The sequence below is a fragment of the Ranitomeya imitator genome, chromosome 1, assembly GCF_032444005.1.
Source record: "Ranitomeya imitator isolate aRanImi1 chromosome 1, aRanImi1.pri, whole genome shotgun sequence".
NCBI lineage: Eukaryota > Metazoa > Chordata > Amphibia > Anura > Dendrobatidae > Ranitomeya > Ranitomeya imitator.
Genome location: NC_091282.1, coordinates 784,378,386 through 784,522,564, shown reverse-complemented (window position 1 = coordinate 784,522,564; position 144,179 = coordinate 784,378,386). Strand labels below are relative to the sequence as shown.

At 45.2% G+C, this 144,179-nt stretch overlaps 1 protein-coding gene across 6 annotated transcripts; it reads right to left on the bottom strand.

The window, feature by feature from the left end:
• Window positions 1–48,349: 48,349 nt before the first annotated feature.
• On the bottom strand, window positions 48,350–134,289 carry LOC138647963 (alpha-1-antitrypsin-like). Of its 6 annotated transcripts, none has more exons than XM_069737374.1 (7): window positions 134,163–134,189; window positions 116,122–116,206; window positions 115,927–116,009; window positions 90,455–90,594; window positions 83,081–83,342; window positions 80,450–80,594; window positions 48,350–48,571 (listed from the first exon to the last, which is right to left on the bottom strand). In XM_069737374.1, the coding sequence occupies exons 3-7, from the start codon at window positions 115,977–115,979 to the stop codon at window positions 48,398–48,400; spliced, it is 774 nt and encodes a 257-aa protein (XP_069593475.1). In that variant the 5' UTR covers window positions 115,980–116,009; window positions 116,122–116,206; window positions 134,163–134,189; the 3' UTR covers window positions 48,350–48,397. The 6 variants fall into 6 exon arrangements, with proteins under 6 accessions (XP_069593475.1, XP_069593484.1, XP_069593492.1 ...); XM_069737383.1 differs by lacking the exon at window positions 134,163–134,189 and adding an exon at window positions 133,755–133,947; XM_069737391.1 differs by lacking the exon at window positions 116,122–116,206.
• Between the last annotated feature and the right edge of the window lie 9,890 nt (window positions 134,290–144,179).

The window sequence follows — 144,179 nt, the reverse complement described above, 5'->3', positions numbered from 1 at the left end:
AGGCCCATTCAGCGTGGGTATCGGTTACTCGTTTTATAAGTCGGCGGAACTTTTGGTGGTATGCCTCTGGTGTCAGCGCATACCGGGCCAAGATCACTTCTTTTATCCGCTCATAGTCCATACAGTCCTCATCAGGTACCGTGCGATAGGCGTCCGCTGCCCGGCCTGTCAGCTTGCTGGCCAGAATCTGAACCCGTTCCTCCGGCTTCACTTGATGAAGGGCACACTGCCGCTCAAAGTCCTGCAGAAAGCCATCAATGTCTTCCTCTGCCTCCCCCAACTGTCGGAAGGCATTATACTGGATCTTTTTGTGGCTTACTGTTGAAGGTACCTGGGCGGAGGCCAGAGCTCCCCTTGCTCGCTGACTCTCCTCTCTCCGCTCTGCCATCTCCATCTTGGTTACCTCTATCCTGGTCTGCTCGGCCATCTCTTCCTTCAGATCAGTACGCACATCAGCCATCACCTCTCGTATGATCTCTACTGCAGGGTTTGGGCCATAGAACGGCAGTCTGTTCTTTACCTCCCTCTGGAATTCAGTCTCCTCCACGTTCACATTGGGGGGCGCTGCACTGTCGGGTTCCATGATGGCTGCTATCAAATCCGCTTTTGTTTTGTTGCTGGCGATTAACCCTCAAGCTTCCACCAGATCTTTTAATGTAGTCCTCTTTAACTTCTGGTAGTTGTCTTCCATTCATTCCTTTCCTCCTGTAGAAGGGGTATCACATCCCGCTGTCTGCCACCAGTGTAACGAGGTCTACTGGGCTGCAGTACCTCTTTCAGCACCCCCCCCCGTGTTTCAGGAGGTCCACTCTGCTTTTGCTAGATTCTGAATGAAGGCCGCTGGCAGGAATTTCTTGATTACATGAGAGCATATAAAAGCTGACTGCTTCTCCACGTATTTCCAGTCTAAAGACCCACTTCATTCACAGGACACAGAATATATAACACAGATACACAGGGCAGGCCAATAGAAAAAGCAGGCCAGACATACATTACAATAGCCGCAGGAGGCCGGAGCCTGCTGATATTTACTGTGGGAATTACAAAGGTGCTGGGGGTTCTGTAACAGACAGTTTTATAGAGCAGGTCATTACGGATGTGGTGATACCAAATATGTGTATTTGTGTTGTTTTTTTATTTACATAAATAAATGGATTTATTGGAAAAATATTTATTTTTATTTTTTTTCCTTACTTTATAACATTGTCCCAGGTTGGGATATCACAATATCATATCACATCGCTGATATGACACTTTGCAAGGCACTGTGTCAGATCAGCGATCTGACAGGCAGTGTAGGAGGCTTGCCGGAGCCGGTACTCAGCAGGCGCTCGCAAGCCACCTCACTGAAGGACCCGGAAGGACCCCGCTGCCATCTTGGAGCCGGGGGTCTCCATGGAGACCGCCGGAACAATGCTTGTTCCGATGGAAGAGTGCAGGGAGCCTCCTCCCTGCGCGACTGTTCTCTAAGTCGATGTCACTACTGACAGCGGCATCAGAGGGGTTAAATGCCCACGATTGGTGCTAGCACCGATCGTGGGCATTGCTGCGGGGTGTCAGCTATCACATACAGCTGACACCTGCACGCGATCACCGTGACGCTCACCGTGAGACCACGGTGATTGTGCTGCTGTACAAGTACTGCGGCTGGCAGAAATGCAGTTCCCGCAGCGCAGTACTAGTACGGCTCATGTCGGGAAGGGGTTAATATTTCTACTTCATATTCTCTGTCTTTCCTTTATTCTTTTTTTTTGTGTAATTCATCTCCTATCAGAATTTCCTTCTTTCTATCCTTCTTCTTGTTTCTATTACTTTTCATGTACTTTGTGCTTCCTCCCACTCTTCATTCTTTTCATTCTTTACCTATTTTTCCTTTTTTAACTTTTTCTTGCCCTCCTTTATGTTCATTTTCGATAATTACTTGTTTACTTTCCCCTTTTTTGTCCATTTTTTCTCTTTTACTTCTGCCTACGTTTACTTGGCTTGTCCTTTTCATTTGCTGCTTATTAGGCCGGGGTCACACTACAGCGTAATACGGACGAGTGCTAAGCGATAAAAAAAATCACATAGCACTCGGACCAATGTTAATCTATGGGGCAGCTCCCATCATCCGTTTTTTTTCTCTTCCGTATTATACTTGCGAGTGAAATCGCAGCATGCTGCGATTGTCCGCGTATCTCAGCCGAGAATCGCCAATGCAAGTCTATGGGTGCGAGAAAAAAATCACACAGCACACGGACCATCAGTGTGACTTGCGTGAGATTCTCAGGCATTGGGCAGGTGACTTCCCAAGCTCAGCCATTATTTGCTCATTTTGCAAGTATGTGAGAAAATCTCACCACACGGATGACATACGGATGACACACGGATACTTTTTGAGAAAAAAATGCATCCTGGCATTGCACACGGATGACATACGGATCACCATACGGAGAACATTTGTGCGATTCTCGGTAGACAAAATCGGACAGATTTTTTTATACATTGTGTGTGACTCCAGCCTTAGAATCATAGAATGGTAGAGTTGGAAGGGACCTCCTGGGTCATCTGGTCCAACCCCCTGCTCAAAGCAGGATTCACTAAATCATCTCAGACAGATGTCTGTCCAGCCTCTGTTGAAAACTTCTATTGAAGGAGAACTCACCACCTCTCGTGGCAGCCTGTTCCACTCATTGATCATTGATCTTCTCATTGCTCTTCTCCGCTTCATATTTTTGATTTTCATCTTTTTGTCTCATCTTCCATGTTTTCTTTCTTTCCTTTTTCCACCTCCTTTTCTGGTTGTTCCCGAGTTTGGCCCCCACCCCCCTCCCCCGGCTCAATACACACAAAGGTTACCAAAAATGGTTTTCCTGTTTTGTAGAACTTAAACTGGGCCTAATGGTGTCACCCCCACATGCCAAACCTGTGACTTAATACCACCACACCATGACCAGACCACATAGTGACCGAATAATACTACATACAAGGGACAAATACCACGACACCATTTCCAGACCATATATTACCACCACATAGTGACTGAATACTACAATACTGATCAGTAATAAAAAAAAAACACAATACTATCACCATAAGTGCCAGTATTCACAGGAGATCTGTACTTAGTATGCAGTGTCTGTGTAGAGGTAATACAGAGATCACTGGTGGTATTATACACAGGAACTCTGTATATAATGTATAGATAATACAGTGATCACTGGTGACATTGTACACAGGACCGCTGTATACAGTATACAGTGTATAGTGTCAGTGTATAGGTAACACTGACTCACCAGTGACGTCTCTAGGTGAAGTCCTTCATCTTTCATCCAGCACAGACCGCCATCATTCCTTCCAGCCAGGACTCGTTTCTGCAGGAAATAACACAGTTATCTCGAGCTCCGCTTGCAGAACACATTACTTAATTTTTCACAACTTCTACATTACACCACATGAAGAAAAAAAGGTGATATAGTGTCACTCTGCACAGTAACAGGACCGCCCCCCCATTTAAAACAGTATACTCAAAAAATAAAATAAATACATCACTGCAGTAATAATATCCCTTAATTAGCCCCTATGGTAATACTATACCCAACCATGGCCCCGTTTATCTCATTCCTGGCTCCAGCCATATGTTCTCGCATCCTGCCCTCATGAGTAGGGTTGAGCGAAACGGATCGTTCATTTTCAAAAGTCCCCGACTTTTGGCAAATTCGGGTTTCATGAAACCCGACCCGACCCCTGTGTGGGGTCGGCCATGCGGTGCGCGACTTTCGCGCCAAAGTCGCGTTTCAATGATGCTAAAAGCGCCATTTCTCAGCCAATGAAGGTGGACGCAGAGTGTGGGCAGCGTGATGACATAGGTCCTGGTCCCCACCATCTTAGAGAAGGGCATTGCAGTGATTGGCTTGCTGTCTGCGGCGTCACAGGGGCTATAAAGAGGCTTTCCCGCCGACCGCCATGTTACTGCTGCTGATCTGAGCTTAGGGAGAGGTTGCTGCCGCTTCGTCAGAAGCAGGGATAGCGTTAGGCAGGGTCCATTAACCACCAAACCGCTTGTGCTGTAGCGATTTCCACTGTCCAACACCACCTTTTGTTTGCAGGGACAGTGGAAGCTACATTTGTTTTTCCTCAGCGCTGTAGCTCATTGGGCTGCCCTAGAAGGCTCCCTGATAGCTGCATTGCTGTGTGTACGCCGCTGTGCAAACCAACTGCTTTTTTCAAAGCACAAATCCTGTTGTTCCTTCCTTTCTGCACAGCTATCTTGTTTGTTTGTCCACACTTTTTATTTAATTTGTGCATCAGTCCACTCCTTATTGCTGCCTGCCATACCTGGCTGAGATTACTGCAGGGAGATAGTAATTGTAGGACAGTCCCTTGTTTTTTTTTTTTTGTTTTTTTTTTAATTCTCCCTAAAAAAATAAGTTGTGGGAGATTAAGATTGGCATTTCTGCTAGAGTGCCATCCCTGTGTGTGCCATCTCTCTCACATAGTGGGCCATAGAAAGCCTTTTTATTTTTCTGTTTTTTTTTTTTGGGGGGGGGGTTTATAAATTCTCCCTGAAAAAAAAACAGTGGGAGATTAATATTGGCCTTTGGGCTTGTGTGCCAGTCCTGAGTGTGCCATCTCTCTCTCAAATAGTGGGCCATAGAAAGCCTATTTATTTTATTTTTTTTAAAATTCGTTTTCTAAATTCTCCCTGAAAAAATAAAAAAAAACAGTGGGAGATTAATATTGGCCTTTCAGCTTGTGTGCCAGTCCTGACTCCTGGGTGTGCCATCTCTCTCTCTCTCAAATAGTGGGCCATAGAAAGCCAATTTTTTTATTTTATTTGGTTTCTAAATTCTCCCTGGAAAAATAAAAAAAATCAGTGGGAGATTAATATTGGCCTTTCAGCTTGTGTGCCAGTCCTGACTCCTGGGTGTGCCATCTCTCTCTCTCAAATAGTGGGCCATAGAAAGCCTATTTTTTTTATTTTATTTGGTTTCTAAATTCTCCATGAAAAAAAAAATAAAAAATCAGTGGGAGATTAATATTGGCCTTTCAGCTTGTGTGCCAGTCCTGACTCCTGGGTGTGCCATCTCTCTCTCTCTCAAATAGTGGGCCATAGAAAGCCTATTTTTTGTTTTTTTTTATTTGGTTTCTAAATTCTCCCTGAAAAAATCAATTTTTTTTATTTGGTTTCTAAATTCTCCCTGAAAAAATAAAAAAAAATCAGTGGGAGATTAATATTGGCCTTTCTGCTTGTGTGCCAGTCTTGACTCCTGGGTGTGCCATCTCTCTCTCTCAAATAGTGGGCCATCGAAAGCCTATTTTTTTTTTTATTTGGTTTCTAAATTCTCACTGAAAAAAATCTATTTTTTTTATTTGGTTTCTAAATTCTCCCTGAAAAACAATCATTTTTTTAAATTTGGTTTCTAAATTCTCCCTGAAAAAATAAAAAAAAATCAGTGGGAGATTAATATTGGCCTTTCTGCTTGTGTGCCAGTCCTGACTCCTGGGTGTGCCATCTCTCTCTCTCAAATAGTGGGCCATAGAAAGCCTTTTTTTTATTTTTTTATTTGGTTTCTAAATTCTCCCTGAAAAAATCAATTATTTTTATTTGGTTTCTAAATTCTCCCTGAAAAAATAAAAATTTTTTGTTTGGTTTCTAAATTCTCCCTGAAAAAATAAAAAGAAAGTGGGAGATTAATATTGACATTTGTGCTTGAGTGACAGTCCTGCGTGTGTGGCATCTCTCTCATTTGGTGCCACCGAAAACAGAGTGTGTAACATTGTGCCTGATTTTCCTTGCGGTCTCACCCACCTGTAAAGGGATATCTAAATCATACTGAAGTTATAGCTCACCGTGTAAGTTGTTTGACAGCAACAAATACCGTTACTTTGGTTACGTTTTTAAAACAATGAGGAAGTCTGGTGGAAGAGGTTGTGGCCGTGGGCGTTCATTGTCAGCTGGTAATGATGGTAGTGGTAGTGGAGCATCAGGTGGTCATGGGAAAAAAAATATTGCACCTAAGTCTGGAGCTGTGGAGCCAGGTTCGTCATCTGGCTACAGAATGCCTCGAACGCTCCCTTTTCTGGGAGTAGGAAAACCGCTTTTTAAGCCGGAGCAGCAAGAGCAAGTTTTGGCTTACCTTGCTGACTCAGCCTCTAGCTCCTTTGCCTCCTCTTTTGAAACTGGTAAATGTAAAAGCAGTGCGTCGTTAGTGGATGTTCACGGTCAGGGACAAGTCGCTTCCTTGTCCTCTTCAGCAAAAACAACAACAGAGAAGGATGCAGCAGGCGACACAACGGGTTACTCCATGGAGCTCTTTACACATACCGTCCCTGGCTTAGAAAGTGAAACAGTTAACATGCCATGCCCATTACAAGTTGAATCTGACATGGAGTGCACTGATGCACCGCCACAGCCAGACTACTATGCTGGTCCTTTGACTCAGACCACAACATTGCCATCGCAGGGTACTGATCCAGAATCAGACCCTGATGAGACTATGTTGCCCCGTCACGAACGCTATGCCACCGACTTACACGGTGACACAGACGAAGTTGCGCACGAGCTAGAAGAGGAGGTTATAGATGACCCAGTTGTTGACCCCGATTGGCAGCAATTGGGGGAACAGGGTGCAGGCGGCAGTAGTTCTGAAGCGGAGGAGGAGGGGTCGCAGCAGGCATCAACATCGCAACAGGTTCCATCTGCCGGGCCCGTATCTGGCCCAAAACGCGTGGCAAAGCCAAAACCTGTTGGAGGACAGCGTGGCCATTCGGTTAAAGCTCAGTCTGCAATGCCTGAAAAGGTATCCGATGTTAGAAAGAGTGCAGTCTGGCATTTTTTTAAACAACATCAAATTGATCAGCGCAAAGTCATCTGTCAAAAATGTTCAACTACCTTAAAGGGACTCTGTCACCTGAATTTGGCGGGACTGGTTTTGGGTCATATGGGCGGAGTTTTGGGGTGTTTGATTCACCCTTTCCTTACCCGCTGGCTGCATGCTGGCTGCAATATTGGATTGAAGTTCATTCTTTGTCCTCCATAGTACACGCCTGCGCAAAGCAATCTTGCCTTGTGCAGGCATGTACTACAGAGGACAGAGAATGAACTTCAATCCAATATTGCAGCCAGCATGCAGCCAGCGGGTAAGGAAAGGGTGAATCAAACACCCCAAAACTCCGCCCATATGACCCAAAACCAGTCCCGCCAAATTCAGGTGACAGGTTCCCTTTAAGCAGAGGTCAGAATCTGAAAAGTCTAAATACCAGTTGCATGTATAGACATTTAACCACCATGCATTTGCAAGCCTGGACTAACTACCAAACATCCTTTAAGGTTGTAGCACCCTCGGTCAATGAAGCTAGTCAGCAACGCTACATCCCTTCCGTCACTGTAAGGCCACCATTTTCTGCACCACCTGCAGTATCTGTGCAGGTTTCGTTGCCAGGCCAAAGCAATCAGGGTCAGGAAATCACCAGTTTCGTAGTTGGAAACACTGCATGTAGGGCACTGGCAAGAATACCGTCTCCAACCGTCTCTCAGTCTGCCATGTCCACCGGCACCCCAGCTAGTTCCACGATCTCCAGCTCTCCAGTCCAGCTCACCCTACATGAGACTCTCGTTAGAAAAAGGAAGTACTTAGCCTCGCATCAGCGTACACAGGATTTGAACGCCCACATAGCTAGACTAATCTCGTTAGAGATGATGCCCTACCGGTTAGTTGAAAGCGAAGCTTTCAAAGCCCTGATGGACTACGCTGTACCACGCTACGAGCTACCCAGTCGACACTTGTTTTCGAGAAAAGCCATCCCAGCCCTCCACCAGCATGTTAAAGAGCGCATCGTCCATGCACTCAGGCAATCTGTGAGTACAAAGGTGCACCTGACAACAGATGCATGGACCAGTAGGCATGGCCAGGGACGTTACGTGTCCATCACGGCACACTGGGTGAATGTGGTGGATGCAGGGTCCACAGGGGACAGCAATTTTGGGACAGTTCTGCCTAGCCCACGGTCTAGGAAATAGTTGGCTGTAGCCGTTCGCACCCCCTCCTCCTTGTCCTCCTGCAGAAGCAAGAGCTCGTCCACAGACCGCAGTCGCACAACCACTCCATCCGCAGCTGCCACTGTTGCACACCAGATGTCCCATTATGGGGCAGCTACTGGCAAGCGTCAGCAGGCTGTATTGGCTATGAAGTGTTTGGGCGACAACAGACACACCGCGGAAGTTCTGTCCGAGTTCTTGCAGAAAGAAACGCAGTCGTGGCTGGGCACTGTAGATCTTGAGGCAGGCAAGGTAGTGAGTGATAACGGAAGGAATTTCATGGCTGCCATATCCCTTTCCCAACTGAAACACATTCCTTGCCTGGCTCACACCTTATACCTGGTGGTGCAGTGCTTCCTGAAAAGTTATCCGGGGTTATCCGACCTCCTCCTCAAAGTGTGCGGACTTTGCTCGCATATCCGCCATTCGCCCGTACACTCCAGCCGTATGCAGACCTATCAGCGGTCTTTGAACCTTCCCCAGCATCGCCTAATCATCGATGTTGCAACAAGGTGGAACTCAACACTGCACATGCTTCAGAGACTGTGCGAACAGAGGCGTGCTGTTAGGTTTTTGTGGGAGGATACACATACACGGGCAGCCAGTAGGATGGCAGACATGGAGTTGTCAGGTGTGCAGTGGTCGAAGTTACAAGACATGTGTCAAGTCCTTCAGTGTTTTGAGGAATGCACACGGCTGGTTAGTGCAGACAATGCCATAATAAGCATGAGCATCCCCCTAATGCGTCTGCTGATGCAAAGTTTGACGCACATAAAGGAGCAGGCGTCTGCAGCAAAGGAAGAGGAAAGCCTTGATGACAGTCAGCCATTTTCTGGTCAGGGCAGTGTACAGGACGAGGTAGCGGGTGAACAGGAGGAGGAGGAGGACGAGGAGGATGATGGGGATGAGTATTTTTTTAATGAGGAAGCTTCTGCGGGGCCAATAGCAACTGGTGGCGTTGCAAGGTCGGGTTCAGGTTTTTTTAGGGAGACAAGTGACGTAGATTTGCCTGAAACTGCCCCTCAACCCAGCACGACCGCAGATTTGACAACTGGAACTTTGGCCCACATGGCGGATTATGCCTTACGTATCCTCAAAAGGGACCCACGCATTAGTAAAATGATGACTGATGACGATTACTGGTTGGCCTGCCTCCTTCATCCTCGCTATAAAGGCAAATTGCAAAATATTATGCCACATGAGAACCTGGAACAAATATTAGCAACCAAACAATCAACTCTTGTTGACCGTTTGATTCAGGCATTCCCAGCACACAGCGACGGTGAGCGTTATCACATGACCTGCAGGGGGCAGCAGGCCAGAGGTGTTACAGGTGCACAAATCAGAAGTGGCATTGGACAGAGGGGTTTTCTGACCAGGTTGTGGAGTGATTTTGCTATGACCGCAGACAGGACAGGTACTGCAGCATCAATTCAAAGTGACAGGAGACAACATTTGTCCAGTATGGTTACTAACTATTTTTCATCCCTTATTGATGTTCTCCCTCAACCGTCATTCCCATTTGATTACTGGGCATCCAAATTAGACACCTGGCCAAAATTGGCAGAATATGCATTGCAGGAGCTTGCTTGCCCAGCAGCTAGTGTCCTATCAGAAAGAGTATTCAGTGCTACAGGTTCAATATTAACCGAAAAAAGGACTCGTCTGGCTACCCAAAATGTTGATGATCTAACCTTCATTAAAATGAACCACAACTGGATTTCGAATTCTTTTGCCCCACCTTTCCCGGCTGGCACCTAGCTTTCCTATGAAAAGGTCTTGCTTGTGGACTGCTCTGACTGACTTTTCCAATCTCGTAATTTGCAGCAGCTGTTTGTCCAGCATATGACATGTTTACACCTCCCAAAATGGCCAAACTCCCCCCACGGGGCCGTCGTCTCGCCACTTGGCGCAAGCACCCGTGAGAGTGCCGTTTGTCTGAAGAGGTGGGTGTGCACGCTTTTGGTCGATGGCACTGTCACTGGGTCCCTCATAGTACAATAAAGTGTCTACGGCGGTGGTGGTGCGCACCCAACGTCAGACACACCGTTGTAACATGAGGGGCCCTGGGCCTGTGCCGCCGGCCACAGGAGAGTTCCCCCCCAGCTCAAACAGTGTTCTACCACTTGCAAAATTATCTCTCACAGCTCCACCAATGTTTAGTCTATGCGCTGACATCCTTCAATGCCTGGCACTGACAATACCAATGTGTTGACATATATGATGCTACTTAAAATAGTCAGGGGCAGTGTCCTATATTTACACCAGTAAACACTTTGCGCCAAATTACTAGGTCTGAAACTCAGCAGAGGGAGCCCACCCCGGAACCTAAGTATGCCACCCTTTTGTCTTTTGGTTTTGTTGTATTGCGAGACATTAACATCTATTTAATTTTGGTGAGTACTAACTGTCAGACACTCATTACAATCGGCCTCCGCTGACAACACCAATGCTGCCTGTGTACCCCTGCAAGATAATTCCAAGTGTCTACAGCCTACTTTTGTTATGTTAGGCCTACTAAGCCTGTCTGTGGTCCATTATAGAAATTGTCCTTCACTGACCACACCACTGCTGCCCGTGTACCCCTGGAACCTTTTTTTAAAGTGCCTACAGCCTACTTTTGTTATGTTAGGCCTACTAAGCTTGTCTGCGGTCTCTCCTTCCACTAGTCCTCCACTTTCCACACCACTGCTGCCCGTGTACCCCTGTAACCTATTTTAAAGTGCCTACAGCCTACTTTTGTTATGTTAGGCCTACTAAGCCTGTCTGCGGTCCCTCCTTCCACTAGTCCTCCACTGACCAGACCACTGCTGCCCGTGTACCTCTGGAACCTTTTTTAAAGTGCCTACAGCCAACTTTTGTTATGTTAGGCCTACTAAGCCTGTCTGCGGTCCCTCCTTCCAATAGTCCTCCACTGACCACACCACTGCTGCCCGTGTACCCCTGGAACCTATTTTAAAGTGCCTACAGCCTACTTTTGTTATGTTAGGCCTACTAAGCCTGTCTGCGGTCCCTCCTTCCAATAGTCCTCCACTGACCACACCACTGCTGCCCGTGTACCCCTGGAAGAGCATCCTTTTTTTAATTGTTGGCGTACTAAGTCTGTCTGCGGTCCATAATTGAAATTGTCCTCCACTGACCAGAGCAATGCTGCATGTGTACCCCTGTAACCTTTTTTAAACTGCATTGAGCCAAATTTTTTGTTTAAGGCCTACTACCTGTGTCTTTCTGCGCCACTCAATACAGCTGTCCTCCTCTGAAAAAAGCTGAGCGTCAATAGTATGGTTTTCAGCCTATAGGAATTTGAAAACTGCATTGGGGCTACTACTTCGGTAGGGCCTACTAACGGTGTCTGCCGCTCCAAGGTATTCTCCAGGTTGCCTCTCCATTGCTTCAATCTTCATGCTCGTCTTAAGTAGTTGTTGAAACAACGCTACATTGGGCCTACAAGTTGGGTCTGGGTCGTAGAGACGGTGTCTGCCGCTCCAAGGTGTTCTCCAGGTTGCCTCTCCATTGCTTCAATCTTCATGCTCGTCTTAAGTAGTTGTTGAAACAACACTACATTAGGCCTACAAGTTGGGTCTGGGTCGTAGAGACGGTGTCTGCCGCTCCAAGGTGTTCTCCAGGTTGCCACATAATCGAAGCTGCATAGAGCCTATTTTGTTATTTTACGCCTATTAAGTCTTTCTGCAGTCCCTCCTTCCAATTGTCATCCACTGAGCACACCAATACAGACCGTGTACCCATGTAACCTTTTTTAAACCTGCGTCGAGCCAACTTTGTGGTGTAAGGCCTACTTGTAGTGTCTGGCTGCGCCACTCAATACAGCTGTCCTCTTTACAAAAAATGACCTACAATTATCTGGTTTTCAGCCTATCGGAATTTTAAAACTGCAGTGGGCCTACTAGTTGGGTTGGGGCCTTCTATCGGTGTCTGCCGCTCCTTGCTGTTCTCCTCCAGTGAACAAAGCTGTGCCGCCTGTTTACTACTGTTGCCAATTTTGAACTGCATTTAGACTACTTATTGATTTGGGCCTACTCTCTGTGTCAGCCTCTCATTCCAGTTGTCCTCCACTGAACAAAGCAATGCCCCCTGGTTAGTCCTGTTACCAATTTTGAACTGCATTTAGCCCACTTTATTCTTTGGGCCCATATCTGTTTCCCCCTCATCCTGCCCATTGCCCAGCCAGTGATAGATGAGTCTGCTGGTACATTGACCCATAACGCAACATTCCCCGTGCACGCTACACTGCAAGATTGTGACCCTGCTGAAAGTCAGGTTCCCCATACCACCTTACATGGGGACAAAGAGGAAGGTGCAGATGAAGGTGCAGGTTCCTTCATAAGGTGGGGGGAGGAATACTCGTTGGCGACGTTACTGGCACAGGGCCCCTCATAGTATGCAAAAGTGTCGCTGCCGGTGGGATGCTCCCTGTTGTGAATTCTGTGGTCGAGCTCCCTTCTGTGGTCACAAGTGGTACTGCGGCTTCTGAGTTTCCTTCCTCAGGTGATGAGGTTAAGTCGTTAGGTGCTGCTCTATTTAACTCCACCTAGTGCTTTGATCCTGGCCTCCAGTCAATGTTCTAGTATTGGTCTTGCTTCCTCCTGGATCGTTCCTGTGGCCTGTCTGCTCAGCATATGCTAAGTTCTGCTTTTGTTACTTTTTGTTGCTATATTTTCTGTCCAGCTTGCTTTATTGGTTTATCTTGCTTGCTGGAAGCTCTGAGACGCAGAGGGAGCACCTTCGTACCGTTAGTCGGTGCGGAGGGTCTTTTTGCCCCTCTGCGTGGTTGTTTGTAGGTTTTTGTGTTGACCGCAAAGCTATCTTTCCTATCCTCGGTCTATTCAGTAAGTCGGGCCTCACTTTGCTAAATCTATTTCATCTCTGTGTTTGTGTTTTCATCTTACTCACAGTCATTATATGTGGGGGGCTGCCTTTTCCTTTGGGGAATTTCTCTGAGGCAAGGTAGGCTTATTTTTCTGTCTTCACGCCTAGCTAGTTTCTCAGGCTGTGCCGAGTTGCATAGGGAGCGTTAGGCGCAATCCACGGCTACCTCTAGTGTGGTGTGATAGGATTAGGGATTGCGGTCAGCAGAGTTCCCACGTCTCAGAGCTCGTCCTATGTTTTTTGGTTATTGTCAGGTCACTTTGTGTGCTTAGAACTTCAAGGTCCATTGTGGTTCTGAATTACCTATTCATAACAGTACTGGAGGCCCAAAGTACTATGCTTCTCAATGGAGGGAAAAAAGAAGTTCTGAGACCATTTTTTTCTCTTTGCACTGTGTTTTGCCTTTTTTTTCCCCTAGACATTTGGGTGGTTCAGGACACAGGTGTAGTGATGGACCTTAAAGATCTGTCTTCATGTGTGGATCATCTCACTGCAAGAGTACAAAATATTCAAGACTTTGTGGCTCAGAATTCTATGTTAGAACCAAGAATTCCTATTCCTGATTTGTTTTCTGGAGATAGAGCTAAATTTCTGAGTTTCAAAAATAATTGCAAACTGTTTCTGGCGTTGAAACCTCGTTCCTCTGGTGACCCAGTTCAACAAGTTAAGATTATTATTTCTTTATTACGTGGCGACCCTCAAGACTGGGCATTTTCCCTTGCGCCAGGAGATCCTGCATTATGTAATATTGATGCGTTTTTTCTGGCGCTCGGATTACTGTACGATGAACCTAATTCAGTGGATCAGGCAGAGAAAAATTTGCTGGCTCTGTGTCAGGGTCAGGATGAGATAGAGATTTATTGTCAGAAGTTTAGAAAGTGGTCCGTGCTCATTCAATGGAATGAATGTGCGCTGGCAGCTATTTTCAGAAACGGTCTCTCTGAAGTCCTCAAGGATGTCATGGTGGGATTTCCTATGCCTGCTGGTCTGAATGAGTCTATGTCTTTGGCCATTCAGATCGGTCGACGTTTGCGTGAGCGTAAATCTGTGCACCATTTGGCGGTATTATCTGAGCATAAACCTGAGCCTATGCAGTGCGATAGGACTTTGACCAGAGCTGAAAGGCAGGAACACAGACGTCAGAATGGGCTGTGTTTCTACTGTGGTGATACCACTCATGCTATCTCCGATTGTCCTAAGCGCACTAAGCGGTTCGCTAAGTCTGCCACCATTGGTACGGTACAGTCTAAATTTCTTTTGTCCGTTACTTTGATCTGCTCTTTGTCTTCCTATTCTGTCATGGCATTTGTGGATTCAGGCGCTGCCCTGAATTTGATGGACTTGGAGTTTGCTAGGCGCTGTGGGTTTGTCTTGGAGCCCTTGCAGTGTCTTATTCCATTGAGAGGAATTGATGCTACGCCTTTGGCCAAGAATAAGCCTCAGTATTGGACCCAGCTGACCATGTGCATGGCTCCTGCGCACCAGGAGGTTATTCGCTTTCTGGTGTTGCATAATCTGCATGATGTGGTCGTGTTGGGGTTGCCATGGCTACAAGTCCATAACCCAGTATTAGATTGGAAATCAATGTCTGTGTCCAGCTGGGGTTGTCAGGGGGTACATGGTGATGTTCCATTTCTGTCTATCTCATCATCCACCCCTTCTGAGGTCCCAGAGTTCTTGTCTGATTACCGGGATGTATTCGATGAGCCCAAGTCCAATGCCTTACCTCCGCATAGGGATTGTGATTGTGCTATCGAGTTGATTCCTGGTAGTAAGTTTCCTAAGGGTCGACTGTTTAATTTATCTGTATCTGAGCACGCCGCTATGCAGAGTTACGTAAAAGAATCTTTGGAGAAGGGTCATATTCGCCCGTCGTCATCGCCATTGGGAGCAGGGTTCTTTTTTGTGGCCAAGAAGGATGGTTCGCTGAGACCTTGTATTGATTACCGCCTTCTAAATAAAATCACGGTCAAATTTCAGTACCCCTTGCCGCTGTTATCTGATTTGTTTGCTCGGATTAAGGGGGCTAGTTGGTTCACCAAGATAGATCTTCATGGTGCATATAATCTTGTGCGTATTAAACGGGGCGATGAATGGAAAACTGCATTTAATACGCCTGAGGGCCATTTTGAGTACCTAGTTATGCCATTCGGACTTGCCAATGCTCCATCAGTATTTCAGTCCTTTATGCATGACATCTTCCGAGAGTACCTGGATAAATTCCTGATTGTATACTTGGATGATATTTTGGTCTTCTCGGATGATTGGGAGTCTCATGTGAAGCAGGTCAGAATGGTGTTCCAGGTCCTGCGTGCTAATTCTTTGTTTGTGAAGGGATCAAAGTGTCTCTTTGGTGTTCAGAAGGTTTCATTTTTGGGGTTCATTTTTTCCCCTTCTACTATCGAGATGGACCCTGTTAAGGTCCAGGCCATTTATGATTGGACTCAGCCGACATCTCTGAAGAGTCTGCAAAAGTTCCTTGGCTTTGCTAATTTTTATCGTCGCTTCATCTGTAATTTGTCTAGTATTGCTAAACCATTGACCGATTTGACCAAGAAGGGTGCTGATGTGGTCAATTGGTCTTCTGCTGCTGTGGAAGCTTTTCAGGAGTTGAAGCGTCGTTTTTCTTCTGCCCCTGTGTTGTGTCAACCAGATGTTTCGCTTCCGTTCCAGGTCGAGGTTGATGCTTCTGAAATTGGAGCGGGGGCTGTTTTGTCGCAAAGAGGTTCTGATTGCTCGGTGATGAAGCCATGCGCCTTCTTTTCCAGGAAGTTTTCGCCTGCTGAGCGAAATTATGATGTTGGCAATCGAGAGTAGCTGGCCATGAAGTGGGCATTCGAGGAGTGGCGTCATTGGCTTGAAGGAGCTAAGCATCGCGTGGTGGTCTTGACTGATCACAAGAACTTGACTTATCTCGAGTCTGCCAAACGGTTGAATCCTAGACAGGCTCTTTGGTCGCTGCCAGTTTTGACTTTGTGGTTTCGTACCTTCCGGGCTCTAAAAATGTGAAGGTGGATGTCCTGTCTAGGAGTTTTGTGCCCGACTCTCCGGGTTTGCCTGAGCCGGCGGGTATTCTCAAAGAGGGAGTAATTGTGTCTGCCATCTCCCCTGATTTGCGGCGAGTGCTGCAAAAATTTCAGGCTAATAAACCTGATCGTTGCCCAGCGGAGAAACTGTTTGTCCCTGATAGGTGGACGAATAAAGTTATCTCTGAGGTTCATTGTTCGGTGTTGGCTGGTTATCCTGGAATCTTTGGTACCAGAGATTTGGTGGCTAGATCCTTTTGGTGGCCGTCTCTGTCGCAGGATGTGCGTTCTTTTGTGCAGTCCTGTGGGATTTGTGCTCGGGCTAAGCCCTGCTGTTCTCGTGCCAGTGGGTTGCTTTTGTCCTTGCCGGTCCCGAAGAGGCCTTGGACACATATCTCTATGGATTTTATTTCGGATCTCCCCGTCTCTCAAAAAATGTCGGTCATTTGGGTAGTTTGTGATCGCTTTTCTAAGATGATCCATTTGGTACCCTTGTCTAAATTACCTTCATCCTCTGATTTGGTGCCATTGTTCTTCCAGCATGTGGTTCGTTTACATGGCATTCCAGAGAACATCGTTTCTGACAGAGGTTCCCAGTTTGTTTCGAGGTTTTGGCGAGCCTTCTGTGCTAGGATGGGCATTGATTTGTCTTTTTCCTCGGCTTTCCATCCTCAGACAAATGGCCAAACTGAACGAACCAATCAGACCTTGGAAACATATCTGAGATGTTTTGTTTCTGCTGATCAGGATGATTGGGTGTCCTTTTTGCCGTTGGCTGAGTTCGCCCTTAATAATCGGGCCAGCTCGGCTACCTTGGTTTCGCCGTTTTTCTGCAATTCTGGGTTCCATCCTCGTTTCTCTTCAGGGCAGGTTGAGTCTTCGGACTGTCCTGGTGTGGATACTGTGGTGGACAGGTTGCAGCGGATTTGGACTCATGTCGTGGACAATTTGACCTTGTCCCAGGAGAAGGCTCAATGTTTCGCTAACCGCAGGCGCTGTGTGGGTCCCCGACTTCGTGTTGGGGATTTGGTGTGGTTGTCATCTCGTTATATTCCTATGAAGGTTTCCTCTCCTAAGTTTAAGCCTCGTTTCATTGGTCCGTATAGGATTTCTGAGGTTCTTAATCCTGTGTCTTTTCGTTTGACCCTTCCAGATTCTTTCTCCATCCATAACGTATTCCATAGGTCATTGTTGCGGAGATACGTGGCACCTATGGTTCCATCTGTTGATCCTCCTGCCCCGGTTTTGGTGGAGGGGGAGTTGGAGTATATAGTGGAGAAGATTTTGGATTCTCGTGTTTCGAGACGGAAACTCCAGTATCTGGTTAAGTGGAAGGGTTATGGTCAGGAAGATAATTCCTGGGTCTTTGCCTCTGATGTCCATGCTGCCGATCTTGTTCGTGCCTTTCATATGGCGCATCCTGGTCGGCCTGGGGGCTCTGGTGAGGGTTCGGTGACCCCTCCTCAAGGGGGGGGTACTGTTGTGAATTCTGTGGTCGAGCTCCCTTCTGTGGTCACAAGTGGTACTGTGGCTTCTGAGTTTCCTTCCTCAGGTGATGAGGTTAAGTCGTTAGGTGCTGCTCTATTTAACTCCACCTAGTGCTTTGATCCTGGCCTCCAGTCAATGTTCTAGTATTGGTCTTGCTTCCTCCTGGATCGTTCCTGTGGCCTGTCTGCTCAGCATATGCTAAGTTCTGCTTGTGTTACTTTTGGTTGCTATATTTTCTGTCCAGCTTGCTTTATTGGTTTTTCTTGCTTGCTGGAAGCTCTGAGACGCAGAGGGAGCACCTCCGTACCGTTAGTCGGTGCGGAGGGTCTTTTTGCCCCTCTGCGTGGTTGTTTGTAGGTTTTTGTGTTGACCGCAAAGCTATCTTTCCTATCCTCGGTCTATTCAGTAAGTCGGGCCTCACTTTGCTAAATCTATTTCATCTCTGTGTTTGTGTTTTCATCTTACTCACAGTCATTATATGTGGGGGGCTGCCTTTTCCTTTGGGGAATTTCTCTGAGGCAAGGTAGGCTTATTTTTCTGTCTTCACGCCTAGCTAGTTTCTCAGGCTGTGCCGAGTTGCATAGGGAGCGTTAGGCGCAATCCACGGCTACCTCTAGTGTGGTGTGATAGGATTAGGGATTGCGGTCAGCAGAGTTCCCACGTCTCAGAGCTCGTCCTATGTTTTTTGGTTATTGTCAGGTCACTTTGTGTGCTCTGAACTTCAAGGTCCATTGTGGTTCTGAATTACCTATTCATAACAGTACTGGAGGCCCAAAGTACTATGCTTCTCAATGGAGGGAAAAAAGAAGTTCTGAGACCATTTTTTTCTCTTTGCACTGTGTTTTGCCTTTTTTTTCCCCTAGACATTTGGGTGGTTCAGGACACAGGTGTAGTGATGGACCTTAAAGTGACTCTGTCACCTGAATTTGGCGGGACTGGTTTTGGGTCATATGGGCGGAGTTTTCGGGTGTTTGATTCACCCTTTCCTTACCCGCTGGCTGCATGCTGGCTGCAATATTGGATTGAAGTTCATTCTCTGTCCTCCATAGTACACACCTGCACAAAGCAATCTTGTCTTGTGCAGGCGTGTACTATGGAGGACAGAGAATGAACTTCAATCCAATATTGCAGCCAGCATGCAGCCAGCGGGTAAGGAAAGGGTGAATCAAACACCTGAAAACTCCGCCCATATGACCCAAAACCAGTCCCGCCAAATTCAGGTGACAGGTTCCCTTTAAAGATCTGTCTTCATGTGTGGATCATCTCACTGCAAGAGTACAAAATATTCAAGACTTTGTGGCTCAGAATTTTATGTTAGAACCAAGAATTCCTATTCCTGATTTGTTTTCTGGAGATAGAGCTAAATTTCTGAGTTTCAAAAATAATTGCAAACTGTTTCTGGCGTTGAAACCTCGTTCCTCTGGTGACCCAGTTCAACAAGTTAAGATCATTATTTCTTTATTACGTGGCGACCCTCAAGACTGGGCATTTTCCCTTGTGCCAGGAGATCCTGCATTATGTAATATTGATGCATTTTTTCTGGCGCTCGGATTACTGTACGATGAACCTAATTCAGTGGATCAGGCAGAGAAAAATTTGCTGGCTCTGTGTCAGGGTCAGGATGAGATAGAGATTTATTGTCAGAAGTTTAGAAAGTGGTCCGTGCTCACTCAATGGAATGAATGTGCGCTGGCAGCTATTTTCAGAAACGGTCTCTCTGAAGTCCTCAAGGATGTCATGGTGGGATTTCCTATGCCTGCTGGTCTGAATGAGTCTATGTCTTTGGCCATTCAGATCGGTCGACGTTTGCGTGAGCGTAAATCTGTGCACCATTTGGCGGTATAATCTGAGCATAAACCTGAGCCTATGCAGTGCGATAGGACTTTGACCAGAGCTGAAAGGCAGGAACACAGACGTCAGAATGGGCTGTGTTTCTACTGTGGTGATACCACTCATGCTATCTCCGATTGTCCTAAGCGCACTAAGCGGTTCGCTAAGTCTGCCACCATTGGTACGGTACAGTCTAAATTTCTTTTGTCCGTTACTTTGATCTGCTCTTTGTCTTCCTATTCTGTCATGGCATTTGTGGATTCAGGCGCTGCCCTGAATTTGATGGACTTGGAGTTTGCTAGGCGCTGTGGGTTTGTCTTGGAGCCCTTGCAGTGTCTTATTCCATTGAGAGGAATTGATGCTACGCCTTTGGCCAAGAATAAGCCTCAGTATTGGACCCAGCTGACCATGTGCATGGCTCCTGCGCACCAGGAGGTTATTCGTTTTCGGGTGTTGCATAATCTGCATGATGTGGTCGTGTTGGGGTTGCCATGGCTACAAGTCCATAACCCAGTATTAGATTGGAAATCAATGTCTGTGTCCAGCTGGGGTTGTCAGGGGGTACATGGTGATGTTCCATTTCTGTCTATCTCATCATCCACCCCTTCTGAGGTCCCAGAGTTCTTGTCTGATTACCGGGATGTATTCGATGAGCCCAAGTCCAATGCCCTACCTCCGCATAGGGATTGTGATTGTGCTATCGAGTTGATTCCTGGTAGTAAGTTTCCTAAGGGTCGACTGTTTAATTTATCTGTACCTGAGCACGCCGCTATGCAGAGTTACGTAAAAGAATCTTTGGAGAAGGGTCATATTCGCCCGTCGTCATCGCCATTGGGAGCAGGGTTCTTTTTTGTGGCCAAGAAGGATGGTTCGCTGAGACCTTGTATTGATTACCGCCTTCTAAATAAAATCACGGTCAAATTTCAGTACCCCTTGCCGCTGTTATCTGATTTGTTTGCTCGGATTAAGGGGGCTAGTTGGTTCACCAAGATAGATCTTCGTGGTGCATATAATCTTGTGCGTATTAAACGGGGCGATGAATGGAAAACTGCATTTAATACGCCCGAGGGCCATTTTGAGTACCTAGTTATGCCATTCGGACTTGCCAATGCTCCATCAGTATTTCAGTCCTTTATGCATGACATCTTCCGAGAGTACCTGGATAAATTCCTGATTGTATACTTGGATGATATTTTGGTCTTCTCGGATGATTGGGAGTCTCATGTGAAGCAGGTCAGAATGGTGTTCCAGGTCCTGCGTGCTAATTCTTTGTTTGTGAAGGGATCAAAGTGTCTCTTTGGTGTTCAGACGGTTTCATTTTTGGGGTTCATTTTTTCCCCTTCTACTATCGAGATGGACCCTGTTAAGGTCCAGGCCATTTATGATTGGACTCAGCCGACATCTCTGAAGAGTCTGCAAAAGTTCCTTGGCTTTGCTAATTTTTATCGTCGCTTCATCTGTAATTTCTCTAGTATTGCTAAACCATTGACCGATTTGACCAAGAAGGGTGCTGATGTGGTCAATTGGTCTTCTGCTGCTGTGGAAGTTTTTCAGGAGCTGAAGCGTCGTTTTTCTTCTGCCCCTGTGTTGTGTCAACCAGATGTTTCGCTTCCGTTCCAGGTCGAGGTTGATGCTTCTGAAATTGGAGCGGGGGCTGTTTTGTCGCAAAGAGGTTCTGATTGCTCGGTGATGAAGCCATGCGCCTTCTTTTCCAGGAAGTTTTCGCCTGCTGAGCGAAATTATGATGTTGGCAATCGAGAGTTGCTGGCCATGAAGTGGGCATTCGAGGAGTGGCGTCATTGGCTTGAAGGAGCTAAGCATCGCGTGGTGGTCTTGACTGATCACAAGAACTTGACTTATCTCGAGTCTGCCAAACGGTTGAATCTTAGACAGGCTCATTGGTCGCTGTTTTTCTCCCGTTTTGACTTTGTGGTTTCGTACCTTCCGGGCTCTAAAAATGTGAAGGCGGATGCCCTGTCTAGGAGTTTTGTGCCCGACTCTCCGGGTTTGCCTGAGCCGGCGGGTATTCTCAAAGAGGGAGTAATTGTGTCTGCCATCTCCCCTGATTTGCGGCGAGTGCTGCAAAAATTTCAGGCTAATAAACCTGATCGTTGCCCAGCGGAGAAACTGTTTGTCCCTGATAGGTGGACGAATAAAGTTATCTCTGAGGTTCATTGTTCGGTGTTGGCTGGTTATCCTGGAATCTTTGGTACCAGAGATTTGGTGGCTAGATCCTTTTGGTGGCCGTCTCTGTCGCGGGATGTGCGTTCTTTTGTGCAGTCCTGTGGGATTTGTGCTCGGGCTAAGCCCTGCTGTTCTCGTGCCAGTGGGTTGCTTTTGCCCTTGCCGGTCCCGAAGAGGCCTTGGACACATATCTCTATGGATTTTATTTCGGATCTCCCCGTCTCTCAAAAAATGTCGGTCATTTGGGTAGTTTGTGATCGCTTTTCTAAGATGATCCATTTGGTACCCTTGTCTAAATTACCTTCATCCTCTGATTTGGTGCCATTGTTCTTCCAGCATGTGGTTCGTTTACATGGCATTCCAGAGAACATCGTTTCTGACAGAGGTTCCCAGTTTGTTTCGAGGTTTTGGCGAGCCTTCTGAGCTAGGATGGGCATTGATTTGTCTTTTTCCTCGGCTTTCCATCCTCAGACAAATGGCCAAACTGAACGAACCAATCAGACCTTGGAAACATATCTGAGATGTTTTGTTTCTGCTGATCAGGATGATTGGGTGTCCTTTTTGCCGTTGGCTGAGTTCGCCCTTAATAATCGGGCCAGCTCGGCTACCTTGGTTTCGCCATTTTTCTGCAATTCTGGGTTCCATCCTCGTTTCTCTTCAGGGCAGGTTGAGTCTTCGGACTGTCCTGGTGTGGATACTGTGGTGGACAGGTTGCAGCGGATTTGGACTCATGTCGTGGACAATTTGACCTTGTCCCAGGAGAAGGCTCAATGTTTCGCTAACCGCAGGCGCTGTGTGGGTCCCCGACTTCGTGTTGGGGATTTGGTGTGGTTGTCATCTCGTTATATTCCTATGAAGGTTTCCTCTCCTAAGTTTAAGCCTCGTTTCATTGGTCCGTATAGGATTTCTGAGGTTCTTAATCCTGTGTCTTTTCGTTTGACCCTTCCAGATTCTTTCTCCATCCATAACATATTCCATAGGTCATTGTTGCGGAGATACGTGGCACCTATGGTTCCATCTGTTGATCCTCCTGCCCCGGTTTTGGTGGAGGGGGAGTTGGAGTATATAGTGGAGAAGATTTTGGATTCTCGTGTTTCGAGACGGAAACTCCAGTATCTGGTTAAGTGGAAGGGTTATGGTCAGGAAGATAATTCCTGGGTCTTTGTCTCTGATGTCCATGCTGCCGATCTTGTTCGTGCCTTTCATATGGCGCATCCTGGTCGGCCTGGGGGCTCTGGTGAGGGTTCGGTGACCCCTCCTCAAGGGGGGGTACTGTTGTGAATTCTGTGGTCGAGCTCCCTTCTGTGGTCACAAGTGGTACTGTGGCTTCTGAGTTTCCTTCCTCAGGTGATGAGGTTAAGTCGTTAGGTGCTGCTCTATTTAACTCCACCTAGTGCTTTGATCCTGGCCTCCAGTCAATGTTCTAGTATTGGTCTTGCTTCCTCCTGGATCGTTCCTGTGGCCTGTCTGCTCAGCATATGCTAAGTTCTGCTTGTGTTACTCTTTGTTGCTATATTTTCTGTCCAGCTTGCTTTATTGGTTTTTCTTGCTTGCTGGAAGCTCTGAGACGCAGAGGGAGCACCTCCGTACCGTTAGTCGGTGCGGAGGGTCTTTTTGCCACTCTGCGTGGTTGTTTGTAGGTTTTTGTGTTGACCGCAAAGCTATCTTTCCTATCCTCGGTCTATTCAGTAAGTCGGGCCTCACTTTGCTAAATCTATTTCATCTCTGTGTTTGTGTTTTCATCTTACTCACAGTCATTATATGTGGGGGGTTGCCTTTTCCTTTGGGGAATTTCTCTGAGGCAAGGTAGGCTTATTTTTCTGTCTTCACGCCTAGCTAGTTTCTCAGGCTTTGCTGAGTTGCATAGGGAGCGTTAGGCGCAATCCACGGCTACCTCTAGTGTGGTGTGATAGGATTAGGGATTGCGGTCAGCAGAGTTCCCACGTCTCAGAGATCGTCCTATGTTTTTTGGTTATTGTCAGGTCACTTTGTGTGCTCTGAACTTCAAGGTCCATTGTGGTTATGAATTACCTATTCATAACAGCTCCCCCGCCGTGCAAACACACCGCCGGACTTTGATGGGCCCTGTGCCAGTGCCAATGCCAACGAGTGGGCCCCTCCTGCTTTCTCAGGATCACACCACTTGCAAAGTTGAAATACTTACCTCTCCCTGCTCCACTGCCGTGACGTGGTCCAGATTTCCTGGGCCCACTAATTACTTGAACCAGCCCTACCCCCCACAACTTTAGCCAAATGACCCCCAATTTCCAATGCCTTACTATTATTATAAGGTATATTTAGATTGACAAGCTTCAGTAACAAGAATGTATGTTTTTTTGCCATTAAAATGGGCACTGTAGGTGTTTTCCTGGCCTCCACTCACTGCCGACTATGCTCCCCCATTGACTTGCATTGGGTTTCGTGTTTCGGTCGATCCCCGACTTTTCGCGATAATCGGCCGATTCCACTCGACTCGACTTTTGAGATAGTCGGGTTTCGCGAAACCCGACTCGACTCTAAAAAAGTCAAGGTCGCTGAACCCTACCTTGAATAGGTGTATATGTTTGCAGTTTTGCCTTCTGCAATCTGGCAGGCCTTTGTCAGCGCTATCAGTTCTGCTTCCTGAGCTGACAGACTAGGCGGAAGACTTCTGGACCACAGTATGTCTTGATTGCTGGTCACTGCACATCCCATGTGGAATCTTCCTTCATCATCTGCAAATCTGGAGCCCTGCGGAAGGTATCATGCAGATTTTGATCAGAATTTTGATCTGAGGGTCCATATCTGTATCCCCCTTGGGAGTGGGAGTAGAGTGGACTGGTTGAGGAGCAGAGAGCTCTGGAGGCGAAGATGCCGGGCGGTGGAGAGATGTTTTGGCTGGGATTGGTTGAGGATTTCTGAAATGTCATGCGGAGCCAGGATTTCCAATCTGCAATCCAAGAATGATGTCAACAGTCTTGTCGAGGAGGGCCGTTGCTGCAAATACTGCAGAAAATGGTGGTTATACAAGGCAGTTAACTACTCAACAGGTCAGGTGTCACAACTTATGAGTTTTTGGACACCTGACCTGTTCAGTAGAGGCCTGCACTGTATTTCCACCATTTTCTCTTCATACTGCCACACTAGGCATATACAAAAAGAGATTATGGAGATATATGTTATATTTTTGGGGCCATCTCATATCTGTATACTAAAGACACATATAGCTGCAGTCTTGTATTTTTAACTACTGGAGATATGTTGTGGCCCAAAAAATAAGTGTGTGGCGAAGTTTCTTGGCGCACGGTGTGTGTTGCCGGCGGCGATAGACACAATAAACCAAACATAATTGTGGCAAATCAAACTTGTTTTATTTTGTTAACAAAGTATAAAACTTATTTTTTTTGTACCGCGCCGGCTTGGGGTTGAGTGATGTAAACGGGGGGTGTGAAGAACTGAGGCCTGGCTAACCGTGGAGGACGCAGAGGTGGCAGGAGAAGGGGCAATGAAACTAGAAGGGTTGGAAGTTCGGGGATGGGGCTTGACACATGAGAGGCTTGAGACGCACTGGAAGGGTGAGACAAAACTGACAATACAGACACATCAGTAGGTGAAGGGGGAGGAATACTAAGAGTTTTTTGTTTTGTTTTTTTCTGAGTTTTTTGGGGGTTTTGCCTGGTAGGGGGACGTCTTGGTGGGCTCATATGCTGTAGCGTGGTGGCGGGAGAACCATCAGGGTCCGGCTGCACTGTCTCACAGTCCATTGCGCTTGTCGAGCGCTCGGCCATGCCAGAGTCCTGCTGCGTCGTGGTCAGGGGAACATAAAGCCCTGCCAGGGTCCTGCTGCATCATGGTGGGGGCGGTCCTGAAAGCCATGGCAGGGTCCTGCTGCATCGTGGTGGGGGCGGTCCTGAAAGCCACGCCCAGGGTCCTGCTGCATCGTGGTGGGGGCGGTCCTGAAAACCATGGCAGGGTCCTGTTGCATCGTGGTGGGGCCGGTCCTGAAAGCCATGCCAGGGTCCTGTTGCATCGTGGTGGGGGCGGTCCTGAAAGCCATGGCAGGGTCCTGCTGCATCGTGGTGGGGCCGGTCCGAAAAGCCACGCCAGGGTCCTGCTGCATCGTGGTGTCAGTGGAGGACGTCCAAGCCGGAGCAGCGGTGGTGACGGTGGTGGCAGTGGGATGTCCAACTGCACTTGTCATGGTGTTGCCACTGTAGTGGAGTCCGCCTGTGGAAGGAATTGAGGTGGCCGTGCATTGGTATGCAGCAGAGGTCGGCATGGAGGATAATCGTGACAGTGACGGCACAGTTGGATATGCCGCCACTGTCTGCTGTAAACAACGACTCTGCTGCATAGCCTGCACAAAAGCAGCATTGCAGGCCTGCATCACACTGAGCTGGAGATCAGGGCTAAGGTATTCCGACATGCCCTACTCAATTTGGTTGAAAAAATGATGAGCTGGCCTCTGGAGGTCGGCTTTCACTTGATCAAGGCTTTTGGTGACTTCCTGGATACGGCAATTCAAGAGGTTATGAGAAACATCCATTCGGTCACCTAAAGCCTTGATTGCTTTGTGTAAAACCGAGCTCAAGTGCAAGAACTCGGGCATGAGTGACCTGTCCGAAGCCCTCTGTCGCTGCCGGGATGAGCCCAAAAAAAGGGTGCAGTGGAAGAGGACTGCAAAAGGGGAAGACCTGATGGGCCAGCTCCCTGGTCTCCAGTTAGTGTGGAAGGCCCACCTGCTGCTGCGCTGCTGGATGGCTGGGACGGGTCCGTGGCTGCCGGATGAAGGACCGCTCCAGAACCTGGGCCGACAGTCGTGCTGTGTGTGCTGTGAAAAAAGGAAACAGAAAATTAATACCAAAAAATAACCAGACGCTAAATCCTTTGTAATTTTAAAATACAGATTATGTCAATACAATACAACCGAAAGCATGTGAGAAAAATTTACGTTCTCTGGACAAGGACCGGTCTTAAAAATGACAGCACGCGATGATATTTGTACAGTCTGATCCTTGCTCCAGAACCACTGGCAGCACGACTCTCTTAGCGCAGGTCCTTGTTGAAGCGGTCCTTCATGGAACGCCAACGTGTTTTTACTTCGTCCACTGTTAAAAAAAAAAACATTATGGTCAGGAAATGGAATTTTTGGCGTGCAAAGACAACTGAGTGTGATGAGAGAAACTCCGGAGAGTTTCTTTCATCACACACAGTCAAGAGAGCACGGTAAAGGTCTCTGCTGCTTCACACTGCAGTAAAATACTTACCAAATGCACTACAGACCCGTGGCGTGGCATTGTCCCAACCATCCCACAACGTTTGGGCCACCTCATTCCATAAACGGCGGAGCGTGCTGTTCATCGAATGCAGTGGATCCCGGCTGTCCCACAACGGAACTCGCTCCTGGACCAGGGTTATTAGGAGGTCGTTGTCGATAAGGTCATTGTCCCGTCGTGAAACCTAAAAATTAAAGACAATCATTAAAATTTGCTCAATCACATAAAGAAAAGAAAGAGAACAGATGGGGAGAAATGGCAGGAATACGAAAGTAAACATACAAAAAGATTACAGAAGAAAAATTTAAAGAAATACGAGTGTAAAGAAAGGAAGATTCAAGAATATTACAATGAGGACAGTCAGCCTTGTATACATACCCGCTGCCGTCTTCCCACCGGACCTTGACTCCGCTGCTCCTGCCCGGTCTGTGCCTCAGTAGAAGTGCTCTAAAAAAAGGAAAAATCAAATTGTCACATGTATCGATGTGACAGTGAATACTTACCAGTCTGACGAGGCAAATACTCACCTCACTGACATGCTCCACTTCCGACTGACGTGGCTCAAACTCCTCACCAGATGAAGACTCCGAAGAAGACATTCTGAGGCATGCAGAAATAAAGAAATGGAAGAAATTAGGACATGTAGAGCCAAAAAATAGAAAATAAAGGCATTGGTTAGGATATACTCACATTGATCTGGGTCTTGTCCTCCAAAATGCGGCCAGCCAGTGTCTTTTCTTCTTGAGAGTCTGATGAGAAGTGTCCTGAAACTTTCCCCAACCTCCCTTTTATCACCTTTATGGTAGGGGGTGTCTTATCAGTGTCTAGACATGGTTATCTTAATTGAAACGCATGCGTTCAAAAACGCATGCAAACGCATGTACGTAAAAACGCATGCGTTTCCATAGACACCAATGTATTTTTTGACGCAAATGAAACGCAAACGAACGCATGTGTTTCCATGCGTCAAAAAAACGCCTCTGAAAATTACTACATGTTGCATTTCGGCGACGGAACGCATGCAGCAAAAAAACGCATGCGTCGTTAAACGCATGCGTTTTTTATGTTAAACATAGGGGGGGAAAAGCATGCGTTTTTTTGCGGTACAAGCGCTGCAGATCAAAACGCAAGTGTGAAACCAGCCTTATTATACTGTTTTTTAACTGAATGATAGAATAGTTCAGAAAACATAGATGAGGCAGTTTCACTGTGGGAGAGCAAGAAGCAGAAATCCCAGTGTGATGTGTATTTATAATGCCTTAGATATCAGAAGCAACTCTGTATCTTTGTAATTCACTGAGAAGTCTTACATAGCACCAGTATCGGCCAACTTGCTCCCAGATTTCCCAGAGTCAGCAGGAGCTTCAGAAAATATTATAACTGAGATGCAACCGACTAATCCCCGAGCTGTGACTCTGCTTTCTAAACATTATTAGAAATATTTGAACATATCATCACTGAGCACAATCCAGCTTTCCCAGGATCAGCAATAGCCTCAGAATTAATCACCAATGAGCCACATCCCAGTTTTCTCAGCATCAGTACTAGAAATTTTCACCCCTTTGCTTTCTTAGCGTTGGTAGCAGTTTCAAAAAGTATCAGTACTTAGATGAAACCCAGTTTTTCCAATATGTTACAGAAATATTAAATATCCTTGAGGTCCCTCATATCCCCCCTCCCTCTTTTTTGCTTTCCTGTACCATTTGTCATGAGACAGGAGCTAGCACTCAAACCTGCCTTTATGTAAAATGCAGTGTACAAAGAGATGTGAAGCAGCTTAGTTGAAATGCAAGGAGTGCTCTTTATGACCATGACTGAAGAGGATGTGTATGGTCCATAGACTAAAGGTACCTTCACACTGAACAATTTAACAACGATATCGCTAGCGATCCGTGACGTTGCAGCGTCCTGGCTAGCGATATCGTTGTGTTTGACACGCAGCAGCGATCTGGATCCTGCTGTGACATCGTTGGTCGGAGCAGAAAGGCCAGAACTTTATTTCGTCGCTGGATCTCCCGCAGACATCGCTGAATCGGCATGTGTGACGCTGATTCAGCGATGTCTTCACTAGGGTTGAGCGAAACGGGTCGTTCATTTTCAAAAGTCGCCGACTTTTGGCAAAGTCGGGTTTCATGAAACCCGATCCGACCCCTGTGCGGGGTCGGCCATGCGGTACGCGACTTTCGCGCCAAAGTCGCGTTTCAATGACGCGAAAAGCCCCATTTCTCAGCCAATGAAGGTAAACGCAGAGTGTGGGCAGCGTGATGACATAGGTCCTGGTCCCCACCATCTTAGAGAAGGGCATTGCAGTGATTGGCTTGCTGTCTGCGGCGTCACAGGGGCTATAAAGGGGAGTTCCCGCCGACCGCCATGTTACTGCTGCTGATCTGAGCTTAGGGAGAGGTTGCTGCCGCTTCGTCAGAAGCAGGGATAGCGTTAGGCAGGGTCCATTAACCACCAAACCGTTTGTGCTGTAGCGATTTCCACTGCCCAACACCACCTTCGGTGTGCAGGGACAGTGGAAGCTACATTTTTTTTTTTTCCCTCAGCGCTGTAGCTCATTGGGCTGCCCTAGAAGGCTCCCTGATAGCTGCATTGCTGTGTGTACGCCGCTGTGCAAACCAACTGCTTTTTTCAAAGCACAAATCCTCTTGTTCCTTCCTTTCTGCACAGCTATCTTTTTTGTTTGTCCACACTTTTTATTTAATTTGTGCATCAGTCCACTCCTTATTGCTGTCTGCCATACCTGGCTGAGATTACTGCAGGGAGATAGTAATTGAAGGACACTCCCTGTTTTTTTTTTTTTTGTTGGAGATTAAGATTGACATTTCTGCTAGAGTGCCATCCCTGTCTGTGTCATCTCTCACTCAGTGGGCCATAGAAAGCCTATTTATTTTTTTGCTTGATTTGGGTTATAAAATCTACCTGAAAAAATCACTACATCAATCAGTGGGAGAAAAATATTGGCCTCAGGGCTTGTGTGCCACTCCTGACTCCTGTGTGGATCATCACTCACTCAGTGGGCCATAGAAAGCTCTTTTTTTTTTTTGCTTGATTTTGGTTCTAAAATCTACCTGAAAAAATCACTACATCAATCAGTGGGAGAAAAATATTGGCCTCAGGGCTTGTGTGCCACTCCTGACTCCTGTGTGCATCATCACTCACTCAGTGGGCCATAGAAAGCTCATTTTTTTTTTTTTTTCTTTATTTGGGTTCTAAATTCTACCTGAAAAAATCAATAAATCAATCAGTGGGAGATTAATATTGGCCTTTGGGCTTGTGTGCCAGTCCTAAGCGTGCCATCTCTCTCTCTCAGATAGTGGGCCATAGAAAGCCTATTTATTTTTATTTTTTTTTATTGGGTTTATAAATTTTCCCTGGAAAAAAAAAAAAAAGTGGGAGATTAATATTGGCCTCTGGGCTTGTGTGCCAGTCCTGAGCGTGCCATCTCTCTCACAAATAGTGGGCCATAGAAAGCCTATTTATTTTTTTTTTTTTGGTTTTATAAATTCTCCCTTAAAAAAAAAAGGGAGATTAATATTGGCCTTTGGGCTTGTGTGCCAGTCCTAAGCGTGCCATCTCTCTCTGTCTCTCAGATAGTGGGCCATAGAAAGCCTATTTATTATTTTTTTTATTGGGTTTATAAATTTTCCCTGGAACAAAAAAAAAAAAGTGGGAGATAAATATTGGCCTCTGGGCTTGTGTGCCACTCCTGACTCCTGTGTGCGTCATCTCTCACTCAGTGGGCCATAGAAAGCCTTTTTTTGTTTTATTTGTTTTCTAAATTCTCCCTGAAAAAATCATTTTATTTTATTTGGTTTCTAAATTCTTCCTGAAAAAATCATTTTATTCTATTTTTTTTTTTCCTAAAGTCTCCCTAAAAAAAAAACAAAAAAAAACAAATCAGTGGGAGATTAATATTGCCCTTTCTGCTTGTGTGCCAGTCTTGACTCCTGGGTGTGCCATCTCTCTCTCTCTCTCCAATTGTGGGCCATAGAAAGCCTATTATTTTTTTAGCTTGATTTGGGTTCCAAAATCTACCTGAAAAAATCACTACATCAATCAGTGGGAGATAAATATTGGCCTCTGGGCTTGTGTGCCACTCCTGACTCCTGTGTGCGTCATCTCTCACTCAGTGGGCCATAGAAAGCCTTTTTTTGTTTTATTTGTTTTCTAAATTCTCCCTGAAAAAATCATTTTATTTTATTTGGTTTCTAAATTCTTCCTGAAAAAATCATTTTATTCTATTTTTTTTTTCCTAAAGTCTCCCTGAAAAAACAAAAAAAAAAAACAAATCAGTGGGAGATTAATATTGCCCTTTCTGCTTGTGTGCCAGTCTTGACTCCTGGGTGTGCCATCTCTCTCTCTCTCTCCAATTGTGGGCCATAGAAAGCCTATTATTTTTTTTAGCTTGATTTGGGTTCCAAAATCTACCTGAAAAAATCACTACATCAATCAGTGGGAGATAAATATTGGCCTCTGGGCTTGTGTGCCACTCCTGACTCCTGTGTGCGTCATCTCTCACTCAGTGGGCCATAGAAAGCCTTTTTTTGTTTTATTTGTTTTCTAAATTCTCCCTGAAAAAATCATTTTATTTTCTTTGGTTTCTAAATTCTTCCTGAAAAAATAATTTTATTCTATTTTTTTTTTCCTAAAGTCTCCCTGAAAAAAAAACAAAAAAAAAACAAATCAGTGGGAGATTAATATTGCCCTTTCTGCTTGTGTGCCAGTCTTGACTCCTGGGTGTGCCATCTCTCTCTCTCTCTCTCCAATTGTGGGCCATAGAAAGCCTATTATTTTTTTAGCTTGATTTGGGTTCCAAAATGTACCTGAAAAAATCACTACATCAATCAGTGGGAGATAAATATTGGCCTCTGGGCTTGTGTGCCACTCCTGACTCCTGTGTGCGTCATCTCTCACTCAGTGGGCCATAGAAAGCCTTTTTTTGTTTTATTTGTTTTCTAAATTCTCCCTGAAAAAATCATTTTATTTTATTTGGTTTCTAAATTCTTCCTGAAAAAATCATTTTATTCTATTTTTTTTTTCCTAAAGTCTCCCTGAAAAAAAACAAACAAAAACAAATCAGTGGGAGATTAATATTGCCCTTTCTGCTTGTGTGCCAGTCTTGACTCCTGGGTGTGCCATCTCTCTCTCTCTCTCCAATTGTGGGCCATAGAAAGCCTATTATTTTTTTTAGCTTGATTTGGGTTCCAAAATCTACCTGAAAAAATCACTACATCAATCAGTGGGAGATAAATATTGGCCTCTGGGCTTGTGTGCCACTCCTGACTCCTGTGTGCGTCATCTCTCACTCAGTGGGCCATAGAAAGCCTTTTTTTGTTTTATTTGTTTTCTAAATTCTCCCTGAAAAAATCATTTTATTTTATTTGGTTTCTAAATTCTTCCTGAAAAAATCATTTTATTCTATTATTTTTTTTTCCTAAAGTCTCCCTTAAAAAAAAAAAAATCAAATCAGTGGGAGATTATTATTTACATTTGTGCTTCAGTGACAGTCCTGCGTGTGTGGCATCTCTCTCATTTGTTGCCACCAACAACAGAGTGTGTAACATTGTGCCTGATTTTCGTTGTGGTTTCACTCACCTGTAAAGGGGTAGCTAAATCATACTGAAGTTATAGCTCACCGTGTAATTTGCGTGACAGCAACAAATACCGTTAGTTTGTTTACGTTTTTAAAACAATGAGGAAGTATGGTGGAAGAGGTCGTGGCCGGGGGCGTTCATTGTCAGCTGGTAATGAGGGTAGTGGTAGTGGTGGAGCATCAGCTGGTCGTGGGAAAAAAAATATTGCACCTAAGTCTGGAGCTGTGGAGCCAGGTTCGTCGTCTGGCTACACAAGGCCTCGAACGCTCCCTTTTCTGGGAGTAGGAAAACCGCTTTTAAAGCCGGAGCAGCAAGAGCAAGTTTTGGCTTATCTTGCTGACTCAGCCTCTAGCTCTTTTGCCTCCTCTCGTGAAACTGGTAAATGTCAAAGCAGCGCGTCGTTAGTGGATGTTCACGGTCAGGGACAAGTCGCTTCCTTGTCCTCTTCAGCAAAAACAACAACAGAGAAGAATGCAGCAGGCGACACAACGGGTTACTCCATGGAGCTCTTTACACATACCGTCCCTGGCTTAGAAAGTGAAGCAGTTAACAGTCCATGCCCATTACAAGTTGAATCTGACATGGAGTGCACTGATGCACAGCCACAGCCAGACTACTATGCTGGTCCTTTGACTCAGACCACAACATTGCCCTCGCAGGGTGCTGATCAAGAATCAGACCCTGATGAGACTATGTTGCCCCATCACGAACGCTATACCACCAACCGACACGGTGACACAGACGAAGTTGCACACGAGCTACAAGAAGAGGTAATAGATGACCCAGTTCTTGACCCCGATTGGCAGCCATTGGGGGAACAGGGTGCAGGCGGCAGCAGTTCTGAAGCGGAGGAGGAGGGGCCGCAGCAGGCATCAACATCGCAACAGGTTCCATCTGCCGGGCCCGTATCTTGCCCAAAACGCGTGGCAAAGCCAAAACCTGTTGGAGGACAGCGTGGCCATCCGGTTAAAGCTCAGTCTGCAATGCCTGAAAAGGTATCCGATGCTAGAAAGAGTGCAGTCTGGCATTTTTTTAAACAACATCCAATTGATCAGCGCAAAGTCATCTGTCAAAAATGTTCAACTACCTTAAGCAGAGGACAGAATCTGAAAAGTCTCAATACAAGTTGCATGCATAGACATTTAACCACCATGCATTTGCAAGCCTGGACTAACTACCAAACGTCCCTTAAGGTTGTAGCACCCTCGGCCAATGAAGCTAGTCAGCAACGCAACATCCCTTCCGGCAGTGTAGGGCCACCATTTTCCGCACCACCTGCAGTATCTGTGCAGGTTTCTTTGCCAGGCCAAAGCAGTCAGGGTCAGGGAATCACCAGTTTCGTAGTAGGAAACACTGCATCTAGGGCACCGGTGGCAACAATACCATCTCCCACCGTCTCTCAGTCTGCCATGTCCACCGGCACCCCCGCTAGTTCCACGATCTCCAGCTCTCCAGTCCAGCTCACCCTACATGAGACTATGGTTAGAAAAAGGAAGTACTTAGCCTCGCATCCGCGTACACAGGGTTTGAACGCACACATAGCTAGACTAATCTCGTTAGAGATGATGCCCTACCGGTTAGTTGAAAGCGAAGCTTTCAAAGCCCTGATGGACTACGCTGTACCACGCTACGAGCTACCCAGTCGACACTTTTTTTCCAGAAAAGCCATCCCAGCCCTCCACCAGCATGTTAAAGAGCGCATCGTCCATGCACTCAGGCAATCTGTGAGCACAAAGGTGCACCTGACAACAGATGCATGGACCAGTAGGCATGGCCAGGGACGTTACGTGTCCATCACGGCACACTGGGTAAATGTGGTGGATGCAGGGTCCACAGGGGACAGCAAGTTTGGGACAGTTCTGCCTAGCCCACGGTCTAGGAAACAATTGGCTGTAGCCGTTCGCACCCCCTCCTCCTCCTCTTCGTCCTCCTGCAGAAGCGAGAGCTCGTCCACAGACCGCAGTCGCACAACCACTCCATCCACAGCTGCCACTGTTGCACACCAGGTCTCCCATTATCGGGCAGCTACTGGCAAACGTCAGCAGGCTGTATTGGCTATGAAGTGTTTGGGCGACAACAGACACACAGCGGAAGTTCTGTCCGAGTCCTTGCAGAAAGAAACGCAGTCGTGGCTGGGCACTGTAGATCTTGAGGCAGGCAAGGTAGTGAGTGATAACGGAAGGAATTTCATGGCTGCCATCTCCCTTTCCCAACTGAAACACATTCCTTGCCTGGCTCACACCTTAAACCTGGTGGTGCAGTGCTTCCTGAAAAGTTATCCGGGGTTATCCGACCTGCTCCTCAAAGTGCGTGGACTTTGCTCACATATCCGCCGTTCGCCCGTACACTCCAGCCGTATGCAGACCTATCAGCGTTCTTTGAACCTTCCCCAGCATCGCCTAATCATAGATGTTGCAACAAGGTGGAACTCAACACTGCACATGCTTCAGAGACTGTGTGAACAGAGGCGGGCTGTTATGTTTTTGTGGGAGGATACACATACACGGGCAGGCAGTAGGATGGCAGACATGGAGTTGTCAGGTGTGCAGTGGTCGAAGATTCAAGACATGTGTCAAGTCCTTCAGTGTTTTGAGGAATGCACACGGCTGGTTAGTGCAGACAACGCCATAATAAGCATGAGCATCCCCCTAATGCGTCTGCTGATGCAAAGTTTGACGCACATAAAGGATCAGGCGTCTGCAGCTGAGGAAGAGGAAAGCCTTGATGACAGTCAGCCATTGTCTGGCCAGGGCAGTGTACAGGACGAGGTAGCGGGCGAAGAGGAGGACGAGGACGAGGAGGATGATGGGGATGATTATATTTTTAATGAGGAAGCTTTTCCGGGGCCACTGGAAATTGGTGGCGCGGCAAGGCCGGGTTCTGTTTTTTTGAGGGACACAAGTGACGTGGATTTGCCTGAAACTGCCCCTCAACCAAGCACAACCGCAGATTTGAGAACTGGAACTTTGGCCCACATGGCGGATTATGCCTTACGTATCCTCAAAAGGGACACACGCATAACTAAAATGATGAATGATGACGATTACTGGTTGGCCTGCCTCCTTGATCCTCGCTATAAAGGCAAATTGCAAAATATAATGCCACATGAGAACTTGGAACTAATATTAGCAACCAAACAATCAACTCTTGTTGACCGTTTGCTTCTGGCATTCCCTGCACACAGCGCCCGTGATCGTTCTCACACGAGCTGCAGGGGCCAGCAGACCAGAGGAGTTAGAGGGGCAGAAATCAGAAGTGGCGTTGGCCAGAGGGGTTTTCTGACCAGGTTGTGGAGTGATTTTGCTATGACCGCAGACAGGACAGGTACTGCAGCATCAATTCAAAGTGACAGGAGACAACATTTGTCCAGTATGGTTACAAACTATTTTTCATCCCTTATCGATGTTCTCCCTCAACCGTCATTCCCATTTGATTACTGGGCATCAAAATTAGACACCTGGCCAGAATTGGCAGAATATGCATTGCAGGAGCTTGCTTGCCCGGCAGCTAGTGTCCTATCAGAAAGAGTATTCAGTGCTGCAGGTTCAATACTAACAGAAAAAAGGACTCGTCTGGCTACCAAAAATGTAGATGATCTAACCTTCATTAAAATGAACCACAACTGGATTTCGAAATCTTTTGCCCCACCTTGCCCGGCTGACACCTAGCTTTCCTATGAAAAGGTCTTGCCTGTGGACTATTCTGAATGCCTTTTCCAATCTCGTAATTTTCTGCACCTGATTGTCCAGCATACGACATGTTTACACCTCACTAAATGGCCAAACTCCCCACACGGGGCCGTGGTATCGACACGACACTTGGCGACAGCACCCGTGAGAGTGCAGTTTGTCTGAAGAGGTGGGTGAGCCCGCTTTTGGTCGACGGCACTGCCACTGGGTCCCTCCTAGTACAATAAAGTGTCTCTGGCGGTGGTGGTGCGCACCCAACGTCAGACACATCGTTGTAATATGAGGGGCCCTGGGCCTGTACCGCCGGCCACAAGACAGTTTCCCCCCACCCCAGCTCAAACAGTGCTCTACCACTTGCAAAATTATCTCACAGCTCCACCAATGTTTAGTCTATGCGCTGACATCCTTCAATGCCTGCCACTGACAATACCATTGTATTGACATTTTTGTTATGTTAGGCCTTCGATGCCTGTCTGTGGTCACTCCTTCCACTAGGCCTCCACTGACCACACCACTGCTGCCCGTGTACCCCTGTAACCAATTTAAAATTGCCTACAGCCATGTGTTATTATTTTAGGCCTTCGATGCCTGTCTGCGGTGACTCCTTCCACTAGGCCTCCACTGACCACACCACTGCTGCCCGTGTACCCCTGTAACCAATTTAAAATTGCCTACAGCCATGTGTTATTATTTTAGGCCTTCGATGCCTGTCTGCGGTGACTCCTTCCACTAGGCCTCCACTGACCACACCACTGCTGCCCGTGTACCCCTGGAACCAATTTAAAATTGCCTACAGCCATGTGTTATTATTTTAGGCCTTCGATGCCTGTCTGCGGTCACTCCTTCCACTAGGCCTCCACTGACCACACCACTGCTGCCCGTGTACCCCTGGAACCAATTTAAAATTGCCTACAGCCATGTGTTATTATTTTAGGCCTTCGATGCCTGTCTGCGGTCACTCCTTCCACTAGGCCTCCACTGACCACACCACTGCTGCCCGTGTACCCCTGGAACCAATTTAAAATTGCCTACAGCCATGTGTTATTATTTTAGGCCTTCGATGCCTGTCTGCGGTCACTCCTTCCACTAGGCCTCCAGTGACCACACCACTGCTGCCCGTGTACCCCTGGAACCAATTTAAAATTGCCTACAGCCATGTGTTATTATTTTAGGCCTTCGATGCCTGTCTGCGGTCACTCCTTCCACTAGGCCTCCACTGACCACACCACTGCTGCCCGTGTACCCCTGGAACCAATTTAAAATTGCCTACAGCCATGTGTTATTATTTTAGGCCTTCGATGCCTGTCTGCGGTCACTCCTTCCACTAGGCCTCCACTGACCACACCACTGCTGCCCGTGTACCCCTGGAACCAACATCAGAAAATATAAAAATAAGTATTTTGCTTATAAAAAAGAAAATACTGGAGAGATATCAAATGCAGACATTTTAACATTAAAAACAAACACATACAACAAAAATCTGGTACAGTACTAGAAATGGCCACCAGCTACAATAACTTTCTCCTGCAAGTAGTTAACTGAAAGGTTTTTTCAATTTTAAACACAGATATGGCATCCACCGAGTGTTGTCCTGTCGCGTCTTCTTTATATTATTGCCAAGAAGATGCAAAACAATGAAAATAATAAAATCATTATTTACCAAAAAAATAGAGTAAGTCAAAACCACATTGCAAATAAACATTCATTACAAATAAAGAAGCAGGGCGCGTCCGAGGGTGAGTATATACCTAATAAGAATATAATCACCCTCGGACGCGCCCTGCTTCTTTCCGACAGCCTTCCTTCCTAAGAATCAGCCCTTCCGTGGTGTAGAGAGAGGGTTTGTTACACTCCAAGGTGTTCCCCAGGTTGCCTTTCCTGAGCTTCGATCTTCCGGCTCTCATTTAGTAGTTGTTGGAAACTACGCTGCATTGGGCCTACAAATTGGGTATGGGGTGTAGAGAGATGGTGTGTTCCACTCCAAGGTGTTCCCCAGGTTGCCTTTCCTGAGCTTCGATCTTCCGGCTCTCGTTTAGTAGTTGTTGGAAACTACGCTGCATTAGGCCTACAAATTGGGTATGGGGTGTAGAGAGATGGTGTGTTCCACTGTAGAGAGATGGTGTGTTCCACTCCAAGGTGTTCCCCAGGTTTCCTCGCCAATGCTTCGATCATCATGCTCTCGTTTAGTAGTTGTTGGAAACTACGCTGCATTAGGCCTACAAATTGGGTATGGGGTGTAGAGAGATGGTGTGTTCCACTCCAAGGTGTTCCCCAGGTTTCCTCTCCATTGCTTCGATCTTCATGCTCTCGTTTAGTAGTTGTTGGAAACTACGCTGCATTAGGCCTACAAATTGGGTATGGGGTGTAGAGAGATGGTGTGTTACACTCCAAGGTGTTCCCCAGGTTTCCTCTCCATTGCTTCGATCTTCCGGCTCTCGTTTAGTAGTTGTTGGAAACTACGCTGCATTAGGCCTACAAATTGGGTATGGGGTGTAGAGAGATGGTGTGTTACACTCCAAGGTGTTCCCCAGGTTTCCTCTCCATTGCTTCAATCTTCCGGCTCTCGTTTAGTAGTTGTTGGAAACTACGCTGCATTAGGCCTACAAATTGGGTATGGGGTGTAGAGAGATGGTGTGTTCCACTCCAAGGTGTTCCCCAGGTTGCCTTTCCTGAGCTTCGATCTTCCGGCTCTCGTTTAGTAGTTGTTGGAAACTACGCTGCATTAGGCCTACAAATTGGGTATGGGGTGTAGAGAGATGGTGTGTTCCACTGTAGAGAGATGGTGTGTTCCACTCCAAGGTGTTCCCCAGGTTTCCTCGCCAATGCTTCGATCATCATGCTCTCGTTTAGTAGTTGTTGGAAACTACGCTGCATTAGGCCTACAAATTGGGTATGGGGTGTAGAGAGATGGTGTGTTCCACTCCAAGGTGTTCCCCAGGTTTCCTCACCATTGCTTCGATCTTCATGCTCTCGTTTAGTAGTTGTTGGAAACTACGCTGCATTAGGCCTACAAATTAGGTATGGGGTGTAGAGAGATGGTGTGTTACACTCCAAGGTGTTCCCCAGGTTTCCTCTCCATTGCTTCGATCTTCCGGCTCTCGTTTAGTAGTTGTTGGAAACTACGCTGCATTAGGCCTACAAATTGGGTATGGGGTGTAGAGAGATGGTGTGTTACACTCCAAGGTGTTCCCCAGGTTTCCTCTCCATTGCTTCGATCTTCCGGCTCTCGTTTAGTAGTTGTTGGAATCTACGCTGCATTAGGCCTACAAATTGGGTATGGGGTGTAGAGAGATGGTGTGTTACACTCCAAGGTGTTCCCCAGGTTTCCTCTCCATTGCTTCGATCTTCCGGCTCTCGTTTAGTAGTTGTTGGAAACTACGCTGCATTGGGCCTACAAATTGGGTATGGGGTGTAGAGAGATGGTGTGTTCCACTCCAAGGTGTTCTCCAGGTTGCCTTTCCTGAGCTTCGATCTTCCGGCTCTCGTTTAGTAGTTGTTGGAAACTACGCTGCATTAGGCCTACAAATTGGGTATGGGGTGTAGAGAGATGGTGTGTTCCACTGTAGAGAGATGGTGTGTTCCACTCCAAGGTGTTCCCCAGGTTTCCTCGCCAATGCTTCGATCATCATGCTCTCGTTTAGTAGTTGTTGGAAACTACGCTGCATTAGGCCTACAAATTGGGTATGGGGTGTAGAGAGATGGTGTGTTCCACTCCAAGGTGTTCCCCAGGTTTCCTCGCCAATGCTTCGATCATCATGCTCTCGTTTAGTAGTTGTTGGAAACTACGCTGCATTAGACCTACAAATTGGGTATGGGGTGTAGAGAGATGGTGTGTTCCACTCCAAGGTGTTCTCCAGGTTGCCTTTCCTGAACTTCTATCTTCAGGCTCTCATTAAATTGTGGTTAAACGGAACAACTGCATTTGGCGTACTAGTTGGTTTGGGGCCTACTATCGGTGTCTGCCGCTCCTTGCTGTTCTCCTGGTTTCCTGTCCTGAAATTCCGTTTTCAGGCGCTCGTTAAGTAGTTGTTAACGTTAGACTGCATTTGGCCTACTAGTTGGGTTGGGGCCTACTATCGGTGTCTGCCACTCCTTGCTGTTCTCCTCCACTGAACAAAGCTGTGCCGCCTGTTTACTACTGTTGCCAATTTTGAACTGCATTTCGACTACTTACTGATTTGGGCCTACTCTCTGTGTCAGCCTCTCATTCCAGTTGTCCTCCACTGCAATGCCCCCTGATTAGTCCTGTGTTACCAATTTTGAACTGCATTTAGCCCACTTTATTCTTTGGGCCTATATCTGTGTTTCCTCCTCATCCTGCCCATTGCCCAGCCAGTGATAGATGAGTCTGCTGGTACATTGACCCAAAACGCAACATTTCCCGTGCACGCTACACTGCAAGATTGTGACCCTGCTGAAAGTCAGGTCCCCCTTCCCGCATACCATACCACCTTACACGGGGACAAACAGGAAGGTGCAGATGAAAGTGCAGGTTCCTTCATCAGGTGGGGGGAGGAATACTAGTTGGCGACGTCACTGGCACAGGGCCTCTCATGGTACGCAAAAGTGTTGCTGCCGGTGGGAGGCGCCCCCGCCGTGCAAACACACCGCTGTACTTTGAGGGGCCCTGTGCCAGTGCCAATGCCAACGAGTGGGCCCCCCCTGCTTGCTCAGGTTCACAGCACTTGCAAAGTTGAAATACTTACCTCTCCCTGCTCCACTGCCGTGACGTGGTCCAGATTTCCTGGGCCCACTAATTACTTGAACCAGCCCTACCCACCACAACTTTAGCCAAATGACCCCCAATTTCAAATGCCTTCCAATTATTATAAGGTAAATTATGCTTGACAAGCTTAATTAAGAAGAATGGATGGTTTTGACATTAAAATGGGCACTCTAGGTGTTTTCCTGGCCCCCACTCACTGCCGACTATGCTGCCCCATTGACTTGCATTGGGTTTCGTGTTTCGGTCGATCCCGACTTTACGTCATAATCGGCCGATTTCACTCGACCCGACTTTTGAGATAGTCGGGTTTCGCGAAACCCGGCTCGACTCTAAAAAGGTCAAGGTCGCTCAACTCTAGTCTTCACTGGTAACCAGGGTAAACATCGGGTTACTAAGCGCAGGGCCGTGCTTAGTAACCCGATATTTACCCTGGTTACCAGTGTAAATGTAAAAAAAACCAAACAGTACATACTTACATTCCGGTGTCTGTCCTCCGGCGTTCTGCTTCCCTGCACTGTCAGCGCCGGCTGGCCGTAAAGCAGAGCACAGCGGTGACGTCACTGCTCTGCTTTACGGCCTGCGCTTACAGTAAAGGGAAGCAGAACGCCGGGGGACGTGACAGACACCAGAATGTAAGTATGTAGTGTTTTTTTTTTACATTTACACTGGTAACCAGGGTAAACATCGGGTTATCAAGCGCAGGGCCACGCTTAGTAACCCGATGTTTACCCTGGTTACCAGGGGACTTCGGCATCATTGGTCGCTGGAGAGCTGTCTGTGTGACAGCTCTCCAGCGACCACACAGCGACGCTGCAGTGATCGGCATCGTTGTCTTGATCACTGTATTCCACACGGTATTCACGGTGGAAAATGAAATGCTAGGTGAAATCCCAAGAAACAATGAAAACCCTATATTAAGGGTCACCAATCTAACCCAAGAAGAGGTGCGAAAGCGGCTAAATAAGATTAAAATAGATAAATCTCCGGGTCCGGATGGCATACACCCACGAGTACTAAGAGAACTAAGTAATGTAATAGATAAACCATTATTTCTTATTTTTAGGGACTCTATAGCGACAGGGTCTGTTCCGCAGGATTGGCGCATAGCAAATGTGGTGCCAATATTCAAAAAGGGCTCTAAAAGTGGACCTGGAAATTATAGGCCAGTAAGTCTAACCTCTATTGTTGGTAAAATATTTGAAGGGTTTCTGAGGGATGTTATTCTGGATTATCTCAATGAGAATAACTGTTTAACTCCATATCAGCATGGGTTTATGAGAAATCGCTCCTGTCAAACCAATCTAATCAGTTTTTATGAAGAGGTAAGCTATAGGCTGGACAACGGTGAGTCATTGGACGTGGTATATCTCGATTTTTCCAAAGCGTTTGATACCGTGCCGCACAAGAGGTTGGTACACAAAATGAGAATGCTTGGTCTGGGGGAAAATGTGTGTAAATGGGTTAGTAACTGGCTTAGTGATAGAAAGCAGAGGGTGGTTATAAATGGTATAGTCTCTAACTGGGTCGCTGTGACCAGTGGGGTACCGCAGGGGTCGGTATTGGGACCTGTTCTCTTCAACATATTCATTAATGATCTGGTAGAAGGTTTACACAGTAAAATATCGATATTTGCAGATGATACAAAACTATGTAAAGCAGTTAATACAAGAGAAGATAGTATTTTGCTACAGATGGATCTGGATAAGTTGGAAACTTGGGCTGAAAGGTGGCAGATGAGGTTTAACAATGATAAATGTAAGGTTATACACATGGGAAGAAGGAATCAATGTCACCATTACACACTGAATGGGAAACCACTGGGTAAATCTGACAGGGAGAAGGACTTGGGGATCCTAGTTAATGATAAACTTACCTGGAGCAGCCAGTGCCAGGCAGCAGCTGCCAAGGCAAACAGGATCATGGGGTGCATTAAAAGAGGTCTGGATACACATGATGAGAGCATTATACTGCCTCTGTACAAATCCCTAGTTAGACCGCACATGGAGTACTGTGTCCAGTTTTGGGCACCGGTGCTCAGGAAGGATATAATGGAACTAGAGAGAGTACAAAGGAGGGCAACAAAATTAATAAAGGGGATGGGAGAACTACAATACCCAGATAGATTAGCGAAATTAGGATTATTTAGTCTAGAAAAAAGACGACTGAGGGGCGATCTAATAACCATGTATAAGTATATAAGGGGACAATACAAATATCTCGCTGAGGATCTGTTTATACCAAGGAAGGTGACGGGCACAAGGGGGCATTCTTTGCGTCTGGAGGAGAGAAGGTTTTTCCACCAACATAGAAGAGGATTCTTTACTGTTAGGGCAGTGAGAATCTGGAATTGCTTGCCTGAGGAGGTGGTGATGGCGAACTCAGTCGAGGGGTTCAAGAGAGGCCTGGATGTCTTCCTGGAGCAGAACAATATTGTATCATACAATTATTAGGTTCTGTAGAAGGACGTAGATCTGGGGATTTATTATGATGGAATATAGGCTGAACTGGATGGACAAATGTCTTTTTTTGGCCTTACTAACTATGTTACTATGTTACTATGTTACTGCAGCGTCGCTAAATGTGACGGTACCTTAAGAGACAGGAAAAGGCTATTAGGTTTTGAGTGGATCAAAGGTCTCACACCTTTTACAAATAGCTATGGTCACTGCAGTTATAATAAGCAGCGTAGACTGTACATCTTCAGGAGATAATGTAGAATATTGGAATTTCTATTCATCCGATATTAAGGAGACATCCATTGTCGGCATCAGGGTTAACAAAGGAAACATATATATTTTCTTATAATTATAACCCCCAACTAAAGGCCTCAAATCCATAGGGGCCATATAACCTTCAACAGCTAGGCCATGTTTGGTCTCTAAGCGTAGATAAAATCCTGATACAAAAGATGACATCAGTCTCAAACTTCTGCAATCGTCCTATTAGGAGTTATTGCATAAGTTGGGATTTCCTAAAATCATGAAGGGCTGAGACCAGACTATAACCCAACCCATGTGAGGTCATCACAGGGGGTGTGTGGGTGGGACTCAGGGTTTGATAAAAGTTCAATCTCAGTTATGATCTGTGTTCGTGCAGAGAGATATATATTGTGTATACAGGGACCCTGTTTATTGACTGCCAAATCGAAGCACTCCCCTAAACTGAATCATCTCTGCGATCGGTGTAGTAATTTCTCCTGTTAATCTCTTATTTTCTGTAACTGTTTATGCTGTATTGTTTTGTCCCCCTTGTAAAATCTCCTGTGTATCTTTTATAAACACTGCCTTCCTTTGGATTAAATATAAAATTTAATAGTTCTGTTCCTTCTGCTCTGTAGAATACGCCTCAAAGTCATTAGTTACTGTAACAGTGTCCAATCGACCGAGAAGGATTGGTTGTGGCGGTGAGTAGTCTGGGGTTACCGTGGAGTTGGCATTGACCGTAACAGGGTATATACACATATTTCATGTGTTGGAATCCGGAGGTGTATACACCATACGCTCACCAATAATTTTCCGATAACCGGCCTAGTGGTGCAAACAGGCTGAGTCCTTCTCGTCAGCCAATCGTGTAATTCTCTGGATGAAAGGGGCAGCAGAGAGCAGTTCAATCCAAACATCACATCGGGTGGAACTCATGACCATCCCGGCCTGTGATATTAGGAATTTGTGGGATTATGAAAGTCCTGACAAATTAAATCCCCTGACAATTAGCAATAGTTTCAGAAAGTGATAAACACAGTTTATTTAAGGGGTTAAGAAGACGTATTGGCATTCAATTCCACAAAGCTTCTAAGATGTTAATTCACTGATACATGAAGACCAAACTGGATTTATTCCTAATGAGTCTGTTGATATTAGAAGGCTTGTAAATCTTTTAAGACATTTTATTTTTATTTAAATGCACATAAGTTTGTTGTTAAAAGTTTTCAAACTGACACAGATTTTGGTTTTCACATTTTGCAGCCTCAGTGTTTTTGCTCTTTTAGTCGGAGGTTTCTATGGTTACTGATGGACAATCTACTATATAATTGTCTAAGGGGTACTGCCGTCTGTCCTTCTGTCTGTCTGTCTCTCTGTCACGGATATTCATTGGTCGTGGCCTCTGTCTATCATGGAAATCCAAGTCGCTGATTGGTCGCCGCAAAACAGCCACGACCAATCAGCGACGGGCACAGTCCGGAAGAAAATGGCCGCTCTATACTCCCCGCAGTCAGTGTCCCCGGCGCCCGCTCCATACTCCCCTCCTGTCACCGCTAACACAGGGTTAATGCCGGCGGTAACGGACCGCGTTGCCGTGGGTAACGCATTCCATTACCGCCGCTATTAACCCTGTGTGTCCCCAACCTTTTACTATTGATGCTGCCTATGCGGCATCAATAGTAAAAAAAAGTTATGTTAAAAATAGTAAAAAAACAAAAAACCTGCTATACTCACCCTTCGTTGTCCGCTGAGCCACTCGGGCCTGCCGCCATCTTCCTTTCCCAGTGATGCTTTGCGAAATTACCCACAAGACCTAGCGGTCTCGCGAGACCGCTAAGTGATATGGGTAATTTCGCAAAGCATCCTGGGAAGGCAAGATGGCGGCAGCCGCGCGCCCATCTGCACAGGATCCCAGGAGGCGAAGAGATGGGATGCAGAGGAACAGCGACGAGAATGGTGAGTATGTTAAACTACAAGGGGCCCTCGGATCGTTAGGTGAGTATGTTTATTTTTTATTTTTTTAACCTGTGACATACGTGGCTCAGTAATATACTACGTCACTGGGCAATATACTACGTGGCTCTGTGCTGTATACTACGTCGCTGTGCAATATACTATGTGGCTCTGTGCTGTATACTACGTGGCTGGGCAATATACTACCTCGCTGTGCAATATACTACGTGGCTCTGTGCTGTATACTACGTCGCTGTGCAATATACTACGTGGCTCTGTGCTGTATACTACGTGGCTGGGCAATATACTACATCGCTGTGCAATATACTACGTGGCTCTGTGCTGTATACTACATCGCTGTGCAATATACTACGTGGCTCTGTGCTGCATACTATGTGGCTGGGCAATATACTACGTCGCTGTGCAATACACTACGGGGCTCTGTGCTGTATACTATGTGGCTGGGCAATATACTACATGGCTCTGTGCTGTATACTACGTGGTTGGGCAATATACTACGTGGCTGGGCAATATGCTACGTCACTGTGCAATATACTACGTGGCTCTGTGCTGTATACTACGTGGCTGGGCAATATACTACGTGGCTGGCCAATATACTACGTCGCTGTGCATTATACTACGTGGCTGGGCAATATACTACATAAATGGGCAATATACTACGTAACTGGCAATATACTACGTAACTGGGCAATATACTACGTGGCTGGGCAATATACTACGTCGCCGGGCAATATACTACGTCGATGGGCAATATACTACGTGGCTGGACAATATACTACGTGGACATGCATATTCTAGAATACCCGATGCGTTAGAATCGGGCCACCATCTAGTTATAAATATTTCATAAGTTTTTACACTTTTATTGGCAATTCCATGAAGTTTCTATGATGCCTCATTGTTCTCAACGCGGCCCCTTATTCCCCAGACTTCTGCCCCTTATTCTCCAGACTTCTGCCCTTCCTCGAGGAGCTGGATTTCGGCTTCTGGGCAGATCCTGACTGATGGCTGCCCATTCTTGTCTCATCAGAGCTCGGAGTTATCACAATTTCTGGGGTTTTGTTTGAGGCTTTGAGGATTGACCACAGGTTCTCACTGGAATGAGATCTGGGGAGTTTCTGGCTGTGGATACAAAATCTCACTTAATTCTCACTTTTGCCTTGTGACCTGGTCTCCATCATAGGGCAAAAAGCATCATCACCACATTGGTCTGGATGATGGGAGAAGTTGTTCTTGGAGTGGGTTTAGATCCTGTTCTTTTTCACTTCCATATTCTTAGGCAAAATTGAGAATAGTCCTCTCCATGGATGAGAAAGTCCTCCACACATGAGTGGTTTCAGGAGGCTTTGGTATCAGCAGACACAGGACTCATGGCAGCGTCACCATCTCTTCTCCGCACAATCATTCTTCTCCATGTCGCAAACAGTCTGAAGCAGCTTCATCAGAGAAGATAACTACAGTAAGTACAGGAACAGGACTTCAGAGGACAGGAAAGCTGTTTCCTCTAATGAAGCCCTTTTGAACTAGTGGGACATTTGAAAGTCACTAAACAGACTTGGTGATTTGCTGTTACCTAGTGCCCAAATTCTTCCCGGAATTCCATCTCTGAGAGCTGGAACCTCAATAGCTCGTGCCTGCCATCCCGCATCTACCTGACGACTGCTTATAAATGATATATTATATGATACTTTCCTCTTCTTTTTGGAGGTTTCCTTCAGCCCTGTCTATTTTAGCATTAACTTATATCTTTTAATTGTTTATTAATAAAATTGATTTTTAAATTTATACCTTGAGTTGGAATCTCTTCTGGTCTTGTGGGTATCAGCCACAATGGACAATTTTGATGTATATTGATTGAAGTGTCTAACAATAATTGAAACCTTTTGGACATATAGGAATCATATGATATTGGTTATTTGAACTTATCAAAATATCCAAAATGTGAAATGACGGCCTATGATCTTCTGGATATTTATTGATTATTTTGCTCTGAGATTCTAGAAGATAAAGCTGCAAGTTGTGACCATTTCTTCACTATTTGTCCCTCGCTCTGTTGTATTTGTTAAAGAACAGCCTTTTTCCATTCATCTCACATTTCAAGCTTGTTAAAGGCTTAAAACCGGCATTTATCATTGTGAGAACGCTGTAAAGACATTGTGCAATTTATCAAAAAGTAAAAAAAAAGTAAAAATTTTTGGCTCATTTGCACATCTTTTTTTGTTCCTCTCTTCCAGTGCAATTAGTTTGGGAGGGTTAGAAAAAAAACTAAAATCTGTAATCTCTGTTCTGCTAATTTTGTAAGGATAACAACCTCTATGATCTGATCTTCCAGCTTCCGTTTCCAGGACTTCTCTCGTGCTGCACCAGATCTCTGGAATGCACTACCCCAGACAACCTGGTTAAACCTCACTGTCCACAGTTTTGAGTGTATGCTAACAATCAATCTCTTGAGACTAGTCTATCACCAACCACCTCACCTCGCTAATATAACTCTTCCCTGTTCTCCCTCCTAACTTACCTCAGACTCTTGTCCTGCTACCTGTTCCCGCGCCCTCTCTGCACTCAAGAGCATGTTGTATCTGTGATCGCATAGATTCTGACTGATGACTGATTCATGCCGTTATCTATCATACTGATGGCCGGACAGTACAATACTCGCACTCTTTACCTTTTGCCTCCCCTATTTCCTTATAGATTGTAAGCTCTTGTAATCAAGTCCTCACTCCTCTTGTTTAAATTGATGAATTATGTGTTACTCTGTAATATCGGATATTGTCTGCACACATTTCCTGTGAAAGTAAAGTGCTGTGGAATATGTTGATGATATAAAATACATTTGTAATATTGTTAAATGAGATCAATATGGACCGAAAATAGAGACATACTTGACACCTGGCAGCTGTTCTTTTTTTTGCGGCATTGGCTGGAGATGGAGGCAAAATATTACATTAATAAAAAGTGACAATAATAATGAAAAGTAACATTTAATTGAAGGAAAGTTTTGTTGACAATCATTTCAGAAGAATTTTGCTTTGAAGATAATATTGTCCTCCCTAATGATGACTGTAAGAAAAGGACGATTAAATAAAATACGAGGATGAGGACGCATTGTGGGGATTGCCCGAAGTGTTGCAGAGTTGACTGAATCTGTCTCATTTTCATCCAAACTGAATATGTCTTTACGAACAGCCTACGGAGGTTGAGAAAAAGGATCTACTTACATTACATAAACTTAAGAGACATAGATAGATATTAGATAGATAATAGATAGTAAATAATAGACAGAAGATTGATAGATAGATAGATAGATAGATAGATAGATAGATAGATAGATAGATAATAGATGGATAGATAGATAGATAGATAGATAGATAGATAGATAGGTAAATAGATAATAGATAGATAGATAGATAGATAGATAGATAGATAGATAGATAGATAGATAGATAGATAGAGGCGCTTCTGACAAAATTAGAATATCATCAAAAAGTACATTTATTTCAGTTCTTCAATACAAAAAGTGAAACTCATATATTATATAGAGTCATCATTACAAACAGAACAGAGTGATCCATTTCAAATGTTTATTTCTGTAAGGTTGATGGTTATGGCTTACAGCCAGGGTCGGACTGGTCTGGCGAGGTATCGGGAAATCCACGGTGGGCCCTTGCAGTGGGCCAGACAGATGGCTGTGTGTGGGAAGAAGAAGAGGAGAAGAAAAAAAAACAGTCTGTGGTTCTTAGGTGCACGGGCTCTTTAAAAGCGCAGGTAGAGTAGGTGCATGGCATGCGCACACTGCGTTCATGACCTGAACCGCAGCGTCGCACGTCCCGATCAATACTTTCAAGTGTGTGCCCGTCCTCACCAGGGTATGACATCAGTGTCATGCGCTGCATGCAATGGGCGCACACATTCACCACTGGCCTCTGCTAGGTCAGCGTCCATTTTATTATGTGGGTGCCGAGCCTTCAGAGGAGGAGGATGCCACCTGGCGCTGGGAGCTCCGGAAGATAAAAGGATTTTTGTTTTCCTCTCTCTCTCTCTCTCTCTGTGCATGAAGCCAGTACAAGGGGTCAGGATGGATATATGGGGGGAACGATAGATATATAAATATGAGGGGCCAGGATGGATACATGGGGGGCAGGACAAAGGACCAAGGTGGATTCATATGGGGGGCCAGGATGGATACATACGGGGGTCAGGATGGATATATGGTGGAGCCAGGATGGATATATGGGGAGGCCAGGATGGATATATGGAGAGGGGGGGCAGGAGAAAGGACCAGGATGGATACATATGAGGGGCCCAGATGGATATATGAGGGGGACAAGATGGATAAATGGGGGCAGGACAAAGGAAAAGGATGCATATATATGGGGGACCAGGATGGATACATGGGGGCAGGACAAAAAACCAGGATGTATACATATGGGGGATCCAGGATGGAAACATATGGGAGATCCAGGATGGATACATATGGGGGATCAAGGATGGATACATACGGGGGGCAAGGATGGATATAAGAGGGGCCAGGGCAAAGAACCAGGATGCATATACCGTATATACTCAAGTATAAGCCGACCCGAGTATAAGCCGACCCCCCTAATTTTGCAACAAAAAAACTGGGGAAACTTATTGACTCGAGTATAAGCCTAGGGTGGGAAATGCAGCAGCTACCGGTTAATGTCAAAAAATAAATATAGATACCAATAAAAGTAAAATTAATTGAGACATCAGTAGGTTAAGTGTTTTGGAATATCCATATTGAATCAGGAGCCTCATATAATGCTCCATACAGTTCATGATGGGCCCTATAAGATGCTCCATATTAAAATATACCCCATATAATGCTGCACAAAGGTTAATAATGGCCCCATAAGATGCTCCATAGACACATTTGCCCCATACAATGCTGCATAAAGGTTGATGGCCCCATAAGATGCTCCACACATTATGGCCCCAGAAGATGCTCCACACATTAGGGGCCCCATGAGATGCTCCATACATTATGGTCCCATACATTGTGGCCCCATGAGATGCTCCACACATTAGGGGCCCCATGAGATGCTCCACACGTTATGGCCCCATGAGATGCTCCATACATTATGGCCCCATGAGATGCTCCACACATTATGACCCCATAAGATGCTCCACACATTATGGCCCCATAAGATGCTCCACACATTATGGCCCCATACATTGTGGCCCCATGAGATGCTCCTCACATTAGGGGCCCCATGAGATGCTCCACACATTATGCCCCATACCTTGCGGCCCCATAAGATGCTCCACACATTATGCCCCATACGATGCTTCATACATTGTGGCCCAATGAGATGCTCCACACATTATGCCCCATACCTTGTGGCCCCATAAGATGCTCCACACATTAGGGGCCCCATGAGATGCTCCACACATTATGCCCCATACGATGCTCCATACATTGTGGCCCCATGAGATGCTCCACACATTATGCCCCATAAGATGCTCCTCATATATGCCCCATAAGATGCTCCATACATTTGCCCCATTTGCTGTTGCTGCGATTAAAATAAAAAAAATCACATACTTACCTCTCTTCGCTCAGGCCCCCGGCACTTGTGATAGTCACCTTCCACGTTCCATCGCTGTGCGCTGCTCTGTCTTCCATCCTCGGCACTGACTGTTCAGGCAGAGGGCGGCGTGCACACTAATCACGTCATCGCGCCCTCTGACCTGAACAGTCACAGCCAGAGGACGGAAGACAGAACAGCGCGCAGCGATGGAACGTGGAAGGTGACTATCGCGTAATGCTCCCCCTCCCCTGATATACTCACCTGCTCCCGGCGCGGTCCCTGGCAGCGTCTCACTGTCAGATGATCTCCAGGAGCCTGGCGGCATCTGCCTGTGTTCAGCGGTCACGTACCGCTCATTAGAGTAATGAATATGCGTGCATATTCATTACTTTAATGAGCGGTACCACGTGACCCCTGAACACAGGAAGCGCTGCCCGGAGACCATGGGACCATGTATACCTTTTTCGTTACTTTGCATTGGGGGTCACTATATAAAAACTGGTGATATTCTATGATGGGGTATTTGTATGGATAATGATGTGCCATCTCCCCAGTCTTTACACCAGATAAAAACGGTCATTAATTCGCTATAGGGTGAAACTGTTCACTTTTTTTTTTTTTTTTTTTTTTCCTTTCACACACCATTTTGAGCGGTCATTGCTAATAATAGATGCATATATAAAGAGCATATGTGGTCTGATCTGCCAAATGACCAGGTGATGTGAAATTTGATATTTTTCCGCACTGCCAGCTGATATCGGACCTTTATGTTCCCATGATAGACTTATTCATAGGGATTTTGGGATATTGAGGTCTGAGGCAGTTCGATTTATTTGTGATATTGGCATTTCTTCTTTTGAAATGTGACGTACTGTGAGTCCTTTATGTGTTTTGATTATTTGGGTCTACCATTTTTTAACGAGTTTATTAAAAGTTAATTTTTAATCTAGAATCACATCCTGCTTTTTATACTATATTATTGATTGGTGGTCACAGCTTTTTCAGACATGCAGGGACAGAGCCAGGAGCAGGTAAGTATATCACAGCCACCGCTCCCCCTCACCCGCTGACCCCACACCGACACTGACTCGAGTATAAGCCGAGAGGGTCACTTTCAGCCCAAAAGAGTGGGCTGAAAATCTCGGCTTATACTCGAGTATATGCGGTATATGGAGGATCCTGGATGAATACTTATGGGGGGCCAGAATGGATATATGGGGGGCCAGGATGCATATATGGGGAGCCAGGATGGATATATGGGGGGACAGGTTGGATATATATGGGGAGCCAGGAAGGATATACAGTTGCTTCTCACAAAATTAGAATATCATCAAAAAGGTAATTTATTTCAGTTATTCAATACAAAATGTGAAACTCACATTAAATAGAGTCACTACAAAGAGAGCGATCTATTTCAAGTTTTTATTTCTGTTAATGTTGATGATTATGGCTTACAACCAATGAAGACCCAAAAGTCATTATCTCAGTAAATTAGAATACTTTATAACACCAGCTTGAGAAATGATTTTAAAATCCGAAATGTTGGCCTACTGAAATGTTCATTAATTGCACTCAATGCTTCATTAGGGCTCCTTTTGCATCAATTACTACATCAATGCGATGTGGCATAGAGGTGATCAGACTGTGGCACTGCTGAGGTGTTATGGAAGCCCAGGTGGCTTTGATAGCAGCCTTCAGCTTATCTGCATTGTTGGGTTTGGTGTCTCTCCTCTTCTTCTTGACAATATCCCATAGATTCTCTATGTCTATGGGGTTAAGGACAGGCGAGTTTGCTGGCCAATCAGCACAGTGATACTGTTGTTTGTAAACCAGGTATTGGTACTTTTGGCAGTGTGGACAGGTGCCAAGTCCTGCTGGAGAATGAAATGTCCATCTCTAAAAAACTTGTCAGCAGAGGGAAGCCTGAAGTGCACCACTGAGCAACAGTCCAGTTCTTTTACTCCTTGGCACAGGTAAGACGCTTCTGGCGTTGCCTATCGGTCATGAGTGACTTGACAAAAGGAATGTGACACTTGTAGCCCATGTCGTGGATACGTTACGTCTGTGTGTGGAACCTCTTGCAGTAATGACTCCAGCAGCCGTCCACTCCTTGTGAATCTCCCCCAAATTTTTGAATGGCCTTTTTGTAACAGTCTCTTCAATGCTGCGGTTATCCCTGTTGCTTGTGCACCTTTTTCTACCATACTTTTTCACTCAACTTTCCATTAACCATTTCGCGCCACAGCCTATTTTTGCCTTTGTGTCCGGGCCAGTTTTTACAATTCTGACGACTGTCACTTTATGTGATTATAAGAACTCTGGAATGCTTCAACATATCCCACTGATTCTGAGACTGTTTTCTCGTGACATATTGTACTTCATGATATTAGTAAAATTTGTTCAATATGACTTTCGTTTATTTCTGAAAATATAGGAAATTTGGCGAAACTTTTGAAAATTTCACAATTTACAAATTTTTTGTCATTATGCCCTTAAACCAGAGAGTTATTTCACACAAAATAGTTAATAAATAACATTTCCCACATGTCTACTTTACATCAGCACAATTTTTGAAACAATGTTTTTTTGTTACGAAGTTATAAGGGTTAAAAGTTGATAATCAATTTCTCATTTTTCCACAAAATTTACACAATTTTTTTTAAGGACCACATCACATTTAAAGTGACTTTGAGGGGTCTATATGAGAGAAAATACCCAAAAGTGACACCATTCTAAAAACTGCACCCCTCAAGGTGCTCAAAACCACATTCAATAAGTTTATTAACCCTTCAGGTACTTCACAAGAATTAATGGAATGTGGAAGGAAGAAATGAACATTTAACTTTTTCCCACAAAAATGTTACTTTGGCGCCATATTTTCGATTTTGACAAGGGTAATAGGAGAAATTACAACAAATTTTATAGTGCATTTTCTTCTGAGAACACTGATAACACATATGTGGAGGTAAACTATGGCTTAGAAGGGAAGGAGCGCAATTTGACATTTCAAATACAAAATTGGCTTGAATCAATAGCCGACCCCATGTCGCATATGGAGAGCCCCTGATGTGCCCTAGAAACCCCCCCACAAATGACCACATTTTGGAAACTAGACCCCTCAAGGACTTTATCTAGCTGTGTGGTGAGCACCTTGAAACCTCGGGGGCTTCACAGAATTTTATGATGTTGAGCTGTGAAAATTAAAACACACATTTTTTTCCACAAAAATATTATTCTAGCCTAATTTTTTTTTATTTTCTCAAGGGTAGCAAGAAAAAATGGTACCCTAAATTTGTTGTGCAATTTTTCCCGAGTATGCCGATACCACATATGTGGAGGAAACTATTTTTTGGGTGCATGGCAGGGCTTGGAAGGGAAGGAGCGTTATTTGACTTTTGGAATACAAAATTGGCTTGAATCAATAGCTGATGCCATGTCACGTTTGGAGAGCCCCTGAGGTGCTTAAACAGTAGAAACCCCCATAAATGTTGCCATTTTGGAAACTAGACCCCTCAAGGATTTTATCTAGATGTGTGGTGAGCACTTTGAACCCTCAGGGGCTTCATAGAATTTTATAATGTTGATACGTGAAAATTTAAAAAAAAACACATTTTCCCAACAATAATGTTGTTTCAGCCCAATTTCTTTAGGTTACACAATGGTAACAGGAGAAAAGGGATACCAAAATTTATTGTGCAATTTTTCCAAAGTATGCAGGTACCCCATATTTGTTGAAAAGCGACTGCTTGGGCTCATGGTAGGCTGGAAAGAGAATGAGTGATATTTTGGCTGCAATAGGTTGCGGATACCATGTCACATTTGAAGTGCCCCTGACATGCAAAACAGCAGGTGATCCAATTTTGTAAACGACACCTACTAAAGGAAGTCATCTAGGGGAGTAGCGAGTATGTTTAACCCTCATGCGATTCACAAACTTGGATAAAATTGGGCTGAGTAAATGAAATACAGCTCTAGCAAAAATTAAGAGCTCACTGCAAAATGTTCATAAGCACATTACCCATGATCACTTTCCTCAAAAGAGAAGTGGGCTACACTTTGCAAGATATATAAGCATGCTGATCCCGTAGCAAATAAATTACGTATGGATCCAAAAGTGTTATATGAATAAAGATTAAAAAGTTTATTTTATTTGAACAATATTAAAATACACACAAACAATTCTTAAAAAAAAAGGTGCCTCAAACCGTAGAACACATGCACATAGGTAGATTGAGCTGAAGTAGTGTGCATCAACACACAAGAACACATGTAAGAGCAACCATATATATCCTGTATCCATCTATACGCAGATTGGTAGATATCGTATGCTAACTATGCAAATGGTGGAAAAGGCACAACAGAGAAATTAATTACTGCATTGATACCATTCTGCTTATCAACCATGGATCAGTACGGTAATGCATTAGCGATAACGTGACCTGCAGTTTTGCATACAGCTAGTAAATCACTATAGAGCCATATGTTTATAACATGGTATAAAGTAACTGCCCTGTGCCTAATACATATTACGTGTGTCTGCGCTGTCTCCTGGGAGTCGAGCGTGCCACTGGGCATCACATGTGTGGAGACAGCACAGACACAGGTAATATGTATTAGGCACATACTTTATACCATGTTATAAACATATGGCTCTATAGTGATTTACTAGCTGTATGCAAAACTGCAGGTCACGTTATTGCTAATGCATTACCGTACTGATCCATGGTTGATAAGCAGAGCGGTATCAATGCAGTAATTAATTTCTCTGTTGTGCCTTTTCCACCATTTGCATAGTTAGCATACGATATCTACCAATCTGCGTATAGATGGATACAGGATATATATGGTTGCTCTTACATGTGTTCTTGTGTATTGATGCACACTACTTCAGCTCAATCTACCTATGTGCATGTGTTCTATAGTTTGAGGCACCTTGTTTTTTTAAGAATTGGTTGTGTGTAGGGTTGAGCGAAACGGGTCGGCAATTTTCAGAAGTCGCCGACTTTTAGCAAAGTCGGGTTTCATGAAACCCGACCCGACCCCTGTGTGGGGTCGGCCATGAAGTCGGCGATCTTCTGAATCTGGAATCGGAATTCCGATACCGATTCCCGATATGTTTAAGATATCGGGAATTGGTATCGGAATTCAGATTTAAGTGTAAAATAAAGAATTAAAATAAAAAATATCGCCATACTTACCCTCTGACGCGCCCTTGTACTAACCGGGAACCTTCCTTCCTTCGAATCAGCCTTCCAGGACCTTGCGGTGACGTCGCGGTGACGTCGCGGCTTGTGATTGGTCGCGCGGCCGCCCATGTGACCGCTCGCGCGACCAATCACAAGCCGCGACGTCACCGCGACGTCACCGAAGGTCCTGGAAGGGCTGATTCTTAGGAAGGAAGGCTGCCGGAAAGAAGCAGGGCGCGTCCGAGGGTGAGTATATACCTAATAGGAATGGCGATATTTTTTATTTTAATTCTTTATTTTACACTTAAATATGGATCCCAGGGCCAGAAGGAGAGTTTCCGCTCCTTCAGACCCTAGGAACCATTGGAAACCCAATGCACTGCATTGGGTTTCGAGTTTCGGCCGACCCCGACCCCGACTTTTTTATAGGATCGGCCGATTTCACTCGACCCAACTTTTGAAAAAGTCGGGTTTCATGAAACCCGACCCGATCCTATAAAAGTAAAGGTCGCTCAACCCTAGTTGTGTGTATTTTAATATTGTTCAAATAAAATAAACTTTTTATCTTTATTCATATAACACTTTTGGATCCATGCGTAACTTACTGTATTTGCTACGGGATCAGTATGCTTAGAAAAATCTGACAAACTGAACATTTTATCTTTATAGGTATATTTTTGAGTAAAATGTAAATTGTTCTTTTAGTCTATAAACTTCTGACAACATGTCTCCGAATTTCCAAGAAATAAATTTTGGTTTTTTTTCTGAAAAAAAAACAGTGCTTTCAGACCTCAAATAATGCAAAGAAAATAAGTTCATAATCATTTAGAAACAACAATACTAATGTTTTAACTCAGGAAGAGTTCAGAAATAGGGTTGAGCGACCTTGACCATTTTAGAGTCGAGTCGGGTTTCGCGAAACCCGGCTATCTCAAAAGTCGAGTCGAGTGGAATCGGCCGATTATCGCGAAAAGTCGGGGATCGACCGAAACACGAAACCCAATGCAAGTCAATGGGGGAGCATAGTCGGTAGTGAGTAGAGGCCAGGAAAACATGTACAGAGCCCATTTTAATGGCAAAAACATCCATTCTTGTTACTGAAGCTTGTCAATCTTAATTTAGCTTATAATAATTGTAAGGCATTTGAAATTGGGGGTCATTTGGCTAAAGTTGTGGGGGGTAGGGCTGGTTCAAGTAATTAGTGGGCCCAGTAAATCTGGACCACGTCACGGCAGTGGAGCAGGGAGAGATAAGTATTTCAACTTTGCAAGTGCTGTGATCCTGAATAAGCAGGGGGGACCCCCTCGTTGGCATTGGCATTGGCACAGGGCCCCTCAAAGTACAGCGGTGTGTTTGCACGGCGGGGGCGCCTCCCACCGGCAGCAACACTTTTGCGTACTATGAGGGGCCCTGTGCCAGTGACGTCGCCAACGAGTATTCCTCCCCCCACCTGATGAAGGAACCTGCACCTTCATCTGCACCTTCCTTTTTGTCCCCGTGTAAGGTGGTATGGTATGCGGGAAGGGGGACCTGACTTTCAGCAGGGTCACAATCTTGCAGTGTAGCGTGCACGGGGAATGTTGCGTTATGGGTCAATGTACCAGCAGACTCATCTATCACTGGCTGGGCAATGGGCAGGATGAGGAGGAAACACAGATATAGGCCCAAAGAATAAAGTGGGCTAAATGCAGTTCAAAATTGGTAACAGGACTAACCAGGGGGCATTGTTTTGTTCAGTGGAGGACAACTGGAATGAGAGGCTGACACAGAGAGTAGGCCCACATCTGTAAGTAGTCTAAATGCAGTTCAAAATTGGCAAGAGTAGTAAACAGGAGGCACAGCTTTGTTCACTGTAGGAGAACAGCAAGGAGCGGCAGACACAGATAGAAGGCCCCAACCCAACTAGTAGGCCCACTGCAGCTTTAAAATTCCGATAGGCTGAAAACCAGATAATTGTAGGTCATTTTTTGTAAAGAGGACAGCTGTATTGAGTTGCGCAGCCAGACACTACAAGTAGGCCTTAAACCACAAAGTTGGCTCGACGCTGGTTTAAAAAAGGTTACATGGGTACACGTTCTGCATTGTTGTGCTCAGTGGAGGACAATTGGAAGGAGGGACCTCAGAAAGATTTTGTAGGCGTAAAATTACAAAATAGGCTCTATGCAGCTTCGATTATGTGGCAACCTGGAGAACACCTTGGAGCGGCAGACACCGTCTCTACGACCCAGACCCAACTTGTAGGCCTAATGTTGTGTTGTTTCAACAACTACTTAAGACGAGCATGAAGATTGAAGCAATGGAGAGGAAACCTGGAGAACACCTTGGAGTGGAAGACACCGTCTCTACAACCCAGACCCAACTTGTAGGCCTAATGCAGTGTTGTTTTCAACAACTACTAAACAAGAGCTTTAAGATTGAAGCAATGGAGAGGCAACCTGGGGAACACCTTGGAGTGGAACACACCGTCTCTACACCCCTGACCCAACTTGTAGGCCGAATGCAGTGTTGTTTTCAACAACTACTTAAGAAGAGCCAGAAGATCGAAGCAATGGAGAGGCAACCTGGGGAACACCTTGGAGTGGAACACACCGTCTCTACACCCCAGACCCAACTTGTAGGCCGAATGCAGTGTTGTTTTCAACAACTACTAAACAAGAGCTTTAAGATTGAAGCAATGGAGAGGCAACCTGGGGAACACCTTGGAGTGTAACACACCGTCTCTACACCCCATACCCAACTAGTAGGCCGAATGCAGTGTTGTTTTCAACAACTACTAAACAAGAGCCAGAAGATTGAAGCAATGGAGAGGCATCCTGGGGAACACCTTGGAGCGGAAGACACCATCTCTACACCCCAGACCCAACTTGCAGGCCGAATGCAGTGTTGTTTTCAACAACTACTAAACGAGACCTTTAAGATTCAAGCAATGGAGATGAAACCTGGAGAACACTTTGGAGCGGAAGACACCGTCTCTACAACCCAGACCCAACTTGTAGGCCTAATGCAGTGTTGTTTTCAACAACTACTAAACAAGAGCTTTAAGATTGAAGCAATGGAGAGGCAACCTGGGGAACACCTTGGAGTGGAACACACCGTCTCTACACCACAGACCCAACTTGTAGGCCGAATGCAGTGTTGTTTTGAACAACTACTAAACGAGAGCCAGAAGATTGAAGCAATGGAGAGGCAACCTGGAGAACACCTTGGAGCGGAAGACACCGCCTCTACAACCCAGACCCAACTTGTAGGCCTAATGCAGTGTTGTTTTCAACAACTACTAAACAAGAGCTTTAAGATTGAAGCAATGGAGAGGCAACCTGGGGAACACCTTGGAGTGGAACACACCATCTCTACACCACAGACCCAACTTGTAGGCCGAATGCAGTGTTGTTTTCAACAACTACTAAACGAGAGCCAGAAGATTGAAGCAATGGAGAGGCAACCTGGGGAGCACCTTGGAGTGGAACACACCGTCTCTACACCCCAGACCCAACTTGCAGGCCGAATGCAGTGTTGTTTTCAACAACTACTAAACAAGAGCTTTAAGATTGAAGCAATGGAGAGGCAACCTGGGGAACACCTTGGAGTGTAACACACCGTCTCTACACCCCATAACCAACTAGTAGGCCTAATGCAATGTTGTTTTCAACAACTACTAAATGAGAGCCAGAAGATCGAAGCAATGGAGAGGCAACCTGGGGAACACCTTGGAGCGGAAGACACCGTCTCTACACCCCAGACCCAACTTGCAGGCCGAATGCAGTGTTGTTTTCAACAACTACTAAACGAGAGCTTTAAGATTCAAGCAATGGAGAGGAAACCTGGAGAACACCTTGGAGCAGAAGACACCGTCTCTACAACCCAGACCCAACTTGGAGGCCTAATGCAGTGTTGTTTTCAACAACTACTAAACGAGAGCTTTAAGATTGAAGCAATGGAGAGGAAACCTGGAGAACACCTTGGAGCGGAAGACACCGTCTCTACAACCCAGACCCAACTTGTAGGCCTAATGCAGTGTTGTTTTCAACAACTACTAAACGAGAGCTTTAAGATTGAAGCAATGGAGAGGAAACCTGGAGAACACCTTGGAGCGGAAGACACCGTCTCTACAACCCAGACCCAACTTGTAGGCCTAATGCAGTGTTGTTTTCAACAACTACTAAACGAGAGCTTTAAGATTGAAGCAATGGAGAGGAAACCTGGAGAACACCTTGGAGCGGAAGACACCGTCTCTACAACCCAGACCCAACTTGTAGGCCTAATGCAGTGTTGTTTTCAACAACTACTAAACGAGAGCTAGAAGCTCGAAGCTATGGAGAGGAAACCTGGGGAACACCTTGGAGCGGCAGACACCGTTAGTAGGCCCTACCGAAGTAGTAGTAGTAGCCCCAATGCAGTTTTCAAATTCCTATAGGCTGAAAACCAGACTATTGACGCTCAGCTTTTTTAAAAGGGGGACAGCTGTATTGAGTGGCGCAGACAGACACAGGTAGTAGGCCTTAAACACAACATTTGGCTCAATGCAGTTTAAAAAAGGTTACAGGGGTACACAGGCAGCATTGGTCTGTTCAGTGGAGGACAATTTTAATTATGGACCACAAACAGAGTTTGTATGCCTACTATTAAAAAAAGGATGCTCTATGCAATTTAAAATACGTTCCAGGGGTACACGGGCAGCAGTAGACAGGTCACTGGAGGACTAGTGGAAGGAGGGACCTCAGACAGGCGTAGTAGGCCTAACATAACAAAATGTGGCTGTAGGCACTTTAAAATTGGTTCCAGGGGTACACGGGCAGCAGTGGTCTGGTCAGTGGAGGACTAGTGGAAGGAGGGACCGCAGACAGGCGTAGTAGGCCTAACATAACAAAATTTGGCTGTAGGCACTTTAAAATTGGTTCCAGGGGTACACGGGCAGCAGTGGTCTGGTCAGTGGAGGACTAGTGGAAGGAGGGACCGCAGACAGGCGTAGTAGGCCTAACATAACAAAATTTGGCTGTAGGCACTTTAAAATTGGTTCCAGGGGTACACGGGCAGCAGTGGTCTGGTCAGTGGAGGACTAGTGGAAGGAGGGACCGCAGACAGGCGTAGTAGGCCAAACATAACAAAAGGTGGCTGTAGGCACTTTTAAATTGTTTCCAGGGGTACACGGGCAGCAGTGGTCTGGTCAGTGGAGGACTAGTGGAAGGAGGGACCGCAGACAGGCGTAGTAGGCCTAACATAACAAAATTTGGCTGTAGGCACTTTTAAATTGGTTCCAGGGGTACACGGGCAGTAGTAGACAGGACACTGGAGGACTAGTGGAAGGAGGGACCGCAGACTGGCGTAGTAGGCCTAACATAACAAAATTTGGCTGTAGGCACTTTAAAATTGGTTCCAGGGGTGCACGGGCAGCAGTGGTCTGGTCAGTGGAGGACTAGTGGAAGGAGGGACCGCAGACAGGCGTAGTAGGCCTAACATAACAAAATTTGGCTGTAGGCACTTTTAAATAGGTTCCAGGGGTACACGGGCAGCAGTGGTCTGGTCAGTGGAGGACTAGTGGAAGGAGGGACCGCAGACAGGCGTAGTAGGCCTAACATAACAAAATTCGGCTGTAGGCACTTGCAATTGTCTTGCAGGGGTACACAGGCAGCATTGGTGTTGTCAGCTGAGGCCGATTGTAATGAGTGTCTGCCAGTTAGTACTCCAAAAAAATAAATAGATGTTAATGTCTCGCATTACAACAAAACCAAAACACAAAAGGGTGGAATACTTAGGTACAGGGGTGGGCTACTCTACTGAGTTTTAGACCTAGTAATTTGGCGCTAATTATTTACTGGTGTGAATATAGGACACTGCCCCTGACTATGTTAAGTACCATCATACATGTCAACACAATGGTATTGTCAGTGCCAGGCATTGAATGATGTCAGCGCAGAGACTAAACATTGGTGGAACTGTGAGAGATAATTGTGCAAGTGGTAGAGCAATGTTTGAGCTGGGGGAAGGACTCTCTTGTGGCCGGCGGTACAGGCCCAGGGCCCCTCATGTTACAACAGTGTGTTTGACGTTGGGTGCGCACCACCACCGCCAGAGACACTTTATTGTACTATGAGGGACCCAGTGGCAGTGCCGTCGACCAAAAGCGGGCACACCCACCTCTTCAGACAAACGGCACTCTCATGGGTGTTTGCACCAAGTGGCGAGACCACGGCCCCTTGGGGGGAGTTTGGCATTTTAGGGAGGTGTAAACATGTCGTATGCTGGACAATCAGCTGCTGCAAATTACGCGATTGGAAAAGTCAGTCAGAGTAGTCCACAAGCAAGACCTTTTCATAGGAAAGCTAGGTGTCAGCCGGGCAAGGTGGGGCAAAAGAATTCGAAATCCAGTTGTGGTTCATTTTAATGAAGGTTAGATCATCCACATTTTGAGTAGCCAGACGAGTCCTTTTTTCGGTTAATATTGAACCTGCAGCACTGAATACTCTTTCTGATAGGACACTAGCTGCAGGGCAAGAAAGCTCCTGCAATGCATATTCTGCCAATTCTGGCCAGGTGTCTAGTTTGGATGCCCAGTAATCAAATGGGAATGACAGTTGAGGGAGAACATCGATAAGGGATGAAAAATAGTTAGTAACCATACTAGACAAATGTTGTCTCCTGTCACTTTGAATTGATGCTGCAGTACCTGTCCTGTCTGCGGTCATAGCAAAATCACACCACAACCTGGTCAGAAAACCCCTCTGTCCAACGCCACTTCTGATTTCTGCACCTCTAACACCTCTTGTGTGTTGCCCCCTGCAGCTCGTGCGCTGTGTGATGGGAATGCCTGAAGCAAACGGTCAATAAGAGTTGATTGTTTCGTTGCTAATATTAGTTCCAAGTTCTCATGTGGCATAATATTTTGCAATTTGCCTTCATAGCGAGGATCAAGGATGCAGGCCAACCAGTAATCGTCATCGTTCATCATTTTAGTAATGCGTGTGTCCCTTTTGAGGATACGTAAGGCATAATCCGCCATGTGGGCCAAAGTTCCAGTTGTCACATCTGCGGTTGTGCTGGGTTGAGGGGCTGTTTCAGGCAAATCTATGTCACTTGTGTCCCTCAAAAAACCAGAACCTGGCCTTGCCACGCCACCAATTTCCAGTGGCCCCGGAAAAGCTTCCTCATTAAAAAAATACTCATCCCCATCATCCTCCTCGTCCTCCTCCTCCTGTTCGCCTGCTACCTCGTCCTGTACACTGCCCTGACCAGACAATGGCTGATTGTCATCAAGGCTTTCCTCTTCCTCTGCTGCAGACGCCTGCTCCTTTATGTGCGTCAAACTTTGCATCAGCAGACGCATTAGGGGGATGCTCATTCTTATTATGGCGTTGTCTGCACTAACCAGCCGTGTGCATTCCTCAAAACACTGAACGACTTGACACATGTCTTGTATCTTCGACCACTGCACACCTGACAACTCCATGTCTGCCATCCTACTGCCTGCCCGTGTATGTGTATCCTCCCACAAATACATAACAGCACGCCTCTGTTCGCACAGTCTCTGAAGCATGTGCAGTGTTGAGTTCCACCTTGTTGCAACTTCGATGATTAGGCGATGCTGGGGAAGGTTCAAAGACCGCTGATAGGTCTGCATACGGCTGGAGTGTACAGGCGAACGGCGGATATGCGAGCAAAGTCCGCGCACTTTGAGGAGCAGGTCGGATAACCCTGGATAACTTTTCAGGAAGCACTGCACCGCCAGGTTTAAGGTGTGAGCCAGGCAAGGAATGTGTTTCAGTTGGGAAAGGGAGATGGCAGCCATGAAATTCCTTCCGTTATCACTCACTACCTTGCCTGCCTCAAGATCTACAGTGCCCAGCCACGACTGCGTTTCTTTCTGCAAGAACTCGGACAAAACTTCCGCGGTGTGTCTGTTGTCGCCCAAACACTTCATAGCCAATACAGCCTGCTGACGCTTGCCAGTAGCTGCCCCATAATGAGACAACTGGTGTGCAACAGTAGCAGCTGTGGATGGAGTGGTTGGGCGACTGCGGTCTGTGGACGAGCTCTTGCTTCTGCAGGAGGACGAGGAGGAGGAGGGGGTGCGAACGGCTACAGCCAACTGTTTCCTAGACTGTGGGCTAGGCAGAACTGTCCCAAAATTGCTGTCCCTGTGGACCCTGCATCCACCACATTCACCCAGTGTGTCGTGATGGACACGTAACGTCCCTGGCCATGCCTACTGGTCCATGCATCTGTTGTCAGGTGCACCTTTGTACTCACAAATTGCCTGAGTGCATGGACGATGCGCTCTTTAACATGCTGGTGGAGGGCTGGGATGGCTTTTCTCGAAAAGAAGTGTCGACTGGGTAGCTCGTAGCGTGGTACAGCGTAGTCCATCAGGGCTTTGAAAGCTTTGCTTTCAACTAACCGGTAGGGCATCATCTCTAACGAGATTAGTCTAGCTATGTGGGCGTTCAAACCCTGTGTACGCGGATGCGAGGCTAAGTACTTCCTTTTTCTAACCAGAGTCTCATGTAGGGTGAGCTGGACTGGAGAGCTGGAGATCGTGGAACTAGCGGGGGTGCCGGTGGACATGGCAGACTGAGAGACGGTTGGAGACGGTATTGTTGCCGCCGGTGCCCTAGATGCAGTGTTTTCTACTATGAAACTGGTGATTCCCTGACCCTGACTTCTTTGGCCTGGCAAAGAAACCTGCACAGATACTGCAGGTGGTGCGGAAAATGGTGGCCTTACAGTGACGGAAGGGATGTAGCATTGCTGACTAGCTTCATTGGCCGAGGGTGCTACAACCTTAAGGGACGTTTGGTAGTTAGTCCAGGCTTGCAAATGCATGGTGGTTAAATGTCTATGCATGCAACTTGTATTTAGACTTTTCAGATTCTGACCTCTGCTTAAGGTAGTTGAACATTTTTGACAGATGATTTTGCGCTGATCAATTGGATGTTGTTTAAAAAAATGCCAGACTGCACTCTTTCTAGCATCAGATCCCTTTTCAGGCATTGCAGACTGAGCTTTAACCAGATGGCCACGCTGTCCTCCAACAGATTTTGGCTTTGCCACGCATTTTGGGCCAGATACGAGCCCGGCAGATGGAACCTGTTGCGATGTTGATGCCTGCTGCGGCCCCTCCTCCTCCGCTTCAGAACTACTGCCGCCTGCACCCTGTTCCCCCAATGGCTGCCAATCGGGGTCAACAACTGGGTCATCTATAACCTTCTCTTCTAGCTCGTGTGCAACTTCGACTGTGTCACTGTGTAAGTCGGTGGTATACTATTCGTGACGGGGCACCATAGTCTCATCAGGGTCTGATTCTGGCTCAGTACCCTGCGAGGGCAATGTTGTGGTCTGAGTCAAAGGACCAGCATAGTAGTCTGGATGTGGCTGTGCATCAGTGCACTCCATGTCAGATTCAACTTGTAATGGGCATGGCCTGTTAACTGTTTCACTTTCTAAGCCAGGGACGGTATGTGTAAAGAGCTCCATGGAGTAACCCGTTGTGTCGCCTGCTGCAGCCTTCTCTGTTGCTGTTTTTGCTGAAGAGGACAAGGAAGCGACTTGTCCCTGACCGTGAACATCCACTAACGACGCGCTGCTTTTACATTTAGCAGTTTCAGAAGAGGAGGCAAAAGAGCTAGAGGCTGAGTCAGCAAGGTAAGCCAAAACTTGCTCTTGCTGCTCCGGCTTTAAAAGCGGTTTTCCTACTCCCAGAAAAGGGAGCGTTCGAGGCCTTGTGTAGCCAGACGACGAACCTGGCTCCACAGCTCGAGACTTAGGTGCTATATTGTTTTTCCCACGACCACCCGATGCTCCACTACCACTACCATCATTACCAGCTGGCAATGAATGCCCACGGCCACGACCTCTTCCACCAGACTTCCTCATTGTTTTAAAAACGTCACCAAACTAATGGTATTTGTTACTGTCAAATAACTTACAAGGTGAACTCTAACTTCTGTATGATTTAGATATCCCTTAATAGGTGGGTGAGACCGCAAGGAAAATCAGGCACGATGTTACACACTCTGTTTTCTGTGGCACCAAATGAGAGAGATGCCACACACGCAGGACTGTCACTCAAGCACAAAGGCCAATATCAATCTCCCACTGTTTTTTTTTTTTCAGGGATAAGTTAGAAACCAAATTTAAAAAATAAAAAAAAAACACTGGGCTTTCTATGGCCCACTATTTAAGAGAGATGGCACACTCAGGACTGGCACACAAGCAGAAAGGCCAATATTAATCTCCCACGGTTTTTTTTATTTTTCCAGGGAGAATTTAGAAACCAAATTTAAAAAAAATTAAAACTAGGCTTTCTATGGCCCACTGTTTAAGAGAGATGGCACACTCAGGACTGGCACACAAGCAGAAAGGCCAATATTAATCTCCCACGTTTTTTTTTATTTTTCCAGGGAGAATTTAGAAACCAAATTTTAAAAAAATAAAAACTAGGCTTTCTATGGCCCACTATTTAAGAGAGATGGCACACTCAGGACTGGCACACAAGCAGAAAGGCCAATATTAATCTCCTACGGGTTTTTTTATTTTTCCAGGGAGAATTTAGAAACCAAATTTAAAAAAAAAACACTAGGCTTTCTATGGCCCACTATTTAAGAGAGATGGCGCACTCAGGACTGGCACACAAGCAGAAAGGCCAATATTAATCTCCCACTGTTTTTTTTTCAGGGAGAATTTAGATACCAAATTAAAAAAAAAACACTAGGCTTTCTATGGCCCACTATTAAAAGGAGATGGCACACTCAGGACTGGCACACAAGCAGAAAGGCCAATATTAATCTCCCACTGTTTTTTTTTTTCAGGGAGAATTTAGATACCAAATTAAATAAAAAACACTAGGCTTTCTATGGCCCACTATTTAAGAGAGATGGCACACTCAGGACTGGCACACAAGCAGAAAGGCCAATATTAATCTCCCACTTTTTTTTTATTTTTTCAGGGAGAATTTAGATACCAAATTAAAAAAAAACACTAGGCTTTCTATGGCCCACTATTTAAGAGAGATGGCACACTCAGGACTGGCACACAAGCAGAAAGGCCAATATTAATCTCCCACTGTTTTTTTTATTTGTTCAGGGAGAATTTAGATACCAAATTTAAAAAAAAAACACTAGGCTTTCTATGGCCCACTATTTAAGAGAGATGGCACACTCAGGACTGGCACACAAGCAGAAAGGCCAATATTAATCTCCCACTGTTTTTTTTTTTTTCAGGGAGAATTTAGATACCAAATTTAAAAAAAAACACTAGGCTTTCTATGGCCCACTATTTAAGAGAGATGGCACAATCAGGACTGGCACACAAGCAGAAAGGCCAATATTAATCTCCCACTGTTTTTTTTTTTTTTTCAGGGAGAATTTAGATACCAAATTTAAAAAAAAAACACTGGGCTTTCTATGGCCCACTATTTAAGAGAGATGGCACACTCAGGACTGGCACACAAGCAGAAAGGCCAATATTAATCTCCAACTTTTTTTTTATTTTTCCAGGGAGAATTTAGAAACCAAATTTAAAAAAAATAAAAACTAGGCTTTCTATGGCCCACTATTTAAGAGAGATGGCACACTCAGGACTGGCACACAAGCAGAAAGGCCAATATTAATCTCCCACGGTTTTTTTTATTTTTCCAGGGAGAATTTAGAAACCAAATTTAAAAAAAATAAAAACTAGGCTTTCTATGGCCCACTATTTAAGAGAGATGGCACACTCAGGACTGGCACACAAGCAGAAAGGCCAATATTAATCTCCAACTTTTTTTTTATTTTTCCAGGGAGAATTTAGAAACCAAATTTAAAAAAAATAAAAACTAGGCTTTCTATGGCCCACTATTTAAGAGAGATGGCACACTCAGGACTGGCACACAAGCAGAAAGGCCAATATTAATCTCCCACGGTTTTTTTTATTTTTCCAGGGAGAATTTAGAAACCAAATTTAAAAAAAATAAAAACTAGGCTTTCTATGGCCCACTATTTAAGAGAGATGGCACACTCAGGACTGGCACACAAGCAGAAAGGCCAATATTAATCTCCTACGGTTTTTTTTATTTTTCCAGGGAGAATTTAGAAACCAAATTTAAAAAAAAACACTAGGCTTTCTATGGCCCACTATTTAAGAGAGATGGCGCACTCAGGACTGGCACACAAGCAGAAAGGCCAATATTAATCTCCCACTGTTTTTTTTTCAGGGAGAATTTAGATACCAAATTAAAAAAAAAAAAACTAGGCTTTCTATGGCCCACTATTTAAGGGAGATGGCACACTCAGGACTGGCACACAAGCAGAAAGGCCAATATTAATCTCCCACTGTTTTTTTTTTCAGGGAGAATTTAGATACCAAATTTAAAAAAAAAACACTAGGCTTTCTATGGCCCACTATTTAAGAGAGATTGCACAATCAGGACTGGCACACAAGCAGAAAGGCCAATATTAATCTCCAACTGTTTTTTTTATTTTTCCAGGGAGAATTTAGAAACCAAATTTAAAAAAAATAAAAACTAGGCTTTCTATGGCCCACTATTTAAGAGAGATGGCACACTCAGGACTGGCACACAAGCAGAAAGGCCAATATTAATCTCCTACGGTTTTTTTTATTTTTCCAGGGAGAATTTAGAAACCAAATTTAAAAAAAAAAAAATTAGGCTTTCTATGGCCCACTATTTAAGAGAGATGGCACACTCAGGACTGGCACACAAGCAGAAAGGCCAATATTAATCTCCCACTGTTTTTTTTTTCAGGGAGAATTTAGATACCAAATTAAAAAAAAATAAAAACTAGGCTTCCTATGGCCCACTATTTAAGAGAGATGGCACACTCAGGACTGGCACACAAGCAGAAAGGCCAATATTAATCTCCTACGGTTTTTTTTATTTTTCCAGGGAGAATTTAGAAACCAAATTTTAAAAAAATAAAAACTAGGCTTTCTATGGCCCACTATTTAAGAGAGATGGCACACTCAGGACTGGCACACAAGCAGAAAGGCCAATATTAATCTCCCACTGTTTTTCTTTTTTCAGGGAGAATTTAGATACCAAATTTAAAAAAAAAAAAAAACTAGGCTTCCTATGGCCCACTATTTAAGAGAGATGGCACACTCAGGACTGGCACACAAGCAGAAAGGCCAATATTAATCTCCTACGGTTTTTTTTATTTTTCCAGGGAGAATTTAGAAACCAAATTTAAAAAAAAAAAAGACTAGGCTTTCTATGGCCCACTGTTTAAGAGAGATGGCACACTCAGGACTGGCACACAAGCAGAAAGGCCAATATTAATCTCCCTTTTTTTTTTTCAGGGAGAATTTAGATACCAAATTAAAAAAAAAAACACTAGGCTTTCTATGGCCCACTATTTAAGAGAGATGGCACACTCAGGACTGGCACACAAGCAGAAAGGCCAATATTAATCTCCCACGGTTTTTTTTATTTTTTCAGGGAGAATTTAGATACCAAATTAAAAAAAAAACACTAGGCTTTCTATGGCCCACTATTTAAGAGAGATGGCACACTCAGGACTGGCACACAAGCAGAAAGGCCAATATTAATCTCCCACTGTTTTTTTTATTTTTTCAGGGAGAAGTTAGAAACCAAATTTAAAAAAAAAAACACTAGGCTTTCTATGGCCCACTATTTAAGAGAGATGGCGCACTCAGGACTGGCACACAAGCAGAAAGGCCAATATTAATCTCCCACTGTTTTTTTTTTTCAGGGAGAATTTAGATACCAAATTTAAAAAAAATAAAAACTAGGCTTTCTATGGCCCACTATTTAAGAGAGATGGCACACTCAGGACTGGCACACAAGCAGAAAGGCCAATATTAATCTCCCACTGTTTTTTTTTTTCAGGGAGAATTTAGATACCAAATAAAAAAAAAACCACTAGGCTTTCTATGGCCCACTATTTAAGAGAGATGGCACACTCAGGACTGGCACACAAGCAGAAAGGCCAATATTAATCTCCCACTGTTTTTTTTATTTTTTCAGGGAGAATTTAGATACCAAATTAAAAAAAAACACTAGGCTTTCTATGGCCCACTATTTAAGAGAGATGGCACACTCAGGACTGGCACACAAGCAGAAAGGCCAATATTAATCTCCCACGGTTTTTTTTATTTTTCCAGGGAGAATTTAGAACTCAAATTTAAAAAAAACACTAGGCTTTCTATGGCCCACTATTTAAGAGAGATGGCACACTCAGGACAGCGGCGTACACACAGCAATGCAGCTATCAGGGAGCCTTCTAGGGCAGCCCAATGAGCTACAGCGCTGAGGAAAAAAAATGTAGCTTCCACTGTCCCTGCAAACAAAAGGTGGTGTTGGACAGTGGAAATCGCTACAGCACAAGCGGTTTGGTGGTTAATGGACCCTGCCTAACGCTATCCCTGCTTCTGACGAAGCGGCAGCAACCTCTCCCTAAGCTCAGATCAGCAGCAGTAAGATGGCAGTCGGCGGGAACGCCTCTTTATAGCCCCTGTGACGCCGCAGACAGCAAGCCAATCACTGCAATGCCCTTCTCTAAGATGGTGGGGACCAGGACCTATGTCATCACTCTGCCCACACTCTGCGTCCACCTTCATTGGCTGAGAAATTGCGCTTTTAGCGTCATTGAAACGCGACTTTGGCGCGAAAGTCGCATACCGCATGGCCGACCCCACACAGGGGTCGGGTCGGGTTTTGTGAAACCCGACTGTGCCAAAAGTCTGCGACTTTTGAAAATGAACGATCCGTTTCGCTCAACCCTATTCAGAAATCAATAGTTTGTGGAATAACCATGATTTTTAATCACAGCTTTCATGCGTCTTAGCATGCTTTCCACCAGTCTTTCACACTGGTTCTGGTGCAAAAATGTAAGCATTTCTTCTTTGTTTGATGGCTTGTGACTATCCATCATCCTCTTGATTACATTCCAGAGGTTTTCAATGGGGTTCAGGTCTGGAGAATCGGCTGCCCATGACAGGGTTTTGATGTGGTGGTCTCTTAACTTTTGCCAGAGCTGTATTACTATTTTTTCCACTGAAATGTCGCTTTGACCCCATGTTTGCAATTTTCAAAAAGGGTAATAGGAGAAATTGCATAACAAATTATACTGCTCGTTTTCTCCTGAGTACATCAGTACCCCATAAGTGGTCAAAAACTACTTTTGAGACACAGTGCAAAGCTTAAAAAGGGAATGAGAGCCATATTAGAATGCAAATTTTGCTGCACTGGTTTGAGGGAGCCATGTCACATTGGCAGAGCACCTGAGGTGCCAGAACAGCAGAAACCCCCGGCTTTACAAACTACACCACTCAATGAGTTCATCTAGGGGTGCCGTGATCATATTGACCCCACAAGTGTGTCACAGAATTTTATACCATTGGGCAGTGAAGAAAAAATAATTAAATTTTTACCGCAAAAAAATTGTTTCAGACCCAGATTTTACATTTACACACTAGGAAATGGGTAAAAATGGTGCCACAATGTGTCACACAATTGCTGGTGAACTTGGCAATACCCCATATGTGGCTGTACTGTACTGCTTAGTAACACAGCGAGACTCGGGAGGGACGAAGCGCTATTTGACTATTGGAGAACAAATTATTATAGAATGGTTTCTGGACTCCATATAGAGAGCCACAAAATGCCAGAAAAGCAAAATTCCCTTTCAAGTGACCCCAGTTCGGAAATTACACCCCTTTGGGAAATTATCTACAGGTGTAGTGATGACGGAGTCAAAAAATACCGAAAAAAATACAAAATTTTATTAAAGAGACAAATCATGTACAAATGATTACAAGCAATGGGTTTCTTATTTGTAAATCAGTGATAAAATCCATAGATGTAATAACCAGCCAAAGAAAAGGTCAGGAAATATATAAAGGAAATTTCAACCAGAGATAATAAAACTGCAGATATTGAATTTACCATGTGATGGATACATGTGCCTGAAAATATATGTAACAAGTATAAAGTGCACGAGTTCCATTCAAGTCACAGTACCTTCAACATTTTGGTCACTGCATAACCCTGTGTGCCTATCATTCCTGCATTAACAAAACATCAGCACAATGGAAAATAGTTACCCATAAGCATTGAAAAGTCCCGCCTGGACCTCGGCCTTGGGATCCTCCGGGTTCTTCGGCAGAAGAAGCAGAAAGTTCAGTAGGCAAGGCCGCAGTAGAAGCACATAGTCCAGTGGACACAGCCACAGGCACTGGCTGGTCCTTAGCAGGCACCACAAGGATGGGACTAAGCGGTGCCTCCGCGGTGGTGAGCAGAGCCAAGGTACGTACTCTATCCTGGTCACTACCCAGTGTGGAAGTCTCTCTGGGCTGAGGGTAGAATGTGTCGGCAGACTGGCTAGCTGGGAGTATAGGTGCAGCTAGTGGGCGTGGGTCAGTAGAGAGGGAGTTAACAGTCTCTCTCTGCTCACAAGCTCGCTCCCCGCCAAGTGTCCTGTATTCTCGCTCAAACTGCTATTTATGTCGGACCCGCCCCCATCAGTCAGGTGCCCTGAACTGCTCTGGTCCACAATCTCTTCTTCCTAAAACACTGGTGACAGCTGACGGTTCCGGCCCAGACATGCAGGAGAGACCGTTAGCTTGGCTCTCCACCCTTCACTCCCCTGCTCTTTTTCCTCGCCATTCCACGAGCGAGACTCTTCGAGAAGTGTGTATCCGTCTTCTCTTTTTCTGTGAAAATTGTTGCCAGATGAAATTCTCTTGGTAATGGCGATTGGGGGGCTTGCGAGCTGTTGTTTGCTTGGAGCATCTCAGATCAGGAAAAGTAGTGGAACTTTCTTCTGGGGCCGAATCTGGCTGTGTGGGAAGAGCCATGGGGAGCATGCATCCTCTGGATCTAACCTCTCGGAGCTTAATCATTCACCCCCTTCTTCACACTCTACCGGCGTATGGACCATCTCAGGAGACAATCTCGGGCTCCTCTTCTACTCAAACAGGGTTCTTAGACAAGCAGGGTCGGAGCATATTCCAATGAAGAATTCGAGTGGGGCACCTTCTTTTTCTTCAGGTTGGACTTTGTAGACAGGTCCCTCTGGACTAACTCTTCTCTTCACCCGATACGGGTCTTTCTCCCAACGATTTTCCAGCTTGTCTCAATGGAGCTTCTCTCATACTAAGACACAGTCTCCAGCTCGAAACTCTGTTGCTCCAGACGAGGTGCTCTCTGCATGTTCTAGCTCCTGTAACCTGGTCTGGACCAACTGGTGTAAGGTCTAAAGGTGGTGTCGATGTTCTCGAACCCAGGAGGACACCCCCATCCGTGGGTAGTCCTCTTCTGGGTTCAACACCAACTCGGTGATTCCTTTTCCTTCTCAGCCGAACAGAAGAGGGTAAGGTGTATATCCCGTGGTTCAGTGTATTCGATTATTATATACCCACACCAATTTAGAAATGTACTCTGGCCACCGGGCCTTCCAATCTTTCTCTAGAGTTCTTAACATCTGAATCAGTGTACGGTTGAATCGTTCACATGCACCATTACCTTGAGGGTGGTATGGTGTGGTGCGGGATTTGTCAATCCGGTACAGACGGTGCAATTCATCCATTACTTTTCCCAAGAAACAAGCTCCCTGATCGGAGTGAATTCTCTTCGGACACCCATAGGGTTGGATGAAGTTCTTTCATATTGCGTACGCAACGGACTTTTGCAGTCTGATCCCTTGTCGAAGTCACCATGGCAAATTTTGCAAAATGATCCACCATAACCAGGCAATGTTCATAGCCCTGATGGGTCGGGCCAATGGTTAGATAGTCTATTGTCAAGAGTTCCAGAGGAGCAGAGGTTATAAGGGACTGAATGGGAGCCTTCTGTTCTGGCGGCTTCTGGCACTTCCTACAGGCCTCGTCCACTTTCGCCTTCAACTGAGGAAGGAAGATGAACCATTGTAGCCATTGGAAGATCTTTTCTGAACCAAAGTTGGCTCCTTGCTCGTGTGCAGCTACAGCAATTTCAGATAATGACGCTGTTGGAACGAAGACTTGCCAGGTCACATTCGGCTCAGTCCGCAGTTGCGCTCTCCGATACAGTAAGCTGTTTTTCATCTGTAGTTGTTCCCACTGTCATAGGATCCACAACACCTCCATGGACAAGGTACCCCCTTTCTGATGAGCTTGGAAGTCTCTGAGAAGCCACACATCGTCTTAACAAAGCCAGTTCACCATCTTCCTGAAGCTGAATCCACTCATCTCGAGTTTGTCCCAGTTTGTTGTCTTGGACTGAGGTATGTATCTGTCCCTGCGTTGCCACTACCGTCCTGGTGGACCTTCAGAATCTAGGGACCTCAACCCCCTCCAGGGGGACACAAGCACGAACAGGCAGGGACAGCACTGTTTGTCCTGGTTGAAGAACAATTTTGATGGAGGCCGGAACAATTACTTTTCCGAACACTCCTCCCTCACAGTTAGACTCCTGTACTTGTGCCACTTGGAAATTTCTTCTCTGTGGTGTGTGTGGGTCCCATCGTTTCAGAGTCTCGTTAGAGGGGTCTCTGAGGAGAAGGCTTCCAAACTCATTCAGCACATTCATCCCCAAGGTGACAACTGGTCCATAATTCATCTTTCCCTGTGTCAGTACCACACCTTTCCATCCCAGGTCTTTCCACAGATAGACACTTGCATCCATAACACCCCTGCGGCCGGGATGGGTAGTTGATTGGCTGCCATTAACTTTATCTCAGAGCCCCATTTGGGCTGGTTTGCCTGGGGAAAATGTTGCCGTTAATAAGCTTCTGGCATTGTTGTCACCTGCGAGCCCAGGCATCGCACTGCAGATCCGTCCATTTCTGCCCATATCAGGGGGCATGTTGACCCTAAACTTGTAGGACTTCCTCTACTCTGCCTCACCTGTTCTGGCTCCGGACGGCATCCCCCGGCTCGGAGCCCTCTAGTTTAACAAGCGGCGAGATGTCACTCTTCCACGCCGAGTGCAGTCCCGTGCAATGTGTCCGCTCTCTCTGCAGTTGTAACAAGTGATGAGCCTTGGCCGGCGAAATATTCTGGAGTCACGGCGGGGCTCCGGGCCTTCCTTGTCCTCTGGAGGGTTATGAGTAGCCTCCGTCTTTCTCTCGATGTCAGCCAGTTCTACTTTCACATTCAGAAGTTCTCTCCTCTGTTCTTCCCCCCATTGGGGTTCAGCAATAGCATTTACAGAGACCCCCACGCTCTTGACCTTTCCCACCGGGACTGTCACCCCCCTGCTCCTGTTCACGCATGCGTGCCTCACTCCCTACTTCAGGAAAAGTCATTTGGGGGTTCACCCGTACATGTTCTTGCAGGGCTTGTTTTGTCAGCACGTCTCGCAAACCTGTCACTAGGAGGTCTCGTAACATTATGTCTGTGGGTCCCACTCCCCTGCGGTCTTTCCTAATAATTGCAGTGTGTAGCTCTTGCAATGCATTCATATACTGGGTCACAGTCTCCCCCTCCTTCTGCATCCTACTAAAAAGGCGTGTTCTCAGTTTCCCTACACCTGGGTCCCCGTGAGTCTCCTCCAAGATCTGCAGCACCTTATTAAAGGCATCCCGGTCTTGTGGGGTCTGTAACATTACTGAATCCCTGGCTTCCCCGTCCGGGGCTATAATGGCCACCTCAGCCTCCAGTGCAGGGGTCATGGGGTGCTTTCTCATGATGCCTCTAAGGTGCTCAGTCCAGCTCCAAAGTATAGTGTTGCTCCCCGTGAACTTGGGCAAACTACTCAGCATGGCCCCCAAGGAAAGGCTAGTCCTGTGGCTACCCCCAACTGCTTGGTCTGCCGCCTGCATGCTATTGGACTGCATCCTGTCGACTACGCCAAGTGTAGGATGCTAGCAGGTGCGTAGGATGCAGTGACACACAGGAGACAGAGCAAGGGTTAACAGGTTCTTTATATGTAGGAACAGTAATGGTAGAAGCAGGGGGGTAAATGATGTGATTGGAGCATGGGGGAAAAGTAAAATGCAATAGAATATAACGGATTAACTTATCAGTCTCTGTGGGGTGGAGGAAGGTGACTTTAAGGTACATACTCTATCCTGGTTACTACCCGGTGTGGAAGACTCTCTGGGCTGAGGGTAGGATGTGTTGGCAGACTGGCTAGCTGGGGGTATAGGTGCAGCTAGTGGGCGTGGGTCCGTGGAGAGGGAGTTAACAGTCTCTCTCTGCTCACAAGCTCGCTCCCCGCCAAGTGTCCTGTATTCTCGCTCAAACTGCTATTTATTTTGGACCCGCCCCCATCAGTCACTTGTCCTGAACTGCTAAGGTCCACAATCTATTCCCCCTGAAACACTGGTGACAGCCCCGACGGTTCCGGCACAGACACGCAGGAGAGACCGTTAGCTTTGCTCTCCACCCTACATATCCATCACATGGTAACAGTTAATACATGGTAACAGTTAATACAGCTCAAGCATAGGAATCTATGCAAATCTAACTACGTTGGCTATGGAGCTTAAGGTATTTTTTTTTTTAGGTACAGGAACAATGAAAGAGGATCTGGAATTATGACTCATCCAATCTGCTTTTTTAAAGTGATATTCTGCAGAAGTATTTTTACATTAATATACCTTTGTATATACAAAATGTGTTTGTGTATTTTTGATTTCTCTTTCCTACCACTTTCTAAGTTCACAAATACATATATATACCTACTCTCACATTGATCCAAGGTTGTGCAACTAATTTCATATTTACTTGAGCGATAGGGTCCCAATGGACCTTGTCCTATACTTTATATGGATGCACCTTATGTGAATATCTATATATAAGTTTAACTCTTAATATAGTTCAATAAGCAGATGTGATCTATAGCCTTAAGTATGCATATTATGTATTGAACAATGCCTGTATATATTGAGTACCAGTTTCGTAATGCCTCTAGGTTACGCTATCCGGCTCAATTCATGTTTCTCTATTGATGTTACCAGCGGGTGCGCACGTGATCATTGCATGCGCAAATATTCCACACTGATTCCATCTTTGCAAATGGTGATATTGCATGGAAACACTATGCTTTGGTTGGTAGAGAGCTGTCATGCACAGTAGGCGCCAGTGGACGCCGAGTATGTTGCCATATTAAATACTAGGATGGGGTGAGTCATTATGCTGAATAATCCACGTATGTGAAATGAGAGATAATTAACTGTTCCTGCTGTATTTTAGACACTGTATGCACTGTTAATTGTACTATATGCACTTATCTGTACTCTGTGTGGAAGTTTTATTGCATACTGACACTAATGTTTGAATATCATGTTATGTTATGGATGATGTTCCTTAATTATTGTATATCTTAAACATCAATTATGTAAATATATACACCTATAAAAAGGTGGACACTGTCAGTCGTTTTTTGCTTGAAAAAGGGTCACATCTCTGAGCAAAAACGTCACCATTTTGGACTATTAAATAGCACCCTTTTTCACCTTGAACTGGTGTGCTGCTTCCATTTTTTTATCCTCTATATTGAGGTTTGGTGGTTGCCTTGGAGGCACTGCACCCAGGTACACTTTCTGCCTGTTGCTGCTTTTCGCTCCTTTTTCTACAGATAATAGATAGATAGATAGATAGATAGATAGATAGATAGATAGATAGATAGATACATAGATAGATACATAGATAGATAAGCACTGTGGCGCAGTGGATAGCATTGCAGCGCTGGGGTCCTGGGTTCAAATCCCACCCAGGACAACATCTGCAAAGAGTTTGTATGTTCTCTCTGTGTTTGCGTGGGTTTCCTCCGGGCACTCCGGTTTCCTCCCACATTCCAAAGACATACTGATAAGGGAATTTAGATTGTGAGCCCCATTGGGGACAGCGTAGATAATGTGTGCAAACTGTAAAGCGCTGCGGAATATGTAAGCGCTATATAAAGATTTATTTATATTTAAATCAGAAAAAAGGGAACAGCACAATAAATTCAGGCACATGCCAGGCCCCCAGGCAAACAGTCCAATTTAAACAGATGAAAAATGGAGGCAGCACTCCAAACATTCCAGGTGAAAAAAGTAAAAAACTTTATTCAGCTGCACACTTCCTGAGCAACGTTTCGGCTCCTCCTGAGCCTTTGTCAAGCTTGACAAAGGCTCAGGAGGAGCCGATACGTTGCCTAGGATACGTGGGGCTGAATAAAGTTTTTTACTTTTTTCACCTGGAATGTTTGCAGTGCTGTCTTAATTTTTCATCTAGATAGATAGATAGATAATAGATTGATAGATAATAGATTGATAGATAATAGATAGATAATAGATTAATAGATAGATAATAGAATGATAATAGATAGATAGATAGATAGATAGATAGATAGATAGATAGATAATAGATTGATAGATAGATAGATAGATAGATAGATAAATAGATAGATAGATAGATAGATAGATAGATAGATAGATAGATAGATAATACACGCGTGGTCAAAATTGTTGGTACCCCTCGTTTAATGACAGAAAAACTCACAATGGTCACAGAAATAACTTGAATCTGACAAAAGTAATAATAAATTAAAAATCTATGAAAATTAACAAATGAAAGTCAGAGATTGCTTTTCAACCATGCTTCCACAGAATTTAAAAAAAATATAAAACTCATGAAATAGGCCTGGACAGAAATGATGGTACCCCTGAAAATAATGTGGCAAAAGGGACATGTTAAATCGTGGTGTGTCCAGTAACTAGCATCACAGGTGTCTACAATCTTGGAATCAGTGAGTGGGCCTGTATATAGGACTACAGATACTCACTGTGCTGTTTGGTGACATGGTGTATATCACACTCAACATGGACCAGAGGAAGCGAAGGAAAGAGTTGTCTCAGGAGATTAGAAAGAAAATTACAGACCAACATGTTACAGGTAAAAGTTATACGACCATCTCCAAGCAGCTTGATGTTCCTATGACTACAGTTGCACATATTATTCAGAAATTTAAGATCCATTGGACTGTAGCCAACCAGCCTGGACGTGGCCGCAGGAGGAAAATTGATGACAAATCAAAGAGATGGATAAAACGAATGGCAGCAAAAGAGCTGAGAAAAACTTCTAAACAGATTAAATGTGAACTTCAAGCTCAAGGAACATCAGTGTCAGATCACACCATCCGTTGTTGTCTGGGCCAAAGTGGACTTCATGGGAGACGACCAAGGAGGACACCATTGTTGAAAAAAATCATAAAAAAGCTAGACTGGAATTTACCAAACTTCATGTTGACAAGCCCATAAAGTTTCTGGGAGAATGTCCTATGGACAGATGAGACAAAAATGGAACTTTTTGGCAATGCACATCAGCTCTATGTTCACAGATGGAAAAATGAAGCATATCAAGGAAAGAACACTGTCCCTACTGTGAAACATGGAGGAGGCTCTGTTATGTTCTGGGGCTGCTTTGCTGCATCTGGCACAGGATGTATAAAATCTGTGCAGGGTACAATGAAATCTCAAGACTATCAAGGGATTCTAGAGAGAAATGTGCTGCCCAGTGTCAGAAAGCTTGGTTTCAGTCACAGGTCATGGGTCTTGCAACAGGATAATGACCCAAAACACACAGCTAAAAACACCCAAGAATGGCTAAGAGGAAAACATTGGACTATTCAGAAGTGGCCACCTATGAGCCCTGACCTAAATCCTATTGCGCATCTTTGAAAAGAGCTGAAACATGCCGTCTGGAAAAGGCAACCTTCAAGCACGAGACAACTGGAGCAGTTTGCTCTTGAGGAGTGGGCCAAAATATCTGTCAAGAGGTGCAAAAGTCGTTTGATTGCAGTGATTGCCTCAAAAGGTTGTGCAACAAAATATTAAGTTAAGGGTACCATCATTTCTGTCCAAGCCTATTTTATGAGTTTTATTCTTTTAAAAATGTATTTTCATAGTCTTTAAATTATTATTACTTTTGTCAGATTCAATTTATTTCTGTGACCATTGTGGGTTTTTCTGTCACTAAACAAGGTGTACCAACAATTTTGCCACGTTTGTAGATAGATAGATAATAGACATATAGATAGATAATAGACAAAAGATAGATGATAGATAATAGAGAGATAGATAGATAGATAGATAGATAGATAGATAGATAGATAGATAGATAGATAGATAGATAGATAGATAGATAGATAGAGATAAAAAATATAAAAAGGAAGGCAGCACTCCATAGATGTCATGGTGAAATAAAGTGGATTTTATTCAGACCCACATTGCATTGTGTGACGTTTCGGCTCACACTGAGCCTCTCTCAAGATAGATAGATAGATAGATAGATAGATAATAGATAGATGATATACAGATATAAAATAGATAGATAGATAGATAGATAGATATAGATAGATAGATAGATAAATAGAGACATAAATAAATATAATAGATCGATAGATCTTACCCTTGAAACCTTTACGTTGGCTTCTCCGGTGATACCAGATATATCAGAGATGTCGGGGAAAAGGTCTGCCAAGACTTTGAGGCTTACGTCTTTAATGTTGATGGTCGCGGAGACACTGAATTTTGGGAGGGATAAATCCATGTAGCTGTGTGCAGAGAAGAGGAACATAATTTTAGAAGATATATCCTGTGCAGATGCTTTATGGAGCCCAAACCTCCAAACATGGACCCTTCTGTAATAATACAATCACCCCTGTCCTCTCTGATACGTGTCCTTACGCTTTCCGAATCTCTCTCCTTATACATAGATGTTGTCCACAATGGTGCTCTTACATTGGGGGAGGGTGTGAGAGGGGCACTGATTAGGTTTATAAGTGTAGATAATGAGGGCTATACACAAAGTGTCATCTATGTTGTGTGTAGTCCTGTCCTTCCACACAATGTCGAGAGGAGAAGCTTTCTTTTCTTCATACTATGGAGGATGTCACAACCTCATCACTACCTCACTATAGAGCTGTCCCCAAATTACTCCAAAATGGAGCAGAAGACAAAGGGTTGTGATTGTGAGAGATAAATATACAAAAGTGACAGAAGGGGAGAGGGAAGAGAAGGAAGAGGCCATGTACACATTTATACACTAAGTGGGTGAATAAAATAAATCCTCCGTAGCCCCCATAATGGCTGACTACGATTACAACTTCTTCTCGTTTATAAAAAGCTTTGTCAGATCATTGGATTCTCTATTAAAAAGGTATAAAATACACATATAGATAGACCGAGGAAGGGACCTGTCCTTCCCAAAATGCATAGCACGAAAACACTAAACCTCTGGATATTTAAGGACGCCATTGTCTCCATGGTTTCTGAGCAGAACTGACAAGAGACAGCTTTTCACTACTCGTAAAATCAGATTTCAATTTCTAGATATAGATACTTGTAGGATCAGGGCCGGCGTCAGCACCCGGCGCACCCGGGCAAGTGCCGGGGCCCTGGCAAGACGGGGGGCCCACTCACGCTGTCTGGGATACAGCGCACACACACTGGTGTAAGGGGCCCAGGAGCTGGAGGAGCCCGAGGTCAGAATTTTCAAAAACCAGAGCGGTGTGTGGAGGGAGCAGGAGTCATTGTGACAGACAGCTGGGAGAGGCAGCCAGTGCTGAGCAACAGGAGGGCGGGACTTTCCAGCATCCAATCACGGCTGAGCGCAGGCTTAGTGCAGTTACAGTAGTCTCCCGTCACACAGTCACGAGTGAGTCACGGAGCAGCGCAGCCCCCAGAGGCCATGGATGTCTGTGGAAAAATTATCTGCAGCACGCTGCGAGTGGCTCTGGAATTTGGATCACACGGACCCATTGAAATCTATGGATGTGTGTGAAACATCAGGCTGCACTCAGCTGTCATTTGAGTGCAATCCGACATCCACGGCCTCAGACAGTGGAGAAGATGGAGAAATTAAGTTCCCTGTCTTCTCAATGTGCTCCGATTATCTCATGAAAGAGAATTAGATGACACTCAGATGAGAGTTTGAGCCTAGTGACAGTAGCATAATTGAGCTGATTCTCTCAAATGAGAGAATCATCACTCGTGGGACCCCAGTCTTACACTTTTTTCAGCTGGACAATTCTTTTATATACCTTAATTATTCCTAATATTCCCGAAAACTTATAATATAAGTATCCTTCTTCCCAAACCCACTGACCTAAGCAGGGCCGCCATCAGGGCATTACTGCCCTTACTGGATGGGGCTGATGAGCTGAGTGGGCCACAGTGGGCCCCCTCTCTTCTGCTCAGCAGGCCCCAGCTTAAGGCTTCTGCCAGCTCAGCAACTGATCGTGTGTCCTCAGAGGCAGTCAAAATTTGTTCCTGTGTGGGCAACACGGCAACAATTAACATCCGCCAGCAAATCACAGGCCGGCATGACATCACTGTCATACGCCGGAATGAAGGTCCGTGCCTCAGATACATTGGGTGCATTATACTGCTATGGGGCTGAATTATACTACTATATATGACTATATATAGTAGTATATATACTTGCGAGAGCCTCGCATCACTTCACCCTGCACAGCCGCCCGTTCTTTGGACAGGAGTGTGCAGCTGCATAGAAATACGGACGTTTCAGATGGTGCAATGCAAGGCTCGCGCATCGCTCTCATATAATTGGCATATAAGGGGTAGACTTATATAAAGCTCCTCTGCTGTATGGTATTGTAGAATTTACAATAGATATCACTCATGTGAGAAGTGAAATCTGGCATTGGACTATACCTATATTTCTCTGCTGTATCTGTGCATCATGAATCGTGGTATGTGTTAAAGAGGGGGCACACTGAGACTCTTTGACCCAGGGCCCTCAAAAACCTGGAGCCGGCCCTGTGGATGTAGATATAGACTTGTAGGATCACTACTTCCAACAGGTGGCGCTATAGAGTTCAAGTCCTCTTTTTCTCTGAAGAGGCAATTTGCATATAAATAGATATAGATAGACAGACAAGTACATAGATCTACAGATAGGCAGTAGGTCACTGGGCCCCTGGTTTAAATCTGAATAAAGACCTTGTCAGTATTAAGGTTGTATGTTTTCCCCATATTTGAGAAGGTTTTGTCCTTGTTCACATTGATCGATCCTTACCGCATGTCCATTGATTTCGTCCACTTCTGAATTGTTTCTTTGCTAAGATTATTTTCTATTTCAGATAACTTCTCTTCTTCTGGCAGTATGAATAAGACCTTGGCATCTGATTTATAGGGTATGGAGACCACAGCAGCCTCATCGGTGAAGGCCACATTGTATATCCCTGTTGTTCTCAGGAATGGCATTTTCACAGTTGTGCTCTTATCAATGTAAAAATCTCTGTATTCTGTCTTTATATCAAACAGATTATCCAGTTTTGCTGCAAAGAAATAAAGATAAAAAGAAAACTTAACCTATATTCTGACCCAGTATAATATCGGATACTGATACCTGAAAGGGAGTATAATAAAGCTTGCCCCATTGATATGAGCAGGTGCCATGCCCAACACCCAAGTGATATGTGACGCCCCAGGGTCCTGGTCGTCACAGTGGCGTTGCTTTCCCCTTAGGGAGAGTGATGTCACGCTTGGAAGCGAAGAAGGATATCTTTCACCAGGTAATCACTACATATAACACCTTCATACTCCAGGCCAGAAGGGGGAGCTCTGAACCCGGATTAAAGGGAGCTGCCCTTATATATTCTGGCTGGAGGGGAAGTTAGAGGGCAGTTAGTGCCTGACAGCAGTCTGAAGCAGTCTGAGGCAGAGGGACGTGTTTGAAGCCGTGCAGCCTGAGGTGCTGCAGCTCCAGGATTGAGAGAATTAAGAAAGAACGAACAGCTTGTAGGAAGAGTGCAGGAGAGAGAAAGCGCAGGAGAATAACACCAGTGGAGCAGAGCTGTGAAGTGGCTACCTCCCTGGCTAATGCAAATTCCGGTAGCCGGAAGACCGTAGCCGTGCTGAACTCTAAAGTGGCATTGCTGAAACCAGCAGGACAGCTGGATTGTACATCACTTGCCCACATTGATACCCAGGAGACACAGTGATATTTATAGGGCCCGGGTCGTGATAGAGACCCTGTAAAAAGGCCCAGTTCACCTGTCATATGGGTTGTGTCCTAACCTTTATGGGGGACAGAGAGGGACTGTGAGGACCTTATTGGAAGCCACAGGCAGTAAGGGACCACATCACCACCACGCTTTGAGGAAGGCTTTGATCTCCACCTGGTAAAGGGGACTCTGGTTTCGCTTCCAAGCCGACTGGACTCTGCCTGCCCTGTGATCCGGTGCTCTGGAATGCGGTTTCCTGAAGCTTCAGTAAACCAGGTAAAGAGACTGCAAACCTGTGTCCTCGTTCTTCACTGCAGCATTCATCATCTTCCATCAACACACCAGGAGCCATGGGGATTTACTTCACCTGTGGGAAGTTATACCATCTAGCTGCCATACCATCACCCCAGAGGACCCCTTTAAGCAATGTCAGTCCCTACTGACTGAATACCACAGGTGGTGTCACGAACATGAACTTTATTCATAAGACCCCTAAAAGATTTTTCCTTTATTGGGCGCCCAGGGCCACGGACCAGGTCGCAGCCACCGTGACATGCCCTTTAAGTACTGGACCTAGTACCGAGACCCCACGGCCCTGGCGGGTGATTCAGATATGCTTTACCAGTTACTGTTCCACATGTGACTTGGATACGACAATAACGAGGGTCTTCGCTTCTCATTCGTCCATTCATCTATGGCAATAGCCTGACAATAAGCTGCGCACCCCCACACCCAGTCCACGCGTCCACACCACTCTTCTTGCTGTCACCACTCGCCATGTTGATTGGCCAGCGAGATGCCCGCACTGGGTCACAAACTAACAAACACGCAATCCATCTTCCCCAAGGTACTCTTCTTGCACTCTGTCATAAACATGGCAACACACTTTCCCTCTTCATGATTGTGGGTACGTTTAGAGCAACAAAGGACACATTTATGAAAATATACAGAAAAAAAGAAGAGAGCTTAGAAAAATGACAAAAAAAAGGAAAACGATAAAAAGACACAAATAAAGTAAAAACAGTATAAAACAAAAAGGGATAGATAAATTTAAAAAAAGCCCTTATAGATTACACGTGGGAGTGATTCTTAGCAGAGGAATCAAGCAGAAATTAGGACTTATCTCCAGTGCACATTCTCTCTCCGGGATCTCACAATTATTTTTTCATAGTATTTTATGTTGAAGGTTGATGCAAATCCATCAAATTTAACCTATAGGCTACCATGGTGATCCAAAGGAAGCAAAATCCCTATGAGGCACAAGCTAATAGCTCCATATGGGGGGATTAGTGGAATAATATGTCCAACATATTCCCGAGATACTTTCCCATCCTAGACTCAAGAAACGTGACTGTGATATATCCAGTACTTGGGATGAAATTACCGTATATACTCGAGTATAAGCCGACCAGAGTATAAGCCGAGACCCCCCAAAAAACAAAAAACTTGGAAAACTTAATGACTCGAGTATAAGCCTAGGGTGGGAAATGCAGCAGCTACTGGTAAATTTCAAAACTAAAAATAGATACCAATAAAAGTAAAATTAATTGAGACATCAGTAGGTTAAGTGTTTTTGAATATCCATATTTAATCAAGAGCCCTATATAATGCTCTATACAGTTCATGATGGGCCCCATAAGATGCTCCATACAAAAAAACGCCCTATATAATGTTCCATAAACGGGGACAGGTGAATATCGCATGGCTCACCCTCCCCTGTCATACTCGCCCTCCTGGTGCAGTTTGCATGTCCCTGCTTCTCCGATGGTCTCTGGTGCGCCGGCCACTTGTTCGTGTGTTCAGCAGTCACATGGTACGGCTCACTATTGAATATGTGCTCCACGCCTATGGGAGTGGAGACACGTCCATGTTCATTACTTTAATGAGCGGTACCACGTGACCGCTGAACACAGGAAGAGCTGTGGGCGCCGGAGACCATCTAAGAAGCAGGGACGTGCAGAGACTGCACCGGGAGGAGGTAAGTATGATGTGACAGCCGCCACTCCCCTCCCCCGCCGACCCCCTGGGACAATGACTTGAGTACAAGCCAAGAGGGGCACTTTCAGCCTAAAAAATGGGTTGAAAATCTTGGCTTATATAGTATATAAGGTACATTTCTGTGGTTTCCAGTGGTCAAAAATCCTGGTGCTTGTCCTTACAGAAGCAATTATGTCTCCCGGTCACAGATACAGTATATTTGTGCATGGGGTTGATATCAGATATAGATATGGCAAGGAAATGTTCCATTGACATGTAGTGCACCAGGATCTAGAGACAAGCAGCTGCCCCAGGGGCAATTATCTTCACCTTTGATGTACCACTTATTTGCTAACGAGGAAGCGCCCAGTGTCCGTTTGCTCTTCCATAAACCGTCAGCTACTTAGCTATTAATTTATCTACACACAGAGGAGGACGTGTCTATAATTTTCAGTTTTGATGTTTCTCATCCATAACAGGTGCTAAGAAGAGGTCTTGTTTCAGCGTTTTATGCTATGGTCACACAAAGTATTTTTGGTGGGTTTTTGGAGCAAAAACTGAGGGGAACGGTGGTGTCTGTGCAGGACAGCGGCCATTTCTAAAGCGCATGCTCTGACAGGAGGAGAAGCGATGCTGCTTACCATCCTTGCGATGCTGCTCAGGAGGTGAGCCTATATCCTGAGACAATAAGGGGACGTGCGGTGTGTGCTCTGGAAGATTGGGCCCTGCACTCCCCTATTAGACAGACACTTACCCTGCCAGTGCCATTACTTTGGAGGGCTTAGCATCCTCTTCTATGCTGCTGCCCTGTGGGGGCTGTGGGCCCGCTCTGATGCACAGAGCCCTGGTGAAGACTTAAAGCTGCTACATTTATAATTCTCAGCACCCCTTCTGTTCAGAGCCACTTTAGGATATAAACTTTGCTTTTAACCCTGCTGTGTCTGTGACTGGAACGTGGATTCTTCATACATACAATTGTAATCATCTTGCTGTGCCTTGTTGCTGTTAGCCATGCATCACTCCAAAGGAACAGGAGCTGCTGACAAACTAAAAAAGTATGCCAGGGATGATCCCCCTGATAGTGTACGAACTCTTAGAAATAACCCCTCACAGGCCCAGCGTAAAAACCGCCTCTCTGATAGTAATGAGGAGGGTGAACAGGAGCAATTAATGCAGGCTATATCCCTAACCAGATCATCTCTTACTGAAAAAATAGAAGATGTGCACACTGAGTTGGGACGTCTGCGGCATGATGTGCAGGCCATGAGAGGGCGCATTTCAGAGGTGGAAACAAGAGTGTTCCATATAGAGGATACTATCACTCCCATGGAGGATAAACTGACGAAAGTGGCTGGCTCTATAAACGCCTGGAAACAAAAGGCAGACGACTTGGAGAACAGACTATGCTGAAATAACATCCAAATTATTGGTCTGCTGGAACGCTCAGAGGGTCAGCAACCTGAGCAATTTTTAGAAGGCTGGCTCAGGGTCTCTCTGGGGGATGAATTTTCTTCAACATTCTTGGTGGAGAGGGCCCACAGGGTCCCTACAAGACCTCTTCCCCCTGGAACTCCACCTCAACCTTTTCTGGCACATCTCCTTAAATGTAGGGATAGAGATGCCATTCTTCGTTTGGCACAGCAAAAAGGCCCTATCAAATTCAAAAATGCTACAATTTCGATTTTTCTGGACTTTTCAATGGAGTTCCAAAAATAGCGGGCACGGTTCATGGAAATCAAGAAGCAACTTAGAGACAAAAATGTCATCTCCTCCATGATTTATCCAGCTCGACTCCGAATTATCCATGAAGGTTCTTCAATATTCTTTACACACCCAGCGGAAGTACCTGAATGGTTACGGTCCCATCAGGTGTCTACTGCAAAAGAATCCTAATGTACTCGTAATCCAACAAATTTTTCTTGTCTAATAGCTATACAAACGGAGCTCTCTCTATGGGCGCCCAGTTCATCAACAATACCGGACGCTGAATTCAGTGAGGGAATCCCCTTTTCTATTTGATTATGGGAGCACAGGACTTCACTCCTATACTGTTTGGTTTTTGCTCTGTTTTGTCCTTTATATTAGTTTTGTCTGTTATATGTGTTAAGTCGCCGCCAACAGCATTCTTGTATTTTGTATTCTTTACTCGTCAATCCTATTTTGAACTGGGAAATCAAGCAAGTACATTTTTGGCTTTCTTGGTGCATCACCATAATACTTCTAACACAATACTGAAGATTCGTGCACCGGATGGCTCATTAGTATCCTCGACTGGTGAAATACTCTATTGTTTTCATGATTACTATAAGTCGTTATATTAATCTAGAAGCGGCCTTGATATTTTGGAATGTTTAGATTATCTATCAGATGTAACATTTCCCACATTAAGTTCAGCCCAGCGGGCCTTTATGGATGCTGAGTTTACCTTCGAGGAGATAAAGTATGCTATGGCGGACATGGCCTCTGAGAAGGCCCCTGGACCAGATGGATATCCCATTGAACTATATAGGAAATATCGAGATATACTAGCACCACTCCTATTAAAGGTGTTTCGGGGTGTTTGGGAGGGAGGATTTATGCCTGAAACATTTTATGAGGCAAACATTATTATGCTTAGGAAAGAGGGGAAGGACCCTTTAGAATGTGGATCTTATCATCCCATATCACTGGTCAATGTAGATCATAAAATTTTCACTAAAATCTTGGCCACCAGACAGAACTCGATCATATTAGATCTTATACACCCAGACCAAACATGCCTGGTAAAAGTACTTCTATTAATATTAGGCGGGTTCAGCCAGTGATTCAAAATAGCTCTCTGGTACCAGATAATAACTGGGCACTAGCATCGCTAGACACGGCCAAAGCTTTTGACTCCCTTGAGTGGCCCTTTTTGTCTGCATGTTTGCAAAAATATGGTTTTGGGGATAAATTCTTAAAATGGATTGGTATAGTGTATATGAAACCTAAGGCACTTATAATTGTAAATAATTCCATTTCTGAGCCCTTTTCATTACACAGGGGAACTCGCACTGGCAATACGCATAAGGTCTTCTTTTGATATTAGGGGAATAGATATAGCAGGTCATGTAGACACCATTGGTCTATATGCTGATGACGTGATATTTATGGATAGAAGGAAATATTACCACAAATAATGGTCACTATAGATAAATTTAGTAAATTCTGGGGGCTATATATAAATTGGAATAAATCTACTCTATTACCTCTTTCTCATACCCCAATGTCCCATCTTGAAACTCTCTCGTTGCTACCTATAGTCTCTGATTTCAAATATCTAGGCATCCACATGTCTCAACATAGTAAATTTGATTTACAACTTAATATCTGTCCATTACTAGATTTGGTTAAATCTAATTTCGTAACTTGGAATAAACTCCCGCTCTTTGTTGCTGGTCGTATTAATCTAATTAAAATGACATTGCTCCCCAAACTCAGCTACTGCCTTCAACACAGAGCTGTGCCAATACCTAAATCCTTTTTTGCGAATCTAAACTCCCAAATTACGTCCTTAATATGGGGAAAAGCGAGGCCCAAACTTAAACTGTCTGCTCTACAAAGACCAAGGCGAGGGGAGGGGCTCTACCAGATTTTTACTTATATTATTTGGCCGGACAGGCTAAGGCAATAAATAAATGGATGCCCAGTAATTCACTCCCTAATTCTGAGAGCCATCTGCTTCACTCTCCTCGGGTTGATTGCTGTCCTTGAAATATTTTATAAATAATAGGTATAATATTTTGTCTTGAATAAGGTACGCACTTTTTCATATATCCAATAATGCATATAATTATCTGTACTTTATGCTGTACTCGATAATAATAAATGCAAATGTGCGTATTGTATGGTTTATTCTGAAATTAATAAACAAATTTAAAAAAAAAAAACTGAGGTGAAACTTGCGTTTTTTAAGGAGGAGTTGGGGAGTTTCTACTCAGATTCTGTTCCAAAAACTTGTCAAAAAACCATTGCACTTAGAAAAACTTCTACAAGAGAGTTCTTAAGACGCAAGTGAGGAACAATGGAGGCAGAATTGACATCTGCATATACGGTCATCTATGGGCCTGATTTATTAATACATTTACATATTTTATTGTCTATTTTTTTAAATTTTTAAGATTTTCTTGTTTTTAAATTCTTTTAATTTGCATTTTTTTATATCTACTAAATGCTTCTGCCTGTTTGTTTTTTTTTTGCTGCATTATTCAGTAGAATCATCAACTGCAGCTTTTTAAAGAGTTGTACAATTTTTTCATAAACTTAGTCGCATGTGGAACTGTTGGCAATAAAAAGTCACAAAATAGGTTAAAGTCAAAATGAAAGTATTTTTGATTTTCTGCACATTGAAGACTTTGGTAAAAATTATCAATGAAAAACAGAAAGCAAAAAAGTAAAATAACTTGGGGAAAAAAACGCAGGTGATGAATCTTGCTCTAAGTTTTTACCTCTGGAATAAATGCAGTCGATGAGGACAGAAATCACATCCTGGTTTACACGATGCAGCAGCTCGGCCGTCTTCCCATTTTCAGCAAAAACTAATGGAAAAAGTAGAGCTGTTTCCAAAAATAGAAAGACCCTCATATTTCTGAAAGAGGAGCAAAATGTCAGTGTTAGTCAGGTTAAGCAGAATCCAGTATCCTACAACAATCCCATCCCAGTATTGAAGAATAATAGTACATGCAGGAGTCATTTGCTTTGGCTACCAAAACTCCTCGATGCATCAGTTTTGCTGCCCAATGTTGAATGACCCCATTAGGAAGTGACCCGTGAAGTATTAGATTGTCCGTCCCTCCATTCCGGGGCACTGATATTTCATTTCTATCTCTTGTTTGTATCTAGAATAATGGATTTTACATAGATATCAGATACAGCTCTGGCAAAAATTAAGAGACCACTGCAGGATGACATCAAGTGACCTACAATAGGCAGCTGGGGTGAAGTGCACAGCAAGAACAGTTGGTAACAGGCTCCTGGAGCAGGCCTCAAGTCATGTAAAGCTAGAAAAAAGCCTTTCATCAATGAGAAGCAAAGGAGGGCCAGGCTGAAGTTGCCAAAGACCATAAGGATTGGAATGAGAAAATAACATTTAACCATGCCAAAGGAGTTGATAAGAAAAGTCTTGAGTGAGGAAAAGAAGGGCTTAATTCTGGCTTTACTAGCAGAGGGACACAGTGAGCGTCATGTTGCATCCATCCTTAAAGTTTCTAAGATGGCAGTCCATTATAACAAGGTCAAGCAGCAGACATTGGGGACAACAAAGCTACAGACCGGTAGAGGGTGAAAACAACTCTCCAGTGACCGGGATGACCGTCATCTTTTTCTAATGTCACTCAGCAACCGCAGGATGACATCAAGTGACCTACATAAGGAATGGCAAATGGCAACTGGGGTGAAGTGCTTGGCAAGAACAGTTCATAACAGGCTCCTAGAGGCAGGACTCAATTCATGTAAAGCTAGAAAAAAGCCTTTCATGAATGAGAAGCAAAGGAGAGCCAGGCTGAAGTTTGCCAAAGACCATAAGGATTGGACCACAGAGGACTGGAGTAAGGTAAACTTCTCTGATGAGTCTAATTTTCAGCTTTGCCCAACACCTGGTCGTCTAATGGTTAGACGTAGACCTGGAGAGCCATACAAGCCACAGTGTCTTGCACCCACTGTAAAATTTGGTGGAGGATCAGTGATGATCTGGGGATGCTTCAGCAAGGCTGGAATTTGGCAGGTTAAACTTTGCGAAGGACGTACAGTATAAATCAAGCCGCATACAAGATTAGCCTTGAAAAATACTTGCTTCCTTCTACTCAGACAATGTTCTCCAACTCTGAGGACTGGTTTTTCTAGCAGTACAATGCCCCATGCCACACAGCTAGGTCAATCAATGTGTGGATGAAGGACCACCACATCAAATTCCTGTCATGGCCAGCCCAATCTCCAGACCTGAACCCCACTGAAAACCACTGGAATTAAATCAAGAGGAAGATGCTTAGTCACAAGCCATCAAACAAGGAAGAACTACTTACATTTTTATGCCAGGAGTGGCATAAGGTCACACAAAAGCAGTGTGAAAGACTGGTGGAAAGCATGCCAGGATGCATAAAAGCTGTGATTAAAAATCATGGTTATTCCACCAAATATTGATTTAACTCTTTCTGAGTTAAAACATTAGTATTATTGTTTCTACATGAATAACAACTTGTTTTCTTTGCATTATTTGAGGTCTGAAAACACTGTTTTTTTTTTTATTATTTCTCATTTGCTGCAAATAAATACAAAATGTTTAGCTTCTCCAAAAATATACCTATAAAGAGAAAAAAGGAACAGAAAATTTTGCAGATGTCTCTTAATTTTTGCCAGAGCTGTATATTTGTCCACATACAAGTCCCATCCCCATCCTCTGCAATAATAACGGGGACATTTTCCTGCAGCCAGAAAGAAAAGATTAAAACCTGTTTGTTTGGGGGTCTATATGTAGGGAAAACTTTAAATAAAAATAAATTCTCAACATCACTAAATAAAAGAAAAAAGAACAGTCCTGTCTGTAATTATGTATCCCTGATTTATGTGTTTTTATGTCAGTTTAGATGTTTACCCCTCAGACATTGTGGGGGCTTCATATCCACTGACAGGACCTCTATCAATGATAGGACAATAAAAGTTTCCTATTTCTTATCTTTGAGCTACTCCAATATTTCCTGCCATAACCTTTTCCTACACTTTCCATAATGATTAGAGATGGGTGGACCCATGGACGTTCAGGTCCGGCCGAACAGTTAAAAAAAGTTTGGGTTCAGGTACAAGAACAGTACACCGGACACCATTCACTTGAATAGGGGGCCCGAACATCCAGTGTTTGCCACACTGTCGTGTGTATGACAGCAAGCACAGCTTCTGATCGGTGGTAATATCACTACCGCCGGTCAGACAGCCGCAGTTCCCACGCTGTCAAATGACAGCATGAGAGCACAGCAAGTCGATGGGCTGAGGATTGGAATGAGGAGATAAAGAGAGAGGTGGAGATGGAGAGTCATCATCATGATGGAGACAGGGAAGTGTTGGTTGTATGTGGCTTGGCACATATGGCCAACTTTATGTACCACAGCCTTTCCTTTGACCCTCACGTTACATTCATCTTGGCCATAAAAGAGAACTAGTTGTTCACCCCTCTAGACCCACACTACAAGGATAACTTTGCATCTCTTCTTCCTGAGATCTTCTAAAATGGTGCTATACCAGATGAACATTGTGAAAAATATGTTGAAAAAATTCCCATCAGACAACGCTAGCTGCAGGGTGCAAGCTTCCTTGCCCAAACAAGTAGGAAAGGCCAGGGAGACACACAGCAGAGGCACGGGTTACATTGTCAAAGGCCTGGGCCAATTTTATGACACAAACCCAGCGCCCAGGGCTAGATGACCAGGTATTTTTGACAAGGAGGGAAAAGTTAGTCAAATGGTCAAGCAATATCTGGCATACCAAACCAGCTTATTCCCTACTTCCTCTGCGACTTTCAGCTATTGGGTCTCAAAGCTGGACACCTGGAATGAGCTATACCTCTATGCCTTGGAGGTGTGGTGCTGATCTGCTGATAGAACAGGCGTAACAGTTGGTCATAACAGACAGGCATTTTCACCATTTAACAGAGAATGCAGACAGACTCATGCTCATGAAAATGAACAAAGCCTGAATTAGCCCACACTTTTCCACACCACCAGATAATATCAGCAGCACATAAGGTGCTTTTCATATTCAATATTTTAATGATGCCCACCAGTTGCTGCCTTTAAAGGATGATCCTCCTGAATTTCTGTCTAGATTTGCATTTTCTGCAAAGCATTTATGACTGTATAAGTACATGAACTACACTTTCATAATATTTTAGTACAAATCATTTTTATGGATTCAACGACTCATCCATACAGTTTACCACGGTTATTGTTGCACTACAGTGGTATGTAAAACGTACAAAAAGTGTAGAAAAATATTTCAGGATTAGGTTACTCCTCCATAGAGTATTACGTGCTTTCTGTCACAGTTTGGTGGTGTATACCAGTAGAGAAAAAAAAGTTTTTACATTTTTCTTATCTGCTCACATTTCTTACCCATACACTCTTCCGTGTTCTTGGGTACATTTTCTTGGCATATAACCCTCAAACAAACTTGTTTAAAAATTTATTGGTATTATATTGCTTATCCATAGGGTATTATATCTTCTTGTGTACATTTCATTGGTATATAATCCTCAAAAAACATGTTATAAAATTTAGGCTGTGTATACAAGTTGGTGACTGTGCCTTTTTGTCGAGTTTTTTTCTGTGCAAATTTGTGACAAAACCTGAATCAAAACCTAATGCCAGCAAAGTGAATGAGAAACCTGACGTGTCATGTACGCGTTGAGTATTTCTGACTTGCGCATTTGGTGCAGAAAATAATCTGCAATGTGTCAATTCTATGTGTGCTTTTGCCTTGCGTTTTTCACCATTTACTTCATTAAAATCAATCAAAAACACATCAAAAATGTGGAAAAAATGCACCAAAAATGTATGTTTGGTAGCTGCATTTTTTCGGGCAAGAGGTGCAGAAATGGTGCAGAAATTTTCCTCCATGCACATCCCCTGTGATGCAGTGACCCCTGTTACAGCTAGGGGGCGCTGCATGTGCTTCTCAGGATATGCATGGAGGCATATCTGTGGTTATAATGGTTGAACTAGCCACACACACCTTCCACCTATGGGAGTGGTTACAAGTATATAATGTGACCATGTGGTCACATGGGAGAGAATGGATGGACCTGAGCGGTCTGTGTGCCAGGTCCTGGAGGGCCTCTGGGTTGGGAGGTCCTGGGAGTAGGACTAGATCCCTGAATAGCACATGGGGGAGGCCTTGGACCTGGGGGCCTGTGTGTTGGACAGTCCCAGGTGGGGATGGACGTCCTGAATAGCACACAGAGAGAACCTGTGTGCAGAGTCCGTGATGGCACTGTGTTTGAGGGAGCTACAGCCTGTCTGAGGATCTGGACAGTTAGGTGGCCTGGTGAGCAAGGCATTGTCTGGGACAGTGATCCTAGCTCGGCAGATTCCCTGAGAGAGAGCGTACTGACAGGAGTCAGCGTGTGGAGGAGCTCCTGGAAGGTAACCTAGGGTGTGGGGTACTGTGTGGTCACCCATGGTAACTGGACGGAGTAAGGTCCAGCATGATTAGAGACTGCAACCTAATGCCGTATGTTGGTACCTGTTGGGTACCATGGACATTAATGAACTGTTCGGCGTGCACGATAACTGGACACAGAGGTTCGGCGTGTTTAGTGACCACGTTTCAAAGCCGTATACTATGATGTGAAGACTGATGTAAAGAAGACTGTTTGCTTGTTGGTCATATTTCTGTGGCTTATGACTCCATAATAAACCACAAGGACTGTTAAAGTGAAAACCCGTGCCTGACTACATTAATCCCGTGCTAAGCAAGTGTTCCCCAACACAGATTGTGAGCGCTATCTCACACCCCTCATTGGTATTATATTGCTCATCCATAGACTATGCCATGGTCCGGAGTACATTACCTTGGTATACAGCCCTCAGACGTGCATAGTCTTTATGAGACTAGGAGACTAATCAGGGTTGGACAGGGACAAAAAAGCAGCCCTGCCACACAAACCCCACCAGCCCATATACTCAAACACTCCCCATCCCCGATCAGTGAATTTTGCTTTACTTTGTCGTGCCCCTCAACAATCCTCTTAAAGTCGTCATTTGAAGAGCAACATGTGAATGGCGTCGCAGTGCACATGATCGACCACAGATCTATTTACATGGTGCTCTTTAGAGTTCCAGTTCTCGGGATCATGGGGGTCCCAGCGGTTGGACCCCAGCGATTGGAAAGTTCTTGGGATAGGGGATTACTTGGGATAATCCATTTAAATGGGTTTTCCAATATATTTTTTTATTTTCCCATAGGAATACTGGAAATAATAAACCAGTATTGACCTTCCCAAAGACCAATGTCGACTCTCTAAGAACAAAAAGGACAGGAGAAGTGGTACTGTGCAGTGTATATATACAGGACAGGAGAAGTGGTACTGTGCAGTATATATATACAGGACAGGAGGAGTGGTACTGTGCAGTGTATATATACAGGACAGGAGGAGTGGTACTGTGCAGTGTATATATACAGGACAGGAGAAGTGGTACTGTGCAGTGTACATAAACAGGACAGGAGGAGTGGTACTGTGCAGTGTATATATACAGGACAGGAGGAGTGGTACTGTGCAGTGTATATATACAGGACAGGAGAAGTGGTACTGTGCAGTGTATATATACAGGACAGGAGAAGTGGTACTGTGCAGTGTATATATACAGGACAGGAGAAGTGGTACTGTGCAGTGTATATATACAGGACAGGAGGAGTGGTACTGTGCAGTGTATATATACAGGACAGGAGAAGTGGTACTGTGCAGTGTATATATACAGGACAGGAGAAGTGGTACTGTGCAGTGTATATATACAGGACAGGAGAAGTGGTACTGTGCAGTGTATATATACAGGACAGGAGGAGTGGTACTGTGCAGTGTATATATACACATGACAGAAGAAGTGGTACTGTGCAGTGTATATATACAGGACAGGAGAAGTGGTACTGTGCAGTGTATATATACAGGACAGGAGAAGTGGTACTGTGCAGTGTATATATACAGGACAGGAGGAGTGGTACTGTGCAGTGTATATATACAGGACAGGAGAAGTGGTACTGTGCAGTGTACATAAACAGGACAGGAGGAGTGGTACTGTGCAGTGTATATATACAGGACAGGAGGAGTGGTACTGTGCAGTGTATATATACAGGACAGGAGAAGTGGTACTGTGCAGTGTATATATACAGGACAGGAGGAGTGGTACTGTGCAGTGTATATATACAGGACAGGAGGAGTGGTACTGTGCAGTGTATATATACAGGACAGAAGAAGTGGTACTGTGCAGTGTATATATACAGGACAGGAGAAGTGGTACTGTGCAGTGTATATATACAGGACAGGAGGAGTGGTACTGTGCAGTGTATATATACACATGACAGAAGAAGTGGTACTGTGCAGTGTATATATACAGGACAGGAGAAGTGGTACTGTGCAGTGTATATATACAGGACAGGAGAAGTGGTACTGTGCAGTGTATATATACAGGACAGGAGGAGTGGTACTGTATAGTGTATATATACAGGACATGAGAAGTGGTACTGTGCAGTGTATATATACAGGACAGGAGAAGTGGTACTGTGCAGAGTATATATACAGGACAGGAGAAGTGGTACTGTGCAGTGTATATATACAGGACTGGAGGAGTGGTACTGTGCAGTGTATATATACAGGAGGAGTGGTACTGTGCAGTGTATATATACAGGACAGGAGGAGTGGTACTGTGCAGTGTATATATACACAGGGCAGGAGGAGTGCTAATATGCAGTGTATATATACAGGACAGGAGGAGGGGTACTGTGCATTGTATATATATATGCAGGACAGGAGGAATGGTACTGTGCAGTGTATATATACAGGACAGGAGGAGCGGTACTGTGCAGTGTATATATACAGGACAGGAGGAGCGGTACTGTGCAGTATATATACAGGACAGGAGGAGCGGTACTGTGCAGTGTATATATACAGGACAGGAGAAGTGGTACTGTGCAGTGTATATATACAGGACAGGAGAAGTGGTACTGTGCAGTGTATATATACAGGACAGGAGAAGTGGTACTGTGCAGTGTATATATACAGGACAGGAGAAGTGGTACTGTGCAGTGTATATATACAGGACAGGAGGAGTGGTACTGTGCAGTGTATATATACAGGACAGGAGAAGTGGTACTGTGCAGTGTATATATACAGGACAGGAGAAGTGGTACTGTGCAGTGTATATATACAGGACAGGAGAAGTGGTACTGTGCAGTGTATATATACAGGACAGGAGGAGTGGTACTGTGCAGTGTATATATACAGGACAGGAGAAGTGGTACTGTGCAGTGTATATATACAGGACAGGAGAAGTGGTACTGTGCAGTGTATATATACAGGACAGGAGAAGTGGTACTGTGCAGTGTATATATACAGGACAGGAGGAGTGGTACTGTGCAGTGTATATATACAGGACAGGAGAAGTGGTACTGTGCAGTGTATATATACAGGACAGGAGAAGTGGTACTGTGCAGTGTATATATACAGGACAGAAGAAGTGGTACTGTGCAGTGTATATATACAGGACAGGAGAAGTGGTACTGTGCAGTGTATATATACAGGACATGAGGAGTGGTACTGTGCAGTGTATATATACACATGACAGAAGAAGTGGTACTGTGCAGTGTATATATACAGGACAGGAGAAGTGGTACTGTGCAGTGTATATATACAGGACAGGAGAAGTGGTACTGTGCAGTGTATATATACAGGACAGGAGGAGTGGTACTGTATAGTGTATATATACAGGACATGAGAAGTGGTACTGTGCAGTGTATATATACAGGACAGGAGAAGTGGTACTGTGCAGAGTATATATACAGGACAGGAGAAGTGGTACTGTGCAGTGTATATATACAGGACTGGAGGAGTGGTACTGTGCAGTGTATATATACAGGAGGAGTGGTACTGTGCAGTGTATATATACAGGACAGGAGGAGTGGTACTGTGCAGTGTATATATACACAGGGCAGGAGGAGTGCTAATATGCAGTGTATATATACAGGACAGGAGGAGTGGTACTGTGCATTGTATATATATATGCAGGACAGGAGGAATGGTACTGTGCAGTGTATATATACAGGACAGGAGAAGTGGTACTGTGCAGTGTATATATACAGGACAGGAGGTGTGGTACTGTGCAGTGTATATATACAGGACAGGAGGAGTGGTACTGTGCAGTGTATATATACAGGACAGGAGGAGTGGTACTGTGCAGTGTATATATACAGGACAGGAGGAGCGGTACTGTGCAGTGTATATATACAGGACAGGAGGAGCGGTACTGTGCAGTATATATACAGGACAGGAGGAGCGGTACTGTGCAGTGTATATATACAGGACAGGAGAAGTGGTACTGTGCAGTGTATATATACAGGACAGGAGAAGTGGTACTGTGCAGTGTATATATACAGGACAGGAGGAGTGATACTGTGTAGTGTATATATACAGGACATGAGAAGTGGTACTGTGCAGTGTATATATACAGGACAGGAGAAGTGGTACTGTGCAGAGTATATATACAGGACAGGAGAAGTGGTACTGTGCAGTGTATATATACAGGAAAGGAGAAGTGGTACTGTGCAGAGTATATATACAGGACAGGAGAAGTGGTACTGTGCAGTGTATATATACAGGAGAGGAGAAGTGGTACTGTGCAGTGTATATATACAGGACTGGAGGAGTGGTACTGTGCAGTGTATATATACAGGAGGAGTGGTACTGTGCAGTGTATATATACAGGACAGGAGGAGTGGTATTGTGCAGTGTATATATACACAGGGCAGGAGGAGTGCTAATATGCAGTGTATATATACAGGACAGGAGGAGGGGTACTGTGCATTGTATATATATGCAGGACAGGAGGAATGGTACTGTGCAGTGTATATATACAGGACAGGAGGAGTGGTATTGTGCAGTGTATATATACAGGACAGGAGGAGTGGTACTGTGCAGTGTATATATACAGGACAGGAGAAGTGGTACTGTGCAGTGTATATATACAGGACAGGAGGAGTGGTACTGTGCAGTGTATATATACAGGACAGGAGATGTGGTACTGTGCAGTGTATATATACAGGACAGGAGGAGTGGTACTGTGCAGTGTATATATACAGGACAGGAGGAGTGGTACTGTGCAGTGTATATATATACAGGGCAGGAGGAGTGGTACTGTGCAGTATATATACAGGAGGAGTGGTACTGTGCAGTGTATATATACAGAACAGGATGAGTGGTACTGTGCAGTGTATATATACAGTAAAGGAGGAGTGGTACTGTGCAGTGTATATATACAGGACAGGAGGAGTGGTACTGTGCAGTATATATACAGGAGGAGTGGTACTGTGCAGTGTATATATACAGGACAGGAGGAGTGGTACTGTGCAGTGTATGTATACAGGACAGGAGGAGTGGTACTGTGCAGTGTATATATACAGGACAGGAGGAGTGGTACTGTGCAGTGTATATATACAGGACAGGAGGAGTGGTACTGTGCAGTGTATATATACAGGACAGGAGGAGTGGTACTGTGCAGTATATATACAGGAGGAGTGGTACTGTGCAGTGTATATATACAGGACAGGAGGAGTGGTACTGTGCAGTGTATGTATACAGGACAGGAGGAGTGGTACTGTGCAGTGTATATATACAGGACAGGAGGAGTGGTACTGTGCAGTGTATATATACAGGACAGGAGGAGTGGTACTGTGCAGTGTATATATACAGGACAGGAGGAGTGGTACTGTGCAGTATATATACAGGAGGAGTGGTACTGTGCAGTGTATATATACAGGACAGGAGGAGTGGTACTGTGCAGTGTATATATACAGGACAGGAGGAGTGGTACTGTGCAGTGTATATATACAGGACAGGAGAAGTGGTACTGTGCAGTGTATATATACAGGACAGGAGGAGTGGTACTGTGCAGTGTATATATACAGGACAGGTGGAGTGGTACTGTGCAGTGTATATATACAGAAAAGGAAGAGTGGTACTGTGCAGTGTATATATACAGGACAGGAGGAGTGGTACTGTGCAGTATATATACAGGAGGAGTGGTACTGTGCAGTGTATATATACAGGACAGGAGGAGTGGTACTGTGCAGTGTATATATACAGGACAGGAGGAATGGTACTGTGCAGTGTATATATACAGGACAGGAGGAGTGGTACTGTGCAGTGTATATATGCAGGACAGGAGAAGTGGTACTGTGCAGTGTATATATACAGGACAGGAGGAGTGGTACTGTGCAGTGTATATATACAGGACAGGCGGAGTGGTACTGTGCAGTGTATATATACAGGACAGGCGGAGTGGTACTGTGCAGTGTATATATACAGGACAGGAGGAGTGGTACTGTGCAGTGTATATATACAGGACAGGAGGAGTGGTACTGTGCAGTGTATATATACAGGACAGGAGGAGTGGTACTGTGCAGTGTATATATACAGGACAGGAGAAGTGGTACTGTGCAGTGTATATATACAGGACAGGAGGAGTGGTACTGTGCAGTGTATATATACAGGACAGGCGGAGTGGTACTGTGCAGTGTATATATACAGGACAGGCGGAGTGGTACTGTGCAGTGTATATATACAGGACAGGAGGAGTGGTACTGTGCAGTGTATATATACAGGACAGGAGGAGTGGTACTGTGCAGTGTATATATACAGGACAGGAGGAGTGGTACTGTGCAGTGTATATATACAGGACAGGAGGAGTGGTACTGTGCAGTGTATATATACAGGACAGGAGAAGTGGTACTGTGCAGTGTATATATACAGGACAGGAGGAGTGGTACTGTGCAGTGTATATATACAGGACAGGTGGAGTGGTACTGTGCAGTGTATATATACAGAACAGGAACAGTGGTACTGTGCAGTGTATATATACAGGACAGGAGGAGTGGTACTGTGCAGTATATATACAGGAGGAGTGGTACTGTGCAGTGTATATATACAGGACAGGAGGAGTGGTACTGTGCAGTGTATATATACAGGACAGGAGGAGTGGTACTGTGCAGTGTATATATACAGGACAGGAGGAATGGTACTGTGCAGTGTATATATACAGGACAGGAGGAGTGGTACTGTGCAGTGTATATATGCAGGACAGGAGAAGTGGTACTGTGCAGTGTATATATACAGGACAGGAGGAGTGGTACTGTGCAGTGTATATATACAGGACAGGCGGAGTGGTACTGTGCAGTGTATATATACAGGACAGGCGGAGTGGTACTGTGCAGTGTATATATACAGGACAGGAGGAGTGGTACTGTGCAGTGTATATATACAAAACAGGAGGAGTGGTACTGTGCAGTGTATATACACAGGACAGGAGGAGTGGTACTGTGCAGTGTATATATACAGGACAGGAGGAGTGGTACTGTGCAGTGTATATATACAGGACAGGAGAAGTGGTACTGTGCAGTGTATATATACAGGACAGGAGGAGTGGTACTGTGCAGTGTATATATACAGGACAGGCGGAGTGGTACTGTGCAGTGTATATATACAGGACAGACGGAGTGGTACTGTGCAGTGTATATATACAGGACAGGAGGAGTGGTACTGTGCAGTGTATATACAGTGGGGCAAAAAAGTATTTAGTCAGTCAGCAATAGTGCAAGTTCCACCACTTAAAAAGATGAGAGGCGTCTGTAATTTACATCATAGGTAGACCTCAACTATGGGAGACAAACTGAGAAAAAAAAATCCAGAAAATCACATTGTCTGTTTTTTTATCATTTTATTTGCATATTATCGTGGAAAATAAGTATTTGGTCAGAAACAAAATTTCATCTCAATACTTTGTAATATATCCTTTGTTGGCAATGACAGAGGTCAAACGTTTTCTGTAAGTCTTCACAAGGTTGCCACACACTGTTGTTGGTATGTTGGCCCATTCCTCCATGCAGATCTCCTGTAGAGCAGTGATGTTTTTGGCTTTTCGCTTGGCAACACGGACTTTAAACTCCCTCCAAAGGTTTTCTATAGGGTTGAGATCTGCAGACTGGCTAGGCCACTCCAGGACCTTGAAATGCTTCTTAGGAAGCCACTCCTTCGTTGCCCTGGCGGTGTGCTTTGGATCATTGTCATGTTGAAAGACCCAGCCACGTTTCATCTTCAATGCTGATGGAAGGAGGTTTGCACTCAAAATCTCACGATACATGGCCCCATTCATTCTTTCATGTACCCGGGTCAGTCATCCTGGCCCCTTTGCAGAGAAACAGCCCCAAAGCATGATGTTTCCACCACCATGCTTTACAGTAGGTATGGTGTTTGATGGATGCAACTCAGTATTCTTTTTCCTCCAAACACGACAAGTTGTGTTTCTACCAAACAGTTCCAGTTTGGTTTCATCAGACCATAGGACATGCTCCCAAAACTCCTCTGGATCATCCAAATGCTCTCTAGCAAACTTCAGACGGGCCCGGACATGTACTGGCTTAAGCAGTGGGACACGTCTGGCACTGCAGGATCTGAGTCCATGGTGGCGTAGTGTGTTACTTATGGTAGGCCTTGTTACATTGGTCCCAGCTCTCTGCAGTTCATTCACTAGGTCCCCCCGCGTGGTTCTGGGATTTTTGCTCACCGTTCTTGTGATCATTCTGACCCCACGGGGTGGGATTTTGCGTGGAGCCCCAGATCGAGGGAGATTATCAGTGGTCTTGTATGTCTTCCATTTTCCAATTATTGCTCCCACTGTTGATTTCTTCACTCCAAGCTGGTTGGCTATTGCAGATTCAGTCTTCCCAGCCTGGTGCAGGGCTACAATTTTGTTTCTGGTGTCCTTTAACAGCTCTTTGGTCTTCACCATAGTGGAGTTTGGAGTCAGACTGTTTGAGGGTGTGCACAGGTGTCTTTTTATACTGATAACAAGTTTAAACAGGTGCCATTACTACAGGTAATGAGTGGAGGAAAGAGGAGACTCTTAAAGAAGAAGTTACAGGTCTGTGAGAGCCAGAAATCTTGATTGTTTGTTTCTGACCAAATACTTATTTTCCACCATAATATGCAAATAAAATGATAAAAAAACAGACAATGTGATTTTCTGGATTTTTTTTTCTCAGTTTGTCTCCCATAGTTGAGGTCTACCTATGATGTAAATTACAGACGCCTCTCATCTTTTTAAGTGGTGGAACATGCACTATTGCTGACTGACTAAATACTTTTTTGCCCCACTGTATACAGGACAGGAGGAGCGGTACTGTGCAGTGTATATATACAGGACAGGAGGAGTGGTACTGTGCAGTGTATATATACAGGACAGGAGGAGTGGTTCTGTGCAGTGTATATATACAGGACAGGAGGAGTGGTACTGTGCAGTTTATATATACAGGACAGGAGGAGTGGTACTGTGCAGTGTATATATACAGGACAGGAGGAGTGGTACTGTGCAGTGTATATATACAGGACAGGAGGAGCGGTACTGTGCTGTGTATATATACAGGACAGGAGGAGTGGTACTGTGCAGTGTATATATACAGGACAGGAGGAGTGGTTCTGTGCAGTGTATATATATACAGGACAGGAGGAGTGGTACTGTGCAGTGTATATATACAGGACAGGAGGAGCGGTACTGTGCAGTGTATATATACAGAATAAGGCCACATTCTCACGTTCAGTATATAATTAGCATTTCACATCAGTCTTTATAAGCCAAAACCAGGAGTGGGTGATAATACAGAATTGGTGACGTGTTTCTATTATACTTTTCCTCTGATTGTTCCACTCCTGGTTTTGGCTTACAAAAACTGATTAAAATACTGACCAAATACTGACTGTGTGAACGTGGGCTTAATACAGGAATGCAGAAAGTGGGTTATTGTTCGATCTCAATTTTCAACATTGTTTTGTTGAAAATTGAGATCGAACAATAACCCAATTTCTGCATTCCTGTATTAAGCCCACATTCACACAGTCAGTATTTGGTCAGTATTTTAAAAGAAGAAAGAAAAAGAAAAAGAATAATAAACACACCTTGCCAATCTATCTGAGCCTCATATGTATGGTGCGATTTGATCTTATTAGCATCATACTCATTGAACAATATTTGTGTCACTACATCAAAGTACTACTATATTAAAAATTGATGTGCTGTACATTTAGTTTCTCTGTTTATAAACAAAGATGTTGTAGCTTATCAGTCATTATAGGAATATACTGTAGTGCTGTGGTTTCGTTCCTTTGTAACATGCTTGAAAATGATAGATTTATGACTCTGGTGTTTTATATTAACACAAGATGAAAAATGAATTATAATCATGCTAGAACCCCGCTGTACATTTATTATTTTTTGTTTATATATGTATATATTTTTTCTTTAACCCCTTTCTGACATATGACGTACTATCCCGTCGAGGTGGGTTGGGCCCGTATGACCACCGACAGGATAGTACGTCATACGCGATCGGCCGCGCTCACGGGGGGAGCGCGGCCGATCGCGGCCTAGTGTCAGCTGCCTATCGCAGTTGACATCCGGCACTATCTGCCAGGAGTGGTCACGGACCGCCCCCGGCACATTAACCACCGGCACACCGTGATCAAACATGATCGCGGTGTGCCGGCAGTATAAGGAAGCATCGCGCAGGGAGGGGGCTGCCTGCGGGCTTCCCTGACACCCCCGCAGCAACGCGATGTGATCGCGTTGCTGCAAGGGTCTCTTACCTTCCTTCCTCGCTGCAGACCCGGATCCAAAATGGCCGCGGCATCCGGGTCCTGCAGGGAGGGAGTTGGCTTACCAAGTGCCTGCTCAGAGCAGGCGCTTAGTAAGCCTGCAGTGCAATCTGTCAGATCACCGATCTGTGTTGTCCCCTCCTGGGACAAAGTTAAAAAGTTAAAAAAAAATTTCCTCGTGTAAAAAAATAAAATAAAATTCCTAAATAAAGAAAAAAATATATTATTCCCATAAATACATTTCTTTTTCTAAATAAAAAAAAAAAACAATAAAAGTATACATATTTAGTATCGCCGCGTCCGTAACGACCCCACCTATAAAACTGCCCCACTAGTTAACCAGTTAACCCCTTCAGTAAACACCGTAAGAAGAAAAAAAAAAGAGGCAAAAAACAACGCTTTATTATCATACCGCCAAGCAAAAAGTGGAATAACACGCGATCAAAAAGACAGATATAAATAACCATGGTACCGCTGAAAACAACATCTTGTGTTGCAAAAAACGAGCTGCCATACAGCATCATCAGCAAAAAAATAAAAAAGTTATAGTCCTCAGTATAAAGCGATGCAAAAATAATTATTTTTTCCATAAAATAGTTTTTATCGCATAAAAGCGCCAAAACATAAAAAAAAGATATATATGAGATATCGCTGTAATCGTACTGACCCGAAGAATATAACTGCTTTATCAATTTTACCAAACGCAGAACGGTATAAACGCCTCCCCCAAAAGAAATTCATGAATAGCTGGTTTTTGATCATTCTGCCTCACAAAAATCGGAATAAAAAGCGATCAAAAAATGTCACGTGCCCGAAAATGTTACCAATAAAAACGTCAACTCGTCCCGCAAAAAAAAAACCTCACATGACTATGTGAACTCACATATGGAAAAATTATAGCTCTCAAAATGTGGTAACGCAAAAAATATGTTTTGCAATAAAAAGCGTCTTTCAGTGTGTGACGGCTGCCAATCATAAAAATCCGCTAAATAACCCGCTATAAAAGTAAATCAAAACACCCCTTCATCACCCCCTTAGTTAGGGAAAAATTAAAAAAAATGTATTTATTTCCATTTTCCCATTAGGGTTAGGGCTAGGGTTGGTTCTAGGGTTAAGGCTACAGTTAGGGTTGGGGCTAAAGTTAGGGTTAGGGTTTGGATTACATTTATGGTTGGGAATAGGGTTGGGATTAGGGTTAGGGGTGTGTCTGGGTTAGAGGTGTGGTTAGGGTTACCGTTGGAATTAGGGTTAGGGGTGTGTTTGGATTAGGGTTTCAGTTATAATTGAGGGGTTTCCACTGTTTAGGCACATCAGGGGCTCTCCAAACGCGACATGGCGTCCGATCTCAATTCCAGCCAATTCTGCGTTGAAAAAGTAAAACAGTGCTCCTTCCCTTCCGAGCTCTCCCGTGTGCCCAAACAGGGGTTTACCCCAACATATGGGGTATCAGCGTACTCAGGACAAATTGGACAACTTTTAGGGTCCAATTTCTCCTGTTACCCTTGGGAAAATACAAAACTGGGGGCTAAAAGATAATTTTTTTGGGGAAAAAAAAGATTTTTAATTTTCACGGCTCTGCGTTATAAACTGTAGTGAAACACTTGGGGGTTCAAAGTTCTCACAACACATCTAGTTAAGTTCCATGGGGGGTCTAGTTTCCAATATGGGGTCACTTGTGGGGGGTTCCTACTGTTTAGGTACATCAGGGGCTCTGCAAATGCAACGTGATGCCTGTAGACCAATCCATCTAAGTCTGCATTCCAAATGGCACTCATTCCCTTCCGAGCCCTCCCATGCACCCAAACGGTGGTCCCCCCCCCACATATGGGGTATCAGCGTACTCAGGACAAATTGAACAACAACTTTTGGGGTCCAGTTTCTCCTGTTACCCTCGGGAAAATACAGAACTGGGGGCTAAAAAATCATTTTTGTGGGAAAAAATTTTTGTTTTATTTTTACGGTTCTGCATTATAAACTTCTGTGAAGCACTTGGTGGGTGAAAGTGCTCACCACACATCTAGATAAGTTCCTTAGGGGGTCTACTTTCCAAAATGGTGTCACTTGTGGGGGGTTTCAATGTTTAGGCACATCATGGGCTCTCCAAACGCAACATGGCGTCTCATCTCAATTCCTGTCAATTTTGCATTGAAAAGTCAAACGGCGCTCCTTCCCTTCCGAGCTCTCCCATGCGCCCAAACAGTGGTTTACCCCCACATATGGGGTATCAGCGTACTCAGTAAAAATTGTATAACAACTTTTGGGGTCCAATTTCTTCTCTTACCCTTGGGAAAATAAAAAATTGGGGGCGAAAAGATAATTCTTGTGAAAAAATATGATTTTTTATTTTTACGGTTCTGCATTATAAACTTCTGTGAAGCACTTGGTGGGTCAAAGTGCTCACCACACCACTAGATAAGTTCCTTAGGGGGTCTAATTTCCAAAATGGTGTCACTTGTGGGGGGTTTCAATGTTTAGGCACATCAGTGGCTCTCCAAACGCAACATGGCGTCCCATCTCAATTCCTGTCAATTTTGCATTGAAAAGTCAAACGGCGCTCCTTCCCTTCCGAGCTCTCCCATGCGCCCAAACAGTGGTTTACCCCCACATATGGGGTATCAGCGTACTCAGTAAAAATTGTATAACAACTTTTGGGGTCCAATTTCTTCTCTTACCCTTGGGAAAATAAAAAATTGGGGGCGAAAAGATAATTCTTGTGAAAAAATATGATTTTTTATTTTTACGGTTCTGCATTATAAACTTCTGTGAAGCACTTGGTGGGTCAAAGTGCTCACCACACCACTAGATAAGTTCCTTAGGGGGTCTAATTTCCAAAATGGTGTCACTTGTGGGGGGTTTCAATGTTTAGGCACATCAGTGGCTCTCCAAACGCAACATGGCGTCCCATCTCAATTCCTGTCAATTTTGCATTGAAAAGTCAAATGGCGCTCCTTCGCTTCCGAGCTCTGTCATGCGCCCAAACAGTGGTTTTCCCCCACATATGGGGTATCGGCGTACTCAGGACAAATTGTACAACAACTTTTGGGGTCCATTTTATCCTGTTACCCTTGGTAAAATAAAACAAATTGGAGCTGAAGTAAATTTTTTCTGAAAAAAAGTTAAATGTTCATTTTTATTTAAACATTCCAAAAATTCCTGTGAAGCACCTGAAGGGTTAATAAACTTCTTGAATGTGGTTTTGAGCACCTTGAGGGGTACACTTTTTAGATTGGTGTCACACGTGGGTATTTTCTATCATATAGACCCCTCAAAATGACTTCAAATGAGATGTGGTCCCTAAAAAAAAATGGTGTTGTAAAAATGAGAAATTGCTGGTCAAATTTTAACCCTTATAACTCCCTAACAAAAAAAAATTTTGGTTCCAAAATTGTGCTGATGAAAAGTAGACATGAGGGAAATGTTACTTATTAAGTATTTTGTGTGACATATCTCTGTGATTTAATTGCATAAAAATTAAAAGTTGGAAAATTGCAAAATTTTCAAAATATTCGCCAAATTTCCGTTTTTTTCACAAATAAACGCAGGTAATATCAAAGAAATTTTACCACTATCATGAAGTACAATATGTCACGAGAAAACAGTGTCAGAATCACCGGGATCCGTTGAAGCGTTCCAGAGTTATAACCTCATAAAGGGACCAGGGATAATTGGCCTGGTCATTAACGTGCAAACCACCCTTGGGGGTAAAGGGGTAAAAAGCGCTGTGACTTGGTTTCGTTCCTTTGTAACATGCTGTTTACTTGGATCTTTTTGCCTTTACCCAAGAGAGTGGGACAAGTCATGGATGTGATTAACAAGGCTATACACCTGTTTTATCATTACCAATTGTTGTTTAAATGCATATTTTTCAAGGCCTTCTTTATCTATATCTATACACTGCACTTTATGTGATGAATAATTCCTGTATCACTGCCTGCACTGTATGCATGTTAATTATAACGTAAATACATGCTCTTACAATGATGATTAATGCAAATTATTATAATTATGTATACTCTTTATACACCTGGCACTTTTACATGTTCACTGCCTAAGAAAGGTTCCTGTTGGGACCGAAACATCGCTTTCTGGGCTGATTAAATAATCTCTTTTTCACTACAAACGGTGTGCTGCCTCCATCTTTTCATGTTCACATTGGGAGTGCTGATTTGTTTTTTTTTTTCCTCTATTTGTATGGATGTGGCAACATCCAGACTTATCTTGCACTCCCCCCATTGACCTTGCAGGTGGCGGTGATCTACTCTACCTGCCCATAAATTGTAGGTTTAGCCCGGAGTGACATGTTTGTCCAGAGTTGTAGGCTGGTGGCCCAAGAGTGGCATGTACAGTAGAGTAGGACCCATCAGGGGGAGATCACCTTGCCGTGGTTGATGGGCACACATGAATTGGCCAATTTATACGCTAAGAATCTCCATCTTTAACTGCAAGTTTAATGAAAAAAAATTTTTGGAAAATTTTTTTATGAAAAAATATTTTTGAGAAATGTATATTTGTCTGTGTTTTCACATGGCCGATTCATGTACATGTGCTGCTGTGATCTTTTTTATCTATGTGTTGCAGTTTGCAGCTTGCACATGTTCACATTGGGAGTGCTGATTTGTTTTTTTCCTATATATATATATATATATATATATATATATATATAATTAGATCGTGGCCCGATTCTAACATATCGGGTATTCTAGAATATGTAGGTAGTATATAGCACAGGCTACGTACTATATTGCAGAGTGACGTAGTATATAACAACCGACGTAGTATATAACATAACTACGTAGTATATAACAGAGCTACGTAGTATGTGTAACACAGCGTACGTAGTATATAGCAGAGCTACGTAGTATATAACACAGCCACGTAGTATATAACATAGCCACGTAGTGTATTGCACAGGTATGTAGTGTATTGGTCAGCCACGTAGTATATAGCAGAGCCACGTAGTATATAACATAGCCATGTAGTATATTGTAGAGCCACATAGTATATTGTACAGCCACGTAGTATATAACACAGTCACGTAGTGTATTGCACAGCTACGTAGTATATTGGTCAGCGATGTAGTATATAGCAGAGCCACGTGGTATATAACATAGCCACGTATTTTATTGTAGAGGCGCGTAGTATATTGCATAGCTACGTAGTATATTGCACAGCCACATAGTATATAACAGAGCCATGTAGTATATTGCACAGTCGACATATATAACAGAATTGACACAGCCACATAGTATATTGCACAGCTACATAGTATATAACACAGAGCACGTAGTATATTGCACAGCCACATAGTATATTGGACAGTCACGTTGTATATTGCACAGTCACGTTGTATATTGCCCAGCTACATAGTATATACAGAGAAGTAGTATATAACAGAGCCCACGCAGTATGTAACACAGCCCACGTAGTATATAGCAATGTGGACACTATATGCATGGTTAAAAAAGACTTAAAATAAAAAATAAACATATACTCACCTTCCGAAGGCCCCTTGAAGTCCTGGCAGCTTCCGGTCCCAGGGCTGGTATGAGTGCAGGACCTGTGATGACATCGCGGTCACATGACCGTGACGTCATGGCAGGTCCTTCTCGTATAGCATCCTTGGCACCGGAACCTGCCACTTGCACTGCCGAGGACAGCGCGTGACTTCGGAAGGTGAGAATAACCTTTTTTTTTAATTATTATTTGTAACATTAGATCTTTTTACTATTGATGCAGCATAGAGGTTTGTTTTCAATGGGGTTCAGGGCTGGAGATTGGGCTGCTCATGACAGGGATTTGATGTGGTGGTCCTTCATCCACACATTGATTGACCTAGCTGTGTGGCATGGGGCATTGTCCTGCCTGAAAAACCAGTCCTCAGAGTTGGGGAACAGTGCCTGGGCCAGGATAACCTTGCTATATGGCTTGATTGCGAATCCTTCGCCCAATTTCAGCCTTGCAGAAGCATCCCCAGATCATCACTGATCTTCCACCAAATTTCACAGTGGGTGCAAGACACTGTGACATATACGCAGGGGCGGATTATCAGAGGGTCAATATGGGCGGTAGCCCAGGGCCCAGTGGTGTGGGGGGGGGCCCTGGGCTACCGCACAGATTGACCCTCTGCTTATCGTCTGTGACTGCCCGCCGGCATTTATGTGCCCCTGGACCCGGTGGGCAGAGAGAGGGGGTCCGCATCGGGCCCCTTCTCATCTGCTCATCGGGCCCCTTCCAGCGCTGCGGCGGTTTCCTATTGACGTGCGGGTGCACGCCCGCACGTCAATAGTTAACAACAGCTGCCAGCCAATTGGAGGCTGGCAGCTGAAGTCGGCCGCAGGCGCACACGTCGCCGGCGTCTGACGTCATTGTCAGTCGCCGGCGAGTGTGCGCTGCTGGAGGGAGCTCGCCGCTGGAGCACACAGGTCAGGTGACGAGACTCTGTTTGTTTTTTGTTTTTTTGTTTTGTTTTTTTGATAACGGTGGACACACTGGGGGCAATGCTGGAGGACACACTGGGGGCAATGCTGGAGGACACACTGGGGCAATGCTGGAGACACTGGGGCAATGCTGGAGTGGAGACACTGGGGCAATGCTGGAGGACACTGGAGCAATGTTGGAGACACTGCGACAGATTGCTGGAGACACTGGGGCAATGCTGGAGGACACTGGGGCAGATTGCTGGAGACACTGGGGCAATGCTGGAGACACTGGGGCAATGCTGGAGACACTGGGGCAGATTGCTGGAGACACTGGGGCAATGCTGGAGACACTGGGGCAATGCTGGATACACTGGGGCAGATTGCTGGACACACTGGGGGCAATATGCTGGAGACACTGTCTGGGGGCAATGCTGGACACACTGGTGCAGATGATTGCTGGAGACACTGGGGCAATGCTGGAGACACTGGGGCAATGCTGGAGACACTGGGGCAATGCTGGAGACACTGGGGCAGATTGCTGGAGTGTTATGAACTGGTAATTTAGAACCACAATGGACCTGGTGGTTAAGAGCACTGAAAATGACCTGATAGTTACTAATAACATAGGACGAGCTCTGAGATGTGGGAACTCTGCTGACCGCAATCCCTAATCCTATCACACCACACTAGAGGTAGCCGTGGAGCGCTCCTGACCAGACCTAGGCGCCTCGGGCACAGCCTGAGAAACTAGCTAGCCTAAAGATAGAAAAATAAGCCTACCTTGCCTCAGAGAAATTCCCCAAAGGAAAAGGCAGCCCCCCACATATAATGACTGTGAGTAAAGGTGAAAATACAAACACAGAGATTAAATAGATTTTAGCAAAGTGAGGCCTGACTTACTGAATAGACCGAGGATAGGAAAGATAGCTTTGCGGTCAGCACAAAAACCTACAAACAACCACGCAGAGGGCGCAAAAAGACCCTCCGCACCGACTAACGGTACGGAGGTGCTCCCTCTGCGTCCCAGAGCTTCCAGCAAGCAAAAACAAACCAATATAGCAAGCTGGACAGAAAAAATAGCAAACAAAAGTAACACAAGCAGAACTTAGCTTATGCAGGGCAGACAGGCCACAAGAACGATCCAGGAGAGAGCAAGACCAATACTGGAACATTGACTGGAGGCCAGGAACAAAGAACTAGGTGGAGTTAAATAGAACAGCACCTAACGACTTAACCTCGTCACCTGAGGAAGGAAACTCAGAAGCCGCAGCCCCACTCACATCCACCAAAGGAAGCTCATGGACAGAACCAGCCGAAGTACCACTCATGACCACAGGAGGAAGCCTGACCACAGAATTCACAACACTGGAGACACTGGGGCAATGCTGGAGGACACTGGGGCAGATTGCTGGAGACACTGGGGCAATGCTGGAGACACTGGGGCAATGCTGGAGACACTGGGGAAAATTAGTGGAGACACTGGGGCAATGCTGGATACACTGGGGCAATGCTGGACACACTGGGACAGATTGCTGGACACATTGGGGGCAATGCTGGACATACTGGGGCAGATTGCTGGACACACTGGTGGTAATATGCTGGACACACTGGGGCAGATTGCTGGACACACTGTCTGGGGGCAATGCTGGACACACTGGGGCAGATTGCTGGACACACTGTCTGGGGGCAATGCTGGACACACTGGGGCAATATGCTGGACATACTGGGGCAGATTGCTGGACACACCTGGGGTAATATGCTGGACACACTGGGGCAGATTGCTGGACACACTGGGGCAGATTGCTGGACACACTGGGGGCAATATGCTGGAGACACTGTCTGGGTGCAATGCTGGACACTGTGGCAATATGCTGGACATACTGGGGCAGATTGCTGGAGACACTGGGGGTAATATGCTGGACACACTGGGGCAGATTGCTGGACATACTGGGGCAGGACTGGAGACATGGGCAGAATGTAGACACGGGGCATGATTGGAGACACGGGGCAGAATGAAAGACATGGGGCAGGATTGGATCATGGGGCAGGATGGATACGATGGAGACAGATGGGGCAGGATGTGGAGATCATATGGGGTAGAATGGATACTCATGAGCGCAGGATGCGAGAACATATGGCTGGAGCCAGGAATGAGATAAATGCTGCCAGAATGGGGAATATTATTACCATAGGGGCTAATTAAGGGATATTATTACTGCAGTGATGTATTTATTTTATTTTTTGAGCATACTGTGTTAAATGGGGGGTGCGGTCCTGTTACTGTACAGAGTGACACTATATCGCCTTTTTTTCTTCTTATGGTGTAATGTAGAAGTTGTGAAAAATTAAGTAATGTGTTCTGCAAGCGGAGCTCGAGATAACTGTGTTATTTCCTGCAGAAACAAGTCCTGTCTGGAAGAAATGATGGCGGTCTGTGCTGGATGAAAGATGAAGGACTTCACTTAGAGACGTCACTGGTGAGTCAGTGTTGTCTATACACTGACACTATACACTGTATACTATATACAGCGGTCCTGTGTACAATGTCACCAGTGATCACTGTATTACCTATGCATTATATACAGAGCTTCTGTGTATAATACCACCAGTGATCTCTGTATTACCTCTACACAGACACTGCATACTAAGTACAAATCTCCTGTGAATACTGGCACTTATGGTGATAGTATTGTGGGGTCTTTTTTATTACTGATCAGTATTGTAGTATTCAGTCACTATGTGGTGGTAATATGTGGTCTGGAAATGGTGTTGTGGTATTTGTCCCTTGTATGTGCTATTTGGTCACCAAGTGGTGGTAATATGTGGTCTTGACATGGTGCGGTAGTATTTGTTCCTTGTATGTGATATTATTCGATCACTGTGGTTGTAATTTGTGGTCTGGTCATGGAGCGGTGGTATTTGTTCCTTGTATGTGATATTATTGGTCAAAATATACCTAAATTGTATTGCAGATTTTAACAAATATTTAATAGGTTACAGTAGAGTAGGGCTTGGCCATTTTTCTGGAATAATCTGGTTCGGGTATATCATGACCCTGTCACATGACCCCCGTCATATGACCCCCGTCACATGACCCCCGTCACATGACCCCCGTCACATGACCCCCGTCACATGACCGGAGGGGCCCACAGTGTCTGAAAAGCCCGGGGCCCTGGCTACCCTTAATCCACCCCTGCATGTACGCCTCTCCAGGTCTCCATCTAAACATTAGATGACGAGGTGTAGGGCAAAGATGAATATTGGACTCATCAGAGATTACTTTACTCCAGTCCTCTATGGTCCAATCCTTATGGTATTTGGCAAACTTCAGCCTGGCTCTCCTTTTCTTCTCATTGATGAAAGGCTTTTTCTAGCTTTACATGACTTGAGTCCTGCCTCTCGGAACCTGTTACCAACTGTTCTTGCCGTGCACTTCACCCCAGCTGCCATTTGCCATTCCTTTTGAAGGTCACTTGATGTCATCCTGTGGTTGCTCAGTGACATTAGAAAAAGATGATGATCAGCCCGGTCAATGGAGAGTCGTTATCGCCCTCTGCCGGTCTGTAGCTTTGTTGTCCCCAATGTCTGCTGCTTGACCTTGTTGTAATGGACTGCCATCTTAGAAATTTGAAGGATGGAGGCAACGTGACGCTCACTGTTTCCCTCTGCTAGTAAAGCCTGAATTTGGCCCTTCTTTTCCTCACTTAAGACTTTTCTTTTCAACTCTATTGGCATGGTTAAAAGTTATTTTTGTCATTCCTATTACTTTAGGGATATTACTAGCACTTGTTTTGCCATCCAGCTTGTCCTATTACAAGAGGATTGTGAACACCACAGCAGGGTTTTTTTTATACTTTCCCCTGTTAAATAATATTTGGTTCAGGTGATCACCTATTCAGAAGCACATTAAGTAGAATATGGTGTACTCTGGTTGGAATTCAACTGACACTGGAATGGAATGGCTGACAGACATGTAGAGAAGCTGATTTTTATAAAGCTGTGCAGTGGTCTCTTAATTTTTGCCAGAGCTGTATATATACACCCACACCTATATACACAGCAGTATCACCTATATATAATGAGCACACATCAGAAACAGTATCACCTGTATAATGTATATTCGGCGCCCCAGTATCCTGGTCGTCGCAGTGATGTCATTTTCCTTTCAGGGGAAAAGTGATGTCATCTCTGAAGGCAATGAAAGACAACCACATTCAGGTATCACACACATGCAACATGTTCACACTCCAGACCAGAAGGGGGAGCTCTAAGCCTGATTAGGGTGAGCTTCCCTACTTACATCCTGATCTGGAGGGAAAAGGGGTTCAGTTCCTGTCAGGCAATGAGAAGGAGAGGAGCTCTGCTGGCATGACGTGCTGCAACTCCTGGGAAAAGACACTAAAAAGTGAACATACTGCAGAGAGTGTGCAGGAGAGCAGAGCACAGGAGAGAAATACCAGAGGGAGATCAGCCAGGAACAAGCTGCTCCTTTCTGAGGCGCAGAAGCCGGTAGCCAGGAACACTGGGGGAGCAACTGTCTCTAAGCCTTGCTCCAGAGACAAGACAAGGGTTCCCAGGATCCTGGACCCTCATTAAAGGAACATGAGTCTAGATAACATATGGCAGTGCTGGGCAAACTGCGGCCGTGGACAGGCACAGGCAGACTGGAATGAATGCTCCAGCAGTCACAGCTCTCCGAAGCCTGAGGGCCGGGTAAAATGTAGCGTGGAGTCTGAGGAGGGCAAAGAGGAAGCGGAGCAGAGGGTGGAGCAGCTATGGAGCAGCCAGCATAAAGGTACAGATGGATGGGGGGGAGAGGAGGCGGAGCAGAGGGTGGAGCAACCATGGTGCAGCCAGCATAACGGTTCAGAGGGGGCGGGGAGTAGGTGGAGCGGACATGATCCGGCCAGAATAATAGTTCAGATGGGGGGAGAGTAGGTGGTAGAGAGGGCGGAGCGGCCATTGTGCCACCTGCATAAGGGTACAGATGGGGAAGAGGAGGCGGAGCGGAGGGTGGAGCAGCTATGGAGCGGCCAGCAAAAGGGTACAGGTGGGGGGAAAGGAGGTGGAGCGGAGGGCGGAGCAGCCAGCATAAGAGTACAGATGGGGGAGAGGAGGAGCGGAGGGTAGCAGAGTGGAGGGTGGAGCAGCCAGCATAAGGGTACGGATGGGGGAGAGGAGACGGAGCAGAGGGTGGAGTGGCTATGGAGCAGCCAGCATAAGGATACAGATGGGGGGGAGAGGAGGCAGAGCGGAGGGTGGAGCAGCCAGTATAAGAGTACAGATGGGGGGAGAGGAGGCAGAGTGGATGGTGGAGCAGCCAGCATAAGGGTACAGATGGGGGGAGAGGAGGCAGAGTGGAGGGTGGAACAGCCAGCATAAGGGTACAGATGGGGGGAGAGGAGGCAGAGCGGAGGGTGGAGCAGCCAGCATAAGAGAACAGATGGGGGGGAGAGGAGGCAGAGCGGATGGTGGAGCAGCCAGCATAAGGGTACAGATGGGGGAGAGGAGGAGGAGTGGAGGGTAGAGTGGCTATGGAGCAGCCAGCATAAGGGTGCAGATGGGGGGGAGAGGAAGCAGAGCAGAGGGTGGAGTGGCTATGGAGCATCCAGCATAAGGGTACAGATGGGGAGAGGAGGCAGAGTGGAGGGTGGAGCAGCCAGCATAAGGGTACAGATGGGGGAGAGGAGGTGGAGCAGAGGGTGGAGCAGCCAGCATAAGGGTACAGATGGGGGTGAGAGGAGGCAGAGCGGAGGTTGGAGCAGCCAGCTTAAGGGTACAGATGGGGGAGAGGAGGTGGAGCAGAGATGGAGCAGCCAGCATAAGGGTTCAGAGGGGGCAAAGAGGAGGTGGAGCGGCTATGGAGCAGCCAGCATAAGGGTACAGATGAGGGGGAGAGAAGGTGGAGCGGAGGGCGGAGCAGCCATGGAACTGCCAAAATTAGGGTACAGGTGGGGGGGGAGAGGAGGCGGAGTGGAGGCCGGAGCAGCCATGGTGCAGCCTTCATAAGGGTACAGGTGGGGGGAAGGAGAGGAGGCAGAGTGGAGGGCGGAGCAGCCATGGAATGGCGTAAGTTGCGGGTCAGATCTGACTTCAGTCAGATGTGACATAATTTCAAGTGACATATTTTAAGTGTATCATCTGAAATATACCACAATGATAACCCATGGTATATTCTCCTTCATGCTGTCATGCCCTGATCCATCTGCTTTCATTCACAGGTACGTCTGATCTCCTACTCTGGAATAGCCACTGCACCCCTGAATCCCATGTACTCCTCTCCCTCTTTTCTAACTGCTGGTACGTCTGATCTCCTACTCTGGAATAGCCACTGCACCCCTGAATCCATTGTACTCCTCTCCCTCTTTCCTAACTGCTGGTACGTCTGATCTCCTAATCTGGAATAGCCACTGCACCCCTGAATCCCATGTACTCCTCTCCCTCTTTCCTAACTGCTGGTACGTCTGATTTCCTACTCTAGAATAGCCACTGCACCCCTGAATCCCATGTACTTCTCTCCCTCTGTTCTAAGTGGTACGCTGCTTCTTTTTCCCTGACTTTAATTCCTGTATCATTCTGAAAATTTTCCTGACTGCATATTGACATGTCTGTGCTCCTCACACCTAGCCCCATCTTTTGATCTTATCCTGCCTCTGTCTTCATCTTTAGTAGTCAAATGTTGTATTAACTGCAATCTGCTAATTGTCCCCTGCTGTGGACTGTCCTCCACCTCCCTCCTCCCCTCCTCCCCTCCTCCCCTCATTCTCTCACCTGGCTTCATTTCTTGGACATTTGAATGGTACAAGTTGCATGGAGCAGGTCAGATCTGACTTCAGTCAGATGTGACATAATTTGTAGTGACATATTTTAAGTGTATCATCTGAAATGTACCAGAAATCGGCCAGATGGTAAGACTAATCACTGTCTTCTAAGGTTAAGGTGAATCTAATGAAAATGTAGAGTCCCTGTGGGTGGAGATAAGGGGAGGGGAAAAAAATAATAAATTACTGATAGGGGTTTGTTATAAATCTCCAAAAATAATGGAAGCAATGGAGTATATACCCATAAAGCAAATTGGGGAACGGAAATCTGCAGTTCCAGCAAAGGTAATCGGTTTTTGACAACTATGAGAGACAATTACCTTTCACAACTGGTTCAGGACCCAACAAGAAGGGGAGCACTGCTAGACCTAATATTAACCAACAGGCCAGACCACATATCAAATATACAGGTCCTTCTCAAAAAATTAGCATATAGTGTTAAATTTCATTATTTACCATAATGTAATGATTACAATTAAACTTTCATATATTATAGATTCATTATCCACCAACTGAAATTTGTCAGGTCTTTTATTGTTTTAATACTGATGATTTTGGCATACAACTCCTGATAACCCAAAAAACCTGTCTCAATAAATTAGCATATTTCACCCATCCAATCAAATAAAAGTGTTTTTTAATAACAAACAAAAAAAACATCAAATAATAATGTTCAGTTATGCACTCAATACTTGGTCGGGAATCCTTTGGCAGAAATGACTGCTTCAATGCGGCGTGGCATGGAGGCAATCAGCCTGTGACACTGCTGAGATGTTATGGAGGCCCAGGATGCTTCAATAGCGGCCTTAAGCTCATCCAGAGTGTTGGGTCTTGCGTCTCTCAACTTTCTCTTCACAATATCCCACAGATTCTCTATGGGGTTCAGGTCAGGAGAGTTGGCAGGCCAATTGAGCACAGTAATACCATGGTCAGTAAACCATTTACCAGTGGTTTTGGCACTGTGAGCAGGTGCCAGGTCGTGCTGAAAAATGAAATCTTCATCTCCATAAAGCATTTCAGCCGATGGAAGCATGAAGTGCTCCAAAATCTCCTGATAGCTAGCTGCATTGACCCTGCCCTTGATGAAACACAGTGGACCAACACCAGCAGCTGACATGGCACCCCACACCATCACTGACTGTGGGTACTTGACACTGGACTTCAGGCATTTTGGCATTTCCTTCTCCCCAGTCTTCCTCCAGACTCTGGCACCTTGATTTCCGAATGACATGCAAAATTTGCTTTCATCAGAAAAAAGTACTTGGGACCACTTAGCAACAGTCCAGTGCTGCTTCTCTGTAGCTCAAAAGTGGCTTTACCTGTGGAATGCGGCACCTGTAGCCCATTTCCTGCACACGCCTGTGCACGGTAGCTCTGGATATTTCCACACCAGACTCAGTCCACTGCTTCCTCAGGTTCCCCAAGGTCTGGAATCGGTCCTTCTCCACAATCTTCCTCAGGGTCCAGTCTCCTCTTCTCGTTGTACAGCGTTTTCTGCCACATTGTTTCCTTCCAACAGACTTACCATTGAGGTGCCTTGATACAGCACTCTGGGAACAGCCTATTTGTTGAGAAATTTCTTTCTGGGTCTTACCCTCTTGCTTGAGGGTGTCAATGATGGCCTTCTTGACATCTGTCAGGTCGCTAGTCTTACCCATGATGGGGGTTTTGAGTAATGAACCAGGCAGGAGTTTATAAAAGCCTCAGGTATCTTTTGCATGTGTTTAGAGTTAATTAGTTGATTCAGAAGATTAGGGTAATAGGTCATTTAGAGAACCTTTTCTTGATATGCTAATTTATTGAGACAGGTTTTTTGGGTTATCAGGAGTTGTATGCCAAAATCATCAGTATTAAAACAATAAAAGACCTGACAAATTTCAGTTGGTGGATAATGAATCTATAATATATGAAAGTTTAATTGTAATCATTACATTATGGTAAATAATGAAATTTAACACTATATGCTAATTTTTTGAGAAGGACCTGTAAGGGTTGGGGGTCACTTGGGGAATAGTGATCACAAAATAATAAGTTTTCATGTTTCCTTTAATAAGATGTGTAGTAGGGGGGTTACAAGGACACTAAACTTCAGGAGGGCAAATTTCTAACGGATGAGAGATGATCTTAGTGCAATTAACTGGGACGATATCCTGAGACATAAAAATACACAAAGAAAATGGGAGACATTTATTAGCATCCTGGATAGGACCTGTGCACAGTATATACCGTATGGGAATAAACATACTAGAAATAGGTAGAAACCAATATGGCTAAATAGAGCTGTAAGGGGCGCAATAAGTGACAAAAAGAAAGCATTTAGAGAATTAAAGGAAGTAGGTAGTGAGGAGGCATTAAATAAATTCAGAAAATTAAATAAATTCTGTAAAAAGCAAATCAAGGCAGCAAAGAATGAGACAGAGAGACTCATTGCCAGAGAGAGTAATGATAATCCCAAAATATTCTTTAACTACATAAATAGTAAGAAACTAAAAAATGATAGTGTTGGCCCCCTTAAAAATAGTCTGGGTGAAATGGTGGATGAGGATGAGGAAAAGGCCAATATCCTAAATGACTTTTTTCATCAGTATTTACACAAGAAAATCCCATGGCAGACAAAATGACTAGTGATAAAAATTCCCCATTAAATGTCACCTGCTTAACCCAGCAGGAAGTACGGCAGCGTCTAAAAATCACTAAAATTGACAAATCTCCGGGCCCGGATGGGATACACCCCCGAGTACTGCAGGAACTAAGTACAGTCATTGATAGACCATTGTTTTTAATCTTCAAAGACTCCATAATAACAGGGTCTGTACCACAGGACTGGCGTATAGCAAATGTGGTGCCAATATTCAAAAAGGGGACAAAAACTGAACTTGGTAATTATAGGCCAGTAAGCTCAACCTATACTGTGGGTAAAATCCTGGAGGGCATTCTAAGGGATGATATACTGGAGTATCTGAAGAGGAATAACCTCATGACCCAGTATCAGCACGGGTTTACTAGGGACCGTTCATGTCAGACTAATCTGATCAGCTTCTATGAAGGGGTAAGTTCCGGACTGGACCAAGGGAACCCAGTGGATTTAGTGTATATGGACTTATCAAAAGGTTGATACATAAAATGAGAATAATGGGGATAGGGGAAAATATATGGTTAAAGGGAACTTGTCACCTGAATTTGGCGGGACCAGTTTTCGGTTATATGGGCGGGGTTTTCGGGTGTTTGATTCACCCTTTCGTTACCCGCTGGCTGCATGCTGGCCGCAATGTTGGATTGAAGTTCATTCTCTGTCCTCCGTAATACACGCCTGCGCAAGGCGTGTACTACGGAGGACAGAGAATGAACTTCAATCCAATATTGCGGCCAGCATGCAGCCAGCGCGTAACAAAAGGGTGAATCAAACACCCGAAAACCGGTCCCGCCAAATTCAGGTGACAGGTTCCCTTTAAGAGCTGGCTCAGGGGTAGGAAACAAAGGGTGGTTATTAATGGAGCACACTCGGACTGGGTCGCGGTTAGCAGTGCGGTACCACACGGGTCAGTATTGGGCCCTCTTCTTTTTAACATATTTATTAATGACCTTGTAGGGGGCATTCAGAGCAGAATTTCAATATTTGCAGATGACACTAAACTCTGCAGGGTAATCAATACAGAGAAGGACAATTTTATATTACAGGATGATTTATGTAAACTAGAAGCTTGGGCTGATAAATGGCAAATGAGTTTAATGGGGATAAATGTAAGGTCATGCACTTGGGTAGAAGTAATAAGATGAATAACTATGTGCTTAATTCCAAAACTCTGGGCAAAACCGTCAATGAAAAAGACCTGGGTGTATGGGTGGATGACAAACTCATATTCAGTGGCCAGTGTCAGGCAGCTGCTACAAAGGCAAATAAAATAATGGGATGCATTAAAAGAGGCATAGATGCGCATGAGGAGAACATAATTTTACCTCTATACAAGTCACTAGTTCGACCACACTTAGAATACTGTGCACAGTTCTGGTCTCCGGTGTATAAGAAAGACATAGCTGAACTAGAGCGGGTGCAGAGAAGAGCGACCAAGGTTATTAGAGGACTGGGGGGTCTGCAATACCAAGATAGGTTATTACACTTGGGGCTATTTAGTTTGGAAAAACGAAGACTAAGGGGTGATCTTATTTTAATGTATAAATATATGAGGGGACAGTACAAAGACCTTTCTGTTGATCTTTTTAATCATAGACCTGAGACAGGGACAAGGGGGCATCCTCTACGTCTGGAGGAAAGAAGGTTTAAGCATAATAACAGACGCGGGTTCTTTACTGTAAGAGCAGTGAGACTATGGAACTCTCTGCCGTATGATGTGTAATGACTATGAGTGATTCATTACTTAAATTTAAGAGGGGACTGGATACCTTTCTGGAAAAGTATAATGTTACAGGGTATATATACTAGATTCCTTGATAGGGCGTTGATCCAGGGAACTAGTCTGATTGCCTTATGTGGAGTTGGGAAGGAATTTTTTTTTCCCCAAAGTGGAGCTTACTATTTGCCACATGGGTTTCTTTTTGCCTTCCTCTGGATCAACATGTTAGGGCATGTTAGGTTAGGCTATAGGTTGAACTAGATGGACTTAAAGTCTTCCTTCAACTTTAATAACTATGTTACTATATTATGTTACTTGCCTTTCTTTTTCTCCCCTGCTTTTTAACCATGCTCACATTTCCCCCACCGTTTTTTCTCCACTAATCCTCACTCTCCTCCACTAACCCCATACCCTTGCACCCTCAAACCACATAACTATCTCCCCCTCTCTCTTACCCCCCACCTCGTTTCTTTCTCTGCCTATTCTCACTGCTGGCGACACATCCCCCAATCCTGCCCCCCCTCCCCCCCCCCCGCCTCATGCATCACTAATCCTCACCCCTATCCTTCTCACACTATGAGAAACTATCGCAAACCCTCATACTTAAAATCTGTGCCACTGACCCCCACCCCCTGCTTCCTCTCTCTGGGGCACTTTGGAATGCCCGCTCTATATGCAACAAGCTCAACGTGATCCACGATCTCTTTACTTCCCGAAACCTTTCCTTCCTGGCCCTCACTGAGACCTGGCTGACGCCCCTTGACTCGGCCTCGCCTGCAGCACTGAGCTACGGTGGCCTCCAATTTACCCATACTCCTCGTTCTGGCAACAGACATGGTGGAGGAGTGGGTATCTTTCTTTCTAAAAACTGTTCCTTCAACCCTATCCAACCCCCACCCTCCCTTATCCTCCCTTCTTTCGAGGTTCACTCTGTCCATATGTACTCTCCCTCCAATCGCCTTTCATATACCGACCACCGGGCTCAGCCACTGCCTTCATCGACCAATTCTCCACCTGGCTCCTTCACTTTCTCTTTGCTAACATCCCCACCATCATCATGGGTGACTTTAATATCCTTACTGACACCCGCCAGCCAGCAGCCTCCAAGCTACTGGCCCTTACTTCATCCTTTGGACTCACTCAGTGGTCCTCCACAGCCACCCACACAGACGGACATAAGCTAGACCTCATCTTCACCCGCCTCTGTTCCTTATCCAATCTCACAACCTCTCCCTTCCCCTATCTGACCACCATCTACTCACCTTCTCATCCTTGTCCTCTTCACCTGCCCCCCATATCCAGCCATGACCACATCCTCGCAGAAACCTCTCACATCTAGACATTCACAGACTCTCAGACTCTCTCCTACCCCTGTCCTCCATATCTTCACTCCACGACACGGACAGCGCCACCGCGTTCTATAACTCCACCCTCACATCAGCGATAGATTCAGTCGCCCCTCTCATGCATGGCACAGTGCGACGAACCAATAGGCAACCTTGGCATAACTGTTATGATCTGGTGGCCTAGGAGCAGCATGTGACGTACTCTAGAGAAGGTGGTACCTGTACTGACCGCAGACCCTGAACTTAGCATCGCAACTAGAAGTAGCCATGGGATGTACCTAACACTCCCTAGACACCTCGAAACAGCCTAAGGACTAACTTCCCCTAAAGATAGAAATGGGAAAACTATCTTGCCTCAGAGAAAATCCCCAAAGGATAGACAGCCCCCCACAAATATTGACTGTGAGAGGAGAGGGAAATGACATACGCAGACAGAAATCAGGATTAAGCAAAGGAGGCCTTTCTAGCTAAAAAGAAAGAATAGGACAGAGAACTATGTGGTCAGTATTAAAACACTAGAAAATATCCACCACAGAAAATACAAAACTCCACATCTGACTAAAGACATGGAGGGTATATCTGCATCTCCAGAGATACAGCTTGGCTGCAAAAAATCCTAACACAGACAAAGCTGGACAAGACAATACATGAAAATGCACAGAACTATAAGGCCCACAGCATGTGGACAGCAAAAACAAAGCCAGAACTTATCTTTGATGAAAAGAACAGCAAACAGGAGAGACCAGTCAGAGATGTGAATCCTCCAAAAACAATGGACAACTGGCACTGACTAAACGATCAAGCAAGACTAAATAGCCCAGTCCAAATTGCAATTTGTCCAAGTGGACACACCTGATAAATGCTGTGATCCAAAGACAGCAGCACTACCACTCATAACCACCGGAGGGAGCCCAAGAGCAGAATTCACAACAGTACCCCCCCTTGAGGAGGGGTCACCGAACCCTCACCAGAGCCCCCAGGCCGATCAGGATGAGCCAAATGAAAGGCACGAACCAAATCGTCAGCATGAACATCGGAGGCAACAATCCAAGAATTATCCTCCTGGCCATAACCCTTCCTTTTGACAAGATACTGAAGCTTCCGCCTTGAAAAACGAGAATCCAAAATCTTCTCAACCACATACTCCAACTCCAAATCAATCAACACCGGAGCCAGAGGATCAACAGAGGGAACAACGGGCACCACATACTTCCACAACAAAGATCTATGGAAAACATTATGGATGGAAAAAGAGGCTGGAAGGGCCAAACGAAAAGACACTGGATTGATAATCTCAGAAATCCTATAAGGACCAATAAACCGAGGCTTGAACTTAGGGGAAGAAACCTTCATAGGAACATGACGGGAAGACAACCAGACCAAATCCCCAACCCGAAGCCGGGAACCAACACACCGACGACGGTTAGCAAAACGCTGAGCCTCCTCCTGAGACAACACCAAATTGTCCACCATATGAGCCCAAATTTGCCGCAGCCTGTCAACCACAGAATCCACACCAGGACAATCAGAAGGCTCAACCTGCCCTGAAGAAAAACGAGGATGAAAACCAAAATTACAAAAAAAAGGCGAAACCAAGGTAGCAGAACTAGCCCGATTATTAAGGGCAAACTCGGCCAATGGCAAGAAAGCCACCCAATCATCCTGATCAGCAGACACAAAGCATCTCAAATAAGTTTCCAAAGTCTGATTAGTTCGCTCGGTTTGGCCATTTGTCTGAGGATGAAATGCGGAAGAAAAAGACAAATCAATGCCCAGTCTTGCACAAAAGGCCCGCCAAAACCTAGAAACAAACTGGGAACCTCTATCAGACACAATATTCTCAGGAATGCCATGCAAACGAACCACATGCTGAAAAAACAACGGAACCAAATCAGAAGAGGAAGGCAATTTAGGCAAAGGTACCAAATGAACCATCTTAGAAAACCGATCACAAACCACCCAGATATCCGACATCCTCTGGAAAACTGGAAGATCAGAAGTAAAATCCATAGAAATAGACCATCTTAGAGAAGCGATCACAAACCATCCAAATGACCGACATCTTTTGAGAAACAGGGAGATCAGAAATAAAATCCATGGAAATATGCATCCAGGGCCTCTTCGGGATCGCCAAGGGCAAAAGCAACCCACTAGCACGGAAACAACAAGGCTTGGCCCGCGCACAAGTCCCACAGGACTGCACAAAAGAACGCACATCCCGCGACAAAGAAGGCCACCAAAAGGACCTACCAACCAAATCTCTGGTACCAAAAATCCCAGGCTGGCCAGCCAACACAGAACAATGAACCTCAGAAATCACTTTACTAGTCCATCTATCAGGAACAAACAGTTTCCCCACTGGACAGCTGTCAGGTTTATCAGCCTGAAATTCCTGAAGAACCCGTCGTAAATCAGGGGAGATGGCAGCAAGAATCACCCCTTCCTTCAGAATGCCGACCGGCTCAAGGACCCCAGGAGAATCAGGCAAAAAACTCCTAGAGAGGGCATCAGCCTTAACATTCTTAGAACCCGGAAGATACGAGACCACAAAATCAAAACGGGAGAAAAACAGGGACCATCGAGCCTGTCTAGGGTTCAGTCGTTTGGCAGACTCGAGGTAAATCAGATTCTTATGATCGGTCAGGACCACAATACGGTGCTTGGCCCCCTCAAGCCAATGTCACCACTCCTCAAATGCCCACTTCATAGCCAACAACTCCCGATTGCCGACATCATAATTGCATTCCGCAGGCGAAAACTTCTGAGAAAAGAAGGCACACGGTTTCATCAAGGAACCATCAGAATTCCTCTGAGACAAAATGGCCCCTGCCCCAATCTCAGACGCGTCAACCTCAACCTGAAATGGAAGAGAAACATCCGGCTGACGCAACACAGGGGCAGAAGTAAATCGGCGTTTAAGCTCCTGAAAGGCAGAAACAGCCGCGGAGGACCAATTCGTCACATCAGCGCCTTTCTTCGTTAAATCGGTCAGAGGTTTAACCACACTGGAGAAGTTGGCAATGAACCGACGATAAAAATTAGCAAAGCCCAAGAATTTCTGAAGGCGCTTCACAGATGTGGGCTGAATCCAATCATGAATGGCCTGAACCTTAACCGGATCCAATTCTATAGATGAGGGAGAAAAAATGAAGCCCAAAAAAGAAACCTTCTGCACTCCAAAGAGGCACTTAGACCCCTTCACAAATAAAGCATTCTCACGGAGGATCTGAAATACCATCCTGACCTGTTTCACATGAGACTCCCAATCATCGGAAAAAATCAAAATATCATCCAAATATACAATCAGGAATTTATCAAGATAACTCCGGAAGATATCATGCATGAAGGACTGGAACACAGATGGGCCATTAGAGAGTCCGAATGGCATCACAAGGTATTCAAAATGGCCTTCGGGCATATTAAATGCAGTTTTCCATTCGTCACCCTGCTTAATACGAACAAGATTATATGCCCCTCGAAGGTCAATGTTAGTAAACCAACTAGCCCCCTTAATCCTAGCAAACAAATCAGTAAGCAAAGGCATAGGATATTGAAATTTGACCGTGATCTTATTCAAGAGACGATAATCAATACAGGGTCTCAAGGAGCCATCCTTCTTAGCAACAAAAAAAAAACCTGCTCCCAATGGTGAAGAAGATGGCCGAATATGCCCCTTCTCCAAAGACTCCTTAATATAGCTCCGCATGGCGGTATGTTCTGGCACAGACAGGTTGAAAAGTCGGCCCTTAGGGAATTTACAACCTGGAATCAAGTCAATAGCACAATCACAGTCCCTATGCGGTGGAAGGGAACTGGATTTGGGCTCATCGAATACATCCTGGAAATCTGACAAAAACTCAGGAATTTCAGAAGAGGGGGAAGAGGAAATTGACATCAAAGGAACGTGACCATGAACCCCCTGACAACCCCAACTAGTCTAGCACAATAGAAAACCTAGCACAATAGCATCATGCAAATTATGCAACACCAGAAAACGACAATCTTCCTGATGGGCTGGCGCCATGCACATGGTCAGCTGTGTCCAAAACTGAGGTTTATTTTTAGCCAACGGTGTAGCATCAATGCCCCTTAAAGGAATAGGGTTCTGCAAAGGCTGCAAGGGGAAACCACAACGTCTGGCAAATTCTAAGTCCATTAAGTTCAGAGTGGCGCCTGAATCCACAAATGCCATGACAGAAAATGATGATAATGAGCAGATCAAGGTCACAGATAACAGAAATTTAGGTTCTACAGTACTGATGGTAACAGAACTAGCGATTCTCTTTGTACGCATAGGGCAATCCGAAATAATATGAGCAGAATCGCCGCAGTAAAAACACAACCTATTCTGACGCCTGAATCTTTGTCGTTCAGCTCTAGACAAAATTCTATCACACTGCATAGGCTCAGGGCTTCGCTTGGAGGACAACGCCACAGTGTGCACAACCCTGCACTCGCGCAAGCGCCGATCAATCTGGATGGCCAGAGACATAGAATCACTCAGACCAGCAGGCCATAACACCATAACATCTTTAACGGATTCAGAAAGACCCTTTCTGAAAATTGCCGCCAAGGCATCCTCATTCCATTTAGTCAATACAGACCATTTTCTAAATTTCTGGCAATACGATTCTGCCTCTTCTTGACCCTGACACAGGGCCAACAAGGTCTTCTCTGCATGATCCACTGAATTAGGTTCATCATACAATAACCCTAGCGCCTGAAAAAAGGTGTCTACATTAAGCAAAGCAGGATTCCCAGATTCCAGGGAAAATGCCCAATCCTGAGGATCACCACGCAGCAGGGAAATAACAATTTTAACCTGCTGAATGGGATCACCAGAAGAACGGGGTTTCAGAGCAAAAAACAGTTTACAGTTATTTTTGAAGCTCAAAAATTTGGACCTGTCCCCAAAAAACAAATCAGGAGTAGGAATTCTAGGCTCTAAAACCGGAGTCTGAACGATATAATCGGAAATACCCTGTACTCTAGCAGCAAGTTGGTCCACACGAGAAACCAATTCCTGAACCTCCATGCCAGCGCCTAACTCCTGAGCCACCCAGAGGAAAAGAGGAAAGGAAAGACACAACAGACTACAGAAAAACAAATGGCTCAGCACTTTCCTTCCCTTCTTCTGAGATGCGTTTAACTCATTGTTGGCCAGTTGTACTGTTATGATCTGGTGGCCTAGGAGCAGCATGTGACGTACTCTGGAGAAGGTGGTACGTGTACTGACCGCAGACCCTGAACTTAGCATCGCAACTAGAAGTAGCCGTGGGATGTACCTAACACTCCCTAGACACCTCGGCACAGTCTAAGGACTAACTTCCCCTAAAGATAGAAATGGGAAAACTATCTTGCCTCAGAGAAAATCCCCAAAGGATAGACAGCCCCCCACAAATATTGACTGTGAGAGGAGAGGGAAATGACATACGCAGACAGAAATCAGGATTAAGCAAAGGAGGCCTTTCTAGCTAAAAAGAAAGAATAGGACAGAGAACTATGCGGTCAGTATTAAAACACTAGAAAATATCCACCACAGAAAATACAAAACTCCACATCTGACTAAAGACATGGAGGGTATATCTGCATCTCCAGAGATACAGCTTGGCTGCAAAAAATCCTAACACAGACAAAGCTGGACAAGACAATACATGAAAATGCACAGAACTATAAGGCCCACAGCATGTGGACAGCAAAAACAAAGCCAGAACTTATCTTTGATGAAAAGAACAGCAAACAGGAGAGACCAGTCAGAGATGTGAATCCTCCAAAAACAATGGACAACTGGCACTGACTAAAGAATCAAGCAAGACTAAATAGCCAAGTCCAAATTGCAATTTGTCCAAGTGGACACACCTGATAAATGCTGCGATCCAAAGACAGCAGCACTACCACTCATAACCACCGGAGGGAGCCCAAGAGCAGAATTCACAACACATAACAATCTCACAAAAAAACTTCGGCAAGCATCCAGGGTTGCGGAGCGGCATTGGAAGAAAACATGCCTGCCAGAAGACTTCACTGCTTTCAAACAAGCTACATTTAACTTCAAATGAGCCCTCACCTCCGCTAAACAGACCTATTTCACTAATCTTATATCTTCACTATCCTACAACCCAAAACAACTATTCAGCACATTTACCTCCCTCCTCCGCCCACCACTGCCACCTCCAACTCCCCTCATCTCTTCCGAGGACTTTGCCACCTACTTCAAAAACAAGATCGACCAAACAGGGCAAACCTTAACTGTTCCATGACCCCAACCACTCCATATACCACACCTCTGCCCTTCCCTAATAACCTTCCTCTCCAACACTGAAGGAGAGCTTACTCGCCTCTTTTCCAAATTGCACCTCTTTACCTGTGCACTTGATCCCACCCCCTCCCACCTGCTCCCCAACCTCACTAACATGCTCATTCCAGCCCTAGCCCATCTCTTCAACCTATCGCTATCTTCTGGTACCTTCCCCTCGGCCTTCAAACATGCCACCATCACACCCATCCTCAAAAAAAATAACCTTGACCCAACTGCTATGCCCAGCTACCGCCCCACATCACTGCTCCCATTTGCTTCAAAATTCCTTGAGCAGCATGTCCATGCTCAAATTTCCTCCCATCTCTCATCTAACTCTCTCCTTGACAACCTCCAATCTGCCTTCTGCCCTCACCACTCCACCGAAACTGCCCTGACAAAAATTACTAATGTCTTACTCACAGCCAAAGCTAACAGACAGTTCTCCATCCTCCTCCTTCTTGACCTATCCTCTGCTTTCGACACAGTCGATCACTGCCTACTGCTACAGATTCTTTCTTCACTTGGCATCAAAGACCTTGCCCTGTCCTGGATTGTCTCATACCTTTCTGACCGCACATTTAGCGTTTTCCACTCCCACACCACCTCCTCATCCCGCCCTCTCTTTGTTGGAGTCCCTCAAGGCTCTGTCCTAGGGCCCCTACTTTTTTCCATCTATATTCTTGGCCTAGGACAACTCATAAAGTCCCACGGCTTCCAGTACCACCTGTATGCGGACGACACTCATATCTACCTCTCTGGCCCAGATGTCACCTCTCTGCTGTCCAGAATCCCGAAGTGTCTGTCAGCCATATCCTCCTTCTTCACCTCTCACTTCCTAAAACTCAATGTAGACAAAACCGAACTCATCATCTTTCCCCCATCTTACGTATCCCCCCTACCTGACCTATCTATTATGGTAAATGGCATCATGCTCTCTCCCGCACCTGAAATCCGCTGCCTCTGGGTAAATCTTTACTCTGCCCTGTCCTTCAAACTCTTATCACCTCCTGTCACCTCCAACTCAAAAATATTGCCAGAATCCATTCCTTCCTCAGCCCATAATCTAACAAAACTCTTGTGCATGCCCTTATCATCTCCCGCCTCAACTACTGCAACACCCTTCTCTGTGGCCTCCCCGCTAACTCTCTTGCACCACTCCAGTCTGTCCTCAACTCTGCTGCCCGGCTAATCCACCTTTCTCCTCGCTACTCCCCTGCTTCTCCCCTCTGCAAATCCCTCCACTGGCTCCCAATTCCCCAACGAATCCAGTTCAAACTACTAAAACTGATCTACAAAACCATCCACAACCTGTCTCCCAATATCTTCCCTCACGTAATCTCCGATTCCTCACACAACCGCCTCCAAGATTTCTCCCGAATATCCCCCATCCTCTGGAATTCCATGCCTCAACACGTCCGACTATCCACCACCCTCGGCTCCTTCAGACGGAACCTGAAAACCCATCTCTTCAAGAAAGCCTACAGTCTGCAATAACCATTCTGCTGCCTCACCATCGCCAGAGCTGCCACCTCGCCCCTACCTTCTGCCTCTTCCCCACTATCCCATATAATGTAAGTCCGCAAGGACAGGGTCCTCTCCCCTCTGTACCAGTCTGTAACTGTAAACTTTACTGTAAATGATATCTATAACTCTGTATGTAACCCCTTTCTCATGTACAGCACCATGGAATTAATGGTGCTATATAAAAAATAAATAATAATAATAATAAATGGTGCAGCCTGCATAAGGGTACAGGTGGGGGGGAGCGGAGGCGGAGCGGAGGACGGAGCAGCCAGCATAAGGGTACAGATGGGGGGGAAGGAGGTGGAGCAACCATGGAGCAGCCAGCATAAGGGTACACATGGGGGGAGAGGAGAGTGGAGCGGCTATGGAGCAGCCAGCATGAGAGTACAGAGGGGCGAAGAGGAGGCGGAGCAGACATGGTGCAGGCAGCATAAGGATTCAGAGAAACCCGGTCCAGAGGGCAGAGCGGACATGATTCGGCCAGCATAATAGTTCAGAAGGGGGCAGAGAAAAGGCGGAGTGGAAATGGTGCAGCCAGCATAAGGATTCTGAGGGTTCGGAGAGGAGGCGGAGCAGAGGGCGGAACAGCCATGGTGCAAATTGCATACAGATTCAGAGGGGGCGGAGAATGGGGAATGTCTGCTCTGACAAAATTGTACAGGCTGCAGCCAAATAGTTCTGGCTCGTTGTGGATAACCTCAATAATGGTAAACCCCTCTATGTGCCAGTAAATAGCTGCATAACGTAATTAAAAAGAAAATACACCAGCATCATTCAGCTGCTCTCAACCATGTCTCTTGTGGCTGCGGATAACTGCAGCCTTCATGTGACAATGACATGGGTACACAGGGCTCAGAGTCGAAGAATGGTGCCAGTGAAGGAAGTATAAGTGTACGTTATTATTTAATGATATTTTCCAGTTATAAGTTTTTGGCCTTTAATCGCCAGTAGGAGGCAACAATAATAAAATGGGATGTTATGCACACACCCCGATTCCATAGCCACATCTCTGCCTCTGCTATGGTCTCTGGTTACTGACTGCAGTGGTGATGGGATGAGTGCAGCAGACATCACCTCCACAGCCAAAGAGCTCAGCAACTCAGCTCCTTGTAGACAGCATGAGGTGTTGAGCTCTGTGACTGGCAGCAGCATTGATGCGAGCTGTAGTTGGGATGTCACTGCTGCAGTCAATAAATAGAGATTAGTGCAGTGGTGAAATGGTAGAGCTAAATTTGGGGTGAGTAACATCATATTTTATTATTTTAATCCAGTGCTGGAGATTAAATACTAGAAACTTATAAATGGAGAACATCATGTGAGGAGTTGTCTGGCCTTTTGGTTACAAGTCTGCAGACACTCTATGTGACTACAGACTTGTGAATACTTACAGCACATGTACTGCGCGCTGTGAGGAATCTCCGGCACTGGGCGGACACATGACCGCAAGTATGCAATATGCAATCACTAAAGTATGTTACATCACTAAAGTATGTTATATTAATAAGACAATTAAAGTCGCGAAAATGTGCTTGCTTTGTTGCCTAGCTGCTAGCAAATTTTACTATAAAGCTTATTGTAACATGTTTTCTTACCCGTATATACTTCTAATTAAAAGCATATTTTCAAAAACAATAAAATATTGAGCTTAATTAAGTTCAGCTGATTCGTTCAGCCCACCACAACTGTCCCAGTTCCTCATGTGGACCCTTGGAAAAATTAATTGCCCACCCCTGACATATGGTCTTTCTGATTGTAGGAGCCTCTCATCTATCGATTGAACATTTCCTAAGAAGACAAAAGACAGTTACTGACTGAATGTGAAGCTATAATTTGGTCATAAAATAATTGTAGGAAGTGTCCATGACCTAATGTATTGCTCCATAATTGAGGTTTCAGCATAAAAAGATAAAATCCCTGAAATTGTATAAGAACCTCTATAACCAGTTACAGGATAGAAATGTAACAGTTTCTGTGAGTAAAGATGACAATGTATCACTCACCTGCAGTGCAGTGCCCGGATGTCAGATGTGGTGAAGAAGACTTCTCCTCTACTCTATATATTGGAGGATGTATCCGGATATTATATAACCAGACACGTGTTTTCCTAGGATCCATCCCTCAGGTAAGATCATCACTAGGTAAATGTTCCACTATCATCCTGCCAATTTCTGCAGATATGAACCCCCTTTTATGTGTAGGAGGATGTATCCGGATATTATACAACCAGACACGTGTAGTCCTAGGATCCATCCCTCAGGTAAGATCATCACTAGGTAAATGTTCCTATTTCATCCTGCCAATTTCTGCAGATTTCAATACGTAAATATTACACTGGTTGTGTAGATTAGACAATGCATTAATAGACTGGAGAGATCCTGCTATTACAGCAACCGGGACACACAGGGTCATCAGACTATTACAAGATACTATGTGGTCCCAGGATATGAGAAGTAACGGCCCAGAGTATAGAGCAGGGGCTGGCTGGGCCAGGTGGCAGAGAGGCAAATGCCCCCCGGTGTAACAGGCCAGAAACGGGGGGGCAGAAACAGCAAACGGGGTCCCAAGCAGCACACGGGGCCCCAGGCAGCATACAGGGGCCCATGACAGTGCACAGGTTCCCCAGGCAGCGCACAGGGGCCCCAGGCAGCACACGGGGGGCAAAGACAGCGAACAGGGTCCCAGGCAGCACACAGGGCCCTAGTCAGCACATGTGGCCCCGGGCAGCACACGGGGGCCCCAGTTAGCGCACAGGGCCTGTATCGCATCCCTGAGGGCAGAAAGACCTGAAGGTATCGGGAGTCACCATTACTGGCCAAAGGTTATTTTTCTTGTGTGCACTGTGCTTTCCCCATCCAAGATGCTTTGTTCACGGTTGCGCATCCTCCTGCTGGACTATGGAACTGCGGACTAGCAAAGGGTCTCAAATCCTATTGACGCCAAGACCTGTGCACAATGCCCCCTGGTCTCTGTCGCATTGCTCTTATGACTTTTGAACTGTCACAATGTTTCTCATGAACTTTTCTCCCCAGGGACTGTGAGCCTGTCACAAAAGGGCAGCATTGTGCAATTAAGTGGCCTTTATTATAAACATACAAATAACAGTAAAATAACATGGGGAGGAGTCCTTGAAGCTCCAAACTGGTGGTCAACCATAATAGAGAGTGGACAGAAAACAGACCATAAATTTACTCCAAGCCTTTACCACCCAGGCTTGGGAGCACCAAAATACCCTGAAGGGTTAACCATGTCCACTTAAAACTTGGGAATCCGGCCCACCGTTGCCAAGATCCCCCCCCCCCGAACCACCAGACCCAAAACCAAAGTTTACACCGACTGAAGAATCCGTATCCCGAAGGATCCCCCAGGCCAATTTAGCACCAACTCCAAGGACCCCTCCCACTGCCTCGAGCCACCATGACCCAAAAACAACTACACCCGAAAAACCCTACGACACAAAAAAAACAGGGCGGGAGGGTTGTTATCTTCGCGTGGCCTCCAGAGCGGGAACTGGTAAGCCCCACCCCCTCTCTTCCCTATAAACCCCCTCTTCATGCATACGACCCCCCTCCCATTAAATAACCCCACCCTCTATCCTTCTGCTCCCAAACCCCTGTCATGACGGCCTGCACGTACGCTGTCTGTGGGGGAGGGGACGGCTCACTCCAGCCTGCTCTTGACATTGCTATTGGTCGATACCCAGAAGGAATTTTCCCCCTTTTTATCCCTAACAACCCCATATTTGTCGCCGAATAACCCAATCCAAATATCGACATAACTCTAAACTTGGATAATAATTGGCCACAGGGGCCTTTATTATAAACATACAAATAACAGTAAAATAACGTGGTGAGGAGTCCTTGAAGCTCCAAACTGGTGGTCAACCATAATAGAGAGTGGACAGAAAACAGACCATAAATTTACTCCCAGCCATTACCACCCAGGCTCGGTAGCACCAAAATACCCCGAAGGGTTAACCATGTCCACTTAAAACTTGGGAATCCGGCCCACCGTTGCCAAGATCCCCCCCCCAAACCACCATACCCGAAACCAAAGTTTACACCGACTAGTGTTGAGCATTCCGATACCGCAAGTATCGGGTATCGGCCGATATTTGTGGTATCGGAATTCTGATACCGAGTTCCGATATTTTTGTGATATCGGGAATCGGTATCGGGATTAAGATTAATGTGTAAAATAAAGAATAAAAATAAAAAATATTGATATACTTACCCTCTGACGCGCCCTGGTCGTCACCGCTGCAATCGCCTTGCTTTCGTTCCGAAGAATGAGCGCGTAAAGGGCCTTTGATGACGTCGCTCACGCGACCAATCACAAGCCGTGACGTCATCGAAGGTCATTAACGCGCTCATTCTTCGGAACGAAAGCAAGGCGGTTGCAGCGGTGACGACCAGGGCGCGTCAGAGGGTAAGTAAATCAATATTTTTTATTTTTATTCTTTATTTTACACATGAATATGGATCCCAGGGCCTGAAGGAGAGTTTACGACAGATCTCCCAGGCCAATTTAGCACCAACTCCAAGGACCCCTCGCACCGCCACAACGAGGGTAATTGCACACCTCAAATACCCGAGACCCCCCACACTTGACCACTATGGCCCTTTCAATACCGTTTTGCAAACCCAGGGCCCACAAATCGATGCCCTCCGCATTCAAATGAAAATCATCACCAAGGAGAAAATCGTCCCCACCCTTTTTCAGTTCAAAAGGACGGATGAACAAGCCTCCATTCCTGACCACAAAATTAGATACCTCCCGAATAACTTTAAAGGTACCTTCACACATAACGATATTGTTAACGATATCGTTGCTATTTGTGACGTAGCAACGATATCGTTAATGAAATCGTTATGTGTGACAGCGACCAACGATCAGGTCCCTGCTGGGAGATCGTTGGTCGCTGAATAAAGTCCAGAACTTTATTTCATCGCTGGACTCCTGCTGACATCGCTGAATCGGCGTGTGTGACACCGATCCAGCGATGTCTTCACTGGTAACCAGGGTAAACATCGGGTAACTAAGCGCAGGGCCGCGCTTAGTAACCCGATGTTTACCCTGGTTACCATGCTAAAAGTAAAAAAAAACAAACACTACATACTTACCTACCGCTGTCTGTCCTCCAGCGCTGTGCTCTGCTCTCCTCCTGTACTGTCTGTGAGCCGGAAAGCAGAGCGGTGACGTCACCGCTCTGCTTTCCGGCTCCCAGACAGTACAGGAGGAGAGCAGAGAAGCAGAGCGCAGCGCTGGAGGACGGACGGCTGTAGGTAAGTATGTAGTGTTTGTTTTTTTTTACTTTTAGCATGGTAACCAGGGTAAACATCGGGTTACTAAGCGCGGCCCTATGCTTAGTTACCCGATGTTTACCCTGGTTACCGGCATCGTTGGTCGCTGGAGAGCGGTCTGTGTAGATAAGAGTATGTAAACAGAAGAATGCAAGCTATTCCTGAGTGTGGGGGTTGCTTGTGAGAATGTGAGCTGCTCCTGAGTGTCTGCCCCCCCCAGCTGCATTGCATTAGCAAATTTGCATGCAGCTTTATGTGCTGTGGGGGAGAAACCTATTTTGTTCACAGGAAAGAAAATGGAGAGAAGGCACACCATTGAAGAGGCATTGGAACTGATTCTGAGCAACACAAACCCCTCTGACTCAGATGGAGAAGACATAGTCCTTCAACCGGATTCGGACTCTGAGCTGTCTTCAGGTTAGGCTGGCTTCACACTCCTTTCTTAGCCTGTTCATTTGGATCCTATGTTTTGCAGGGGTTGGTGCAGATAAGGGTCGGTGACTTCCGTGTGCACGGACCACGGAGGAAAGTGAAAAGCCTAAAAATAAAGAATTTCATATTCACCTCAGTCCAGCGCTGACAGTTCCTCTCACTTCCGGTGCTGCTCAATAGGCTTATGAATATTCACTTCACTGAGCCCAAGAGTGAACCGGAAGTGAGAGGAGAAGAGGCGCTGGAGGGAGGTGAGTATGTGGTGACAGCAGACAGCGCTATCTGTGGATTCACGGATAGCACACGGACATCACCCACGGTGCATGGGGGCCAAAAGGGATCCTGTTCTGCTTGTTTCAAAAACGGACAGAACAGGATGCTAAAAAAGGCAGTGTGAGTTACCTATTTTATTTCCTGACTATCTTTTTTATTTTGAACCAAAACAAAATGCTTATTTGAAATTATTTATCTTGCAGATGAGGAGACTCCGCCTCTACCAAAAAAGAGAGCTCGGTTGGCGAGTGAGCCGACAGAGACCGCAAAAGATGGCACAGTGTGGCATGAAGTGCAAGTGGGGAAACATTTCCATTTGACCCCAATAGAACCGTACCCTACAGATGGAGAGCCAAGTGCTAAGGCCAGACGAAGTGTCCAGAGTCGCCTTCAGAGCTTCCTCTGTTTTATCAGTCTTGACATGCTTCGTAGCATTGAAGAATGGACTACTCAACATGCACGTCACACGAAGAAGGTGGATTGGTTCATGGGTCTCCCGGAACTAATGGCATTTATTTCAGTCATTATCTTGTGGGGGGTGACCAAGGTTCCATCACTACGTGACAGCTGGTCAGCAAACCTGGGAAACCCAAAGATCATTGCCACTATGACCCGAAACCACTTTCAAGACATCATGCAACACCTACGCTTTGATGACATGTTCATGCGCAGTGAGCGAGTGGAGACCGATAAGTTTGCTGCAATCTCTGATGTGTGGAGATCGTTTGTCACCAACTGCATCGCATCCTACAACCCTGGTCGACACATCACTATTGATGAACAGCTTTTCCCGTCAAAGACTCGCTGCTGTTTTCTGCAATACATTGCAACAAAACCAGACAAGCTTGGCATCAAGTTTTGGGTGGCTTGCGACTTGAAATCAAAGTACATCTGTAATGTCCTCCCATATCTTGGCAAGGACCCCAGTCGTCCCAGCGGGGAGAGACTGTCCGAAACTGTAGTGATGAGGCTGATGGAACCATTCATGGACAAGGGCAGAACTGTAACCACGGACAATTTCTTTACATCATTGTCACTTGCACAACGACTGCTTAGCCGGGAAACCACTATCCTTGGCACAGTCAACAAGAGTCGCCGGGAAATTCCTCAATCCGCTAGACAGATGGACCGCACTGAATTCACCACTCAGGTGTTTTCAACCACTGGTGCCACACTGACAGTGTATGCACCCAAACGAAAGAAGGCCGTCTACATTCTCAGCAGCATGCACAGCGTGGTTGAGACTGAGGATACCAACAAAAGGAAGCCAAACACGGTCACACAATACAACCACACAAAGTGCAGTGTGGATGTAATGGACCAAATGGTGCGGGAGTACAGCGTGCGTGCAGGAACACGGAGATGGCCAGTCGCCGTGTTCTACAACATGATTGACATGGCAGCACTCAATGCTCATGTTCTTTATCAGGCATGCACTGGGGTGCGGGAGAGACGGGTGGACTTCCTGGTTGAGCTTGCAAAAGAGTTAGGTGGCCGTCATGTGACTGAAAAGAAGGCACGCAAGGAGAAACTCCTTTGGCAACTTCCTTCCACACCCAGCCCTGGCAAAAGGGTGAAGTGTCAGGTCAACCATCGATGCACGAACAATTGTGCAACTGAGAGATGTGTTGACTGCTACAAATGCACTTGTGGCAAATGTACCAGGGACATACCCAGGCAGTGCCAGGTATGTTCCAACATGTTCAGACAGACTGCTGAGTGAGTGCTGAAATGCTAGTCACACAAGGACATGCCACTCACACACACACACACAGCCCCCCACTGCAGCCTATTGAAAATATGTGTGGAATTGTTTTATTCCTTGTATTTTTTTAACATTTTTATAACAAAAATAAAAAGCATCCTTTACCCTTTTCCCCCTCCCCTCTTCCCACTCCTCCACCAACATCCCTCCTTGTTGTATAATTTGATTATATTGTTTTCTTGTTCACTGTTTTATCGCATTTGTTTGGCCATGCCGCTTATACACTGCTCATCTCGAAAATGTCACTATTTGTTTGATGTTGGTGTGAAATAACCCTTTAGTGATAAAAAATCTTATTGGTTTTTAAAAAAAAATAAAAAGCATCGAAACAAATAACAGTTGTTCTTTTGTATATTTTTCTCACTAAAATTTCAGTCCTCTTGTGCGAATTTTTTTCGCGCCAAATTTGCACAAGAATGAACATGCTGCGATTTTTTTTCGCTAGTGTGATTGAAGCCTAAAGGTACAGTTACACGTTACGATCTCGTTGACGATATCGTTTGAAAACATCACGTGATCACGTCGTTCATGCGATGTTGTTTTCACATCGTTGCGTGTAACGTGAAGATATCGGACAACACATCGTTGGATCGCTGATCGCAGATTTGAGGTCAGGATCTCAAATCTGACGATCCTCGTCCAATTATGTGTCAGAAGATGTGCAGCATCGTTCAGTGTAACGCTGAGATGAACGATGTCGGTCTAAATTCTCCTATTCCTGCCATTGTGAAAAATCGTTCTGCAAACGTTTTCAATAAGGCTAACGCGGAACCAAAATTTACATCGTTAACAAGATAGTTGCATGTGACGCCTCTTGGACGATGTGAAACTGATTGCACGAACGATGTGATCACGTGACATTTCTAACTATATCGTCGACGAGATCGTAACATGTAACGGTACCTTTGACCGCTGCGGATCCGCAGCAGTTTCCCCTGAGTTTACAGTACAATGTAAACTTATAGGAAACAAAAAACGCTGTGCACATGCTGCGGAAAAATCCGCGCGGAAACGCTGCGGATTACATTCCGCAGCATGTTACTTCTTTTCTGCGGATTTTCACCTGCTCCAATAGGAAACTGCAGATGAAAATCCGCAGAAGAAACCGCAGTAAAAAACGCGATAAATCCGCAGTAAAAACCGCAACGGGTTTTCACTGTGGATTTTGGAATTCCGCTGCGGAAAAATCCGCAGTGGAATCCGCAAAGTGTGCACATAGCCTTAGACACAAATGCTTCTGGTCATTACTCACAGCTGTACCTTGCTCTAAAATTTCGAATTCTCTATTTAAAATATATAAAAAATGATTCATTGTTTCAGCGCTTTTTTGCTCAAATAAAACTAAACAAAATACAATATGTATAGTCTTTATTTTATCAAATACAATAAACTGAACAGAACTAACTTGAAACTTGAAACTACAAGGGTAAACTCCATGGAAAACAGCAAACAACCTCCTGTGGTGCAACAGTAATGGCCTTAATTACAGAACAAAAGACAGTGAATAGAGATAAGATAAGCTATAGATAAAATCCTTTAGGTCATTTGACCCTTCTCTGGGTTTCAAAGGTAGAAATGTCAAATGACCCGTCTCGGGGACTTCTAGTGTTAATTCTGGCCTTAATAATCCATCCACAGATCTGGCGTGCCGCCAGCATCTCCTCGGGATGATATCCGACCATACCACGAGCAAATCTCGAAAAGACATCCATAACCTGAGAAGGTCATGCTTAATATCCCAAATCAACTCACGACATGGGCGAATCCCCAAATCATTTCCTCCAACGTGTAAAACCAAGATGTCAGGAGGTCTGTCCAAATGAACACCATTATGCACTTCCTGCATAACCCTGTTCCAACACAACCCCAGAAAACCCAACCACCTGACCACAGCCACATCTTTGGAAAGACCGAGTTGATGTCCGTCCCGCCGAACGTCTGCACGCCTCGCGCCCAAATACACGTAGGAGTGGCCGACGATCCAAACCAACAGAGGATGGGGACCTGGAAAATACAGACAACTTAGAGTCCACAAAATTTACTACAAACACAAAAACAACATGAAACCCCCCCCCCCAAGCTTTCAGGGTCTAACATAGCTCCTGTAACGCCCCGACTCCCATCTCCTGATCCTCTGAACAACCTCAGGTGCCAATCCTCCCAAAGCCGCCTCAGTCGCGGCCCCAATATGGAAAGAGTGAGATGCAAAACGAGAAGCATCAGCCCCATCCCTGACAACGCCCGGCTAAGTACCGCAACAAACTGAAATTTGGACAGAAAAGACCCATCCTGACACAACAAAAGTCCTGCCTTAGATGGCCGAAAACTATTAAAAACTTGCCAACAACTGACGGGACACATGAGCGAACCCACAACAGCGCCCAAAACTACCCGTTTACCTCTACCGTCCTGGTCCGTCTTTGACCTACGTAACCAAAATTGTAAACCACCGTCGATAAGCACCACATCCTTAGCCAAAAGCTCCCCTTGTCTGGCGTGGTACGAGACACGATCTCCCCAACCCGCAAAGCTCCAAAAAATGCCAGGGAAAATGCTAAACAGAAAAGAGCCACCTCAAAATCGGATATACAAATCTCGTCTAAACGCGTACCAACTTTTTCCAACATGCCAAAAGAGATCGGGCGCCTGCGATGCCCCCGTCCCGCCCTCCTTCTAAAACCTTTCACTGCCTGCCTTACCAGAAACAATTTTGTCAAATCCCGTAATCCTCTAAGCTGAAAACCAAAAGCCAAAGCCGACCTAATTCTATCCACCTACGTCGCCGACCACCCCTCATCAGGACCGCGTCTCAACCACAACAACAAGGCACCCACTTGATCGTCACCCACGTTAGCAGCCCCGCATGACACCAACCAGGATCACACCATACCGACCAGTATGCTGCCCACGTGCTAGGTGCCAAAGACGCATGAATCAAAGGTCCTGCAGCCCGGATACCACGCTCCAGAGTTCCGGTGGGCAGTCCAGCCCCGCCTCCTCCGCATCCGGGGCCAAAGCACGAAAACGCTCCCACTGAAGTCGAGACAAAGAGTCAGCAATGGAGTTCTCGACTCCAGGCACATGAGACGCCGTAACATAAGCATTAATAGACATGCAGAACAACACCAACTGACGTAAAACCCTGATGACCGGGGGAGAAGATGTCGTTAAACTGTTGATAATGCAAACAGCTGCCATGTTATCGCAATTAAAGCGAACCCTGCGATTGCGCAAGTCCTCCTTTTACAAATAAACGGCAACCAAGATAGGAAAGATTTCCAATAAGGTCACATTTTTCACCAACCCGGAACTGAACCAGTCGTCGGGCCATCTGGAGGCACACCACCGGCCCCCAAAAAAGGTGCCAAAACCAACGCCACCCGAGGCGTCCGTGAACAAGTCCAAGTCAGAGTTGCCCACCACTTTCTCCATCAGCAGCGAACGGCCATTGTACTGTGCCAAAAAACTGTCCCACACCTCCAAATTGGCTTTGTGCTCGCTAGACAAGCGGACAAAATGATGGGGGGCCTTAACCCCCACCGTAGCACCCGCTAACCTGCGAGAAAACACCCTCACCATCGGGATGATTCTGCACGCAAAATTCAATTTGTCGAGAAGGGATTGAACCTCTCGCAAAGGCAACTTTTTTAAGCGACGCGCTCGAGCCACTTCGCTTCTTAAAACAACCACTTTCTCCTCTGGTAGCCGAAACTCCCATTCAACGGAATCAATGACAATGCCCAAAAATGAAATACACGTGCTGGGCCCCTCGGTTTTCCCCGGCGCCAACAGAACACCAAAACGTTCTGCCACCCAAATCACTGTCTGCAATGCCATGTCACAACAGACGGACTGAGCAGGCCCGATGCACAAAAAGTCGTCCACATAATGTATCACTGAATCCAAACCAGACACATCCCGAACGACCCACTCAAGAAAGGAACTAAAAGCCTCAAAGTATGCGAAAGACAACGAACAACCCATCGGCAAACATCTATCAACATAGAACCCCCCGTTCCAATAATAACCCAACAGCCTCACGCTATCCAGATGAACGGGAAGTAACCGAAAAGCCGACTGGATATTGGTTTTGGCCAACAACGAGCCCCTGCCACAACTACGCACCAAGCGTGTTGCCTCGTCAAAAGACGTATAAACCGCAGAGCCGTCATTCATGGACCGCCCCCGAGGGTATGACAAATGCTGAATTAACCGAAACTTGTTAGGCTCCTTCTTTGGAACCACAC

Excerpts from the sequence above, each read along its gene's own strand:
- LOC138647963 (XM_069737374.1), bottom strand. The coding sequence starts at position 115,979 with ATGACATCACTGCGACGACCAGGATACTGGGGCGCCGAATATACATTA. Across the intron at positions 83,343-90,454 it reads CGACTGCATTTATTCCAGAG|CAAAACTGGATAATCTGTTT; the intron begins GTAAAAACTTAG and ends ATTTCTTTGCAG. Across the intron at positions 48,572-80,449 it reads CCAACGTAAAGGTTTCAAGG|GCTGTTCGTAAAGACATATT; the intron begins GTAAGATCTATC and ends CAACCTCCGTAG.